Genomic DNA, 144,179 nt, shown 5'->3' on the forward strand with positions numbered 1-144,179 from the left:
AAGATACCACTGTGCATCTAGAATGATTAAAACCCAAAACACTGACAACACCAAAGTACTGACGAGAATGTGGAGCGACAGAAACTCTCAGCCATTGCTTGCACGAAATGGTCTGACTGCTTACGTGTAAAACACAGTTCGGAAGATTTTTTACGAAGTTCGTCACAGTCTTATCACATGACCCATCAGTTACTCTTCTACATACTTACTCACATGAGCTGAAAATTTATGTTCATACGAAAAGCTGCACATAAAGATTCTATAGCTTCCTTCGTAATTGTAAAATATGGGAAACAACCAGAATGTCATACAACAGGTGAACAGATAAATTGGAACATCCTAACAGAAGATTATCCAGCAATAAAAAGAAACAAACCATCAAGTTTTGCAAAAACAGGGAGAAACCCTAAATGTTTATTTCGGAGAAGCCTGTCCACAAAGACTACATACAGTACCCTTCCAGATTTATGGAGATAGTAAAAAGATGACTGGTTGCTGGGGATTAAGGGTAAGAGTAAAGGATAAGTAGAAGGAACACAGGAAATTACAGGCAGTGAAAATAGTCTGTAGCACATTGTAATGGAATATATACATGATACTATGCATTTATCAAAACTTCCAGAATATACACCACCAAGAGTGACCTCTAACTAAACCATGTACCTCAGGAATGACAGTGTATCAGTAATGATTCGGTTTTAACAAAGGGATCACACTAACGCAGCAAATTACTAACATGGGAAACTCTATGTGGAGGAAAAGGATGTATACCAAATTCACAGTTCCTCCTTCATTTTACTATAACCCAAAACTACTCTAAAATATAATCTATTAATTAAAAAAACTCCTCATTTCCAGTCCCAGTTCCACATGTAAAGAACTTGGAATTTCTTGCTAAGTTATAACAAAAACACTACACAGACTAAAAAATCAGTAACTCTTCATGGCTCTCTAAGAGAAAACAGGACACAGGGAAACAAATCACCTGCCCCCAGCACTGGAGACACAAACATAGGAAGACCCGGGAGCTATGACTCACCGCAGTAGAGACTCCAGCAGAAATCACCACTGAAGGAGAACCAGGGTAGGAAAACCCGATGTGCAGTTGCTGAGTTCCTAGAGGCTGAACACAAACAACTCTGAGAGTTAAAAACTCCCGCGGAGAAGAGTCATAAAATGGCCCCCGCCAGATGGACCTCCAGGAGCTCGACCAGGTTTCCTCAATAAGTAACGGAGAAAACTTCCCCCACTTGTGTTTCCGGCAGGGGCCGCGGAAAATTTGAAGTTGGTAAATGTAGATAATTATTCAGGATGAATATTCCTTCTACTTTAGTGAATGTTTGAAATTTTTCACAGTAACAAAAACAATGATAGAAAGCTAAAAAAGAAAAATTGAAAAGAAAAAGAACTAACCAGAGCAAACTGCTTTCCCCTTCACAAAGCCAGCGCTCCAGGGATACTATGTAACTAGAGTCTAAGCTGCTGGGGTTTTCAGAGACCCAGCTCACCTGCTGAAAGAAAAATAACCAAGTCCAGCCCCTCTAATTTTCTACGGGAAAGAAGGGAAATCACCAAGTATAGACCATTCTAGCCATCCCGTACCACCTAAAGGAAAGGAAAAAAGCAAACGAAACAACACTGAGAAATGCTTATGAAGTTCATAGTTCAGAAGAGACACACATTAACTAAAAGACTCACTAAAATATCATGAGGCTTAATCATAGGACTATATAATGCTTCCTCTCTCCTCATACTGCAACACCAAAGGTCTACTAGTTTTTCTGAAAGATTTTCTTCATTTAGTTGACACACAGAGAGAATACAAGCCGGCAGAGCAGCAAGCAGAGGGAGAGGGAGAAACAGGCTCCCCATGAGGCAGGAAGCCCCACGTGGGGCTTGATCCCAGGACTCTAGCGTCTCCACCTGAGCCAAAGGCAGCTGCTTAACCAACTGAGCCACCCAGGCGCTCTGCAAAAGTCTATAGCTGGTCCCTTTACCCAGTACAGCATGTCTGGCTATCAGGAAAACAAAAAAGCATACCAGAAGGGCAAAGAACACAATTTGAAGAGACAGAGCTGGCGACAGAAACAGACATGGTAAGGATATTGGAATTATCAGACCAGGAATTTAAAACAACCGTAATTAATATTCTGAGTGTTATAATGGATGCAGCAATAGCACGCAAGAACACATGGGCCACGTGAGCAGAGAAATGGAAATCTTAAGAACCCCAAAGAAATGTTACAGACAGAACACACTGTGATAGATGGTTTAGAGTCTTTATCATAAATGCATATCAAATCTCGTCAAGTGTTCTTTCTTCATCTATTGTAATAACAATCCTAGGATTTTTATCTTCTATTTTGTTAAGGTGGTGCTTGCTATTGGTGGATGTACAGATGTGGAATCATCCTTGCATCCCTGGAATAAATCCCAGTGGATCACGCTGTGTGATCCTCCTGACGGATTGTTGAATTGGTGTTTTTCTTGTGGCATCCTTGTCTTGTTTTGGTAGTAGGGTACTGCTGCCTTCATGAAATGAGTTTGGACCTATGCCCTTCTCTCCTTTTTTAAAAACAGTTTGGGAAGGGTTGGTATTAATTCTTCTTCTACCATGTGGTTACAACTCCTCAGTGAAACTGTCTGGTCTTGGGCATTTGTTTCCTGGGAGGATTTGACTATCAAATCAATCTTTTTACTAGTGATCAGTCTGTTCAGATTTTTTTTCCCCCTTCTCAATTCATTCTAGGTTGTTGTTAGGAACTTACCATTTCTTCTAGGTTGTCCAAGGTGTTAGCCTCCACTTGCTCATAGTACTCTGTACCAATCCTTTGTATTTTTGTGATATTCCTTGTAATAGCTCAGGTTTCTTTCTTTTGTTTAAGTTTTTCATATTTTTAATTTAAATTCATTTAGCCAAGGTACAATTTTTGATGTAATGGTCAATGATTCATTAGTTGTACGTAACACCCAAGGCTCATCACCACATGTCCCCTCCTTAATACCCATCACCCAACTACACCGCCCCCCAACCTACCTCTCCTCCAGTTTGTTTCCTGTGATTAAGAGTCTCTCATGGCTTGTCTCCCTCTCTGATTTCTTCCCATTCAGTTTTCCCTCCCTTCCCCTGTGGTCCTCCACACTATTCTTTTTGTTCCACTGTGAGTGACACCATATGATTATTGTCATCTCTGTTTGACTGATTTCATTTAGCATAACCCCCTCCAGTTCCATCCATGTCGATGCAAATGGTGGGCATTCATCCCTTCTGATGGCTGAATACTGTTCTATGGTATGTGTTTACCATATCTTCTTTATCCATTCATCTGTTGAAGGACATCTCAGCTCCTTTCACAGTTTGACTCTTGTGGACATTGCTGCTATGAACATTGGAGAACATGTGCCCCTTCATTTCACTGCAGCTGTATCTTTGGGGTAAATATCCAGGAGTGCAATTGCTGGGTTGTAGGGCAGCTCTACTTTTAACTTTTTGAGGAACCTCCATGCTGTTTTCCAGAGTGACAGCACCAGCTTGCATTCCACCAACAGTGTAAGAGGGTTCCCTTTTCTCCACATCCTTAACAACCGTTGTTGTTTCCTGTCCTGTTAATTTTAGCCATCCTAACTGCTGGAAGGTGGTAGCTCATTGTGGTTTTGAATTCCCTGATGACAATTGATTGGAGCATTTTTTCATGGACTGTTGGCCATTTGTGTGTCTTCTTTGGAGACATGTCTCTTCCTGTCTTCTGCCCATTTCTTGAGTGGTTTCGTTGTTTTGTGGGTGTTGAGTTTGAGCAGTTCTTTGTAGATCTTTGATACCAGACCTTTATCTGTCATGCCACTTGCAAATATCTTCTCCCATTCTGTAGGTTGCCTTTTCGTTTTGTTAATTATTTCCTTTGCTGTGCAGAAGCTTTTTGAAGCTCCTTGATGAAGTCCCAATAGTTCATTTTTGCTTTTGTTTCCCTGGCCTTTAAAGACATGTCTTGCAAGAAGTTGCAGTGCCCAAGGTTGAAGAGGTTGTTGTCTGTGTTCTCCTCCAGGATTTTCATGTGAGACAAGAATGAATTATCTTTCTTTCCTCATTGTATTTGAGCCCTCTCGTTTTCTAGCTAAAAGTTTGTCAGTTTGGGGTGCCTGGGTGGCTCAGTGGGTTAAACCTCTGCCTTCGGCTCAGGTCATGATCTTGGGGTCCTGGGATCAGGTCCCACATCAGGCTCTCTGCTTGACAGGAAACCTGCTTCCTCCTCTCTCTCTCTCTCTGCCTGCCTCTCTGCCTACTTGTGATCTCTCTCTCTGTGTCAAATAAATAAATAAAATCTTAAAAAAAAAAAAGTTTGTCAGTTTGGTTTAACTTTCCAAAAAAGGCAGCTCATATTTTCATTCATCTTTTGTCTTTTTAGTCTCCATTGGATTTATTTCCACTTTCCTTTTTGTTATTTCCTTCTATCTACTGATTTGAGGCTTTGCTGTTTTGTTTTGTTTTTCCGCTTCTTTCTCATGTATATTAGATTGGTTATTGGAGAGCTTTCAGATGGATTGACGAGGACCTGAATTTCTATGAATGTCCCCCTTAGAGCTACTTTGGCTGCATCCCATAAGTTTTCATAAGTTCTCTTTTTCATTTGTCTCAAGGTACTTATAAATAGCCAAGGTCCTGAGTGACCGACTGGGTGTTGGTGGTAGGTGGTGATGTGGGGCCTGTGGTCTGTCTCATCAAAACCTGTGGAATTTAGGGACACTCCTGTCTGTTGAATTGTATGGAGACAGGTACACAGCAGTCTCTGGCAACGCACTAGAGTCACACTAGACCGCCACCAGAGGGGCAGTGTGTGGTGGGAGCCAGTGCTCTGTTTCCATGAAAACCGATCAGGATCTAGTGATTGTGATTCCTAGCAGAAGCATGGGGAGAGGAGGGTGGTGGTGGTGCACACTTCCTAGGGTTGTGGTCAGCACTAAACTGGAGTCCACTGAAGGGAACTGTGCCTGGCACAGAAGACGCCCAGTCACTGTAGCTGTGGGCACTGTGCCTGTGGCTACTTTCATGCCAGGGGCTCCCATGCTGCCGCCTCCTATTTTTCATGATCTTCATGGTCATGAGCCTCTGCTCTTGCCCCGTGGCCCACCGGGGTACTTCCCTCCCTCCATCTGCCCCTCATCCTTTGCCTTGTGCAAGCCAATGCCAGGGAAGCTGTCTCAAGAGGCAGCTCTGTCAGTCCCCTGATGGGACACTTCTATCGATCCCCTGAGAGGTGAGGATGATGCCCTGCCCCAGAAGGAGGCTGCAGGTCCCCAATCAGGAGACCCACATCATCCTTTTCAGCCTGGCCTGCCCTCCCCTCCCCTCAGTCCTCCTAGGGAAGCTGTCATACTTCCTCAGGTGACAGCTGTGACCTTAAAAACCAATATTTGTTTTGTGTTTCTCCATTCCTTAGTTCATCCATGGCATGTCTTTCAAACCTCTCAGTGGGTTTTTAGCAGTCCTGCAGGGCTGTCTGCTCAAAGAGGGGATGACCTTGGAGGGCCAGCCTTCCCTGCCACCACCCTCTGCATGTCCCTCAGCTCTGGAGCCAGCTGCCCCACTGAGTGCTGAGGACCTGAGCCAGCCCATCCTGAGCCCAGGCTGTGTCAGCAGCGTAGACTGATGTGTGCCAGGAGCAGTGGGCAGGTGGCTTGGGCCAGGGGCAGACAGTATCTCTTTCTTATTCCTTCCCCACTCTCCCTCCCAGAGGTAGCTCAGAGCAGCCTCCACACCCCACATCATGAGATCCCTTGACCTGCACTTCCAGCATTCAGCTGGGGAGCTTGGTGGCTTCCTCTTTCTTCTGTGTCCCATACCCACACCCATGGCAGTTCCTGGATCAAGGGAGGGATCATACCCTTGTCTGTACTTGACCCTCTTCCTATCCTGCACGGAGCCCACCCACCTTTGTGTCTTCCATGGATGTGCTTGGAAGCAAGCTCGTTCACAGGAAATCTAGTAGCCAAATGGATCCAAATCATGACCACTGAAGTAGTGATCCAGGATTGAGAACAAACCAGCTCTGAAACCTGTCCCACATTCTATGACCATATCATACTAAAACAGAAACAGCAATAGCTTTCTGGATTATGACATGGCATCTTTCTCTACTTACACTCTCTTGAATGCATAGGTGCTGATCCTGGATGAAAAGGAAAAGGAACCATGGCTCCTGTGGGCTAAGATTAACAGGTAAAATATAAGAATTTACTGAAATTTGAATTGGAGGCCTAGAGGGAATAAATAGTGATGAGAAAGTACTCCAAAGTAGGACGTATGAACATTGTGTATCAAAGCTTTTTCAAATAGGTTACTGAAAGAAAAATATTTTTTATTGTTTATTTTAATACCAGCCAAGTTAGCATACAGTGTTATATTAGTTTCAGGTGTACAATAGCGTGAGTCAGTAATTCTACATATTACTCACTGCTCATCAAGAAAAGTGTACTATTAGTCCCCTTTATTGATTTCACTCATTCCTCCACCCACCTCCTCTTTGGTAACCGTCAGTTTGTTCTCTGGTGTTAAGAATCTGTATTTTGGTTTGTCTCTTTTTTCTCCTTTATTTATGTGTGTTTGTTTCTTCAATCCTACACAAGAGTGACATCATATGGTATTGTCTTTCTCTGACTGACTAATTTCACTTAGGATAATCCTCTCTAGATCCATCCATGTGGCTGCAAATGGCAAGATTTCATTCTTTTTATGGCTGAGTAAATTTCCACTGTGTGTGTGTGTGTGTGTGTGTGTGTGTGTACACATCTTTCAGCTCATTCAGCACTTTATCAATGGACACTTGGGTTGCTTCCATATTGTGACCTTGTAAATAATGCTGCCAGAAACGTAGGAGTGCATGCATCCTTTTGTGTTATTGTTTTTGTATGCTTTGGGTAAATACCCAGTAGTGTGGTTGCTTGATCCTAGGGTAGTTCTACTTGTAACGTCTTGAGGACCCTCCATACTGATTTCCAGAGTGGCTGCACAAGTTGCTGTTCCACCAACAGTGCAGAAGGGTCCCCTTTTTCCACACCCTCCCAGCACCTGCTGTTCCTTGTGCTGTGGATGGGAGCCATTCTGGCAGGATGTGCTAATATCTCATTATACTTCTGATTTGCATTTTCCTGAGCTTGGGTGATGGTGAACATCTTTTCATGGGACTGTTGGCCATCTGTATTTCTTCTTTGGAGAAATGTCTGTTCATGTCTTTAGACTATTTTTTAACTGGATTGTTTTTTTGGTTTTGAGTTGTATCCACTCCACATATTTTGGACACTATCTCTTTACTGCATAGGATATTTGCAAATATCTTCTCCCTTTTAACAGGTTGTCTTCTTATTATTGCTTCTTTCTTCCTAGTTCTTCTGCAGCGCGGGAACTTTTTATTTTTTATATAGTCCCAGTTGTTTATTTTTGCTTTTATTTCCTTTGCCTCAGGAGACAATCTAGAAAAATGTTGCTTTGGTCCATGTCAGGAAGTTACTGTCTGTGCCCTCTTGTAGGATTTTTGTGGTTTCAGGTCTTCCATTGAGGTCTTGAAACTGTTTTGAGTTTATGTGTCTGTATGGTGGAAGGAAGCAGAGTAATTGCATTCTTCTGTGAGTAGATGGCCAGTTTTCCCAGCACTGTTTGTTGGAGAGATGTACTTTTCCTTTTCAATATTCTTGCCTGCTTTGTGGAAGACTAATTGGCCACACCATTGTGGGTTTATATCTGAGCTTCTCTCCTGTTCCCTAGGGCGCTGTGTGTATTTTTGTGCCAGTGCCATGCTGTTAGGATGACTACAGCTTGGTAGTGTAACTTGAAATCTGGAATTGTGACTCCTCCAGCTTTGTTTTTCTTTCTCAACATTGCAATGGCTGTTCTGTATCTTTGGTGGTTCCCTATAGATTTTTAGGAGTGTTTCCCTGAGTTATTTTTGTTTAACTGAATGTCACTGAGCCAACCTATAGTACATCATTACTTTTAGATGTAGTGTTCAATAATAGATCAGGTGTATATAACCCCCAGTGTTCAGTGCATCACATGCCCTCCTTAATGCCCATCACCCAGTTACCTCATCCCCCATCTACCTCCCCTCCAGCACCCCTCAGTTTGTTTCTGTAATGAAGAATCTCTCATCATTTTCCTCCCTCTCTGATGACTTCCCATTCTGTTTTCCCTCTCTAAACCTCTGATCCTCTGTGGTGATTCTCCTGTTTCACATATGAGTGAACCCATGTGCCAATTGTCTTTCTCTGATAGACTTATTTCACTGAGCGTAATACCCTCCAGTTCCAGCCAGGTGGATATGATGGTAAGTCTTCATCCTCTCTGATGTCTGAATAATATTCTATTGTAGATATGAACCACATCTTCTTTATCCATTCATCTGTCCATGAACATCTGGGCTCTTTCCATAGTTTGGCTAGAGTGGATAATGCTGCAATGAACATGGGGGGCGGGGCAGGTGCCACTACTTTTCATTCAATCTGTATCTTTGGGGTAAATACCTAGGAGTGCGAATGCTGGGTAGTAGGGTAGCTCTATTTTTAAATGTTTTTAAGTTCTGGGCAGTCTCCACGATGGATTCTACCTCAGGAGTTCTGACTCCCATCGGCCCTGCTCCTATGGAGTTCCCCCATTGGACACAAAGACTGTTCCGTGGAGATTCCCCAGGGCAACACTGGACTAGCCAGTGTCTTCAGGGTGTGCCCCCAAGCCATCTGATGTGGCTGAGGGGCCATGAACAATTCTGAACCCAAACCGAGGTTTAGGCTGTTCTGCCTTACTTGCACACAAATAGCAGTGCCTGGGTCAGGCCTTCACTGCAACCGCTGAGCCAGCTTAGTGAGGACCTTGCCCAGGACACTAGCCCCACGACACTGTGAGGGCACTCGGAGTCCACAGTGAAGTCATGCAATGCGACAAGGGATTCTACATCAGGGTAGATGATGGAAGGTATCAATTCCCACCAAACAATGGAAAAAACATTTAAATGACAGAATAGTAAGTAGTTCAATGTACTCTATATAATGGCAGTGATGGGAAAAGTGAACGATGGCATCAAAAAGGGGAATGGGAGTTCCAAGAAGCAGGTTGGAGTCGTCAAGGGGTAGGGGGTGTCTCGTGGAGGAAGGGACCAGGAGGCTTTCACGGGTTCCAACAGGGCAGCATCAGGGTGTGTGCTCTGCCTGACCCACAACCCCCAGGACACTAGGGCATTCTAGCTCCAGATGATTTACAGAAATGCAAATTGGCCTGAGTAGAGCCTTCCTGGTTTCTCTTTGTTCCTGGGTGTGGTTCTTTCTCTGCTTTCGGAGGCTGTCGATTCTCCTTTGTTTTCCTCTGAGCTGCAGTATTTTGTGTGGATTCAGTGCTGTTCCTTGACACAAATTCTTCCTGCAGAGAAGTGGAAGAGAAGCCATCCTTGTTTCCTAAGTAGACCTTAATAGATTCCATAGTAATAGCCCTTTCCCAGGCCCCTGGGCCTTCATGGGCTCTCGAAGTCCGAAGTTTTAGAAAACATCTTCTATTCTTAACAGGGTGAAAGAATTCATTCAGTTTTTTAAAAAATTCAACAAAGTCACACTTTTCATCATCTCTACCATGATCTGTAAACATTGAATGAACAGGGTTTGACAGGATGAAGGAAGAATGGGCTTTGCACTGTTGCCCCCGTGTGGCCACTCTCCAGATAGCACGTGGCCGAATGTGTTCAGATTTACTGGATTCAAGGGAGAGTAAGACCAAAGAAGGTTGGTCCCTGAATTCCTTAGCTCCTAATTCCTCTAATTTATGAGCAGTATTCTAAATCGAGTATCTCTTAACTAGGTATTAGGGTTAGGGTCAGGGTCAAGTTACATACATTAACTATAGGACAGCTTCTTGTATGTCAATCTTACCTGCCTGAGGTGTTTTTATTTTTTATTTTTCAAGATTTTATTTATTTATTTGATAGAGAGAGATCACATGTAGGCAGAGAGGCATGCAGAGAGAGAGAGGAAGGGAAGCAGGCTCCCCGCTGAGCAGAGAGCCCAATGTGGGGCTCCATCCCAGGACCCTGGGATAGTGACCTGAGCTGAAGGCAGAGGCTTTAACCCACTGAGCCACCCAGCCGCCCCCCTGCCTGAGGTGTTTTTAAAGAATACAATAGGAGAAGATATAGTCACCAAAGCACTGAGCACAGGACCTGTCCCCAGAAATAGGTCACTAAACACAATGATTGTTTCATCTTAGCCTTGGACCAGGAGATGGGCCTATATGTGCTTGTATGTGCTTAGCATCTGTGGCCAGCTGGCCATCTCCCCCCGACAGCCACATCCAGCTCAGCCCATCCTCCGCTCTGCTCAAGGGCGGCAAACAGACGGACCAGGCGCAGGTGGGACTCCCTCCGGTCAGGCATGGCTTGCTTCCGACAGGTAGAGAAGTGGACCAGCTCCCATGCACATGACGTGTTCCTTTGGTTCCTTGCTGTCGGCCTCCCCTTTCTGTCATCCTGGTCCTGAACCTTTAGCTCCTGTGACAACTTGGGTTTGCAGATTTGTGTTGACTTCTCAAAGTGTAGATCTGTGTTCCTTCGTTCACTGTCCTGGGATTGGAGATGAAGGTGGTAAAAGTCATCCTACTGTGAAAGCAGCCAAAAGAAATATCAATGTGCTCTGCTGCCAGCACCATAGATTTGAAAGCCATGGCCCACTACGTACTTCATGTTCTACACAATCAGCTTTAGGGACTCACGGATGCATGTGACATGAAAGCGTACTGAAAGAAATTTCGTTACTGAACTTTTGCCTTCCAAGAGACAGTTTAGGGTCACTGCCCCTCGCCTGCGCTGTCATTTCTGGTCTGGCCAATGCCCAGTCACACTGACATGTGTAGCCACACAAGGGCACACCTGTGACATCCTCCTGGAGCACCCCTGGTCCCCTTGTCCCCCGTTCTGGTCAACCCTGCACACCCCCAGTCCTCCTGAGTGTCCCCTGTTGTGGCACTTGTCACACAAGGCTGTCACTTGTCTCTCAGTCTGTCCTTTCTGCTTGGAGTAGATCTCTCTTATGGATGCCTGGCTGGGTGACAGATGGATGAATGGTTTTGGGATCTTTTGTCCTAGAACAGAAGGCGTCCTTCAAAACCCTGATGGGCAGGGGGAGTCTCTGCCCCTCTGTGTGCCCCCAGCCTCATTGGAACCTACTGTCCAGGACAAGGGACTTGGGAGTCCTCGCAGATGAAGTTTGTTCTATGAAGGTGGCTTCCTTCTGAGATCCCTATGCAACCACATTGTGTGGCCATTCCTGGGGGACAGAAAGCACACTACTGTATTGTATTCTCCTTGCACACTGTGGCTACCAAGGAGGAAACACACGCTCACCCTCACAAGTTCACACTCACACCTCCGTTTCTGAACATCACTACCATGGAAATGACAGTGAATTCCCATTGCAGACTTATAGACCTGCCATTCAAGGTGTCAGTAGAGGAGGATGGAGATGGTGTTCTGGCTAAGAGGATGAAGTCCTTGCCTCTAGGGGTGTAGAAATCAGATTTGCCCCAGAGGCGCTACGTTCTACTCAAAGAAGGGACATGATCTTACAATCTTTGAGACCGGGGATTGGCAAAGACTTTTCTGTAATGTCTTCTGTAAAGATTTTCTGTTAGGTGTTGCAGTCCACATGGTGTCTCTGACAATGACTGCACTCTTACATTGTGGCTTGAAAGCAGCCACAGACCATCTACAACTAATGTTCCAGCCACAGTTGATTGCAAGAATATAGGGGGAGGTCCAATTGGCTCATGGGTGGTAGTTTCCCACACCCCAGATCTGCAAAATGTTGGATGATAGTGGAGAGGGCTCTTCCTTTCCAGTGGCAGAGTGGAAAGACACTGTGATCTATCCTGCCTGACCCCAGCCCCTGTACTTGAATGGAAAGAAAGATGATAGTGAGATTGGCCAAAAGTTAAGGCCTCAGAAATCCACCCCCCCCCAACCATTTCTCTGACAGCCTCGAGGTTCCCCCAACATGTTTGTCTGTGGTGGAATTCAACGTAGGTATTGTTTAGCTGAGTCAGTCCCCACTGCCTTGTGGTTATATCTTGCAGGTTATATACCACACTGATGGTCATCTTGTTCAGGCCAAGACCGTGAGCACATTTAGGGTTCTCCTGAGTTAGCGGAGGATCCAGCATGTATGGGCTTCAGGATGAATCTGAATGAGCCCTCAGCAATGTTATGGGGCACCTGGCTTCCTGGGCCCTCTGTGGCACTGGCATGCACCTGTCCTAGGCCACATAAAACATAGCTTTTTCCATCTTCCTCTACCCTCTGTCATCATCTGTGTTTCCTACCAACTGTGTCTTGGCAGACAAATTCTGAGATGGCCTATGGCTTGGGACTCCACTGACATTTCAGAGTCTCGATATAACCAGTGCGAGGTTTCTGTGGCCCTGACCTGAACTTTGTTCCCAGAATATGCCCCATGAAGAGTCCCATGAGAGCCTGGGAGTCCAGGAAAGATCTGTGGGTACTGAGGTAGGATCACCAAGGGGGTTAATGGAGGGCTGCAGTCAGACGGGGCATGAGGTTCCAGGTTTGTGGCCGGGGCGGGGGGGGGGGGGGTGTGTGTGTGGCTGCCAATGTTGGCAGTGGCCTCAGGGGGGCATGCAGTTTCTCCTGTTCTGAGGGTTCTGTGCAGATCCAAAGGGCACGGTTTCCTCCTGGGGGGCAGGCGGACTCCTGGGGTGTGACTCAGAGGTCCCCAATCTGGGGGGCTTCAGGGCCAGGACTCTGGGGACAGAAGCCTGAGAACCCAACCCAGGGTTGGGGTTTGAGCCTAGGGGCATGGAGGCCTCAACTGCCAGTGCTGAGGTGGGCTCCCAGGGGGTCTGAGGAGAGGGAGGTTGGGTAGGCGTTCAGAGGAGATCTGGGCCATGCGTGCACCCAGCATTTAGAGTCCTCTCAGACAGGCTTCCATCCATGACCAAGCAGGACTCTGGGCCAGGCCTAGGTGGCTCCCGTGAAGGAGCCCCGCTGCCGGAAGCGAGATCGCCCTGGGATTCCAGCCAATTCTCACGAGATTTCTGCCCAAATCACTGTTGATTTGGGCAGAAATCTCGTGAGAATTGGCTGGCATTGGGCGGTGATTCTGGCTGGGCACCCACCCGGTGTTGGGAGTGCTTTCTCACTAGGTGCGTGTTGTGGCCATGTGGTCCATGAGATGGGCCCACGTGGCTCCCCTGAGAGCCCCCGAGGAGTCAAGCTTCCTGGGGTCTGTGATGTGGGAGGGCGTGAGCCTGACCGTCAGGCTCTGAGTTTGTGGTTCGAAGGGGTCGCCATAGGTCAGGGTGGCCTGAAGGGGGCATGCCGGTTTCTCCTGGTAGGAGGGTTTCACGCAGCTTCCAATGGCATGGTTGCCTTCTGTGTGTCAGGCGGAGTTCTGTGGTATGGCTCAGGTGTCCCCAATCTGGAGGGCTTGGGGGACAGGCCCCTGGGGATGGAAGCCTGAAAACGCAACTTAGGGTTCAGGTTAGGGCCTAGTGGCATGTCAGGCCCAATATGCCGGTGCTGAGACTGGCACCCCAGAGGGCTGAGCAGAGGGAGGTTTTGGCCATACATGCACCTGGCTTTTAGAGCACTTTCTCGAATGGTTCGGACCGCGATCACTGGGGACCTGGGGCCAGGCCCTGTTGGCTCCCCTGAAGGTCCACGCAGCTGGAAAGGAGTTGGCTGGGGGTTTCTGGCCAATTCTCGCTAGCTTTCTGTCCAAGTCGATATCGATTTGGGCAGAAAGCTCATGAGAATTGGCCAGCATCGTGCAGCAATTCAGGCCACACTCGTGCCCGCTGTTGAGAGCACTTTCTGGCTAGGTATGTGTTGCCACCATCCAGGAACCTGGGCTGGGAACACCCGGTTTCATGGGTGCTGAAGTCAGAAGGAGATTCTTTGGGAATTCTCCTAGATAGAGGCATGCTGGTGGCTTCAAGGGGCTTGGCGTCAGCAACCCTGGGGTGAGTTTCGTGCCTGACGCTGGGTGAGTCAGGTTATCCCACAGGTTTTCCATTTCCTCCTTAAGAATTGCTGGCAGGTAATATTCTGCTTAAAGCAGAACCCACCTGCACTGTCAGTGGGCATGTGGGCTGTTGCAGCCACTCTGGAAAAAAGTATGGTGGTTCCTCCAAGAGCTAAAAACTGAACTCTAGGATCCAGCAATTGCACTCCTAGGCATTTACACAAAGGACACAAAAATGCACATTTAATGGGGTACAAGCACCGTGATGTTTATAGCAGCATTATGAACAGTAGCGAAACTATGGAGGGAGTCCCAATGTCCATTCACTGAGGAATGGAGAAAGAAGATGTGGGTGATCTATATCTATATCTATATCTGTATCTATATCTATATCTACACACAATGTGTACCGTGCCCAGGTACACAATGGAATCCTACACACAATAGGACCCAGTTTCAAAAAGAATGAAATCTTACCACCTGCAAGGATGTGGATGGATCTGGAGTGGATTAAGCTAAGCAAAGTCAGTAGGACAAGACCAATACCCTATGACTTGACTCCTAAGGATTTTCAGAAAGAAAACAGATGAATCTAGTGAAGGGAGAAAGGCCAATGAGGAACAGACTCCACCTTAGAGCACAAACCGAGGGTTGCTAGTGGGCAGGGGTGTGGGGGAAGGATTCAATGGGTGATGGCTATTAGGGAGGGCACTTGCTGTGATGAGCTCTGGGTGTTCTATGCAAGTGAGGAATCACGAAATCCTATCCCTGAAGCAAAGGATTTACCACTGCACAGAAACGAGTTGGAATTGAAGTCAATGAAGAAAAGAAGACCATGTTCTGCTTCATGAAGAGTGAGGTCAAAGTGGAGTGATTTTCATTCTCCTATTCTGTAGACGATCATTTTCAAACACACTGTGGTAGGATACGCTAATTTATTTTTGCATAAGGAATCCTCAGAAAGCTGCCATGGGGGGCGCCTGGGTGGCTCAGTGGGTTAAAGCCTCTGCCTTCAGCTCAGGTCATGATCTCAGGGTCCTGGGATCGAGCCCCGCATGGGGCTCTCTGCTCAGCAGGAAGCCTGCCTCCCCCCCGCCCCTGCCTGCCTCTCTGCCTACTTGTGATCTCTGTCTGTCAAATAAATAAATAAAATCTTTAAAAAAAAAAAAAGCTGCCATGGAAGATTCAGATCTCAGAGCATGTACGTGTTTCATTGATACGTTCCTTACAGTTTGCCCAGGTACACAGGTAAGTGGAGAGAAATGTGACAGAAGAGGAAAGGAAGTGTTAAGCATTCAGGAGGTAGCCTTTTCCCTTTCCCATGAAAGACTTGGGCCAGTGTAATTTTGGAAGAAGGAGGGGGATCCCAGAGCTCTACAGCAGAGGGAGTTCCAAGTCTGCCTAGAGCTGACAGGGGTCCCTGAGGTGAGCTGAGCTAAGGCATGATCTGCCAGTGCTGGGGCCAGTTCCTTGGGATGCTGAGTTGAGGGCAGGGTCAGGAGGTGTGTCGGGCTGCGGGTTTGTAGCCAGTGAGCTACAGAATGTGGGGGTGTAGGTTTCAGGAGGACACACAGGTTTCTCCAGCTCTGAAGGGTTCTGCTCCAAACGGCACATTTTCCATCTGGGTGGAAAGCAGACTCCTGGGGTGGGGCTCCTGGGTCCCAAATCTGGAGGGTTTGGGGGACAGGCCCCTGGAAATGGAAGACTGAAAACGCAACCTAGGGTTCAGGATAAGGCCTAGTGTCACGGCAGACCCGATATGCAAGTGCTGAAAGTGAAACCCCAGGGGGCTGAGTAGAGGGAGGGTTTGGCCACCCATGCCCCTGGCTTTTAGAATGCTTTCTCACAGGGTTTGAGCCCCAACCACTCAACCACTCGGGACCTCTGGCCGGCCCAGGTGGCTCCCCTGAAGGCCCCCACAGCCAGAAGTGACTTCCGCCAGAGGTTTCCAGCCAAATCTCATGAGCATTCTGCCCAAATCGACATTGATTTGGATAGAAAGCTCCTGAGAATTGGGCAGTGTTGGGCGGCGATTGGGGCCGTGCCGCCCAGAGCTAAGAGCACTTTCTCGCTAGGTGCGTGTTGCAGCTGTGCAAGACCATGATCTGGCTCCTGGAGCTTCCTCCCACCCCTCCCCAGGCAAGCTCCCGGGGTGCAGAGGTGAGTTATGGTGTGAGCCTGAGCCTCAGTCTCTAGCTTTTTTTTGGCAGAAGGGGGCGCCGAAGGTGAGGTGGCCTGAGGTGGGCATGCAGGTTTCTCCCGCTCTGAGTGTTTCCTGCAGCTGCCAAACATATGGTTTCCTCCTGGGTGGCAGGCGGTGCCCTGCCATATGGCTCAGGGATCCCCAATCTGGAGGGCTTGAGGGCCAGGACTCTGGGGACGGAAACCTGAGAACCCAACTCTGGGTTAGGGTTTGGGCCTAGGGGCGTGGCAGGCCCCAGCTGCCAATGCTGAGGCAGGCTCCTGGGAGCGCTGAGTAGAGGGCAGTTTTGGCCACCATTCAGAGGCGACTGGGGCTGCACGTGCACCTGCCCTTTAGAGCGCTTTGTCGTAGGCTTAGGGGGACACCCCCCAGGACCCTGGGCTGAGCCCAGGCAGCTCCCACGAAGGTCCCGCTGCAGGAAGCCAGTTCACTGGGGCTTTCTGGCCAATTCTCACGAGCTTTCTGCCAAATTGACATAGATTGGAGAGTCAATGTGACCACTTGATTAAACAGCATACAATAGGCAAATAAGTGATGAGTATATATTAAATATACCATTCCAGATTTGAAATTCTATTAAAGTTGCTTGATTTAAGTCTTCAAGCACCAGAGTAAAGTCTTGAACATTCTAGAGCCAAACATAGGAGGAATTTTTTAAAAATTATTTTTTAAATGTACTGTGCTCTATTTAAAGGTGTTCTTGTCCAAGACAAGATATTTTTAAAAGTCTAGGGCAAAGCCAGCTTGATAATATGCTTCAGGGAAAGCTAGGGCAGGGATAAGGATAGACATGTAGATCAATGGAATAGAATGGAGAGTCCCGAAATAAACCCTCGCATTTAAGCTCAATTGATTTTTGACAAGGATGCTAAGGCAATTTAACAGGGAAAGAATGGTTTTTTCAACAAATGGTGCTGGGACAACTGGGTTGCCCATGTGCAAAAGAATGAAGATGAACTTTTAACTCATACCAATATACAAAAACTAACTTCAAATGGATCAAAGACCCAAATTGAAGAGCTAAAACTATAAATCACTTAAAAGAACACATAGATGTAAATCTTCATGACTCTAGGTGAGGCAATGGTTTCTTAGCTATGACCCCAAAAGCAGTAGAAACAAAAGTAAAAATAGAGAAATTGAACTTCATCAAAATTAAACACTTCTGTGCTTCAGAGAACACCATCCAAAAAGTGAAAATGGAAGAAAATGTGCAAATAAGATCTGATAAGGAACTTGCAACTAGAATGTGTAAAGAACTCCTACAACTCAATAATAAAAAGAAAAATAACCCAATTTTAAAATGGGCGAAGGATGTGAATAGACATTTCTCCAAAGAGATATACAAAGGAGCAGTGAGGGGGTGCCTGGTGGCTCAGTGGGTTGGGCCTCTGCCTTCGGCTCAGGTCATGGTCTCAGGGTCCTGGGATCGAGCCCCGCATCGGGCTCTCTGCTCAGTGGGGAGCCTGCTCCTCCCTCTCTCTGCCTGCCTCTCTACCTACTTGTGGTGTGTGTCAAATAAATAAATAAAATCTTTTTTAAAAATTAAAAAAAAAAAGTAGTGAGAACATAAGAAGATACACAACACTGACCATCAGGGAAGTGCCAATCAAAACTACTATGAGACTCTGCACTCACCAGGCTGGCTGTAATAAAAAAGACAGTTAACAAATGTTGACAAGGACATAGAGAAACTGTCACCTCACATCCTGCTGCTGGGTCACAATGTAAAATGGTACAGCCACTGTGGAAAACCATCAGGAAGTTCCTCAAAAGTTAAATGTAAAGCTGCCCAGTGACTCAGCAACTTTCTGGATATGCTCCAGGAAGAACTGAAAACATATGTCAACCCAAAAACTTCTACACAAATGTTCATGGCATCACTGTTCTTAACAGTCAAAAAGTTGAAATGACCAAAACGTCTATCAACTGATGAATGGATAATACATAAAATGGAATAATATTCAGCAATAAAAAGAAATGGAATAGGGCCCCTGGGTGGCTCAGTGGTTTGAGGGTCTGCCTTGGGGTTATGATCCCAGTGTCCGGGATTGAGCCCCACATCAGGCTCTCTGCTTAGTGGAGAGTCTGTTTCTCCCTCTACCCTGTTCCTGATCTATCTCTCTCTCTCTCTCAAATAAATAAAATCTTAAAGAAAGAAAGAATGAAAGAAAGAAAGAGGGAGGAAAGAGGAAAAGAAGGAAGGAAAGAAGGAAAAAAGGAAGGAAGAAAGGAAGGTAGAAAAATGGAATAGGAGGTTATGTAGAGCAGTGCCTTCTTGACTGGGTTGAGGCAAACACAGAAAACAGGTGTTGTGGGATGCCTGGGTAGCTCAGTCAGTTAAGCCGTTGCCTTCCACTCAAGTCATGATCCCAGGATCCTGGGATCGAGTCCCGCATCGGGCTCCTTGTCTAGCAGGGAGCCTGCTTCTCTCTCTGCCTCTGCCTGCCACTCTGTGTGCTTGTGCTCACTCTCTCTGACAAGTAAACAAATAAAATCTTAAAAAAGAAAAAAAAGAAAACAGGTGTTGTGATTTGTCCTCCTCTGTTTTCTCCTCTTCAGAGAAAAAAAAATAGAGTACTCAGAGTTAGAGGATAAAGACGCAGGAATGTTGAGCTAAGGACCTTCCTAGAATTCATAAAGTACAGTCATCAGAGAAAACTTTCCTACAGAAAAGACTGTAGCCTGGAAGGAAAATGGTGACTATGAGGAGGATGTTGTGGTAAATGATCCATAGCAAAGAGGTGGTCAACTCCAATGATGAAAAGGGCAAAGGCAGAAAACAAATTAATTTTTTGGCTGAGATAACATTTAGCAATCATTTTCTGTGGGTCAGGCTGGGTTCTAAGAGATTTACATGGATTATCTCATTTGATTTTCACAACACCCTACTCTCTGCCCAGGGAGTCAGTCCCCATTCTAAATGTAAACCAGCTCCTGGTACTCACTGCTTCCCTTCCCCAGAAGCTTCCCTTATGCGTAGGGTAGAACTCAGACACCTGACCACTGTCTCTAAGACCGAGGGCAACTTCTGGAATTCAGCTCATTCCACTCCAGCCACTCTGGCCTCCTAGCATTGCCTTAAAGCCTGTTGCTGTCACAAGGACTTTGCATTCCCTGTTCCCCAGCTTGGAACAGTTTTCCCCAGGTGTTCCCATGGCTCACTCCCCGACTGCCACTCTCTGTTCAAATATTGCTTCCCTATGGGAGGCCTTCCCAAAGTCACTCTGCCTCGCTCAGCATCTCCAATCCTGCTTTGGGCCTGCATCCCTGTCTGGCTAGTCATCGGCTTTGCTGTGTCCCTCCTACATTACTAGTTCAATTAGAGCAGCCTCATCTTCTGTCCTGCTCTCTGTTCTAGCTACCAACGCCTGGAACTCAGTCTAGCATACAGCAAGCACTAAATAAAATGTGTTTGAGTGAAATTGGTCCATCAAATATTGTATTTGACTCCCTGTGTTTGTTTCGTCTTGGTTTCCTTCTTATTTTAGTAGTGTGATATTGCTGGCTTTCGTTCGTGTTTTGTCTGATGAGACAAACAGAAAATGTTTTCTCTGAGGGAAAGGCTGAGTATGGTCTGCCTTTGGACCAGACCCTAAAAGAAGACATGGCACCCCCTGAAGCCAGCGTGATGGCAGCAGCAGCGACAAGCAAGAAATCATCACAGGACAGGTCCATCTGAGGAAAGAAGTTCGGCTCTGGGGATGCCTGGGTGGCTCAGTCGGTTAAGTGTCTGTCTGTCTTCGGCTCAGGTCATGATCCCGGGGTCCTGGATTTGAGCCCCATTTGGGCTCTCTGCTCAGCGGGGAGTCTGCTTCTCCCTCTCCCTGCTTGTGCGCTCTTGCTCTCTCTCTCTCTCTCTCTCTGTCTAAAATAAATAAATAAAATAAAAAAGAAGTTGGGCTGTGAGGGCCGCCACCCGCCCTCCCCACCCCCCCCCCTGCCATGGAACCCACTTATCATTCTCTCTCCACTGCCAGTGATAGGTTGGTCCCAGTGGACTTGAGCACCTCTAAGACATCAAACAGTAATCATTCTTCTTTCCTGTTTTCCCTTAGTATCTCTCATAATAACCAGGAGAAGCAAAGAAGCCAGCAGGAGTAGGGCTTAGAGCATCACCTCTGGATAGTTCAAGGAGGAAAACCACCAGGAAGGCTGAGGTTTTTTCCTCCCTGACTGAGCATTAGATTCACCTGGGGAGCCTTTAAACCGCCTGCTGCCCAGGCCACACCTCAGGCTAACTCAGTCAGAATCCCTCAAGGTGGGGCCCAGGCAACTATAGTGCTTACAACTCTGCAGGTGAATCTAATAGGCCCCCCAGTTTGAGGGTGAGGAGCAACAATTCTCACACTTTAATGTGCATGCAGATCTCCCAGGGTCCCAGGGCATGTGTAAAAAAGTTGATTCTGATTCCAGCACTGGGGCTGGGGCCTGAGATTTTGCACATTTGACCAGTTGCCAAATGCCGCCTCTGCAGTTTAGCTCTCTGCGGACCACAGTTTGAGTAGCAAGTGTGAGATCAAATACTGGCTTTGACTCAGGTTCACAACTTTCAGATCTAAGGTTTCGTGATCTGGTTGTTATTAATCCACGTGTTCTGCTAATTCCTGGGCGTCTCAGCCAGTTGACGGCTCTTGTTCTCTTTGCTCTTCCTGGCTACCTGACTAGCTGTTGCTGGGGAAACGGAAGACCCACCTCTTGAACCATCCCACGATCAGTGCTGTCCCCGATGTTTCTCAACTTCATGGCCAATTTGTGGATTATCTCCTCCTGGTGATGGTTCTGGCCACTGCTACTCTTCTTGGGCTGAGAAGGCAGATAGTGACCTACATGGGCAGAAGAGTTCAGAAGAGATTATTAACTATCTGTAAACCCCTCGCCACTAGTCATAAAAAGCTGTCTTATTAGACAACGAGAGGGATGAAATCTTATCATCAATGATTATAGAAAAGCAAAGTCTTATATTGGAATAGATTAGCTCTGTTCAATAAAAATATAATTCAAACTACAAACTAATTTCAAATTTCCTAGTAATAACATCTAGTAGTAACATAAGTAATATATTCTGCTTAAGCTGATATATCCAAAATATTATCATTAAATGTATAATCAATATAAGATTATTGCTGATATTGTTTTGCATTCTTTTTATTATACCTAAGTCTTTCAAATCCAGCACAAATACCTACAGCACATCGCAATCCAAACACTACCCTGCTTTCCAGGTGGAAAATCTTGATCTGTATTTAGATCTCATGCAATTTACAGTTTAAAACATAGATTCATGCATCCGAGTTGTTCCAGACATACTTAAAAATTTTCCAACAATGAAATCAAGCATCATTAAAGATGCCAATCATCGTGTGACTTGCCCACACCCCCTTTCAAAAGAATCTGTCATGTTGCCTAAGCAATCAAGCTCCTTCTTCCATGTCCCCACCCTGACCTCAGGCCCACAGCTGTTTGGATCAGAGATGGATACCTGACCCAAGAACCATAACTCACTGGCTGGCCAGGTAGTCATAACCCAGCCCCTAAAGAGAACAGGGTCCCTTCCTCTCTGTTCAGTGTTCAGGAGACTAAGAAAAAAATCGGCAGCAGGACCAGTAATGCTACAGGACTATGTTGGGCCTAGGGTAAGCCAAATCCATTTGAAAGCAAACATTATGAAAGGGAAGGAAACACTGAAAGGAGAGATGGGGCACCTGGGTAGCTCAGTGGGTTAAGCCTCTGCCTTCAGCTCAGGTCATGATCTCAGAGTCCTGGGATCGAGTCCCGCATCCGGCTCTCTGCTCCCCAGGGAGCCTGCTTCTCCGTCTCTCTCTCTCTCTGCCTGCCTCTCTGCCTACTTGTGATCTCTCTCTGTCAAATGAATAAATAAAATCTTAAAAAAAAAAAAAAAGAAAGGAAAGATGGAGAAAGCTGGTTGACAGAGAAGAACTAAGCCACCAGACACTTACTAGGAAAGCAAGATTTAAAAAAAAAAGACTGGCCCCAGAATTCCCTGAGAACCTGACCCCACCAAGTTCAGTTCTGTTTCATAAACATAGTCACCAGCAATCACAGCTTTTTGGAGGTGACCAGAGTAGGTTTCTCTTCCCTGCAACCAAACGAATAATCATCAAATATCATATCAATTATCATTGTGCAGAGTTGTCAAATGTAGCTTAGGAAATTGTGTTGGCTATACAGCTGCTTCAGAACAGACTCTGAAAGCAAAATTTAAAAATTGGGTCCCTGGGGCACGTGGCTGGCGCAATCGGTGGAGCACATGACTCTTGATCTTGGGGTTGTGAGTTTGAGCCCAATGCTGGGTGTAGAGATCACTTAAAAACAAAATCTTTTAAAAATAATAAAATGAAAAAAAAATTAGGTTCCTGGTACTAGTGGCTTGTGTTTTGGTTCTGGTCATTTATCCATTCCTATTAAAATTTGAATGGAGGGGCACCTGGGGGACCCAGTCAGTTAAGCACCTGCCTTCAGCTCAGGTCACCATCCCGGGGTCCTGGAATCGAGCTCCACATCCAGCTCCCTGCTCAGGAGCATCTGCCCCTTCTGCCACTCCCTCCGCTTCACACCCCCACCCACCGCCGCCTCTTGTGCTTACATGCTCCCGCGCACACACACTCTCTCTCTCTCAAATAAATAAAATATTTTTTTAAAACGTTGAATGCAAAATGTCTTCAAGGCTCTGCTGTACTCAACCTGTTTAGTCAGGATCATCTGCTGACTAAAGAGAGACCAGTATCCCTGTCCTACAGGGCACAGCAAAATACCTATGCCACCATGTTATAAGAAATATTATAAGATTACAGGAAAGAAATTATTTTTTTAAAGATTTTTTTTTTAATTTACTTGACAGAGAGATAGAGCACAAGTAGGCAGAGCGGCAGGCGGAGGGAGTGGGAGAAGCAGGCTTCCAGCTGAGCAAGGAGCCTGAAGAGGGGCTCGATCCCAGAACCATGGGATCATGATCTGAGCTGAAGGCAGATGCTTAAATGACTGAGCCACCCAGGAAAGACTGGGTGACTCAGCCACCCTGAGGAAAGAAATTATTTAAATCAAAGCTCTAAAATAACCATATATCGGAGAAGTAAGAGGTCTTGTGACAAGATGACCAAAATGAATTAAACATAAAAGTAAAACTGTATTTTCCAAGAATTGAATTTTTAATATCCGAGGGAAAAAGTATATTGCTTTGTGCTGAAAAGTTGTGTGAATGTATATACGTAGATATCCACACAGAGTTCTGAAAATAAAATCGTACTCTAAAAGGCCTCCTGGGAGGGACGCCTGGGTGGCTCAGTTGGTTAAGCGGCTGCCTTCGGCTCAGGTCATGATCCCAGCGTCCTGGGATCGAGTCCCACATCGGGCTCCTTGCTCGGCAGGGAGCCTGCTTCTCCCTCTGCCTCTGCCTGCCACTCTGTCTGCCTGTGCTCGCTCTCTCTCTCTCTCTCTCTCTGACAAATAAATAAATAAAATATAAAAGGCCTCCTGGGAAATTTGAGACAATCATGTGGTTAATCTTTTGCAAGAATAATTCCTTCATAAAGCAAATAATAAGCCTCAATGTATTGGAACTTTAAAAAATATTGCTATGGTGAAAATCTTACCTAGAAAACTTTGTCCCTTCAGCTGCACTTGGGAAAACTTTCAAACAAACATGCTTCTAAGGTTTTATAAGTGTTTCTCTGCTGCTAGCTATACTGTGACTATTTTAATTTCTCCTATAGTGATCGTGCTTTCATAATCTTGATTTTGTTCACTAAGTCTAGAGACTTCTGGCTCAAGCCTGGACATAAGCATCGGCCTCCCATTGCCCCTAATCCCTCCCAAGACACCACCAAAATGAATGCATAAAATTAGAATAAAACCACAACAGTGAAAAGAATGGGAGATGGATCAACAGCAGATGAGAGATGTGTACGTGTTTCTGGAAGGCAGAAAGCGGATGAGACAAGATATGGACAAATGAGCCAGGCAGAGAAAGTGCCAACACCTCACCACAGGAGCTCCTCAGGCCTGGAAGCCCATTTACTCCACTAAAACCCCAGGGCTGGGAGAAGGAGACATGACCTTGACTGGAAGGCTGATGGGGATCAACTCTACCACATGGTACCCTTGACACCCCAGGCCACTATACCCAGCACAAACGTCAGGCAAGAAAAACCCAGGCCACTCTTCTCTAATGGAAGAGAACAAATCTTGTGGAGAAAGCTAAAGCTTCTTTATGAATGTTGGTGCCTCAAATTAAAGGTCTCCTTGTTATAGCATTTGGAGGACCTGGGACCAGAAAGTGAGCTCCCTAACTCATGTCCCTAAAGTCCCCCTAACTCAGAGCCCTCCTATGCCCCCATTTGAGTCCCCACTCAGTGGGGAGCCAATTAATCATAGTGGTAAAATTCTGAAGCCAGATCACTTGGGTTCAAATGTAAAATCCACTATAGGTAACACTGTAACCAGGGACAAGTTATTTAATCTCTCTGTGCCTCAGTTTCTCCAACTGTAAGAGGGGAATAGTAATGTATTATTTCATCAACCATAAGATTTTGTAATGTCTCCAAAATTAGAATGTGTTTTATAATCTATGGCATGTCATATTTCAATGACATTTACCTTTTAGAAGTAAACAAAATGATGGTATATTTTATAATTGATGGCGTATTATTAAACCTAATGAAAGAGCATAGTAACTCTCTCATAGAGAATTTGGGAGATGACTGAATGAGTTCACAAGGAAGTGTCCAGAACATAGATAGACACTACATAAATGTTAGCTACTGCTACCTCCTTCGTACTCACACAACAGCAGAAAAAACCCACACCAGCTACCCAATCCATAATTTCTTTAAAATAAAGGATCACTAGGCAATTGAGAAGGACCACAGAATGGAAGAGAAATACCAGAAAAACAAAGAAAACTAATCCTGAAGAATACATGTAATTCAGGGAATGGAAGAGAATGTTTGCCAATTCTAATGTATATATTTTGAGAGATTTAAGAAAATATTTAATTCAAGAAAAAAAAAAGAAACTGCTATGAAGAAAGAACAATCCTAGAACAAAATCTTTCCAATTTAAAAAATATGATCGCCAAAATTCAAAAGACAATGGATGGTCTGAAAAAATTAAGTCAAGGAAATCACTCGGGAAAAAAAAATCAGAAGGTGAAAAATATACGAGAGAAGAGATAGGTAATATAGAGGGTCAATATGGAAAGATGAGCATTTGATTTATGGGTTGGCCAGAAAGAGAGAAACAGAGGAGGAAATTTTCAAAGCAAGCAGTGTAAGAGAGCTTCCCAATGCTGAAGGACACCAAACATCAGATTAGAAAGGCCCCCAACCCCACCCTCTGCCACACACACACACACACAAGCCCCTCCAAGTTCCCAAGACAACAAATGGGGAAGTAAAAACCTCACCTCCAGAACATATTAAAATTTCAAAACACTAGGCATAAGAGACACTAAAAATCTCCAAAGAGAAACACAGGTTAGTTTGGCCGCTGACTTCCCAACAACAATGCAAACTAGAATATAGAGGAACCATTTTTGCCCCCAAGAATTCTATAAAAGATTATTTTCAACCTAGAATTCCATATCTAGCTGAACTCTCAGTCATACGTGAGAGGCGAATGAAGACATTTGCAGATCTGCACAGGCTCGAAAATTTTTCTCCCATACAAAATTCCTTAGGAGGGAGTATTCCAAAAACACAGAGTATGACTAAACCAAGAAAGAGAAAGAAGATTTAGCAGAAGGTGAATCCAACCCACGTGAAGGAAAGTCCCAGGATGACAATGGGACAATAGGCCTAGAGAGAGGCTAGATGAGAGCCAGAGAACAGCTTTGGAAGGGCAGACCCTTGAGCAAGGGAGATTTAGTAGAATAACTGGTATGGATGAAAATTGGGGGAAACTCAAAGAAATGGAAACTATGAATCATGTGGGAGAAGAGAAGGAAAGGGAGTGAGAAAGTCCAGAAAACAATAAAAGGTCATACAGGAAGTTTATGGCCTGAATGTGAACCAAATTTTAATGTGGTTTAAGTTGAAAATAAAGGAATCATTTTTTAGGTCCTTTCAACAGGATATTCCTCTGTGTTCCACTTCATGGTACTCTACCTGTATGACTGGACAAGGTTTCAAACTATCGCAGGTTTTGCTCCTTGTTTTATGACTGGGAGGTGATTACTCTGAGGGAAAAAGTCATTCTAGTACATATGGATTTTATTGCAGGTAGCCAGAACCCCTAATCCCAGAGCCTTGCATAACCTTTTACCTTTGGATATTGACACAACAGGTGGACAGAAATGAGTGTGAAGATTCTGAAGTCTTGGCCTCTCTTCATGCCAGACCATCTGTTCCCAGATTGGAAAACACATACCTCCCCTTCACAGGGACAAACCACCTTTTCCAGAACGCAAGTCCTCATCTCAAACTCAGCGGGACCTTTTCTTTTAGCTGAGGAAAGGAACTTCTTTTAGGAGAGCTTGAAGCCATTAGCTAGTACTTCGAACATTTAAATCTGTGAAATGCAAAATCAACAGTCATTGCCTCATCTCACAGGACATCAAGTCAACATATTACAGTTGAATGTTCGATGGCTAAAAATACCCGAGCTGAATAATAATTTCAAAAGAGGTTGCCTCAATTTAGCAGGACTACTGGTCAATCTCAGAAAGGCTCAAAGTCTCTCACCAAGGACAAACTTCTCTTTTTAAAAAGGAATGCTGATATCACCCAGGATTGAAGTAAAGCAAAAGAAAATTGGCCATGCAGGAAGGCTGAACAGAAGGAAGTTTGCATGACAGTGAAGTGTGAATTTGAACCGCCAAACTAGATGTAGCATCAAGAAGTATAGACTACTCTTCCAAGGGGTGCCCATGATGGAAAGAGAATAGGCAGTGGCAAGAGGAAGAGGTGTGTTGAAGGAATTTTCTAGGTTGAGAGTCTTGAGCAGGTTTTGTAGGTTGAGGAGAGGAATTAGAGCAGGAATAATGGCAATGGAACATAGAGCAGAGCAAATTGTTGAGGCCAAGTCCCAAAAGAAAGATTAACTTTGAATCAAAGGTAGAGGGTGGGGCACTTTTCCTTTGAGATAGAATAGTTGGTAAGATGTGACGTGCAGGTACAGAAGTCTGGGGCAAGGGAAAAGGAGATTGGGTGTTTACCCCAACAACTTCAATTTTGTACACGAAGCAGAAAACAACGCCATCTGCTGAGAAAGAGGGAGATCTTGAAGTGGCTGAAATCTGTCACTAACAGAAATGGAATAAAGAAGACTGACCAGAGTTGCATAATAGGGGCTAAAGACAACCATCACCTCCAACCCCACCCCAAAAAAAAAGAGAAAGGAAAAAATGTGTATATATCCTTGATGGGCATTCTCTTTCCAGCTGGTAGGTGTCCTAAACTTGAACCTAAAGAAAAGACATTTTTATCCTATCTTCCCATAGGGGAAGCTTCAAGGCTTGGCCCAGTTACTTTCTAATTTCCTGTTCTTAGGCAAGATACTTAGCTTCTCTGGGCCTCAGTCTCCTCATTTGTTAAAAAGGACTCTAAGATTATTATGAATATTAAAAACTGATGTTCATAAAGTGCCAGGTATATAATAAGCTTTATATTATCTATCTTAGCTACTACCACTGGACTTGGTATTAGATGATATTCACATAGGTATAAAAATGTAAACCAAGGTTACTGGTTTCTAACTTTTGGACTCAGCTGATGGACAAATTATGGAAGAGTTGTTGTGGCTGGAGGCCAGAATATAAATGCTAATGACTCCAGCTATACAAAAATTTAAAAAAAAGTGTAAGGGACAAAGAGCAGGGTATGGAAGGCCAAGTGAACAGAGGACAGGGAAGTTAATATCTGCGTCTTATAAAATGGGGAGTCATATGACAGTGCTAAAAATACATGAAATAAGAAAGAGGATTTTAAATTACTGAAGTTTCCAAAGACAACAAATAGAAGTTTTACAATAATTTAACTATCAACCATGAGAAGAGAGGGTATAGTATGAGCTAAACCCCATCTGTCATGTTAAAGAATCAATGGGGGGAGAAAACAATCAATGGATGGCACCAATTTGATAAACCAAGAGATAGAAGAATAAACACACATTATTAGAACAGTAGTTCTCAACTCTGGCTGCACATGAAGATCAACTTGGAGACTTAAAAAAATTTTTTTTTCTTGGTCTGGGAATAAAACTACAGATTGATGGTTTTTTTTAAAGCTCCCCAGGTGATCCTAGCCTACAGCATTAAGACTCACTAATTGACACAACTGGAAAACAGAGCCAGTTAAAGTTTCCTTCCTGGAAATGGGACAGTGGGGCAGAGGGTGGAGGTGAAAGGAGAGTCTGGATACTAACCTAGCCTTCCTTCACTCATTCATTCATTCATTCATTCATTCATTCAATAAATATTATAGGGGGCGCCTGGGTGGCTCAGTGGGTTAAGGGCCTCTGCCTTCGGCTCAGGTCATGATCTCAGGGTCCTGGGATCCTGCATTGGGCTCTCTGCCTGGCAGGGAGCCTGCTTCTTCCTCTCTCTCTGTCTGCCTCTCTGCCTACTTGTGATCTCTGTCTGTCAAATAAATAAATATTTAAAATGAAATAAAATAAAATAAATAAATATTATAGAAGGCCTTCTATGTACCAGACACTGCTTCAGGCCCTTTTTACCACAACCTCTCTAATACTAGTTGATTTGTTCTCATGGACGAGTGCTTGGAAAAAAATTTTTAATGCAATGAAAACACAGCATCATTACCTGAATCCACACGTTGACATACTCTGGGCAGCCAGTGAGACCCACTTCTGCCTGACTATAAGGAACATCACCTATGCAGGGTGACACAGTTGGAAAACAAAATCTTTCACAAGGGGACAGCCAGGCTGTGAGGGGACTGGGAAAGACAACGGGAAGAGTGTCTAAGGGCACGGGAGATTATCCACCCCACTTCACAGGCCCCCTGTCCTACCACCAGAAGCCACTGAGCCATGGCTGCCTGGCTGGGTTCAAAAGTAAAGAGCTCTGAGGGCGCCTGGGTGGCTCAGTCTGTTGAGCCTCCAACTCTTGATTGCAGCTCAGGTCATGATCTCAGGGTCCTGGGATGGAGCCTCATGGCAGGCTCCGTGCTCAGTGAGGATTCTGATTCTCTCCCTCTCCTTTTCCTTCTCCCTCTGTCCCTCTCCCTATTCTCACTGTCTATCTCTCTTTCTCTCTACAACAAATTAAAAAAAAAAAACAAAAAAAACCAAAAAAACCTTTAAATAAAAAAGCGCTGTAAGGGCAATGGCTCCAGAATTCCTGAACCCTACAACAGGGTTAAGTGGGGAAGGGAGAAAATAGGAGGCAGGGAGGGCCAGGGTCTCAGTGCATTAACTCACCTCAGGCAAGAGAAGGTGAATTACATAGTAGGTGAAATATATGGCCCTTTGATAAAAATTGCAACCACACTGCCTGTCATTTCAGTTTCTATTGTTTTCAAGAGTATCATGAAGCCTATACACATTAGTGACATTCTCATCTCAGACCATTTTGAAATAACACCCTAATAATTAGTTGACACCCAATCAAACATTACATGAGGGTCCCAGTGAGGGCTGAGAGCTCACCCAGGAGAGAAGGCGCCCAGAGAGAAGAAAGGGCAACCGAGTAGGGAGACCCTCCAAATGGAGGTCACCTATTTCAAAATGGGTTTAGGACCAGCCCTGCCCATGCCAATCAGAAGCATAACGATTTGCATCTGTTAGTTTAACTGATCAATTAACTGACACCTGGGAAATACCAAATCCAGTATCTGCATTAGGAAGATGGAATACAAGTTGGATATGTTTCAGTAATGGACAATGGGAGAAATGAAGAGCTATATAGAAGCCAACAATACTTGAATAGCTCAATTGGAATTGGGTAGGCAAAGGGGCAAAAAGGAAGGACATGCAGATAGGATGCAATAAAGAGTTAAATGTACCAAAGCTAGGGATGTGTTTTGCATTCCAGAACTCAACATAATAAATAATATTTTGTGCATGTCTGACCAACTAAATGGTATATTCCTTGAGGACTATATCTATTTCATAACTCTGAGACCTAGCTCAGTGCCCTGCACATGGAAGGTCCTCAACAGATATTATTGATTATGATTATAAAGATGCAGTTGCATGAGGAGGTAGAGAGAATGGGACAGAAAATAAGGTTAGGGTTAGATGAAAAACGTTGGCTATTCTATAAGAATAAGAGCAGCCCTACCTTTTAGTTTCTCTGGAAGACAGATCTTTCATTTAAACTTGTAAAATATCAACAATAATTCACATTCACATATTTTACCTCTCAGTATAGAACCTTATCAAAAGCCTGAAGAAACTCCCACAGTTAGTGGTGGGAGTGAAACTGGCACAACCTCTGGGGGAGGGGGGCAATGTATCAATCAATTTTTACAAACGCAAATATGTGCAAGGTTTACAAATGCAAATATGCAAATTTGTTGTAGCACGGTTTCAATATTAAATGATTGGAAACAACCTAAATGTATATCAAGAATAAACTATTTAAATAAATTATAAATTATGCTATATTCACACAATGGAATATTATGTCATTGTAAATAAAAATGACACTCTGTAACTATTAATGCAGAAATATCTACAAATCAGGGGCGCCTGGGTGGCTCAGTGGATTAAAGCCTCTGCCTTGGGCTCAGGTCATGATCCCAGGGTCCTGGGATTGAGCCCCGCGTGGGGCTCTCTGCTCAGCAGGGAACCTGCTTTCCTTCCTCTCTCTCTGCCTGCCTCTCTGCCTACTTGTGATCTCTGTCTGTCAAATAAATAAATAAAATCTAAAAAAAAAAAAAGTTAAATCCTTAAAAAAAAAAAAATCTACAAATCATACTGTTAACTGAGAAAACAAGTAAGGACAGTGTGCTTTGAATGCTACCTTTTCTCTAAAAAGGGAGGGGTATAAAAATCTATATTCACGTTTGCTCATACTTACATAAAAAACCTCTAGAGGGGCACCTGGGCGGCTCAGTGGGTTAAAGCTTCTGCCTTCCGGTTCAGGTCATGATCCCAGGGTCCTGGGATTAAGCCCCACATTGGGCTCTCTGCTCAGCAGGGAGCCTGCTTCCCTTCCTTTCTGCCTGCCTCTCTGCCTACTTGTGATCTCCATCCGTCAAATAAATAAATAAAAATCTTTATTAAAAAAAAAAAAGAATGCCCCCAAATCAAGAACAATGGTTGCCTGCAATAAGGAGTCTTCAGAGTGGGAACTGAACAGACAGGGAACAGGAATGCAAGACTCTTCACCATATGCCAAAATTTTCATATTCTTTAATTTTCCACCCATGAAAATATGTTTTTATAAGCAAATACTTCTATAGCACTTAATATCTTAGTCACTGTTAAAAAGCCATTTAAAATTAGTAACCATTTATTATTAATGTATTAACATAAATACTCAAAATTTAATTTAGAAAGTATCTCAAGAGTGTCATAACTCTATTGTGGTTATACAGGAAAATCTTTTTTCTTAGGAGACAAATTATTTACGATTTTTTATTTATTTATTTGACAGACAGAGATTACAAGTAGGCACAGAGGCAGGCAGAGAGAGAGAGAGAGAGAGGAAGAAGCAGGCTCCCCGCTGAGCAGAGAGCCCGATGCAGGGCTCGATCCCAGGACCCTGGGATCATGACCTGAGCCAAGGGCAGAGGCTTTAACCCACTGAGCCACCCAGGCGCCCCGAGACAATTATTTAGAAATGGAATTATTTAAAGATGAAGTTAGTAGATCTACAACTTTATCTCATAACTTTCTTTGTAGCAAAGAAAAACATCTGTACATGTGTTTGTGAGTATGTGTGTATAGGGAGGTAGAGAAAGAGAGAGATAAAAAGATAAAGCAAATGTGCTCCCCCCTCCACCAAAAAATGATAAATCCATGCAAGGGGTAAGAGGCAGAGGAAGAAGCAGGCTCCCTGCGGAGCAAGGAGCCTGACTCAGGACTTGATCCCAGGACGCTGGGATCATGACCTGAGCCAAAGGCAGCGGCCCAACCAACTGAGCCACGGTGTCCCTCATTTGTACAACTTTTTTGCAGATTTTAAATTTTCTAAGGTAAACAGAAAAGAAAAAATATCTCAGGAAAGTCCTTAAAAGTAAAATAGAACATTTTTATTTAGTTTCTATAAACTCTTTGGACTGATTTTCAAGGCCCTTAGAATATATCTCAACTCACCTCTCCAGCCTTCTTACTCTATTTGACCAAATTTTACCTTTGAATCACAACTCAAAAATTATTTTCTCAATATGGCTTTTTTGAATCTTCCAAAATAATGTGATCTCTCACCACTGTGAATATCTATAGAGCTTTTAGTTCTACTGAGATACATCATATTCTAATTTTTGTTATAATCATTGAATGTTTTGGGACGCCTAGGTGGCTCAGTCGGTTGAGTGCCTGCCTTCAGCTCGAATTGTGATCCCGGGGTCCTGGGATTGAGCCCCACTGAGGGCTCCCTGCTCACTGGGGAGTCTGCTTCTCCCCCTCCTTCTGCTTGTGCTCTCTCTTACTTTCTCTCTCTCAAATAAATAATATGGAATCTTTAAAAAAAATCATTTCATGCTTTTATTATATAAAACAGATAAAAAAACAAGAGATGATAATGTATATTAGGTGTGTGTATTATATACTTACCTACTGTACATACATGGACTATAATAGTAATTATTAGTTATGAGTTACTCCCTAAGAACTTAACAATGAAAAAAGAAGTGTCTTTGATAATTTATAGTCCAAGATAATTTATGTGTAGTGGAAATGAGAGATGGGCAGTCATTGGAAGAGGAGAGACTATCAGCTCTCCCCTGCCCAAAAGGCTCCCTTTGCCTCCTTCAGATCTCAGTCCACGATTAATCTTGAGGGAAGCCTTCTCTCAACTCCCTGCTAGATCAAAGCCCCATTATAGCATCTGGACCTATCTGCCTCCTTTACCCGACCATATGCTCTAGGACAGAAGGGACTGTTAATGTTTTTGCTCACCACTGTCACCCCAGTACCTAGCACAGTGTCTGGAACTTAGTAGACCCTGGTATTTTTATTTTTATTTTTTTAATTTGTAAAAAAAGAAAATGTGTCCCTCTGGAGAAAGAGGACACTTGAGACTTCGAAGAAAAGAGAGAGGGGCAAAATGAGCATCCAATCACTCTCTGAGGGAGAAAGAGGCTGAGTAACTGGATTCTCTACTGACTTCTACAATCAATATATCCCATTTATACTACTTACAAACACGCATACGTACAGACACACACATATACATAATTCTACCCTTTCCTACCAGTAATTATTACATTTTTAGAAGTGGAAAAGCCCTCTTTTTGCTCTTACTACGTTTTGTTTTCCCAAGAGTTTCTGATTTCCCTTAAACGACCTATCAGGATGGTTTCTCCGGATTTCCCAAGATCCTATGCATCCCCTCAAATTTTCTTTTAAAAAGCGGCTTTAAATTCCCCTGACAGAAACTGTGTTTTCTTTCTCCAAAGAGTTATACTTTCAAATGTGTCTATTTCCCCAAAGTAGCCCAGACATTTTGGCTTCAGCGAGTCACTTAGGACTGGGGATTTCCACTTTCAGTATGTGTCCAAGAGGCGAAGAGGGCATAGGGGACCTTTCAGTGATCAGCTTTCTCAGTAGGAGTTTTAGGTGAAGCTGTACTTAAGGCTTTTTTTTTTTTTTCCCCTTTAGGGTTCCCAGCCAGAGAGCTTCCGCAGGTCCTCTGCGCGACCTCCCCGACCTCCGCGGGACCTGCAAGCCGCTGGGCCGCGCGGGCCGTTTGTCCCGCAGGAAAGCGCGCGCTCCAGCCGGCGATTTTGGCGGCAGAGGTCACGTGGTCCCTCTGTGGCCAATGAGGGGCGCACACGGCGCTCGCGGCGGCCGGAATCGGTCTCCCGCGCGGGCGGGGACGCGCCTGCTTAGCTGCTGGCCCCCGGCGCGCTCGTGGGAGCTCAGAGGCTGGAACCCCCGAATACACTGCCTCGCGCCTCTGGTTACCCTGCGGCTGGGCGTTCTTGACGCCGTTCTAACACCTCCAGGGCCCCTTCCGTCTCCACGCCTCTAAATGCCCTAAAATACGAGTGGACAAACGCGCCGCCGCTTCCTGAGTCGGGAAGAGAGTGAGAGGGCGGCGGGGGGCTTGTGTCTGCTCCCACCTCACGCTGACGGATCCCTTGTTTTTCTAACACGCCGGTGGCCCGCTCCCCGCCCCCGACTAAAATTCCTGTCACAAATAAGATTTCGCATACAGAGTAAAACGAGAGTTCTAGGCGCGAAAACAAACGTAAATTAGGTTGTTGGCTGTTACTGTATTACTCAAACGTAGGGGCTTTATTCTTCACCCTGCTTCTGCTTTTGAGGTGAAAGTGTAACTTGGATTAAATGTGGCAACCGGCCACATGGTACCTCAGAAGTTGCTTGAGGAGGGCTCTGTGAGGCTCAAAGGGTATAGTTGAGTGTGGAAACACACTGGGAAAAGTTTATAATAAAACAGAACCTCCAGAATAGTGAAAACGATCGCACAACTTGATGAATATGCTAAAACCATTGGGTTTTGCCCTTTAAAAGTTTGAAGTTTATGGTGTACGGATTACATCCCAATTTTAAAAAAAAAAAATCTATGTTCTAGAAGATATTCATAGGTGACAGAATCTCAGGCTTTGAGAAATCATTGTTGACTCCTCCACAGATCAAAACTCAGTTATTTTCGTCAATCCAGTTATTTCTGGAAAACGAACCATATTTGATATGTGGCAAGAGGCGATCACGATGCCTGAATGTCCACTTTCTCAGTGGCATATTATTCTTTTAAAACTGGAGAATAGTCTGAGATTAGCTTTAATTATTCCTTCCAGGTGTCTAGCATATTCTTTTATTTTATTTTATTTATTTATGACAGAGCGATCACAAGTAGGCAGAGAGGCAGGCAGAGAGAGGGGGGTGGGGAAGCAGGCTCCCTGCTGAGCAGAGAACCCAATGCGAGGCTGGGTCTCAGGACCCTGAGATCATGACCTGAGCGGAGGGCAGAGGCTTTAACCCACTGAGCCACCAGGCGCCCCTATCTAGCATATTCTTCTTCTTCTTCTTCTTTTTTTTTTTTTTGTCTAGCATATTCTTAATCTAAAAGTCTAAAAACCCCATAAATTTAGCTTCTTTAACCCCAAGACCCTAGTACCCTTCAAAACATGAGACTTTAATTTTCCAACACTCAGGGACATTTAGGAATCATGCAAATTTTTGCAAAACAAAAATTCATGTTTATATTTTTCATGTTCTTTCCTATACTGGCAAAATCAAAGAGGAACCGAAACTGAATTTTCTCTACCTAACAATGTTGACTTTGTCCGGTCAAGTTAAAGACAAATCTCTATTAGAAGGCAAATTGGATCTATTTTAGTTAATTTTGGGCCATTTTAATGAGTTGTCACATCAACAATTTAGAGCTAACAGACACTAAGAGATTTATGAGGCAATGTCAGTTTTAGATTTTTACCACCTAAGAACATTGATGAATAGATTGACCACTATCTTCTTACAGTTAATGTTTAGATAATCTATTTAAGGCCCGATTTTATGTCCTCAATACCAAGAAAAACATATGCTAAGTAGAATATTTATCTTAGCTTAATGCAAATAATATCTTACCTGGGTTCCTTGACATGGCTTAAACTGGCTGGGAGCTGACAAGAAGGGTCATGTACTCCTTCTGAAAACTGTATTTCACCCACAGGGATTTGCAACAATTTGTTACTTTGGGAGAGGCATTCAGAAGTTCTTTAGGTTCACAAACAATGGTATCATGTTTTTTCTTCATGTTTTTTCCCTGTTGAAAAATACATCTTCAGAAAATTTCCCCCATCAGTATATATTCAGTATGTTTGATGAATATTGGTGTTCTAACAATACAAACAGCTTTTATTCTATATATCTAAGGGTTATGGTTTTGAGTGGAAAATGGAGTAATTAAGGTCTTTTTCAACTTAAATAAACATCTTTCTATATTGTTGGTCTTTAGATCTGCAACCACTTCACATCCTCATCTCCAGGGAGTTTTTCTTCATTTTTTCACTAGCCACATTCTACCAAGAGAGTAGTCTAAATAAGTATGCATAGAAAAATGCAGACAAAATAGCATAGTCAAAAGAAAATATATTTAAAGCCTTGAGATGGGGAGGGTTGGAGATGAAATATATTTTTGTCCTACTTCTTTGCATGTACATGATTTTGTATTCTTTCTTTAATTCCCCACGTACACATAGTCCATCTCTACACATGGTCCATAGTCCATCTCTACAAACTCTAATGAAGACTGTTCTCCCGCTCCTACACCTTTTTTCTAATACGGTAGCACCAAACCAATACACTGAAGAATTGAACTAAGACTTTGTTTACCAGTGCACTTAATTCTCTTGACTTAAAGGTTGAGGGGCGCCTGGGTGGCTCAGTGTGTTAAGTCTCTGCTTTCAGCTCAGGTCATGATCTCAGGGTTCTGGGATCAAACCCCACATCAGGCTCTCTGCTCATTCGGGAGCCTGCTTCCCCCCTCTCTCTGCCTGACTACTTGTGATCTCTCTCTCTGTCAAATAAATAAATTAAAAGGAAATCTTTAAAGGTTGGCCAGTTTCACTTTGTAGTTTACCCTCTAAATCTAAGCAGTTTAATGGAAATGGAAGAAATGGTTAGAAGCCAGACAATAAAGAACAACTAAAGAAAGTAACAGGAAAGGACTTCAGGTACCTTAGATCAATGCTATCCAATAAAAATATGTGAATCGCATATGTAATTTTAAGGTTCTTAGCAGCTACACGAAACAAATAAAAAGAAACATGTAAAATTAATGATATATTTACCCAAATATATTCCAAAATAAATCCAAATATTATTATTCCAATGGGTAATCAATATAAAAATTACTGAAATATCTTACATTCTTGTTAATGTACATCTTCAAAATCCAGTATGTATTTAACAATTACAATACATCTCAATTTGGACTAGCCATATTTCTGGTGCTCAGTAGCTACATGTGGCTAGTGGCTGCATTCCAACTTTAGACAAAGAAGCAAGAAGTAAAAACAAATGACTGAGAGAAAAGCAATGAGCAGTTATCCTAGCTATGCAAACCAAGAGGGGGTGGGAATCAGCAAGTAGAATTCTGACTCATTCTTTTTCAAATTTACTACATTTTCCAGAGCAGAATGCTACTTGAATATTTTGATTTTTATAATGTGGGCCAGATGAGGGAAGAGGGAGCTATGCTTTGAAGGGCTGTGGGTGCCTGGGCCTTTTTGATACCTTGGGAAGCTTGACAGTTTGTTGTTTTTTAATCCCTGTGATTTCTTTATTTTATAACTGAAAGTTTCTTCTTCTTAATCCCCTTCATCTATTTTAACAGTCTGGCATTTTAACTATATGCATCAGACAACCTTCTGATCCTAATCTGATTTCTCAAGTACAATTTCCATTGGAAAAAGGACATGCTCTCCAGCTAATGCAGCACAGCCAAATTAGCCCTGAATAGAATTATTAAATTACTAAATTAGCCAAAGTTGACGGTCAAGATACAGTTACTGAATGAGGTTCTTCTTTTTTAAAGATTTTATTTAATTATTTGAGAATGATAGAGAGTATGGGGGGTTGTGCAGCAGGAGCGGAAGAAGCAGGCTCCCCAGTGAGCAGGGAGCCCAATGTGGATCTCAATCCCAGGACCCCAGGATTACAACCTGAGCTGAAGGCAAACCACTAACTGACTGAGCCACCCAGGCACCCCCAGAGTGAGGTTCTTATCTGAAAGAGCCAGCTGATAGCCTTTCCCATCAGCCCCTTGTGAAATTGTCATTTTGTACTGTGTATTCACATGACATTGCTAGATAACGGAGAAGGAAATATCTAACCATGGTCTTTCAAAATAAACAATTGAGAATGTTGGAATTGGTTTTCCCCAAGTAGGTTTTTATTATAATTTTTCCCAAACAATTCTGCAGGATGTTAAGAGGTATTTATTGAAAAATAAGCAATGCTAATTATATTTTTCCATCTAAAATTTATTTTAGATGGAAATAAATATAGTATATTTATATATATATAATATATATATAATATAATTAATATAGTTGTTTGTATAATTAGATAATTGCCTTTAGGAAATGGTGTGCCTACCTGAAACACCAGGAAATACCAGGATTCATGAAAGGACAATAATGGATATGCACATGGAAGCAAGGCAGCTACTGAGCTGATGATGTATGTTGTCTATTTAATAATCATTGGTTTACTGTCTTATTATTTCAATACATACTTATGATATTTTTCACTTAATAAATTATGTTATCTACTTTGTTTGGAGGCTGTTCTGATTCAAAGTTTAAAGTATACATGAGGGAAGTTTTATCATTTCTTGCAGCAACTAATTCATGTATGGATTTACATTCTGCTGTCTCTGTGTAGTAGGCTGAATAACCGTCCCCCAAAGATGTTCACATCCTAACCCCCAGAACCTGCGGATATTTTATCTTATGTGGCAAAATGGGTTTTCCTTATGTGGTTAAGTTAAAGCTATTGAGAAATATCTAATCATCCTGAGTTATCTGGGCACAACTTAATCACGTGGATCCTTATAAGAGGGAGGCAGAAAGGTCAGAGTCAGAGAAGGAGGTAGGACAATGGAAGCGGAGGTCAGAGTGTGTGAGAAAGAATCTATGAACCAAGAAATAAAGGCATCCTCTGGAAGCTAAAGAAAAAAAACCTGGAAGCAAGGAAATGGATTCTCCCCTAGAGCCTCCAGAAGGAAGGCAGCCTTGCCAACCCATTTTAAACTTCAGACCTCCAGAACTACAAGATAATAAATTTGTGTTGTTTTTGTCATTCAGTCTCTGGTAATTTATAGCAGCAGAAATAGAAAATTTACACACTATGCTGTTCTGAGTGCATATTACTATCAGTACATTATGATCTTAAAAGTGTCCATGTAAAGTAAGTTTGGAAATGGACAAGAGTCATTTGATAGTGTTTCTGTAACAATAACTAGACAACCATAACTAAGATCATGAAACTTGAAATACTTATTGGTGGTATCAACTGTAAATCCAGCTATTTTTTTTTTTTTTAAGTAATCTCTACATTCAACATGGGGCTTGATGGAACTCACAACCCCAAGATCAAGAATCACATGCTCTACAGACGGAGCCAGACTGGTGCCCCTAGCTACAAATCTTTATAATGAGTAATATATGTTGATCAACAACGAAAAATACATATTTAGGGATGCCTGGGTGGCTCAGTCGGTTAAGCATCAGCCTTTGGCGCAGATCATGATCCCAGGGTCCTGGGATCAAGCCCTGCATCAGGCTCACTGCTCAGCAGAGAGCCTGCTTCTCCCTCTGCATGCTGCTCCCCCTGCTTGTTTGCTCTCTCACTCTCTCTCTATGGAAAATTAAAAAAAAATCTTTAAAATATAGGTATATAGCCCCTATTAAATGCTAGGCATTGCACTACATACTGGGGATATAGCAGTCAGCAAGACAGAAATGGTCCCTTCTCTGGTGGAGGTAACGGTCTAGCAGGGGAGGCAGACATATATACTTAATTAGAATCATGATAGGTATTTGAGACTAAATTATAGTGAGTGGACCTAACCTAGTCTGGGTTAGGAATGATGTTTAAGCGGGGACCTAAAAGATGACTTGGAATTGGCCAAGATAGCTGAGATCGTCCCCATACCACTACTCCCAAAAATAACAAGGAGGGAAAAGAAAATACAGGTTTCATCTTTATTGAACTGGTAGTCACCCCAAACCACAATGCATGAAAATGGAAAATGGATTGAGGCAGGTGAAGGACTTAGTCAGGCCTAAGTGGTTGGAGAAGGAGAAACCAAGGAGAAGCAAGGCAGGTCACCCTGAGGAGCCCTGGAAAGACTCATGAACTAGAAGTAGGTAAAGTGCAGAGAGAAGTTAGAATGGAGACGGGAGGGGTGTAATGCTGAAAAGGAGATTTGTTTGAAAATCTGTTTAATAAATGGACAGATCCCCCACGTTGCCATTCCACCTGATAGAATCAGGCTACTGCTTTTACCTCCATAGGAAACAGGAAATGCCACCTTTGGAGAAAGTAACCCAAAGGAGTTATAGTTGTGGCAACACAAGGCATAGATCTGACTGAAAGAAAAGAGGAATTAAGTCTGAAACTGAAAATGAGGCACCCAGTCTGCTTCTCCAGCTCACAGAACTCTGCCACCAAGTTCTAATCTCCAGCAAAGAATAAAAGAAAAAAATGAACCATGCCAGAAAAAAGAGCCACAAATACTGACATTTGGAGGTCCCCAAAGAAAAAGCCTTTAATTAACAAGACTCAGACACAAATCAGGGCATCTGCTCAGCTTTCAGGACTTCACTCTTAAAATTTGAGTGATAAAAATCACCAGATACCAGAGGGAAAACTTCAACATGAAAAATTTTAAAAACCTTCAACATATAAGAATCAGGGAGAGAAAAGGAATCACAAAAAAAAAACAGAGACAATGCAGGGAGCATAAAAACACTTCAAAGAAAGACACCTGGGTGTCTCAGTTGGTTAAGCTTAAGCATCTGCCTTCATCTCAGGTCATGATCCCAGGATCCTGGGATGGAGTCCCACATCAGGCTACTGCTCAGCGGGGAGCCTGCTTCTCCCTCTGCCTGCCACTCCCCCCTGGTTGTGCTCACTTGCTCTCTCTCTCTGACAAATAAATAAATAAAATATTTTTTAAAATACTTCAAAGAAATTGTAGTGTCATCAGAAAATTATTGTATCCATGAAACAAGAACAGGATGCGAAAAGAAAAAATAGTCTAAGGACAAGGAAAGCAGTTGAAAATTACAAATACTAAAATTCAGTAAAATTCAGTAAAAAACTATATATTGAAAAATAAAGATAAGTTGTCTGAAATAGAATAACCTTAGAAATTGATACAAGTCAGAAAAAGTCATGAGGACATTCTACAAAAATAACTGGCTGGTGTTTTTTAAAAAATTAGTCTCATAAGGAGATAAAATAATAGGCAGATGGACAACATTGCTCTAGATTTTAAAAAGCTAAAGAAATAAAACAACCAAATGCATTGTGTGAACTTTGGATACTAGCTTAAAAAAAAAAAAAAAGAAAGAAAAGAAAAACTACTATTAAAAAAGTTATTGAGGAATTATTGTTTCCTTTCCTGAGCACAATAATGCTATTACAGGCATACAGAGATTGTCCTTATTTTTAGGAGTTACATTTTAAAATATTTGGAGGTGAATATCATGTTGTCTGCCACTTTCAAAAGGTCAGTAAAATAGTTAAATAAATAAATAAAGCAAATATGGGGAAATGTTGACAATTGCTTAATCTAAGTAGTGGATATATTAATGTTGATCATACAGTTCTCTCAACTTTGAAATTTTTCATAAGTTGTTACAAAAATAAGATAAATATGTCAAAATGTTGATTATTGTTGCATCTAAGTAGTGGTTATTTTTGTTGAATGTATCATATCCTCATTTTTTCTTTGTGTTTGAAATTTTTCATAATAAAAACTTATGGGTAAAGGTCATGAGAGAGATCTAAAATTTTATAGACCTTTGTGTTAATTCTGTAAGAGTTGTGGCCTCTTTTGTTATTATGTGTTTACCATACAACGTATTTTCAAAATTTTGTTATTTAAATTCAACTTAGTTAACATAGTGTATTATTAGTTTTAGGGGTAGAATTTAGTGATTCATCAGTTGCATGTAACACCCAGTGCTCATTATATCAAGTGCCCTCCTTAACGCCCATCACCAAGTTATCCCATCCCTCCACCCACCTCTAATGCCTCCAGCAACCCTCAGTTTGTTTCCTCTTATGGTTTGCCACCCTCTCTGTTTTTATCTTATTTTTCCTTCCCTTCCCCTATGTTCATGTTTGTTTCTTAAAATCATATGGTATTGTCTTTCTCTGATTTATTCCACTTAGCAGAATATCCTCTAGTTCCATCTACATCATTGCAAATGGCAAGATTTCATAATTTTTGATGGCCAAGAAATATTTCATTGTATATATAATCCACATCTTCTTTATCCATTCATTCATCTCTTGATGGACATCTGAGCTCTTTCCATAGTTTGGCTATAGTGGACACTGCTGCTATAAACATCTGGGTGCGTGCCCCTTTGAATCACTATGTTTGTATCCTTTGGATAAATACCTAGTAATGCAATTCCTGGGTCATAGGGTAGTTCTAGTGTTAACTTTTTGAGGAACCTTCATACTGTTTTCCAGAGTGGCTGTACCAGTTTGCATTTCCACCAACAAGAGGGTTCCCCTTTTTCTGCATCCTCACCAACATCTGTTGTTTCCTGAGTTGTTCATTTTAGCCATTCTGACCAGTGTGAGGTGGTATCTCATTGTGGTTTTGATTTGTATTTCCCTGATGCTGAGTGATTTGAAGCATTTTTTCATGTGTCTGTTAGCTATTTGTATGTCTTCTTTGGAGAAATGTCTGTTCATGTCTTCTGCCCATTTCTTGACTCAATGTTTTGGGTTTTGGGTGTTGAGTTTGGTAAGTTCTTCTTCTTCTTCTTCTTTTTTTAAGATTTTATTTATTTATTTGACAGACAGAGATCACAAGAAGGCAGAGAGGCAGGCAGAGAGAGAGGAAGGAAAGCAGGTTCCCTGCTGAGCAGAGAGCCCAATGTGGGGCTCCATCCCAAGACCCTGGGATCATGACCTGAGCCGAAGGCAGAGGCTTTAACCCACTGAGCCACCCAGGTGCCCCAAGTTTGGTAAGTTCTTTCTAGATTTTTGGATGCTAGTCCTTTATCTAATATATAATTTGCAAATGTCTTCTCCCATTCCGTAGGTTGCCTTTTAGTTTTGTTGACTGTTTCCTTTGCTGATGAAGTCCCAATAGTTCATTTTTTGTTTTGTTTTCCTTCGATAGTGGCCTCTTTTGAAAATAATTCAAAATAGAATAAAGCTGTCAATAAATTGGCTGAATCCAGTCAAATGGGGTCGCTATTATAAGTCCTAATCAGATTGAAAATTAGTTAATGATATAATTGAAATCCTCTTTAGTTTAAGTGGAACTGCTTGGGTGTATAAAGGCCAAATGAAATCAAGCCTATATTTCAGATATCCAAGAGAATTTGGCATATAAGAGAACTAACAATCACTCATATTTATAAGTTTATTAGGCTTATAATAATGCACAATTACTTGAAAAGTCTTGTCAGTCAGACAATTATGGCATGTAAAAAAGAAAATAGTTTAAATGTATGTGATTTGAAAAGATTTCTATTTAGTTAAGCAGCAAAAATTCAATCAACTGCTAAAATGTGTAGACTTTCAACCAAAGTAATAAAATGTGTCAGCTGAAATGTTATCATTTTATTTTTATTCTTCTTTTAACAGCTTAGGGAGGTTAATTTCTGAATAATATTTTTCTGTGGTTAAAACCCTTCTTGAGGGGCGCCTGGGTGGCTCAGTGGGTTAAGCCTCTGCCTTCGGCTCAGGTCATGATCCCAGGGTCCTGGGATCGAGCCCCACATCGGGCTCTCTGCTCAGTGGGGAGCCTGCTTCCTCCTCTCTCTCTGCCTGCCTCTCTGCCTACTTGTGATCTCCATCAAATAAATAAATAAAATATTAAAAAAAAACCCTTCTTGAAGTTATTAAAAGTCAAACATATTGACAAAAGAAGAAAAAGAGAAGACTAGAGGATCTAGAAAGTACAATATCTAAATAATAGGAATTGCAGGGGTGGAGGACAGAAAAACACAGAGAAGGGAGGGGCTCATCAAAAGAAAGAAGTAAACCAATAATGATGAAAGTAGGGATGGGGGGGTGTAACAAATTCTTTAGCAATGATTGCTTTCAAAATTATGCACCTGGATTAGTTTTTTTTTTTTTTAAGATTTTATTTATTTATTTGACAGAGAGAGACAGTGAGAGAGGGAACACATGCAGGGGGAGTGGGAGAGGGAGAAGCAGGCTTCCTGCTGAGTAGGCAGCCCAATTCGGGGTTGATCCCAGGACCCTGGGATCATGACCTGAGCTGAAGGCAGCCACTTAATAACTGAGCCACACAGGCAACCCCCCTGCTTTAGTTTTTTAAAATAAAAAATAAAAAAATAAGGAAGCAAAGCAAAAGGAAGCCAGTGTGATTGAAGAATAATGGATAAGTAGCCCCCAAAAGAAAAGATTTATAGACAGGAGCCAAATCATTTAGGGCCTTATATGTCCTGCCAAGAGCTTTAGATTTTATCCCAAAAGAAGTGAGATGGGGTGCTTGGGTGGCTCAGTTGCTTAAGTGTCCAACTCTTGATTTTGGTTCAGGTCATGATCTCAGGCTCATGAGATTAAGCCCCCATGTGGGGCTCCACACTAGACTGGGGCCTACTTGAGATTCTCTCTCCCTCTTGCCCTGCTCCTCCCCTGCTCATACTCTCTTGAAAAAAATAATAACAATAAAAAAATAAAAGAAGTGAGACACTATTTGTGGGATATAAATAAGGGAGTGACAAAACCAGATTTCTGTTTCAAAAGACCACTCTGGCTACTGAATGGAGGGGGTTTGCAAACAGACAAGAGATGACTGTATTTCAGTAATCCACTAGGGTGGTAGCAGCGGAGATGGAGAAAAGTGGTTACATTTGAGAAGCCTGAAGTAGAATTGACTGATTAGAAAACAGGATGAGTAAAGCCTGGGGGGTTCAGTTAGTTAAGCTTCTGCCTTTGGCTCAGGTCATGATCTCAGGGTCCTGGCATCAATCCCCGAATCAGGCCTCTGCTCAGTGAGGAGGGTGCGGATCTGCTTCTCCCTCTCACTCTCCCTCTGTGCTCGCGCTATCTCTCAAATAAAGTAGATCTTTTTAAAACAAAGAGAGAGAGAGAGAGAACAGGATGATAGAGAGATGCCCAAATTTTTGTTGAGCAAGTAAGTGGATTATGGTGGCATTTACTAAACCAGAGAACTCAAGCACAGAATTAACATTTTGCCTTGTTTGGTGATAGGTTTTATTTGGGAGAGGGGTATTGGTGACAGGAAATGGTAAGTTGGACATATTCAATGGTGTCTCTGAAAATCATTCAAGTAAAGAAGTTAAGTGAGCTTCCCTATGACCCTGCAATTGCACTATTGGGTATTTACCCCAAAGATACAGATGTAGTGAAAAGAAGGGCCATCTGTACCCCAATGTTTATAGCAGCAATGGCCACGGTCGCCAAACTGTGGAAAGAACCAAGATGCCCTTCAACGGACGAATGGATAAGGAAGATGTGGTCCATATACACTATGGAGTACTATGCCTCCCTCAGAAAGGATGAATACCCAACTTTTGTAGCAACATGGACAGGACTGGAAGAGATTATTCTGAGTGAAATAAGTCAAGCAGAGAAGGTCAATTATCATATGGTTTCACTTACTTGTGGAGCATAACAAATAACATGGAGGACATGGGGAGATGGAGAGGAGAAGGGAGTTGAGGGAAATTGGAAGGGGAGGTGAGCCATGAGAGACTATGGACTCTGAAAAACAACCTGAGGGTTTTGAAGGGGCGGGGGGGGGATGGGAGGTTGGGGGAACCAGGTGGTGGGTATTAGGGAGGGCACGTATTGCATGGAGCACTGGGTGTAGTGCAAAAACAATGAATACTGTCACGCTAAAAATTTAAAAAAAAAAAAGAAGAAGAAGAAGAAGAAGAAGTTAAGTGAGCATTTGCCAAGACAAATTTGGAGCTCAGAAGAGAGATCAGGGCTGGAAATTTAAGTTTGTGAGTCATTATCCTACAGAAGATGAAAAATGCAGTGTAAGTGAAAAGAACACCCTTACGTTCAATCACTAAAGAAATATTTAATAAATTCCTACTACGTGCTAGACACTATACTAGGCACTAGGTTACAATTGTGAGCAAAACCTTTATGGTACAGGATATATAAGTGGACTCCACTGTAGGCAGTACAAGTCCCTACAGGGTGTTGTTGAAAGCAGTGTGGCGTATTTGTATAGTGATATTAGTGGGGGGTTATATTCAGATTTAACATGTCCAATCAGGTATCATAGACCTATTCCAATGCCTGCCAAGATCCTGCCCACAAAAAAATTGTCCTACAACCTATATGCTATATTTGTACTATTCCTCTGGATATTCATATAGGTTAAAAATATATATATATATCCACATATAATTACCTAAGTTTAGAATTTAAGTCTGTTTCGCATATAAATCCAAAGATTTTTTGCATGGGTTTTATATACACTGGAGTTTCTAAGAATGCATTACAGTATAAATGCAGAGAAATCAAGAGAAACATACTTTTATTGTTACTGTTTTTCTGAACTTTGCCAAAATTCGTTTACTATATCAGAAAATGAGATCATAGACTACACGCCACACATGATAATCGAGTTCCTAATTTAATATACCTTATCAGACTGTATTTGTGGCTGTCACATTTCCAGTGATTCTATGTATAAGTGCAACCAAATGACTACTTAATTGAGTTTTCTCTTGTATTATATCTGAACATGTATTGAAAAATATATATACGGTAACTGCTATTGTAAATTACTTTCCTTTCTTTTTTTCTTTTCAAAGATTTCATTTATTCATTTGACAAAGAGAGAGATAGAGAGCACAAGTAGGCAGAGCAGCAGGCAGAGGGAGAGTGAGAAACAGGCTCCCTGCTGAACAGAGAACCTAACATGGGGCTCAATCCCAGGATCCCGGGATCATGACCTGAGTTGAAGGCAGATGCTTAATCAGCTGAGCCACCCAGGCACTCCAATTAATTTCCTTTCATTCTCCTCTATGAGAAGAGAATTATATAAATTTTTTTAAAAATTGGATTTGTACATAGTTCCTATAAACCATACATGTCATTCCAGGATAGAAGATGAAGTGTGACAACACAGTTGTTTTAAAAAGTGACTTTCAGGGATGCCTGGATGCTGCCTTCAGCTGAGATCAAGATCCCAGGGTCCTGGGATCGAGGCCCACACTGGGCTCCTTGCTCAGCAGAAAGCATGTTTCGCCCCCTGCTTGTGCTTGCTCACTCTCTGATAAATAAATAAGATCTTTTATTTATTCTTTTTTAAGATTTTATTTATTTTATTTGACAGACAGAGATTACAAGTAGCAGAGAGGCAGGCAGAGAGAGAGAGGAGGAAGCAGGCTCCCCGCTGAGCAGAGAGCCCGATGCGGGGCTCAATCCCAGGACCCCGGGATCATGACCTGAGCCGAAGGCAGAGGCTTTAACCCACTGAGCCACCCAGGTGCCCCAAATAAATAAGATCTTTTAAAAAAATAAAAAGAAATCAACCAATAACTAAAGAGTGACTTTCAAAGTGTTCTAAGGCCCTTATATTGCCCCAGAAGAGGTAAAAGTACAAATGTAAATTTATGTTATACTTAGGAAGTTACACTTTTTATATGATATAAAATTAGATCTGTATGAATGGCTTCATGAAACTGGGACAGTAATGACAGTGTGCTAGCTCCAACCTGGGCCTGAAGGGGCCTAGTGTGTGTCTCTGTTTGCCCTTTTGTACTTCTTGCCATCTCCAGGGGAAGAGTTTTCCCTGGGTAGCTGCTGCCCCTCAAACTGAGCACCAGAAAGAATGCCAAACAGAAGCCAGGAAAATGCCAGTAGGCTAGAATTAGGGATTCTTCCCCCTCCCTTTTCCCAAAGAAACGAATTAGCAATTCTTTATTCCACTCCCTATTTTCCAAATTTTCTAAATGAGCATAAATTACTTTTCATACTCAGAAGATAGAAAGGTTACTAAAGAAATGAAATCATTAACTCTTCTTGCAGTAGAGTAATGCATATTTATTTTTCCTAGGACACGAATTTATTAGAGTGCACACTGTAGGCAATAAACATTTGTTGATGAAAAAAGGAACCCTCTTAACTCTTCTCTGCTGGGCAAGTCTGTTCTTAATCTTTCTCTCCCTTCTAAGACCAGCTTCCTCCTTTTCTTCACTTCCGGTTCCTCTCTTCCTGACTCCTCCTTCTCCTTCCCTAACATTTTTTTTTTTTAAGATTTTATTTATTTATTTGAAAGAGAGACAGTGAGAGAGAGTATGAGACGGGACAAGGTCAGAGGAAGAAGCAGACTCCCCGTGGAGCCAGGAACCTGATACGGGACTCGATCCCGGGATTCTGGGATCACAACCTGAGCCAAAGGCAGTTGCCTAACCAACTGAGCCACCCAGGCACCCAACTTTTTTAAAATAATTCATTCTCTATATTGTCCCAGCATTTTGTAATTTTTTTGAGGGGGGGGCAGAGAGATGGGGAGGGAGAGAATCCATAAGCAAGCAGACTCCCTGGCTGAGCACAGAGTCCAACTCAGGGGTCTATCTCAGGACCCTGAGATAATGACCTGAGCCAAAATCAAGAGTCAGATGCTTTACTAACTGAGCCACCCAGGCACCCCCTTCCCTAACTGTTCTTAGTCACTCTTCCTTCTCTCCGGCTCTAATTTTTCTTCCCATGTTTCTCTCCTTTTCTTTTTTCTCCCTTTTCTCTTTAATTTAGCATTGCCTCCCCTCCTTCTTTCTTCTCTCCTCTTTCCATGGGAATTCTACCTCTTAGCTAGCCATAATAAATAATTATTTATAATGTTTATTGAAAGTTCATTATTTACAGAAATTTATCCTGTTTTTAGTGTTTAAATAATTTTAAAATGTAAAAATAAATCAATACTTGTGCTTAATTTTTTTAAGTTTTTTTGATGACACATTAACAGCTCAATTAAATTCCTTTTTCATTATGTGTGATGCTTTTTTGATTTTTCAGTGTGGTTGGTGATTCTAGGTGAAAGTTTCACTACCTCAATTTATACGTCTCCAAAGAAAAGGACTGTCCTCCAGTGACCTGACCTTCAGGTCAGGTCACTTATTCCACTTATTTGGACAGACAATATTTACCAACATAACCAAGGTCATCTTTAAGAAGTTTTTGGAACCCAGTCCAAATTCCACCTCCTGACACACCTTCTTAAATATATATTTCTACCCAGGTAGAGAATCAGGTTACAAAGAGTATTCATTATAGGCAAACCCGGAAGGGAAAATAAGTTAACAACCATGAGCTGATCACTCATCCTCTTTAGATCTTAGATTCCTTCTTAACAACTGAAAAACCTGACACTGATGATTTCTAAGGCCCTTTCCACATTTGGCATTTCATGACTGAATCCCAAACCATGAAATTTCTAAAAGGGAAACATGAAAACTAAGAAGTAGGATTTTCTCAGTAATCCTAGAATTTCAAAGCTAAAATGGTTCCATGGAGTTCACCTAATGTGGCCTAAAATAACTTCATCTCTTTGAGCCTTGATTTCTGTATCTGTAACATGGGACTAATAAACCCTGTCTTGCCAGGCTGCTGGGAGACTTAGAGCTACTATCTGCCTATTGGTAAAAAAATAAGACAAAAGGCGCAAAATGGGATTGCTTCTGCTAAGCCCCACATTACCAAATGGAGCTGTAATTACAGGTTTGGCTCTCTCAGGAAAGGAATCTCAAACCAGTCAGTCAGGAATCACTGATCAGCACTAGTGAGGTAATCTACCTAACAGACCACCCTCCAAAAACCCTCTAAAGGAAAGTAACTTTGCAACAACCAACCTGCTTTTTTTGCCAAGTAATAACTTCCTTGTTCCTGCTCCCTTCTGCCTGTAAGTCTTTCATTTTTACAACTCCTCAGAGCTCCTGTCTACTAGAAAATAAACTCTTAATTTTTTAACTTATGTATATTTATTGAAGACAAATTGACATACAATATTGTATTAGTTTCCAGTGTACAACATAGTGATTCAATATTTATAGACATTATGAAATGATTACCACAGTAACTCTAGTTACCATCTGTCACCACACAAAGTTGTTATAATATTATTGACTATATTCCCTACCCTTTATGTTTCATCTCTGTGTCTTATTTTATAACTGGAAGATTGTACTCTTAATCCCCTTCACCAATTTCATGTGTCCCCTCCTCCCTCCCACAATCTTCAGTTTGTTCTCTGTATCTATGAGTCCACTTCTGTTTTGTTTTATTGGCTCAACTGTTTCTTAGATTCCATGTATGAGTGAAATCATACAGTATTTGTCTCTCTCTGACTTATTTCACTAAACATAATACTCTCTAGGTCCACCCACATTGTTGTAAATGGCAAGATTTCATTCTTTTTTTATGGCTATAAACTCTTAAAATTTTTAATGTGCCTCAGTTTATCTTTTAACACTACCCTATGGAAGGTGGCCAATAATGATAGCTATCATTTAATCTAAAACTACTAACTTAAATTTTTTTTAAGATTTATTTATTTATTTGAGAGAGAGCGAGAACGAGTGGAGGGAAGGGTCAGAGGGAGCGGGAGAAGCAAGCTCCCTGATGAGCAGGGAGCCCGATGGGGGACTCAATCCCAGGACTCTGGGATCATGACCTGAGTTGAAGGCAGCTGCTTAACTGATTGAGCGACCCAGGTCCCCTAAAACTCCTTTTAGATGAAAAGAAATGATATATAGAGCTAATGACTGACCCACAGGCAACCAGGCTGGTACCAGATGCCTGATCAGCCTTCTCTCATCTGACTCCTTCTCAAAGTCACTTTCTAAGTACAGGTTTCTCCCACTACCTGAAAGTAGAGCGTCCTCATGAAAACTTTCGTAACCCAAAATGGCATAAAGAAGAAGAAATCACCAGTTATTTATGTAGATAAATTTTTGAACATTCCCAGACCCAAGCAGATAACCTCTCTTAAGCTTTTCTGATACCTTAAGGACACATCTTGCTAACAGATCCACAAAACAAGTTGAGATAAAGCACAGATGGTCAGGCCATGGCACCTTGATGCCGAGATGCTGAGCACAGTTCCAGGGGAAAAAACTTGTGCTCAGGTGCACGCTGCTTGAACAGTTTCTTGTGAGACAAACACTGAATGCTGTTTTTGCTTTTTACCTTTTTTCTTGTAAAAAATGAAAATCCTCTTCGGATTTCTCTCATTTGGCAAAAACAGCTACAAATGTGGGTCTTTTGTGAAAGCAAAGTAGCATAATTCGAACTTTCAAAAATCAAGGGGTACTTGTGTATGCTATCCTATCCAAGGCCTGAACATCTAATTTTCAGCATCTTAGGGCCTACCAGCATTTACAAGAAGCGAGAGAGAATACCCCAAATTGCTATCTAAACTTAGTGTTGAGTGCTTCAGAAACCGGAAGCAAGATGACAAACTCTTTTTTTAAATTTTTATTTAGATTCAATTAATTAACATATAATGTATTATTAGTTTCGTAAGGGCCTATTTAGCCAGAGCGGTTCCATCTGGTTAAACAGTGATTTTGTTGTTTATGCAGTAAAACTTAAACTGACCCTGCCCCCCTCCCTCAGGGAACTTACTTAAAAGCAAGTCAGGGAAACCAGTCCCAGGTAACAAAGTCCTGGTCAGGCCAGGTGGAGACATCCAATCAGTGGGGTGCGCATACTGTCTCCCTAACTACCAAGGAGTGTCGGTCCCGTCTTTTGGGCGCCAATTCTGACCAAGGTGATAGGCTAGTTCAAATATCTACTAGGGTAAATTGTAATTCAATTGTCCACCCGTGTGTGACCTAGCATGACTGTGCAGCTTTCTCTGTGTGCTACAATCTCATTGGCCACCTGTGTGTGGCCAGGCCCAACCACAGGGCCTTTCCTCTATAAATTTAGTCTGTAAGGCAGGGAGGGGTCGCCCTCTCCGTATGAGGCGGCCCTGACCAGTTTGATTCTCAATGCTTGGCATGAAATAAAGCTTTGCTTGACCTTTGCTTTGTATCAGTCTCGCTCCTTTGATTACGGACCTAACAGTTTCTGAGATAGAGGTCAGTGGTTCATCAGTCTTATATAATAATACCCAGTGCTGGGCACCTGGGTGGCTCAGTTGGTTGAACGTCTGCCTTCAGTTCAGGTCATGATTCCCAGGAACCTGGGATCAAGCCCTACACTGGGCTCCCTGCTTAGCTTCTCCCTCTCCCTCTGCCTGCTGTACCCCCTGCCTGTGCTGTCTCTCTCTCTGTCAAATAAACAAAATCTTTTTAAAAAAATACCCAGTGCTCATTACATCATGTGCCCTCCTTAATGTCCATCATCCAGTTACCCCATCCTCCTACCCCCACTCCCTCCAGCAACCCTGTTTGTTTCCTATGCTTTAGAGTCTCTTATGGTTTGTCTCCCTCTCTGATTTCGTCCTGTTTTATTTTTCCCATTCTTCCCCTATGATCCTGTTTTGTTTCTTAAATCCACATATGAGTGACATCATATGATAATTATCTTTCTCTAATTGACTTATTTCACTTGGCATAATACCCACTAGTTCCATCCACGTCGTTGCAAATGGCAAGATTTCAATTTTTTTGATGGCTGAGTAGTATTCCAAAGACAAACTTTCTGAATTGCTCTCTTCAACCTTTGTATATGTTGCTATCATGTGATTTGAAAAGAGTGGTTGGGGGCACCTGACTGACTCAGATGGTACAGCATGTGACCTTTGATCTCAGGGTTGTGAGTTCAAGCCCTACTTTGGGCTTACGTCAAAAAAAAAAAAAAAAAATCAAACAGCGGCTAAGGAAGGACTGAGTTAGTAATTTCCCATAATTCCTTCAGCCAAGAGAGGGTGTGCATGTGTGTGGGTGTGGGTGTGTGTGCACACGTATGGCAACCCTTAAAAATAAGAATCTAGGGGCGCCTGGGTGGCTCAGTGGGTTAAAGCCGCTGCCTTCGGCTCAGGTCATGATCCCAGGGTCCTGGGATCGAGCCCCGCGTCGGGCTCTCTGCTCCTCAGGGAACCTGCTTCCTCCTCTCTCTCAGCCTGCCTCTCTGCCTACTTGTGATCTGTCTGTCAAATAAATAAATAAAATCTTAAAAAAAAAAATTAAAAAAAAAAAAGAATCTACAAGGAACAATTATTTACTACACCATTACAAAACTGCACTAGAAAGCACACATCAGATAGAGAACCAAATGCCCTCTTAAGAAAAGATGTTAAGGGGAGGATTGGGTAACTGGGTGATGGGCATTAAGGAGGGCACTTCATGTAATGAGCACTGGGTATTATATGCAACTGATGAATCACTAAATTCTACCCCTGAAACTAAAAATAGACTATATGTTCTACATTGAATTTAAATAAAAATTTTAAATTAAAAAAGATGTTAAATTCTCTTTAAAAGTAATTCAATTATTACCAATGACTATGGCTAAAAAAAATACTGAAACTATTTTATCATTATAACATGGTTTATTTTCATTCACACTGCATAATGTTAAGGAAAGCAGTATATTTTGATACATAAACTATTTATGGTTGACATTAATGAGGACCACTATATGTCCCCAAAAAAGTCTTTGAGTTTTTTTTTTTTTTAAGATTTTATTTATTTATTTGACAGAGAGAGACACAGCTAGAGAGGGAACAAAAGTAGGGGAGAGAGGGGGGAGTGGGAGAAGCAGGCTTCCCACTGAGCAGGCAGCCCCATGTGGGGCTCCATCCCAGGATCGTAACTTGAGCCCACAGCAGCCACCTACCAACTGAGCCACCCAGGAGCTCCTGGGTGTTCCTTTTAAAGATAATATTGGTTCGGATGGAATGTGTATATCTGCCATTAATAGTCAATACTTCAATAAAAAAATTGTTTTAAGTAAAAAATAACATTAATAGTACCTTGAATTTCTCTAGTGCTTTGAGATTATGGATTTTTGCATACATTTTTTACTATGTTCAAGGCAAAGGTAGGTCAGTTATCATGTTACAAATTAGGAAACCCAAGCTTATGCATGACTTGCTCAGCCAGTAACTGGTGGAATGGCCTCAAACTGAGGTCATCTGGCTCTTCTTCCGATATTTTCTTGCACTACATCATACTGCCTTATGAATCTGATATCACTTCATGTTTTTGTACTTCCTTTTTCATGTACTTTGGACATTCACAAACACTGATGTGCTTCCAAGTGGGCATGGTAACTCTAAATAAACAAGAACACTTTGGGCTCTTGGTTAGCAAGCAGAAGAGACCCTTCTGAATCTACTTAGTTCCTATTATTTATCTTACTATCTGTTCGTTTTTCTTTTTTCCTTAAGATTTTATGTATTTATTTGAGAGAGAGACAGAGAGCACAAGCAGAGAGAGGAAGAAGCAGACTCCCTGCTGAGCAGGGAGCCTAATGTGGAGCTAGATTCCGGAATTCCAGGATCACCACCTGAGCCAAAGGCGGACATTTGACTGAGCCACCAAGCCATCCCTGTTCATTTTTCATTATAAAGTTTCCCAAAGAGTGGAGGTGAGGGGCCAGGACACATGCTTTGGTAAATTTGCCTTATATCAGTCACTGTGAATGTTTGGGGAAAGGAGGAGGTATGATTTGAACAAGGTGAAAGAATCTCCTGGTTTTCTATGGTGGCTCAGTGGTAACTGGAGTCTATTTTGCAAGCCTAAAGCTTATTAGTTCAAACCCTAATTTGAAGAATGTATATTTTGGGGCCTATTTGTTTTCTTTTTCAGATGCAATTAATTTAAAACTCGTATGAAGTTAAAAACAACTTCCCAGCATTCTTAGTATTGGGTTCAAGGATAAGACTTGTGTGTTTATAAACAGAGGCAATGTGTGTTGACAGAGCTGGTGCATGGGATTTCGAAGGTCAGTCTGTTTGCAAACTGTAACAGGAGTAATGACAGATAAACATATTATCAGTTTACACTCAGCCTCTGCTGAAGCCTCAGGATAACATATTTCTACATTTTCTGACTCCTCCATTCTGACTCCCAGCAGGACTTCTATTTACAAAGGTTTATTTGATTCTTGAATCTCAAGCTGAGCGTTCTATGTCCTTTTAAAAAGTCACAGAAATCTGAGATGAATTGTCCTCACATGTGGGTGGGCAAGGGAGGGAGCTCCTGCCCTTGGCAAAATCTCAATGGGTAAAGTTATAGATCACTCTCCTGACCATTATTGGAATTTAACCATTAAATCTCAAGAAATTGTTCCTTATCTTCCACCATTCCATTCACCTTTTCTCTAACATTCAAAACATACCCTACTACCTACTTGTCCATCATCTTCTAAAAAAAAAAAGTATCTAAATAAAATTCAAAACTGTATTACAATGTGGATTGTCTTTCAAAGGATTCAGGGTTTTTTTTAAAGCCTTTTGCTTTTAAAAATAATTTCACCTTAATATTGTTCCAGGAAACCAAACAGATATATTTACAAATAGCTAGGTGTGGAGAAAATGCATTTCAGCTCTTGGGTAGGACTGGCCTGTCCCTCCAACTTTTTTTTTTTTTTAATCTTTTTACCATAAAATAAAACACAGAAACAGAAGATATTATAAAGGAAATGTTCGCCTTAATAAATTATTTTAAGGAAAACACCCTTGTAACTAACCATCACCAGGTCAAGAAACAGAATTTTGCTACCTTCCCTCAGAAGCTCCTTCTAAGTAAGTGTCCCTTCTTAATCATTCCCGGCCACCACCATCTTGTAAGTGACCATGATCCTAACCTTTGTAGTATCACCTTCACTTTTTTTTTCTTTAATGGTTTCTCCACCCAAATGTTCACCCCAGACAGTACAGTCTCTCCCCCAACACATACAACACACTTAAAAAAAAAATTTTTTTGTATCTTTTAAGTCTTTTTTTTTCGACTTTATGATTTATCTCTTAAAGAACGGAGGCCCTTTGACTTGTAGAGTTTCCCAGTCAGGACTTTGCAGATTGTATGATCCTGGTACAGTTCAACATATTCCTGTGTTTCCTACAAACTGGCAGCTGTATCTCAAGTCTGCATCAGATCCAGCTTCAATCTCTTTAGTAGCATTTTAAGTGGTGGTGTGGTCTTCCCTCAGGAGGTACAGAATGTCCAGCTCCCTTTTTATTATCTTAAGAGCTGCTGAGGCATAATGCCTATATCTATTAATTCACAGGGAATTACAAAACTGGGATAGCCTATCATTTCTCTTTACTTAATAGTGGAATACTTTAACTAGATTCACTTACCCTTATCTCTTATTTGGTTACCCACATAACCAAACCTAACTTTTATAAGTTCCTTTAGAGGAGAGATCCTATAATCATTATCTACATAATTCTCTTGGGGTCCTATACCTTTGGATTGTGCTACGTGTTTGTTGAATTTGCAGATGAGACATTATAAATGAGACTAAAAGACTCACTGAATTTGTATGTAAAGCACATTTATACTAACAAGGATCCAGTAGCAAATTCCAGCCACTAGAAACTCAAATTCGTGATCCTTTAGTTGTTAATGTTTTCAAGATCCAGTCTTTGTTTCCAGTTGGTCATTAGCCTTTGTGACTTTCATGAAGAGATTGTTAACAAAGGTGAACTGATAGAGTAAAGGAAAAAGGATTCTTGTGAATCTATTTTGCAGGGTTCCAGCACACCCCCAAAAGTCAGAAATTAGTTATTTACATCTATTATTTGAGCACAGTTTTGGACTTCCAAATGAAAGTGACTATTCTTTCAAAAAGTCTAATTTTATATGTCTGCAGTAATCCAGAAATCATAAAATCTAGATCATTTAGTTAAAAATGCAAACATGATTACTTTGAGAGTTCAGAAATCTTGGGATTTTTGCATTTTTTTTACATTTACTACATATGATGTATACAGAAAGGATAATTAGTTTCTTACACAATAACTGATACCAGCTATTACCTTAAAAATATTTTCATTCTGGGGCACCTGGGTGGCTCAGTGGGTTAATCCTCTGCCTTCCACTCAGGTCATGATCTCAGGGTCCTGGGATAGAGCCCCGCATCGCATCGGCTCTCTGCTCAGCAGGGAGCCTGCTTCCCTCTCTCTCTCTAGCCGGCTCTCTGCCAACTTGTGATCCCCCTTTTTCTGTCAAATAAATAAATAAAATCCTTTTTAAAAATTTTCATTCTAAGATGGAGTTGTTTGGTATTGACAGCTGAAGGCATTTAAGGTGCCTACTGGAAGGTCTCAGGAGTTCACCTGGAAGCAATTAGGGAGAACTGCCACACGCTCGGTGGATGCTGAGCAAAATTTGGGGTCAGATGATCCAAGTTCTCAAACCACCAGCACCACTCTGTAGTTTAATGACCTTAGATACTTAACTTGTTTATGTCTTGTTTTCCTCATTTGTAAATTTGAGTAATAAAATCTATCCCCCAGGGTTGATGAGAAGTTTAAGTGATGTGAAATAATAGAAAAGGCGCTTTGCAATATTTGCTGGTAGTGGACAGCATATTCAAGGAGACGTAACACAGTTAATTGTATGAACTGTATTGCCTTTTGAATTAGCCATCATGGTAATGGAAAATTCCAGGTTTGCCAATCTGACATGAGAAAGGGTTTCAGCTTCAGACAGAAATGCATCTGGGAGATTCAGGTTTGAAGAGGCATTAATTTACAAATGAATGATAAAAATCAGCATATACCAGTGCTTTCTGTGAATATACATTTCTCATACTTCATCTACTTGGTGTCTACTGCAAGAAAGTGCCAGGTCTGATACGCTATTTATGACATGAAAGTAGAGACAAAAATATAACAATTTAGTCTGAGCTATTAATTAGAAGACACAGTCATTCGCCTGATTGTTTGATCTTTCTGCCAGATTTTTGTGTTACAAATCTGCAGAGAGAAAACTTTCCAGAAAGGAAGAATGTGCTTCAAGAACTATCCTGCAGGGATGCCTGGGTAGCTCAGTCCCTTGAGTATAGCCTTCAGCTCAGGTCATGATCCCAGCAGGCTCCTTGCTCAGCAGGGAGCCTGCTTCTCCCTCTGCCTACTGCTCCCCCTGCTTGTGCCCCCCCCACAAATAAATAAATAAATTCTTAAAAAAAAAAAAAAAACTATCCTGCAGGAATATCAAGAAGGTTTTCTTCCTTTCCTTCTTTTCTGCTCTCAGGCATAATATTGTATTTTATAGAAATGGAAATAAAGGTATTAGTTTGAACAATCCTCTACTTTATTAAGTTTGGATCCTAAGATCCTGGAAGACCTCTAAAGTCAAATTATAATGAAAAAATGTATAGCTTCAGCTTTTAAAATTAAAGGTTTTGGGGCACCTGGGTGGCTCAGTGGGTTAAGTCTCTGCCTTCGGCTCAGGTCATGATCTCAGGGTCCTGGGATCCAGCCCCGCATCGGGCTCTCTGCTCAGCAGGGAGCCTGCTTCCCTTCCTCTCTCTCTCTGCATGCCTCTCTGCCTACTTGAGATCTCTCTCTCTGTCCAATAAATAAATAAAATATTTAAAAAAAAATAAAAAAAATAAAATTAAAGGTTTTGACCCTGATAACGCAGTTTTGCCATATACACTATAGCAACCTACTAGAATGAGAGTCAAAACAATTTTCTCATATTCCTACCACTTTAACTCTAATCCTAATCTTTGGCCTCAAATTAGTTTCTAGAGACTTTTGTAACAACAACCAAAAAAAAAGTTGACTCAGCATTTAAGAAATCATGCTATTAATTTACATAGTTTTCAACAATTTTATTCTTTTTTTAAGATTTATTTATGAGAGGGTGAGGGAGGAGTAAAGGGAAGACAAGTAGCCTTCCCCCTCAGCGGGAAGCGCTACTCCAGCTCTGTCCCAAGACCGAGATCACAACCTGAGCAGAAACTGAGTCCCACGCTTAACCCACTGAGCCACCCAGCTGCCCCAGTTTTCAACAATTTTAAAATAAAACTGTTTGCATAGTAAGTATAACTTACTTTTAAAAATACAAAAATCCCGGGGGTGCGTGGGTGGCTCAGTGGGTTAAAGCCTCTGCCTTTGGCCCTGGTCATGATCTCGGGGTCCTGGGATCAAGCCCCACATCTGGCTCTCTGCTCAGCGGGGAGCCTGCTTCCTCCTCTCTCTCTGCCTGCTGCTCTGCCTCCTTGTGATCTCTGTCAAAATAAATAAATAAAATCTTAAAAAAAAATCCCTAGAAATCAGGACAATAAGGACTGATATTTCCTTCCTTTACGTGTTCAGCCCTCAATTTATAGGACATTGACCGTATGTTAATATTTTTTGAGTGTTGAAATATTTTACTCGTAACACAGCCAATTTTCCAATAATTTGCTTTCGGTTGATTTAAAATTTGTAATTCAACTTTGTTTGCTATATATACCATGTGGTTTCATTAATTCAAAGTTTGAGAAAAATGAGGATTTTTTTTTCTTCTTTGGTCAGAATGCATACCCAGGATAGGGGCTTCTAAGCAAAACGTGTTTAAGGAACTCCGTCATTCTTACTACAGACCCTCTGCCCCAAATGCGTGAAGACAAGGAGGCGCCACAATGTCATTTAAGCATTAGCTGTCCTGGGGCTGCGCAAGATTATTTTACAACTCCGGTAGCTACTAACGTTCCGTTTTATACCTTTAATAATTGAAAGGGGGCATCCGCAGCTCAGAAACCGAATCCACCCCCGCAGTGCAGGTGCGAGCGCGTCCTCCATCAGGACCCGTGGGCGTGGAGGGAAAGAAAGAGGTTACCTACCAACGGCCGCCCCAGGCGGCGGGCCCGGAGCTTGGCCTTCCCGGCGTGCCCCGCGCGCGGAGGGGACTTTTAATGTGAAGCTCCGGGTGACTCAGCCGCGTGGCCGCGCCGGCCAGGGCGGGGGGCGCGCGCCGCTGCGGCACGGCGGGTCCCCGCGGTGGCTTCTCGCGGCGCCGAGTGCGCGCGCCTCCCGGTTGGGTTCGGGCCCCGAGCCGGAGAGCGCGGCGGGGAGCGTCAGGTAAGTGTGGCTCGGGGCCGGGTAGGGTGAGTGTGGCGGCGTACGTGGCCCGGGCTTTGCCTTTGTGTCGGGGGGCGTGAGGGCTGGGGGAGCCGTCTCCTCAGGCCGCCGCTCGGGCGGGCGCCCTCCAGGTCGGACCCCAGTTGTAAGGCCGCGGGACTGAAATCCGCGAGGAAAAATGTCCGCAAGTGGGTTTCGGCGGCCCGTTTTCGTGTTGAGGATAGTCTTACAATCCGGGAAAGGGGTGTCGCCTTTTATGGAAATCGTAAACGCAGTCGCGGGGACAGCTAAAGAGTAACTTGACTGTTTTCTGCAGGCCTGGGGTGTTTTTATCCCGCCAGCAGGGCGAGGACGGTAGCGCCGAGTGTTAATGATAACGCATTTGCAGACCCGGTTTTTCTCTGGCAGCTAATGGGACTCATTAAAAATCAGGTAGTTGGTGGGACTTCTTGTCAAACTCTGTCTGGAGTGGAGAGTGCGTCTTGCTCACTCCCCACCCCTCCTTCAGAGTCTTCCTTCTCTGCCACCCACAAATTACTGGCTTTCATTAGAAGCTCCGAGTGCAGAAGAGCTGGGCTGAGCCTTAACCGGGGACCTTCTCTTTTTTTTTGAGTGAAATCCTACTTTTTATAGCAGGCAGTGACTTCAGGTTTACAAGCCTGGTTCTGCACTATCAACACACACACACACACACACACACACCCAAAACAAACAAACAAAAAAACCCCTCCAACCCCCAAACAAAAACCTCTTATATTTTGGAGTTTGTGATTCTTTCTGAAAATTCCTGGGTTGGTCCGGTTTATTTTTAAATAAACCAGTGAAGCCAGTGAACAAACAAACATGGTAAACAAGGCCGTGGAGGAACTCTTTAACCAGTTCATGAAAATGCATTTTCCAGGCCCTTTCATTGTGCCCTGGTGAACTGTTAGAGTACTAGCTGCAGGTGTTACCTGAGAAATTGAGGGTTTTTTTTTTTTAATGGTCCCCAAAACAAAGTAGAGTAGTCATATGTAATGAATCCAGAGTCAAAAGAACCTCACCTTAGTTCCTGTCCCCATCCCTACCCCATCCCCACCTCCCATCCCCCACCCCCATTCTGGGACAGTAGTTCTCAAATGTAAATTTGCTCCTTAAAAATGCGAGTACCACTCCCAGAAATTTGATTCTAGAGATCTGTGATGAGTCCCTGAAACTGCGTCTTAAGCAGGCACCTTGATCCTTGGTGTGGTATACCACACTTTGAGAAACACCACCATAAGGCTGGCCTGGGAATCTTGAGAACTGCCCACCTCCCTCATCCCTTTGTTGATTTACTCTCCCCTCCCTTCCAGCCAGTCACAAGTCAAGAAACCAGCCTCTCCAGAGGGAAACAAGCTAGTGCTTTCTTGGACTCTGACACCAGGGTAGGAAACGACTTTCATACATATTCTGATATTGCCTTGGTGGGTTAGAGATAGTACTAATCTGTATTTGTTCCTTCTGGGGCTGCTTTTAGCATCCTCAGAATTTAAGCAGTGCCATCAGGCCACATCTTGGCATCCCATCTGACTCAGTCTCAGTCTTCTCTTTAAAACCAGGGCAGCCAATGGCATGTAATTTCGCTTGAGTCCTCAGATTTCATAGTACCTAGCAGTACTGGTAGCATTTATGAGAGCTTTCAGTTCAGGTGAACTCTAATTCAGTCATTAAATACCCCAGTAATGCCTATTTTGTGCAAAGCCTGTAGGGGGCCGCGTTAGCAACAACATTGCGAAGGTGGCACACAGCTGCATTGCTCCCTTGAGCTGGAAATGAGGACTGTGTAACCTCTACTGCTGAAAGCTTTTTCTCTTTCTTAGTTCCTCTTAAATAGATATGTAGGCATGAGGTTAGAGTTAGGCTGTTTGACTTCTGTTTTTGACATCTTTTTTGTCTCATATCTCTTACTAATCTTCTTCTAATTGGTTCACTATTTCCTTCTATAACTCCAGACTTCCTGATTATTGTGTCTTCCCCCTGCCCCTGAATTTGAACATGCCTGCCCCTCTTTGGCTAACTGGAGTAAAAAGTTTAGGAAAGTTGTTGGAATGCTGAATGACTTCTAGCGGGAAGACCCAGAATCGTGGAAATATGAAGCTTAAAGATATAAGGAAAGCTATTACAAATTTATCTAGTGCAGTCCTCTCATCTTTCAGATAAAGAGATGAGATGGCAGAGGTGAGGACCCCTGGCTCCTAGCCCAGTGTTCTTCCCGCTAAATATTCTCAAGAAAGATGCTTCTAAAATGGAAAAGGTTGAAAGAAATTCTGTTCTAAGTAGAAGAAGAAAATGGAGAGACTTCCACATGACTACAAAAGTAGTATTTTCTGGAAAAATGGAGATTGAAGGAGAATGTGATGTAACCATATAAATCCTGGAGTGAGAGTACTAAGGACTCTGAAGCTTGAAATAAGTAGTAGAAGTTCAAATAAGAGCAAACAGATGGTTACCTTGTAATCCCAAGAGACATTACAAACTTAATATTTTTTAAGAATTCAGTAAAGGTTAAGTATATTGGCGAATTTTTATTAAATATTAGATGTTTGAGCAACGTCCAGAATGTATTAAAGTTGTAACCATACTTGTCCTTATAGAAGTTATTAGATGTTCTGTGGGAGACCATATAAAACTGATCTAACTACTAATCTGATTTAATATGTTTTCTTAGGGGAAATAAGATTAATGACATGCATTTCTGGAATGTAGGAAGGAAATAAGTATGGATAAAAAAAGTTTTTGATAATTTTTTTTCTTTTGAGAGGGGGAGAGAGCGTGAGTGCATGCATCACATACACACACGTGGGGGAGGGGCATAGGGTGAGGGAGAGCAAGAATCCCAAGCAGGCTGTATGCCCAGTGCAGAGGTCTGTGTAGGGCTCAGTCCCTTGACCTTGAGATCATGACCTGAGCCAAAACCAAGAGTTGGACAGTTAACCAACTGAGCCACCTAGGTGTCTCAGGAGAACCTTTTGATATTTTTGCTTGGAGTCCTCAAATTAAACATTGTTGGATTCTCCTATTCTCCTTGTATATTCATGAAAGTAGATTAGAAGGGTAAGGGCTTAATTGTTAGACATTATGTGCCAGACACTGTACTAAATGGTTTTGTATCCATTGTCTTATTTACCTCCATTATAGAGCTGAGGAATCTTAAGGTACAAAGAGCTTAAGTTTGCCCAAAGTCATACCCATAATAAGTGGCAGAACCACTGTTCAAACTTAAATCTGCCTGCCTCCAAAGCCGTTAAGATTTATGCTCAATAGTGCCCTCATTATACTTCATTGGGTGGCAGTTCAGAATGTGGGCATTGAGGTCAGTCTTTCCTGGGTTCAAATCCTAGTTCCTTTATTTATTAACTTGGATAAAGTACTCATCAGTTTCTAGGTCTCTGAAATAGAGATTGTCACAGTTACGATCTCAGAGGGTTATTAGGGTCGAGTTAATTCATGTAAAGTGCTTAGAACTGCCTGACACAGTAAATTCTCAGGAAGTGTTGGCTTTTTTTTTTTTTAAGATATTCTTTTCTTTAGATTCAGATTGTCCTTATGATAAATATAGATATAAACTTTATCTCTGTTCTTACTAAAATGGGGAGCCTTATGAAAATTTTGGAAAATACTGGGATATAGTGCAAAGATCTGTGACTGGGACTAGAGGGTTTGGTTTTTATTTGTTTCATGGAAAAGGTTGTAAGGATCAGATAAAGTAACAAATACAAATGAAATTTAAATAGTATTTTATATTTGTATAGCATATGCAGTTATTAAAATTAGAAGAAAGTTACAGTAGATTATTGACAAGATTATTAAAGTTTGACTTCCTTAAAATAGCTAGTGATTTACAGTTCTATAGGAAGATCACAGTCTATACATAAAACTATGTAAGATTCCTTCTATGTGTTTGTCCTAAATCTCTTTTGGTGGCAGAACCTGAAATTTAATTTTCGCAGTTGTATGTGTATATCATTTTGCTAGGGCTGCCATAAAAAAGTATCACAGACTGGCTTAACCGTCAGAAATTTATTTTCCTACAATTCTGGAGGCTGGAGGTCTGAGATCAAGATGTTGGCGGGATTGATTTCATCTGAGGCCTCCTTGCTTTGTAGATGGACTCCTTCTCCCTGTGTCTATGTGCTTATTTCCAATTCTTAAAAGTCCTATTGGATTAGGACCCACCCTAATAACTTCATTTAACCTTAATTACCTCTTTAAAGTCCTTTTTTCCAAATAGTCCCATTCCGAGGATTTAGGAGTTGAAACCTCAACATACAAAGTTTAGCTCATAACAATTAGTTCAGGGAATTATTTACTTTTTATTTTCTGTTTAGGGAATTATATGCCAGGTAATCTGAATGTTCCATTGCCCTTATTGTTGAGTGCCCTATACCCTGGGGCTCAAGCAGCATCATCCTTTTTCTCTGTGCCTGCCTACCTATCCTAACTTCCACCTGTTGCTTAGAACCATTCTTGCTGTCAAGTACCCTAAGAAACATATCATGCCTCTGCATTAAGTCATTGCATTTGGATTTAAAGCAAGAATCTGCTTGAGAAACTATTCCATATATTTAACCTAATAAATTACTAATTTGTTTGATAAGCATATTTCTTAATTTTAAAATCTCTTATGTAGTAATATATTTTTTAAACTTTAAAACATTTTTTTTCTTAAACTGTTTTAAGCCTTTTCTAAGGGAAAAAAAAAAACAAAACACATCCTGGGGTGCCTGGGAGGCTCAGTAGGTTAAGCATCTGCCTTTGGCTCAGGTCATGATCCCAGGAGGCAGATGCTTAACCTACTGAACCACCCAGGCATCCCATAATATGTGTTTTTTAAATTGTATGTTATTGAATATTCCAAAGTCTCTGAATGTGTTATAACTTTTAAAATGGAAAAAAAGGAAAACGTATCTAAAAACGGAATTCTTCAAGAAAATATTAAAATGTTGTTTTGGGGTTTTTTTGTTTTAAGATTTTACCTATTTGGGGCGCCTGGGTGGCTCAGTGGGTTAGAGCCTCTGCCTTCAGCTCAGGTCATGATCCCAGGGTTCTGGGATCGAGCCCCGCATCGGGATCTCTGCTCAGCGGGGAGCCTGCTTCCTTCTCTCTCTCTCTCTGCCTCCCTCTCTGCCTACTTGTGACCTCTGTCAAATAAATAAAATCTTTAAAAAAAAAAAAAGATTTTACCTATTTGTCAAAGGGAGCAGAAGCACACGAACAGGTGGAGAAGCAGGCTCCTTGCCGGGCAAGGAGCCTGATGTGTGACTCAATTCCAGAATGTTTTTCCTTAGAAAAGACTTAAAGTCCGCTTCTCCCTCTGACCCTCCCCACCCCTCGTGCTCCCTGAAATAAACAGATAAAATCTAAAAAAAAAAAAACCACACACATATATCATGAGCCTACAGTGAAGGGAGAATAATTAGTATTTTCAGTCTTTTTTCTATGAATATATTTATTTCAACCTGCCTTTTTTTAAACCTAATAAATCAGTACTGTTTCATGCTATTTTAGTTATTAATCTAAAATCTATTTCTTGGGGTGCCTGGGTGGCTCAGTCATTAAGCATCTGCCTTCAGCTCAGGTCATGATCCCAGGGTCCTGGGATCAAGCCCTTCTCCCACTCCCCCTGCTTGTGTTCCTTCTCTTGCTCAGAGTCCTGGGATCAAGCCCCACATCAGGTTCCTTGTGCAGCGGAAAGCCTGCTTCTCCCTCTCCCACTCCCCCTGCTTGTGTTCCCTCTCTCGCTTTATTATTTAAAAAATAATAAAATAAAACCTATTTCTTTTTAGTCTTTTAATGTGGTGAATTATATTAATTGATTTTTAGAATGTTAAGCCAACCGTCCTCATAATGTATTATCCCTTTTTATGTATCTGGATTTAATTTTTTAATAATGCTTAGGATTTTTGTGCTTATGTTTATGAGAGAAAATAACCTCCGAAAATGAATTGGGAAATAGTCCTCCTTTTTCTATTTTCAGGAAGAGTTTGTATAAGATTGGTGTAATTTCTTCCTTAAAGATAGGGAAGAATTTGCTAGTCAGGCCATTTGGTCCTGGAGTTTTCTTTTTTGAAAGGTTTTAATTACAGATTATGGTTCTGTGTGTATATACCTCACAATAACATATATCCTCTATCTATAAATACATAGACACACACCTAATATATGTTAAGATATTTATCACAGAAAGTTGGCTTTATAGAACTGTGGGGACTGGGCTAGACCATCAGGAAGGATGTTCAGGTTGGAGCTCTGAAGAGGAGTTGAAGCTGCAATCCATAGATTAATTTCTTCTTAGAGAAACTTGAATTCTGCTTTTAAAGCCTTCCAGTTGACTGGGTCAGGCCCACTCAGATTATCTAAAATAATCTTCCATAATTAAAGTGATTATGGACTTTTAATCACATGTATCACATACTTTCACAGTAACATTGAGATTAGTGGGTTTTTTTTTAAGATTTTATGTATTTATTTGACAGAGAGAGATCACAAGTAGGCAGAGAGGCAGGCAGGGAGAGAGGGGGAAGCGGGCTCCCCGCTGAGTGGAGAGCCTGACAAGGCTGGATCCCAGGATTCCAGGATCCTGAGATCATAACCCCAGCCGAAGGCAGAGGCTCAACCCACTGAACTCCCCAGGGGCCCTGAGATTAGTGTTTTGATTGAACTAAGACTGTAGCTTAAGCAAGTTTACATATGAAACTGACCATTTTAGCTTCTCTCCAATCTTCAAGTCTTGGCTCCTTACTTAGTTGTCTGATGCCTTCAAGCAGTTGTTTTTCTGTTTTATCCATTTTTCTGAAGGATTCCAGGCAATAAGACCAAAACGAAACATGGACGTCATGGTGGGTGTGGGGAGGAAGGCAGACTTCAGCTCAACTCAAAAAGAAGGAAAGATTTTCCCCAAGGATTGCTATTTAGTAATTGAGCAAAGCACGAAACTCTTTATTTTTTGATATTTTTAGGTAGACTGGACTAAACTGGTAGAGGTATTTTTGTAGTTCTAGGTAGATTATTGGGATCCAGATTTTTTGAGATTCATGATTGGTAAAATGTGGGGAAGGAAATTGGGAGCGCATCAAAAGGTGGCCAGTATCTTCGTACATTTAAAAAAAAAAAATCTGGCCATCATTATCTGCCCTCATTATTTCATAAAAGACATTTAATACCAAAAAAGGGTTGGAGGTTTAATCTAGATATAAAGGACTGTCCTTCCCAAGAAAGCATTACATTAACATATACTATAATTTATACTTCAGTTCAAACTTTAATATTTTTGAAATCATGATGTATCTTAAAATCATGTATATATCTAATATGCTAGTACTACTTTTTCCTGCAAAACTATTAGATTGATGATGTCTCAGTCAATGCCCACTGTCTTTGAACTGGAGTGATCTCTCTGTGTATGTGTAGATTGCATTGTCCTCATTTCTGCTAAGAATTCAGTGAAAACTTTTGACACTAATTGGTACTGGTCCTTGAACCATCTTCTGATAGTGATTTTGGGTTGTCTCCAGAATTTTCAACATGTTCTGTAGCTACAGTACTGATCCATGGGTCTGTCCCCCAAGACCTTCAGATCTTTCTTGCTGTACATTCACTTAGCTTTTTCCAATAAAATGGCCAACTGTGTTGACTGATACATTTTTAAGTTTTTTAATTGCACTGCCTTGCACTGTTCCTTTTAAGACATTGGTAATAGTATGGCCCTTGGATATTTCCTGGAAGTTTGCCAAAGTAATCTTTAATTTTATGTCTCTTCCTTTAAAGGATTATAAGCTTTTAACAAGAAGAGAGTGTCCTGGACATTAGGAACCTCACCCTGGAGATTGTATAATACGTTGACTGGCTTTTTCTTAGGAATCCTAAGCTTTTCCTGGTCTGTAGGTGCCCTGAATTGTTCTTAGCTTAAAGGTGTCACTAGCATGACTATAACTAGTTGAATCCAATCAAAAGATAGAAACACCTGTGTGGAAATTACAGAATTTCATCTGTGCAGTTTTTAGGTGATAAAAGTTGAAAGTTAAAGCAGAATTAGATAAGATCTTTGAACTCTGGGAAATTCATACTGTAAAATCAATCCCCATGTGGAGTTAGTTGATTTAGAAGTCCATTCAACTATATAAACAGAAAAGGTGCTATATATGCCCATTATTGTCACAGTGAGGTTGTATACCCAGGCCCCAGATCTTGGGCTTGGAATTACATCTCCAAACCTGTGCAACTTAGATAGAAATCGGGAAGTAGATCAGACCTATAGGAGAGGTAACACAGCGTGATTGTAACAGTAGACAGTGAAGCCAGAAGCCTGGGTTCTAAACCTGGCTCCACTATTTATTAGCTGTGTGACTGTGGGAACGTTCCATAACTTTCCTCTGTTTCCTTACCTATTAAATGAGGGTTGTATTGGCACCTACTTCATGAAGTTTTTTGACTATTTAATGTTTATGGAGCGCCTGGGTAGCTCAGTCAGTTAAGCATCTGCTTTTGGCTCAGGTAATGATCCCAAAGTCCTGGGATCAAATCCCGTGCTTGTTGTCGGGCTCCCTGCCCAGTGGGGAGCCTGCCTCTGCCCTTCCCCCCCACTTCCCACCGCCACTCGCTCTCTCTGTCTCTCAAATACATAAAATCTTTTAAAAATAACATCAAGTACTGAGAACCATATGTAGCACATGATACGTGTGAATAAAGTTCATGGCCATCTGTACTTAAAATGTAGGGTTTGTAGCAATTTGACATATTCAACAATCTCAACTGATTCATTTGTGATTCTAATGTAGAATGTGTTCTTGAGTAATTGGGTTTTAGATTTGATTATTCATTTAAGAATGGAAGAAAATGTTGCTGTTTGAGACCTGTTTGAGACTGTTGCAATATTTAAGAACTTGAGATAAACTAGATTCATCAGTTTAACTTTTTAGATTTGCCAGAGTTTTTTCATTGCTTAAAGATTTGCTTGGTAGGCAGCGGAAGTGCTAAAACAAGAAAAGAGTATATATGAAGATTGTAGATATAGTTTGAAATATCTGATGGAAATACCAAACTTAGGGTAATGGCTATAGAGGATTTAATATATTATCATGTTTTATATTTTAAACTGGGTGGTAAGTATAACAATTTTTATTATATTATTTAAATTTTTTTTGTTTCTAGTACAGTAGTTTTTTTAACTTGATAAATTTGTAAAAGAAACTGAGTAAGGGCAATCTGAGTTATAAATTGAACACAAGGTCTTAAGTCTTAACTTAAATCCAAGTAATTATAATATAGTCTTTGTGCACAAAACCCGTTCTTGGACCTAAGTTATATTGACAAAAAGGTACTGGGGGCAGTAAATTGGGGATGTCAAGTAGAAAAGACAGGAAAATATATCCACGCAATTATGATCTTGTCACTACTGTCATTGTGCTTTTATCTGCCAGCCTATTAGCATGGCCTCAGCAATTCATTGGGGAGAGGGAAAGAAAAGGGAAGTGGAAACAGAATTCCAGCCTTTCTGTCCTCTTCTCTCCTGCATTTCTTCTCTCATTGTGACTCTCTTCCAGCGTAGAAGAAATGAGGAACAGAAGTGGTCCTGCCAACAGACATCTTTGAATTTTTTTTTAAGATTTTATTTATTTATTTGACAGATCACAAGTAGGCAGAGAGGCAGGCGGCTGGGGCGGGGGGGGGGGCGGGGAGAGGCTCCCGACCGAGCAGAGATCCCGATGCGGGGCTTGATCCTAGGACCCTGAGATCATGACCTGAGCCAAAGGCAGAGGCTTAACCCACTGAGCCACCCAGATGCCCCCATCTTTGAATTTTATGCCTTCCCCAACTTTTGTAGTTTTTTGCCTTAAATTCTATTTTGTAGGCTATTAATATAGTTTCACCTTTAACTGGTGATCAAACATATCCCCTATAGTGGGGTAACCTGGCATTATGTGCCTCTAACATGATGTTTGGAAGGATACAGTTGCCATCTGTCATATTCTTGTTTAGTCACAAGAAAATGTTTTACTTATATGGAAATAGATCCAGGATGTTGGAACTGACCTATACTTTTTTAAAATGTCAGTTTCAGGGGTGTCTGGGTGGCTCAATCATTTGAGCTTCCAGCTCTTCAATTCAACTCAGGTTGTGATCTCAGGGTTATGTGTCATGAGATCAAGCCCTGTACCCTGGACAGGGCTCCTGCTTCTCTCTCCCTTTCCCTGTCTGTACTCTATGTCTTTAAAACAAATAATTTTTTTTTTAATGGGGGGAAGGAATATGTAATATTAAAAGATCGAGAACAGCCAGATGCAAGGAATGGGCCTTGATTGGATTATGGATACCCAAAAAAGGCTATAGAGGAAAATATGAGGCCAAATTAGTAAATTTGGTTATGGATTATATGTTGAGATTATAGAACTGTTCATTTTCTTAGATGAAAATAGTACTATTGTGTTTTATAGGAAAATGTCATAATTCTTAGACTATGCATACTGAAGTATTAAGGATAGGAAGTGCGCCTATCTGTAACTCTCAGGTGATTTGGAAAATGTATGGGAAGGGAAGTGTAAGCACACACAAATGAGACAGGATGATCATTGTTAAGTCTGAGGGGTATATATGAGTGTACTGATTGTAATGATTTTTCCATTTTCATGGAGATTTAAAAACTTTCAAAATGAGGAGCACCTGGGTGGCTCAGTGGGTTGGGTGTCTACCTCTGACTCAGGTCATGATCTCAAGGTCCTGGGATTAAGCTCCGCATTGGGCTCCCTGCTCTGCAAGGATTCTGCTTCTCCCTCTCCCTTTTTGACACCCCCCCCCCCCGCTTGTGGTGCTCTCTCTCTCTCTCTCTGTCTCAAATAAATAAAATCTTAAAAAAAGAAAAGAAAGAAACCTAGCTGATAAAAGTGTTTAGTTAATACAGAAGATTGATTAGAAAGCTATACAGTTTTCTCACTAGATCACACAGCTCTATCTATCTTGATCTCAGGGTCATTAGTTCAAGCCCTGCGTTGGGTATGGAGCCTACTTTCCAAAAAAGAAAGCTGTGTAGTTTTTAGTTCTAAAATTAAAGGTTTGGTTTAAAGAAGTAACATGTCTGTTATCAGTAAATGTTTGAAATTAAGAATTAACAGTGGTATCATAATTGAATTTTATTACCTCTGCAAATGGACACATTCAAAATCCAGCAGTTATTCTTAATATAAAAAGTACAGCTACACAGAGATAAATAGAGGTTGTTGGTATTGGAATGGAGATGAGGGATGATGTGGTAGGTAGGTAATAATGCAAGAAAGAAACAAGCAAAGATTTAAAAAATGTTTTTGAATATGATTTTTAATAAACTTGAAGCTAGGTTTGAATATATGAATAGTAACAACTATTTTCAATGTTTACCATATGTCAGAGATCATACTTGATCTAAAGTATTTGTGATCCCTAAAATAGCTCTTCCAAATAGATATTATCAGTTTACAGATGAGAAAATTGAGTCTCAGAGAAATTAGTCATGTGTGCAGATTGACAGAGCAAATAAGTAGTGGAGTCAAGAACCAAACTATGCAGTCTGTTTTCAGAGCACTTGCTGGCAAATATGGGTGGCGGCATAGGGTATGGTTAAATATAGCTTCCCTTAATTTGAGACTTTTTAAAGAAATGGTATGGTAAGTGGGAAAACATTTTATAGCATCAGTTCTTTGAAAAGAAATAGAAACCCGAAAGATAAAACAGGGCAAGGGGGTTGATCTTTACTAGGGATTAATTGCTTAGGCTCATGTAGAGAGTATCTAAGAAGGGCATGTGTAAAAATCTTGACCAGTATTCAAGAAGTACAGTATCTTGAGTTCTTTTTCTGCACAGAAGTCTTCTAGTATAGCTGCAGTATTAACCTAGACAGCATAATTTCTTTAATGCATATGTATTTTTATGTGTTAAAATAGCTAAGGAAACTTAGGTTTTACTTTGGAATTAAAAATTTGATTAAACAATGTCTCAACAATAAACAGCAAAATTGTTTTAGTTTTAATAGTTTTCAATTATCCATACATACTTTTAATATTTCATTGGAATGAATAATGGCAGTAATCTTTTCAGGTAAAGTGAATTTTTACTTCCTATAATAAAAGTTGGAACATTTGGGGACCTGGCTGGCTCAGTTGGTGGAGCATGTGACTCTTGATCTCAGGGTTGTGAGTTCAAGCCCCACGTTGGGTGTAGAGATTGCTTAAAAAATAAAATCTTTAAAAACAAACAAGGCCCATAACCAGTAAGGAGTTTGAAACAGTCATCAAAAATCTCCAAACAAACAAAAGTCCAGGACCAGACGGCTTCTCAGGGGAATTCTACCAAACATTTAAAGAAGAATTAATTCCTATTCTCCTGAAACTGTTCCAAAAAATAGAAATGGAAGGAAAACTTCCAAACTCATTCTATGAGGCCAGCATCACCTTGATCCCAAAACCAGACAAGGATCCCACCAAAAAAGAGAATTACAGACCAATATCTTTGATGAACACAGATGCGAAAATTCTCACCAAAATACTGGCCAGTAGGATCCAACAGTACATTAAAAGGATTATTCACCACGACCAAGTGGGATTTATTCCAGGGATGCAAGGTTGGTTCAACATCCGCAAATCCATCAATGTGATACAATACATTAATAAAAGAAAGAGTAAGAACCATATGATACTCTCAATAGATGCTGAAAAAGCATTTGACAAAGTGCAGCATCCCTTCCTGATTAAAGCTCTTCAAAGTGTAGGGATAGAAGGCACATACCTCAATATTATCAAAGCCATCTATGAAAAACCCACCGCAAATAACATTCTCAATGGAGAAAAACTGAAAGCTTTTCCGCTAAGGTCAGGAACACGGCAGGGATGTCCGTTATCACCACTGCTGTTCAACATAGTACTAGAAGTCCTAGCCTCAGCAATCAGACAACAAAAAGAAATTAAAGGCATCCAAATCGGCAAAGAAGAAGTCAAACTATCACTCTTTGCAGATGATATGATACTATATGTGGAAAACCCAAAAGGCTCCACTCCAAAACTGCTAGAACTTATACAGGAATTCAGTAAAGTGTCAGGATATAAAGTCAATGCACAGAAATCAGTTGCATTTCTTTACACTAACAACAAGACAGAAGAAAGAGAAATTGAGGAGTCAGTCCCGTTTACAATTGCACCCAAAACCATAAGATACCTAGGAATAAATCTAACCAAAGAGGCAAAGAATCTGTACTCAGAAAACTATAAAGTACTCATGAAAGGAATGGAAGACACAAAGAAATGGAAAAATATTCCATGCTCATGGATTGGAAGAACAAATATTGTGAAAATGTCTATTCTACCTAAAGCCATCTACACATTTAATGCAATCCCTATCAAAATCCCATCCATTTTTTTAAAGAAATAGAACAAATAATCCTAAAATTTATATGGAACCAGAAAAGACCTCGAATAGCCAAAGGAATATTGAAAAAGAAAGCCAAAGTCGGTGGCATCACAATTCCAGACTTCAAGCTCTATTACAAAGGTGTCATCATCAAGACAGTATGGTACTGGCACAAAAACAGACATATAGACCAATGGAACAGAATAGAGAGCCCAGAAATAGACCCTCAACTCTAGGGTCAACTAATCTTTGACAAAGCAGGAAAGAATGTCCGATGGAAAAAAGACAGCCTCTTCAACAAACGGTGCTGGGAAAATTGGACAGCCACATGCAGAAAAATGAAATTGGACTATTTCCTTACACCACACACGAAAATAGACTCAAAATGGATGAAGGACCTCAATGTGAGAAAGGAATCTATCAAAATCCTTGAGGAGAATGCAGGCAGCAACCTCTTTGACCTCAACCGCAGCAACTTCTTCCTAGGAACATCGCCAAAGGCAACAGAAGCAAGGGCAAAAATGAACTATTGGGATTTCATCAAGATCAAAAGCTTTTGCACAGCAAAGGAAACAGTTAACAAAACCAAAAGACAACTGACAGAATGGGAGAAGATATTTGCAAACGACATATCAGATAAAGGGCTAGTATCCAAAATCTATAAAGAGCTGAGCAAACTCAATACCCAAAGAACAAATAATCCAGTCAAGAAATGGGCAGAGGACATGAACAGACATTTCTGCAAAGAAGATATCCAGATGGCCAACAGACACATGAAAAAATGCTCCATATCACTCGGCATCAGGGAAATACAAATCAAATCCACAATGAGATACCACCTCACACCAGTCAGAATGGCTAAAATTAACAAGTCAAGAAATGACATGCTGGTGAGGATGCAGAGAGAGGGGAACCCTCCCACACTGCTGGTGGGAATGCAAGCTGGTGCAACCACTCTGGAAAACAGTGTGGAGGTTCCTCAAAAAACTGAAAATAGAGCTACCCTACAACCCAGCGATTGCACTCCTCGGTATATATCCTAAAGATACAAACGTGGTGCTCCGAAGGGACACGTGCACCCGAATGTTTATAGCAGCAATGTCCACAATAGCCAAACTGTGGAAAGAGCCTAGATGTCCATCAACAGATGAATGGATAAAGAAGGTGTGGTATATATACACAATGGAATACTATGCAGCCATCAAAAGAAATGAAATCTTGCCATTTGCGACGACGTGGATGGAACTAGAGGGTATCATGCTTAGCGAAATAAGTCAATCGGAGAAAGACAACTATCATATGATCTCTTTGATATGAGGAAGTGGAGATGCAAGGCGGGGGGGGGGGTTGGGGGGAGGTAGGAAAAGAAAAAATGAAAAGATGGGATTGGGAGGGAGACAAACCATAAAAGACTCAATCTCAAAAAACAGACTGAGGGTTGCTGGGGGGAGGGGGGACGGGAGAGGGTGGTAGGGATATGGACATTGGGAAGGGTATGTGCTATGATGAGTGCTGTGAAATGTGTAAACCTGGCGATTGACAGACCTGTACCCCTGGGGATAAAAATACATTATATGTTTATTAAAATAAAAAAATAAAAAACAAACAAGGCTACATTCTGGATAACAAACCTGGTAAAAGGAATCTGTGTGTAACTGCTATCCATTAAATGTAATATTCAATGACTCTTATTACAGTGATTTTAAACTAAATATGTTACTGAAGGCAGAAAAAATATAAGACACAATGTTAAAAATTAGAAGAAAAAATTTCCCTGTTGACAACTTAAAAATACCATTTTAGAACTTCTAGCTAAGGAACATAGAAAAATGATGGCAAGATTGTTCAGTTGAAATTATACATGACATTGGCACAGAAATAGATGAATTGGTGGAACAGAGTGTAAAAACCAGATCAAGCATCTATTATCTGTTAGTATTTGATAAAGGTGACATCTCAAATCAGTATGGGGAAAAAAATGGACTCTTCGGAATATATTAAGGCAGATAATTGGTTAACCATTTGAATTTTGGTACATCCATATTTCATGCTGTATACAAAACAAATTATGGGGTAAAGATTGAATGTTAAAAAAAAAAGCAATAAAACATGAAATTTGGTATAACCACGTAATAGAATATTATGTACCATTGAAAATGATATGAGTATAATTGTTGACCTACAGGCAAAATCATGTTATGTTGAAAAATATAGCATAATATAAACAGCAGAATTTCAAATTGTAGAAAATAAAAAAATATATGTATTTATGCTTAGGAAAGTCTGGAAGAGGAATTATGGGTGATTTTTATCTTCTTAGTATTTTCTGTCAACAGCAATAAATCTGTACTGCCTGAGTGCAGGATTATTCTTTGTTTTTTAAAATTCTGCAGGAGTAAAATAGCTAAAGAAAAGACAGCTTGGCAATAGAAGAGGAAGATACGGTGTTTTCCTGGGTTGAGGTGGGGGGTGGGAGAACAGAAAGACACAGAAGGTCAGGTGCAAATGAAAAGTTAGGCAACTGAGGCCAAAAATAATTTGTAGAATTCCAACAACAGTACAGAGTATCGTCTCACTGAATCAAAATGAGGAAGGTGGCTGAAATCAGAACTGGACAATAGTCAGAACATAAGTATATTCAAAAGTAGAGGATGAGCATGATAACAGGCTTAGAGAGCTAAAGAAATACTGAGCTGCTGTATGTGGGAGATTGACACATGTCTCCCAAGCTTATCTCTTGTCTTTTGTATGGTGCCTCATGAGTTCTGAGAGCTTTGCCCTGCATCCTGTTTGAGAAAGGTTTGTCTGACTTGGTAATGGCAAGCATCCTCCTCTGTTTTTATGGATGAAAATACTGAAGCTTAAAGAATGTTTTGGTGACATGGCTAGTTAATAACGAAGTCGAAGCCAGAACCTGCTTTGCTTCAGTCTAGTGGGTGGTCTTATAATATACTTCGTTCTCTCAGACTTCCAGGGAGATGAGAGCAGTCCTGGGAAACACCCAGTGATTCTAGTCAAGCCTGACAAACTTGATATGAATAAATCACTATTACCTAATACCTGGTCAGCATGGTTGTTTTTCCCCACCCACCCAAAGGTAAAATTTTAAGGATCTCAAAGGTAAAATTTTTGATGAAAAAAATAATGAAAATGACTTGTTAATTTATCACATTAAAATGAGCTATCACATTTCACTTACCAGATTAGTAAAGATAAAACTGAAACACTGTTAGCAAAAATTCTGGAAAAAGATGTAATTACTTTCTAAATCTAATTATGGAGTATAGATGAAGGATAGATTGGTTTATTTACCAAATTCTGTGGCATCCTACCTCTTCACCACCCAGCTTACTCTGAAATTTAAAAAAGAAAGAAAAGAAAAGATACTGCCTTTTAAAAAAGATCATATTCTGGGGTCCTGGGATCCAGCCCTGAGTTGGGCTTCCCACTCAGCAGGAGGTCTGCTTCTCCTTCTTCCTTTGTCCCTCCCCCTGTTCATACTCTCTCTCTGTCTCAAATGAATAAATAAAATCTTTTTAAAAGAATAAATAGGGGCACCTGGGTGGCTCAGTGGGTTAAATCCTCTGCCTTCCACTCAGGTCATGATCCCAGGGTCCTGGGACTCTCTGCTCAGCGGGGAGCCTGCTTTCTTCTCTCTCTCTCTCTCTCTCTCTCTCTGCCTGCCTCTCTGCCTACTTGTGATCTCTGTCAAATAAATAAAAATTTTTTAAAAATAAATAAAAGATCATAACCCTTATACCATTTACAGTCTGAAAGCGTTATGCTTTTGAGATAGATTCATGTTAGGGTTGTTTGCTCCTAACCCTATTATATCCAGATTTTAAAAATCTGAATAGTTTAGTGCAAGATATTGTACTTAATGGCACAGAGATCCATGTAATACCTTGTTTTCTTCAGAAATAATTGATTAGAGGAAATCCCAAGTAAGAAGAAAATACATAGATTTATTATAACTAGAAGTTATTTTGGATTAATACTCAAGATGATTATGTTCTTGGGAGAAACTGGTGTGTCTGTTTTTAGGTGCAAGAAATATGTGGAGATAATTCCAATACCAAAGATTGTGTCTAAATTTTCCAAGATGGGAGATTATGAAGCTAAGTGGTCTTGCTATTCCAGGTCTGCAAAATCACGACTTACAAAATATGAGCCTTCATGTGAGGCCTGTGAAAAAAAAATAATTTCTATTTATTATTTATAATTTATATTATAATTTTATAATATATAATTTTATAATATATAAAATACAATTTTATAATATTATAAAATGCTTACACATACTGTGTGGAAGTGAAGCTCAAGCTGCTTGCTGGATGTTAAGTTTTCTTAATGGCCATGTAGTCTGAGCTCCCATTATTAATATATTTCTGACTCCTGCGGCACCTGGGTGGCTCAGTGGGTTAAGCCTCTGCCTTCAGCTCAGGTCACGATCTCAGGGTCCTGGGATCGAGCCCCGCATCGGGCTTTCTGCTCAGCTGAGAGCCTGTTTCCCGCTCTCTCTCTGCCTGCCACTCTGCCTACTTGTGATCTCTCTCTCTCTGACAAATAAATAAATAAAATCTTTAAAAAAAACTAATATATATTTCTGACTCCTATTCCTTTCCTGAAGCAGTCTTGTCAGCTACTGTTCAGTGTGCCAGGGACAGCACGATCCTTTGGTTTCTGTCATTGTATGCTGCCATGACTTTTAGGACTGCATTTTGGCCAAAAATAGTTTTTAGCAATAGAGACTGTATTGTTTAAGTGCTTTGCTTTTTCTTTTTCCTTTTTCTTTTTCCTTAGAACTGTTCTGAGGACCACAGTTCATTTGGGGGATGGTTACAGAATTGAAGGTTGGCAGTGAAAATACACATTCAAAGTTGAATGAATGCCTCATCCTGGAAGGGGAGTGGTATTAGGTTTAAACAGGCTACTCCGGTGTAAAATCTTCTGGTGTCAGTTAACTTTTTTGGTTTCAAAGTTTAAGAGAGTTTTGTTCTGTCATTCTAGGATTATAGAGGAATTAATTCACAGAAGACTTTGGGAAATGTTGCATTAGGTGATTTCTTAATGTGTGCCACTAAGCGTTAATCCTAGTGAAGAGTTGAGAAACCGTATCTACAGGTTAAGTGAAACATTGTCATTCAGAACCAGTTAAGCTTAAAGAAGCAGACCCCTTTTTGGTCTTTCCAATGTTGGCAATAAGCTCTTTCCAGTTCCATGGATCCTTTTCTTACCCTGTTCTATAGACCTGATTTTGACATCTGAATAAAACTTAAGGGCAGTGGTGGTTTTGACTTTACCAGTTGCTAGGGATCTGTTTTAACCGCTACATGCTACATGTTACTGCCCTTAGTGACCTAATTTCTTCCTGAAATGGTGTTAGCATGCAATCCACTTGGATAAAAATCAGTGGTGATGTAAGATGATTCTTCCACCGAAATTGCAAGTAGAAATCAATATAATAGAATAATAAGTAAGGTGAACTTCAGGAATATTTCACATAGTTGTGCATCCCCTAAGGATGGAAGGGCTGCAGGGCAGGATTACCTGGAAGAAAGGTATGAAGCTTTTCACATAGTCCCCCCCCCGCCGCCCCCATTCTGCCTGATGAGCAAATGCCTGGCGCAGGGAGGTAGCTCGTTATGTGTTCCTCCCATGACTGGACTGCCTGGGGGAGAGTTAGCCTTCTAGCCAATGATGTCTTGGTGTAATTTTGAAGTGGGGTTGGGGGTTGAGCACAAGGTACAGAAAGTGAAAGAGAACTTATTAGGAGGAACCTGGGCACTGTAAGTCAAATTTTGTTTGTTTGTTTTTTCTTTAGTGCAGGTGACTTCTTGTTTCAACAACCATAATGCTAATGCAAGATTTGATAGTTTTCATTTCCTAGTGCTTAGTTGTTGCAGGAACACATGTGTCTTGATTATTTTTCACATATGGGCAGGTTTTCTTTAATTGACTTGTTGGAGTCTTCCCCTTTTGTGTCTGTGATCTAAACAACACCAAATTACTGCACTGCCATTTAACTTGTAGAACTGATCATGATTGGGGCCAAAATGGTGGGTGTGATGTCTGTTTTGGATACAGCTTAAAATTATTCTCAAATAACAAGTTGATCAACATTCTTAAATTGTTAGTGATTTGGTAAAGATCATTAAATAAGCCCATTTCCTCCCAGTATAAAATCACAGAAATAAGTTTAAGATGTCATTTCTTCTTCAAACAAGAATGTGAGCCATCTGTGAGTTCTCCAGCTTGGCTTTCGTGCTTCAGAAGTCCTTGGAAGTCTGTCGGAGAGTGTTCTAAATCCTGCACATTCCTGTCTTCCAGGCTTTTTCTCTGGCCCAGCAGACAGTTCAGGATCCAGAACTCAAGGATGAACGTTCACCGCGGCAGCGAGAGCGACAGGGCACTGCGGCAGGAGGCCAGCTGCCTAAGCGATGACCCCACAGCTGTGGCCCAGGAGAGAGAAACAAATAGCCTGGCTGCTTCTGCTCTTCAGAGTCTCACTTACCCTCTAGGGCCCAGGAGTGATGGTACGATGGTTAGATCTTGACTGAATTCGGAGGGCTTTCTGACCCGTGAGTGTCCACTCCACCTGGAAGGCATAAATAACTTCTCCAGCGGACTGGCTTAGTTACAGAAGGCTGACTGCCACATAACAGCCCCGCTGACTCACTCAGTCCCGCACGTCTAACTCAGCGGTAACGGTATGAGAAAGCTAGTCCTGGGTCTGGAGTCAAAAGACAGATTCAGAGTCTAACTCTGCTACTTATCATCTGTAAGAGTGGATGAGCTCCTTAATCTTTCCGAGCCCTGCTTTCTTAATCTGGAAAACAGGGATGTTAATATTCTTCTTACTTCACAGGACTGGGAGACTTCGGAGTTAATGGATGTGCAGGCTCTTGATAAACTGTCCACTTCTTTTTAACTTTGAATAAAGGCAGCGCAACACTCACAATAGCAGTTACTGTTTATTGAGCACTCACTGGGCTAGGAACTTCACATACATGTTTTTAGATTAAGGATGGCAGACTGTTGCCAAATCTAAATCACTGCCTGTTTTGTATGTTTTTAAAATGCTGCCATCATGCCTGTTTGTTTACATATGGTCTTTGGCTACTTTCTAGCTACAGTGGCAGGGACTGTGACCCACAGAGCTTTCTGGCCCTTTACAGAAAGTGTGCTGATCCCTGCTTAGAGTCCTCCTCCTTGTGCAGATGAGGAAAGGAAATTTCAGGAACTTACAGAACGTGCTCAGGCCCACACTGCTAGGAGGTGGGCAGCTGCCATTTGAACCCGTGTCTTTCTGACCAGCCTGTGGTATTCTAGATGCGTCTGCTGGCAGAAGAGCAGGGCATGCCTGCCATCCTAGAGTGTGCCATTGGGGGGAGTTTGTGCACTGAGTCCCCCTTCCTGCTCACCCACGTACACCGCGTGGGACTTGAGGCACCCTTCAGGAATCAGCCCACTGGAACTGCTTTATTGTTGGGGGGTGGAGGGGGTAGGGAATCAAGCATCCTGAATTTATGATGTGGGTACCTACTTTCATTTTAGAACAGCATTTTGAATGTGAAAGCCCGTCTTAGTGATGTAAGCATTTCTTGCTAGAAGCTTGTCCGTGGGTTGTGTGGAAGCTTGGCTCTTGTGCAAACAATGGGGCCACACTGAAAATTTGTCCAAAGCTGTAGTATGTGAACCCTCAGTTGGTGTTTGGTCTAGATTTTGGTTTCCTTTCCTTCAGAAGCAAATGGGGAAGAAATATGAGTGCACTCTAGCTCACAATTTATTTGGTTATCTAAGGGCCCGAAATCAGGCTGATTTCCCACAAGTGAAAAGCAGGTAATCCTGTTCATGAATTATTGTATACAGACTTAAAATTCATGCAGGATGGGAGTCAGACACTCAGTTGTATCTATAACCTTTTACTTTTTTCAAAAAAAGATTTTAAGAAAATGTAGAAAAGTTAATTAAGCTTGTTAAATCTAGGTGACAGGATATGCATATTGTGTTAACTTCGGTATGTTTGAAATTTTTCGTGAAAGAGACTTTTTTACATTAAAATATATTGGGAGACCTGCCAATTTAAAAGAATCCGATGATAATGCTTTCATAAAAATTTCCCCCAGTTGTCTTCTGCATTATATCCAGATTTCACATATTTAGTTGTAAGCCTTTTTTCCATGATATGGTATTAACACACTTTGAAGTGCTCTCACATACTTTAATTCAGTTGATAGAAGAATCCTTTGAGGGAGGTGAAGTGAACATGATTCTCATTTTAGAGACATGAACAGTGTTTAGAAAATTAAATAAATTGCTTAAAGGAAACGCCTCCTTGGTGACACTAGCACAAAAACGGTTTCCATGAAGGAATCCTAACCCAAGGCCACTTGCACTGGAACCTTTGTACTGAGGGCAAGCCCTGCCTCTTCAAAAAATGGTCCTGGTGATGTTAGGATTCTCCAGTGCATAGTGAAAATGCATTTTTATGTGAATTTCTAGGAAAGGTAATGCATTAAACAATTAGAGACTGTCATCCTTTCTGGGAAATAACATTTAGAAACATTTGGAAATTTTTAGAAGGACGTGGGAAAGGAATAGTTTCTGCACCCAGAAGTAGCAGGTTCCTTAAATAAAACACAGGAACTACGAGAGTATTATTTAGAGCTAAAAGTGGAGACAGAAGTAAAAAGTGATTGACTCTGTGAAACAAGACCGGGGGAGGGCATGGAGTCTGACAGAACCTTGCTGGTTGTCCACAGAAATTCTCTAGTGTTTAAATTTTTTTAAGCCATGCACATAATTTACTTTAAAATTTTTAAATCACTTTGAAATGTGGGCATTATTGCCTTCATTCTCTCCTCCCCAACATACAAACCTGAAGAAAGCTCAGGGGGATCCAATATGAATCTCTAGCTTATTCTTCCTTTACTTGTTCAGGGCAAGAGTTTTTTGCCTGCGAACACCTAAAAGTTTGGGGGCTTTTGTTGTTTTTTAAAGAGACGAGATTTATTTTTTCCCCCAAGGCTTTTTGCTGTCAAGTTATTTTGGTTTGTTTGTATGATCTTTTAGACCTTTCACTTGACTATGCCTCTCAGCCAGCAAATCTTCAGTTCCCTCACATAATGCCACTTCCCGAGGACATCAAAGGCTCCTGCTTCCAAAATGGGAATAAACGGAACCATGAATCCTTTATGGCTCCAGAACGATTTGGAAACAGCACTGTGGGCTTTGGCAGTAACGTTCATTCCCAGGCACCAGAGAAAGTGACACTTCTTGTAGATGGCACACGTTTTGTTGTGAATCCACAAATTTTCACTGCTCATCCGGATACCATGTTGGGAAGGTAATTGATGATAATTTCCTTCCAAATTCACTGTGTTCTCTATGAATAGAAGTACCTGCTGTTTATCTTGCACTAGATGTGAGGAAAAGAAGGCCTGCGGTTGCTTATTTTTCTACCTTCATATCTTTATGAGACAGGGAGGGCAAGCTTGTACAAAGCTGTTTATGTGTTGATGATTTGGGGGATGTACTCTATTTACAAAGCCAGTACAGCACAATGGGCCCCCACAGAAGGGCGTGCAATCAGGACTATGGAAAATAATCTGCTGAATATCCTTCCCTCTTCCTCTATAAACTCACTCTAAAACAGAAGTCACACACCTCATTTCTTTTTTTTTTTTAAAAGATTTTATTTATTTATTTGATAGAGATCACAAGTAGGCAAAGAGGCAGCCAGAGAGAGTGCGAGGGAAGCAGGCTGCCTGCCGAGCAGAGAGCCCGATGTGGGGCTCGATCCCAGGACCCCGAGATCATGACCTGAGCCGAAGGCAGCGGCTTAACCCACTGAGCCACCCAGGCGCCCCCCCCTTTTTTTTTTAAGATTTTATTTCACACACCTCATTTCTTATCCATCTTATCCATAATGCGTACACCCTCACAAAAGTAATCTTGCCTGAGTTCCACAGGTCAAAGACAGGGTTAAGGGGAGATCTAAGTTGTGGGTTCTTTTTTTTTCTTTTGTCTTTTAATAAAAAATAGAATTAGAAACGTGTTCCAAATGACACAATAGCAAAGCCGTTTTATGGAAAAGCCTTTTGCCTGCCATCTGTTGCCCACTGTGCTTGGCAGCGGGTGTCATGCTGTCATTTTCTGATACTCCGTCTCTATTCAAGTTTTCCAAAACTGAGTCTTCATGTCTGGCTGTTGTATTGTTTTGTGAGTGCTCTCTCTTTTCATCATGTTCCATTCTCTGTGCTGCTTCATTGAGACCACGATCTTACCCTCCTCTCCCCATCTCCTGCCTCCAGCATTTTAGGGTTAGAGTTTAGGAAATGAAAAAAGCCTACCAAGGAGGAGCACTGGCCAGAAAGTGTTCTTGGAGCCTGGGCTGGGAGTTAGGACGTGCTCCTTCTGGCCAACCACAGACCTTAACATGAGGCAGAGCAAATTGGGATAAGAGTAAAAATAATAATGTGTGTATGTATATTACACACAGACATTTGGCTTTTGAGGATTTTCATCTACTTGGAAGTAGATCTTATATAAAGATTTAACCTCATTAGGACTTTGGACTAATTTGAACTGATTTAGAAATCAGAATGGAGGGGCGCCTGGGAGGCTCAGTAGGTTAAGCCTCTGCCTTCGGCTCGGATCGTGGTCTCGGGGTTCTGGGATCGAGCCCCGCATGGGGCTCTCTGCTCAGCAGGGAGCCTGCTTCCCCCACCCTCCTCTGCATGCCTCTCTGCCTACTTGTGATCTCTGTCAAATAAATAAATAAAATCTTTAAAAAAAAAAAAGTAATCAGAATGGACCACACTCATTTGTTGAATTTTAGGCTAAATGAAATCCAGCTACTCAAATATACTTATATTTGAACATATACATACAGATTCATGATGAACCATTTTTAGCCAGAACCAAATCTGAATACTTCTCAAACCTCTGAATTAAGACTAAACTAGAACAAGCAAGCAAGCAAACAAAAAAAGACTAAATTAGAACATTAAAACATTTTCCAGATTGGCCCTACATTTTATCAGATTTGACTTTCTGCCCTCAGTCTTGGGGTCACTACCACTGCCCACCCCACCACCACCATACACACACCCAAAAACGGTGTTCTTGCAGCACTGGCTGGCTCTTCAAAGTAGATTGCCTCTGACAGTAGTGCTTATGAGAAGAAAGGCAAGCATTTTCTGTTTGATTAATAGCTTCTTTTTTTTTTAAGATTTTTATTTATTTATGTGATAGATCACAAGTAGGCAGAGAGGCAGGCAGAGAGAGATGGGGAAGCAGGCTCCCTGCTGAGCAGAGAGCCTGATGCAGGGCTTGATCCCAGGACCCTGAGATCATGACCTGAGCTAAAGGCAGAGGCTTAACCCACTGAGCCACCCAGGCACCCATGATTAATAGATTCTTAGCTGACCCTCTTTCTTTGAATCTAGGAATGAGTTGTCCCATGATGAGAGAATCTGATTCTTAATCTAGGTGGTTCTTCAGCTGAGGCTATTGGTTCCGAGAGTTACTTAGGTTTGCTCTGTCCAGAGGTTACATACAGTGTTGGTAAGCCTAGTCAGTGAGCTTTAAAAATGTGAGCCATTAGTCACAAGGGGGACGGGCTAAAAGATTGCAAGTGGATTAATGTTCATCCACACCATTACCAGAAAAATAACTCTGAGCTTATGTCTTGCTTATGAGAATTTGTGGGGGGTAAGGGGGCATTGCATGGCATGTTGTTCACTATTTTGATTCATAGTTGTTTTGGTTGGACTTTAACCAGAATGTTCCAGAAATGTCAGCATTCTTTGAAGACACTTTTATCAGGATGGATTTCTTATATATGGTGTTAGTGTTTGGAAAGTATGTGGTTTGGAGTCTTTTTCAGACCTTTGAAAAGCAGCCAATTTAGGGTAGAGGATAAGAGTTTTAACACTGAAGAGCCAGCCAGGCTTCCCAGCAGGTTGAGGAAGGAAATGGCACTGAGGCGCCATTGGGAACTTAAATCAAGCTGGCCGAAGAGCCTGCCTGCCTGCCCTGTCCCTCACACTGGTTTCCCATTCCACAGCTCAGATGTGCAACAGGAGTGGTGGAAGTCAAGGGGCCAGTTTTACTGGAGGGGATCTGAAAGGGAGGGAGGAAGAATGGGAAAAGATGAGTAAGAAAAGGCAAGATCTTCCTGTGCCCTCCTGACCTCTAAGTTCATGCACAGAGCAGGTTCGCCTCGCTAAACTATGCCGGAGCACTAGATAAGCCTAATACCTCCCATCCCTATCTGCTTGACCCGAAGTTCCTATCATTAGTGTTACTCCTTGGAATGAAGAAGGGTGTTTTCCCCAGAGCTCCAGCATCAAAATGTACCGGGAATGGGAGGACAGTGACGTCTGCACCCACCAGGACAGATGCATCTATCACATTAGATGTTGAAAAGCAAACCACTGCATGCTAGATAAGGCAGGTTAACAGAGGAGGGAAAGGACCAGGAAGGGTCAGGAGCAGGAGAAGCACAGTCTTCCTGAGCTGCCAGCATATCCATGGGCACTGGGGAGGGCAGGAGAGGCAGTCCTCACACACACCAGAGATTTTCCAAGGGCCAGCTCTGCAGATGCTGCTTTACTTCATTTGCTGTCGCAGAAGATTACCACTGGTGATCCCTGAAGACTTGGCTGCTTCATTTCTCCTTGCTCTCAAATGCTGCAAGCAATCGATACCACCTTTTCTGTCTGGAGGGAGCTGCTTCATAGGGGTTGGGTCTCACTGATGTGTTTTTAATTTATACTATGAGAACATGGAATGGAGTCTTCCAGAATGAGGTGAAGAGGGGAGCAGTCCTCATGGGTGAAGAATCCAGCTCTCTGACATTGTTGTCTGATGTCTTTCAGAATGTTTGGACCAGGAAGAGAGTACAATTTCACTCGGCCCAACGAGAAGGGAGAGTATGAGATTGCCGAAGGAATCAGTGCAACTGTATTTCGAACAGTGCTGGTGTGTAGGACCATTCTTGTGGCATCGTCTTCCCCAGGGGCAGGCACAGGCAGAAGCCTTGAGAGTTCCATCAAATTGTTACTGACTTTAGGGTCTCTAGTTCCAGTTCCCATTCCCTCTGTTTTCTCTCCCTGAAGTACCTCTTGTTTGTGTGAGCTCAGTTGTTGAAGTACCTCTTGTTTGTGTGAGCTCAGTCAGCTATCAGGTTGTGATTAAGCACGTCAGAGAGCCAGGAGCCACTCTGCCAGCTGACACATCAGCCAATGTGGTGATAGTTCTAGTAACCTACCATTTTAACAGAACCAGGAATTGATGAGGGGTTGAAGAGGTCATTCCTCATCTTGGTTCTTTGCCTATATTTCTTCTTTTTAATTTTTTTACAGGATTATTACAAAACTGGTATCATCAATTGTCCTGATGGCATCTCTATTCCAGATCTTAGAGATACATGCGATTATCTCTGCATTAACTTTGACTTCAACACTATCCGATGTCAAGATCTGAGTAAGTACAAGAGCAGCTCCGAGCTGCATTTGAGCAGCTGAACTTTGAGTTCGCTTGGAATCAGCTGCTATTCTTTATCACTAAACAGTTTCGAGCGTGGGTTGAAAACCATTCGCAGAGGCAGAGACATGATACTAACCTGTTCCCTCTCCTGCTTCACAGCTCTGAGAGGACATGGAGTAAACCAAAGAGAATGTGTGGCGGGTTCTGAATCCAGCTTGCCCAGTGAGGCACTGAGCTAACTGCTTCCCCTCTCAGGGACCTTGGTGTCTCAGCTAATAAATAAGGATATTGACTCTTGGACATTATAATGTGAGCAGAGTCAAACAGCATAAATTGGCTGGGTTCTTCTTAGAATTCTTTTATCATTAACTTCGTGTTTACTAAGTGCTTTCTAGATGTGAACTTGCTTAAGTCTTAACAGCAGTGAGCCCTGCAAGTCGGGTAATAACCCCGTTTAACAAATGAGAAGACTGAGAAATTAACTTGTTCAAAACTCTAAAAAGCTGGGATTAGAGCTAATTGTCTGACTACAAACGCCATTCTCTTATTATCACCTAGGCTTCCTGAAATTATTTAAAAAATTATTCTTTGAGGTTCATGATACATTTCCCTGCATATTCCATGAAGTTCTCTAGACTTGTGGTCTCTCTACTGGGTCTAGCGCACACTTAGAGCAAGTCCCTTGGTGTCCTCAAACTTCAGATGATCCCTCTTCTGTGGTATCGTAACTCCATGAAATTGGGGTCCAGAGCATCTTCAGAAGAGGTACTACAAATGATGGTTCTTTCTCTTGTAGAATTAATGTGTGTGGTTTGACATTGTATAGCTAACAAAACTTCAGTTGGTCAAAGTGCTCAGGGATTATTCAACATGAGGGGGGCTCCTGGGTGGCTCAGTTGGTTAAGCATCTGACTTGGTTTCTGCTCAGGTCATGATCTCGGGGTTGTGGGATAGAGCCCCACGTCGGCTCCACGCTGGGCATGGAACCTGCTTGGGATTCTTTCTCTCTCCCTTTGTCCTCCACTCCTCCCTCCCTCTTGCTAATAATAAATAAACATGAAAAAAGTTACAGTGGTAAAATGTGCAACATATCTAACAAAATCCACTTAATTATTGCCTCGAAGCCAGAAACCATTTCTGCCTTTAATGGGCCACGTCTCTACAACTTCTCAGTGATGACAGCCAGTACCTCATAGTCTTTTTCCCTCCAGTAATATCTGCACTCAGGCCGAGAGGATGCTCACCTACAGCGTCTCTCCCCAGGTGCTTTGCTGCATGAACTGTCTAACGATGGTGCTCACAAGCAGTTTGACCACTACCTCGAAGAGCTGATCTTGCCCATCATGGTGGGCTGTGCCAAGAAAGGGGAGCGAGAGTGCCACATCGTTGTGCTGACGGATGAGGATTCTGTGGACTGGGATGAAGACCACCCCCCTCCCATGGGGGAGGAATATTCCCAAAGTAGGCACAAACTGCACGGTGTAGATGTTTTCCACAACAGATGCGCTGCGCAGAGTAGCAGCTAGATCCCGGAAGCACTGGGAATATCACTGTTGAGCTGGCGATGAGTACACTCACCTGCATGAGCAGTGTGCTTGCTGCAGGGCTAAAGTTTGTGCCAAGCCTCCAACGTGTACACCTTCCACTGCTGCCCCTGGTGTCTGTCGGAGATGGTGGTGATACGGAGGCCACACTGAGGCCCTTAAATGGTGTCACTCTTCTCTCTGCTGGTTTCATTTTTAAATCCTTTGAATTGGTAATAACTCAAAAAGTACGAAAGGATGGATATACACTGAAAAGTCTTGATCCTACCCCTGCCTCACCCATCCGGTTTTCCTCCTCAGTTTTTTAAATATCCTTCAGATGTAATCAGTGCACATACATAAGCAATTACATCCACGGTTTTTCCTTTTCTCCAAATGCTTCCATATCCTACAGACTGTTCAACACCATGTCTAACATAGAAATCTTCCACGATCTTATTAATGGCTGTCTAGTATTCCACCATGTGCCTATGCTGTGACTGATTTAACTGGCTCTGTTGGACTTTGAAACTATAAATTACAAATGATGCTGCAGTAAATACCTCTTAAACAGTCTTCACACATGTGTATCTCTAGAGAATAATCTTCCTAGAAATGAAATTTGTGTGTCAAAGCTTTGTTATTTCATAATTTTGATAAATGTTGCCAAATTCTCCATATTACACTCACAAAACAATATATGACAGGTTTGTTTCCCACATCCTCACCAAAACACTGTTTTATTAAACTTCTTTGTCACACTGATAGGTAAAAAATAGCATTGCATTTATGTTTTAATTTGCATTTCTCATTTCATGATCAACACTTACCATCTTTTTAATTTCTAAAAGCCTTTTAATTTCCTTTTCTGTAACTTTGTGCTTTTGCTCATTACAGAACTGATTTGTGAAGGTTCTCTATTTGTGACCACTCTTATATAGTAAGAAAATTAGCCCTTTGTAATGTGAGTTGCAGGTATTTTTTTCCAATTGACTTTTGTTTTCTTTTAGCTTAGTTACAGTGGTTTTGGCTAAGCAGAGATGTTGTATTTTTAGGTAGCTGAATGTATCAATTTTTATATTATGGCCCCTGGTTTTATGTTGTACCCAGAAAAGTCTTCCCCACCCTGAGACTAGAAGAATTCCTCATGTCGTTTCCTTCTTATGTTTGATCCATTACTTAACATTTCATCTGTGATCCAGCTGGATTTTTTTTTTCCCATCAGAGTCAGGTATACCTTTCATTAGGCTGATTCTGTTAGCTCATCTCCCTCCTCTTTTAGAAGTCTTTACTCCATGACTAACTCAATTTTTCTTTTTCCAGTTCTTTATAGCTCCAAGCTCTACAGATTCTTCAAATACATTGAGAATCGTGATGTTGCTAAAACTGTGTTAAAGGAGCGAGGCCTGAAGAATATTCGCATTGGAATTGAAGGTAATAAATATCCCAGTTAGTGTTCAGCTTGCATGGCTCAAGGGAGTAGGCTGTATCTGTAGGCACAGCTTATGTCCTTAAAACCCGGCTTCCAGAGGACCTGGAGAATAGGCACACATGAAAACTACATTCCTACGTGTGTGAAGGATTCCTGATTTTGTTTTTGTTTGCCCTTATATTTTTCATTTTATTTCCAGTCGTAAATGCTTTAAAGCAGCTGCAGGAATAAGTTCGGGTGTACTGCTTCGGGATAAAGAGCAGTGAGGGCTAAAGACACTGGGGGGTAAATGGAGCAGGGCCCGTGGGCTTACCAAGTGAGAGAGCCATTCTACCAGCAGTCTTGGTGAGGAATTTTTTGGGATCGGGAAGGGTCCTTCTGAAAACTATAGCTTTAGAGACTCAAAATTTGGATTTATTCCACTACACACTTTTGAGAAATGTCTGTGTATATTGGTAGAATGGTTTGAAATGGTCGTGAGCAGATGGCTCCCAACCTGTGGTCTCCATGGAAGGGTCTGAGACACTGATTCTTCAAGAATGCTGAAGCCATCCTGGTCTCCCCTCATGAGTGTTTGACTCTTGTTTTTCTATTCTTGCTTTCTCAGTCTTACCTACAGAACCCATCAGGTCTTCACTGTGTGTGACTTAGGTTGGAATTGCTGGTGCGAAGAGATTTTTGAGGTCTATTAAACCTCTTTCCATTGTGTCCCTCCTTTGTCACTGGAAACCCCGGGAACAGGGTGATAAGGATTATTCTATTTCCCAGAGCAGCCCATCAGACCTGTCCTACCATTAGAACATTTTTCCATGTATCTAGTAGATAACTTCCAATTTCTTCAGTCTTCCTTCTAGTTCTAGCCTCTGAAGCTACTCTAAAATTTCTCCCATTTCCACGTGGTAGCCTTTCAGATATTTCAGGCAAATTCCCTGTTTTTTCTTTAAGCTACACATTATATACTTTCTTAACCTTCTCCTACAGTGTGCTCTCTAAGCACTAGAGTTAGAGACTGTACTTCACCATGGCCTAGTAGGCATTGGTGCCAGTAAGTACATTATGGCACTGGTACCAGTAAGTACAGGCTTCTGAAATTACTAAGAGGCTGTTCTTACCCTGCCATTAGAGGAGATAGAATTTTTGTTACTTCCCTTCCAGGAACAAGACCTACTAACCTGGGTGGGTGGAAAGTGAGCATGCAGGATGTTGTTGGGAGTGGCAAGGCATAGTCAGAAGTCATTTCCCCAGCCTTTGAATCTGGGAGGAAATTAATGTGGTTAGAGAAGAGAAAGCGTGGAATCTAGAGTGGGTAACTTCCCAGAGTCATAAGAATGGCCTTCTTCTGTTTCAGGTTATCCTACCTGCAAAGAAAAAATTAAGAGAAGGCCCGGTGGCCGCTCTGAAGTAATCTATAACTACGTGCAGCGCCCCTTTATCCAGATGTCCTGGGAAAAGGAAGAAGGGAAGAGTCGCCATGTGGATTTCCAGTGTGTCCGAAGCAAATCCCTCACTAATCTGGTAGCTGCTGGAGAAGATGTCTTAGAGGACCAGGAGATATTAATGCACCACCCACCTCAAGTGGATGAACTTGACCGGCTGAATGCCCCACTTTCTCAGATGGCATCTAGCGACTTTCAGGATTAGGGCCAGCTGTGGACTGTGCCTCTTCAGAGCCCTTCTCTGTCTGGGATGCCCACAGCCAGTCCTCCCCATGGTTTGTCTCCCCCTGAGTGTCAGGAGACCTGCTTCAGCATCCTTTCCCTTTCTCCCACAATTAGCGTGTGTCCTTTTCATTACTGAAAAGTCAGTGCCTCCAGCAAGGGATGAAAAAGCACTCACTGGTCTCACTGGTAAATAAGCTACCGGCTTTGCAGCAGCCCTGGTAACTTGAAAAATTTGGGTCTGGTGCCATTTACGGAGTCTTTGCACAACTGCAAAAAGCAGGAAAGGAAGTCAAGGCTCCTATTGCCTCATATTCATCAAAGCTGTCTGCTCATCCTTTATACTTTGTTCTTGACTTTTTTGTTTGTTTTATACCAGGCAAGTTACTTAGCAGCAAAGGGACCAAACCTTAAAAAGAGACAATCTCTAGCTTCCATAAGCAGGCGCAAATAGGATTCTCATTAGGGGTCCGTGAAGATGCCATTCCTGGTAGCCTCTGTGCCCAGACCTGCATCTGGGAAGAACTAGGCTCTCATCTAAAATGTTCAAAAGGAGATTTCTTAAGAGTTTAAATTTTGTTTTTCATTAATGCAATGAATAGTTCAAAACCACACAGCTTCTTTGACAGAAGTCTGGTAATAGTGTAACAATGTTTATGAAACCTTTTTACGTTCAAGGTTTTTGAGTCTAAAGAAATTATTTGGAATGATCATTTGGAATGAAATTCACAACTCAAGTAGAAGAACCTGTTCAGATTAGGCCACTTTGATTGTCATGGCTTGGAATGTGGTGTGAAGCCACATGTCTTCTCCCTAAGCAGCACATTGCTGTGAGTGTGGCTGGGAAACTTTCCTTAGATGATATGACTGAAAGGCTTGCAAGAGATGGGCAGAAATTTCTCACAAGCTCTCTGTTTCTCCATAGACTTGTAAGAGCTCCAGGGAAGAGGGCATTTGGGGTGAAGCTGGGTAGGGAAACATTACTTGCCCAGCCCTTGTCCCAGTGCAGGATTTTTCTTTGTATTTCTTTGTATATTCTTTACATACTGTGGGATTTTTTTTGGGTCAGGATATTTGTTCTTGAAGTAGCCTATCACACTGCTCACACTGGGTTAGAAAACCATACTACTGTCATCCCCAAAGGACAGATGAATTGAAGGGGTATTAGGCCTAGTAATTTTGTTTGATCTTTTGGCTCCATTAATAATGCATGGTGTGTGACAACCCAGACCACTCCTCCCAGTACCGAACCATTTTCCCTTGTGTCCTCATGGCTATTAACAGCAGAGCTAAATTTAGAGTCTAGAGTCAGATGTTAAGTGTCTAGGGATAATCTCCCATTTTATGGTAAAGGTTGGCCTTCTAATCACCTACCCAGAGCCTTTACTCATCACAGATTTCAAAAAGGTACATAGATTCCTTTAAGTTCTTTAAGGTAACATGACAAGTTTTCTTAAATTCCATTCCCATAAGATACCATAGGGCAAGTTAGGTGATTCCATTTTGACTGCCCTAGTTATAGTCCTCCAAAGGTAAAGTCAGATGGGTGTTGAAAGCTGCTCTTTCCAGGCTTCAAGAACAAGAATGTTCTTAAGAAGTGTGTCTCTGTGCATGTGACCACAGTCACAGCGGAGATCAATGCTCCGTTATTCAGAAAACAGTTGTAGTAAGGGGTTAAACTGAGTCATCTCCCACCCAGAGTTCTGACTACCACTAGCATCTAGCTTATCAGGCTGATGGTAAGGGTTAAAGTTTAGGGTGAGGGTTTTTTTGTAGCCAGAGGGTAGTTTTATGTCTGTGAAACTCCTTGACTCCTATTTGAGGTCAGGTTTGTCTTTGACCATGCCAGTATTTCATTCTTCCCCACTGATAGGTGTCCAGCCCAGATAATCGTTTAATGGTGCTTCCTTTCTGCTTCTCAGTTGACTTCCTTCCATGCCACCACAAAGGAAATCTGAATGAACTGTGTTAGTCTAGCAAGTGTAACTTCTGTTCTCCAGCTTCTCTATTAACATTCAAGTGTGAACATGCCGCAGCTAACACTTTAAAACCAGTTAGTCCTTGCTTAGGTAAAAAGCCAGGTATGAAAGTATGGCATGTACTTCGCACTACGTTCTATGTAAGTGATTAATTTCCTCAGGCTTTCAAGAAATAGGTCTCCCTCCCTCCCTCCACCACCCAAACTGGGTTAATGTGCTTTTGGCCCCAACCCATGGGGTGAACTGGAAATCTATACAGGTAAACCTGCCAGTGTCCCTAGATGGTGGTGACAAAGGGAAAAGTGGGGCCCACGGGTCCCTTCTGGTGAAGAGGGAGGTCTCTTCTGCACCCACCACCCTCCTGGCTTGGAGCCCAGCATCACTAATTTGGTAGCTCCCCTTAGCCATAGCTGCTCTGTTCCCGGGGCCAGGACAGTCCATGATGGCAGGACCGCTCAGTCCCCACAGGGACAAGGGCTGGAGTGCAGTTATTCCCTTCAGAGTCCATTACTGGCCAGCTGGGCAAGAGCTGTTTCTAATAAAGGTGGAACTCAGGTTTGCTGGGTCTTTTGTTTTTCTTCTAAGTGCCTAAATAAGTAAGCCAGGCTGTGTGTACTGAACCATCTTCATAAGATGGTATTGCTCAGACTGTCTTACTCAGCAAGCCAAGAGGAACCTGAATTTGAGATTTTAGAATGCATCATTATCATTATTGATTGGGAAACATTTGGCATCAAGCTGGAGAGTGGGCAGAGTGTTAACGTGTGTCTGGTGAGATTATCATGGTTTCTCCAAAGTGGAGGAAGGATATTGAAAAGATGACAGCAAAAATGGTAAGGAAGCTAGAAAGTACATTTACTGTGTAATACATAATAGCAAATATTATTTTACGCTAAATTCCAAGAAACCAGTATGTCATCTAATGTATACAGGTCTATGAAAATACTGTGGAATAAGCCCAGAAAGGAAGGATATATTTTCAGAAAACAATTGGCACAGGCTTTAAGTCAAATTGTCAAAGGGTGATATGGAGTCTTTTTTTCTTCTTAATCAAGTTTCAATAGAAAGTTAAGAATCAAGGGGTTTTAGTAATTTATTCAATGCCACTTCTTGCCATTGTTTTGAAATTGTTAAAATGGGCATATGAGTTCAGAAAGCATACCTGCTGCCTTCACTGGGGGACATGGAGCCACATTCGTGCTCTGGGTGGGATCACTTCTGCAGGAGAACATTACATATTCTCTTAAAGGCAAAATGCTTGTAGATTTTGCCTCTTTACTTTGTATTTACTTTTTAAAATTGCACTTGTTCACCTACCAGTGTTTACGAAATCCTTTATGTGGGATGCTTTTTCTATAATAAAATATTATCATTTGTGTCCATGTTGTTTTTTTAGCAGAAAATAAAGCCAAAAGTCAAGATGTTAAAAGGGACCCAAAACAGCAGCATCTTGGGGCGCCTGGGTGGCTCAGTGAGTTAAGCCTCTGCCTTCGGCTCAGGTCATGATCTCAGGGTCCTGGGATCGAGCCCCGCATCAGGCTCTCTGCTCAGCAGGGAGCCTGCTTCCCCCTCTCTCTCTCTGCCTAAAAAACAAAAACAAACAAAAAAACAGCATCTTGACTGCCCAGAACAGAGCCTCTTTTTTCCTGTGGGGCCACAGGGTCACTTTGAGCCTGGGCATGCCCTTCCCATTCTACTGTCTATAACTCACAGTTCCAGAACCCTAATAGTCTGCCTTCTTAAGTTCCTGGCTAATTTATATTCAAGACCTCCTGAATCCTCAAATCCAACCAAGTAGGACCCCCACAAAGCCAAGTATAAATTTGGAATGTAAGAGGACTCATAGACTTTTATGTTCTGGTTTCAAACAAGGGAGGAGCCATGGCAGGAATGAAAGGCAGTTCCCTTGGAAACATTGCTGTAAAGCTTCTGGCTCCTCCTTTGATCTGATTTGGCCCAACTCTAGTCAGGTGCCTCTGGAGTTCCTCAGCTCACTTAGCCTGGGAGCTTATTGGTGATCCAACTTCAAGGGGCACTAAAGCCAGCATCTCCCCAGCAGGCTCGCCTTTACCAGCAGAGGTAAGGACATGCTCTGAAGACATGGCCTGCTCGGTATATTCTGTGCCAAGCACTCCACGACCACAGGGACACAATGACCAGAACATAGTTCCTCTCATGGTGTTTTTATACTTGTGGGGAAAACAGATCTATGAATAGGCCAGGTCACTCAGGAAACCCAAAAGGATAGAGCAGCCAGTTTTTACTATGAGGAGAGTTCACAAGAGGATTCTAGAAGTGATACATGAACCAAGTCGTGAAGAATGAGTACTAGTTGTCTTGGATCCGAACATGCAGGGAGGAGGTATTTCAGACCAATTAACTATGAGCAAAGATGCAAATGTGAAATAATCAGGGAAGATGGGGTGATGGGGTAATGCAGAGATGAAGCCAGAGTGAGGAAGGACCCTTCTACCTCAAAGGTGTTTGCTCTCATTTATATAAACCATTGGGAGCCTGAAAGGGTTTTATGCAGGAGAATGACATGATCAAACCTGAAACTTGTATTTCTTTGGCAGCAGGGAGGGCAGCAGACTTGAAAGGGGAAGGACCAGGGACAAAGAGTTCAGCTAAGGGGTCACTGCAGTAGATGTAGCAAGAAACAAAGGCACTGGTGGAACGGATGGCCATGCCCCAGAGTTGTGCTTGTTTAGGATGGGAGCTGTGTAAGACATTTCCAGCTGGACAGCTGAGTAGATGGAGTCAAAAAGGCAATGGGACGCAAGAGGAGCTCCATTTGGAGTAGTGTTAGTTTGAGCCTGAACAAGGCCTTCCAGATGGTGATGTCTAAGGGCTCTTGGTTATATGGGATCTAGAGTTCTGGGGATGGAGCTGGGAAGCTGGTCACTTTGATGACCTCACCACAAAAAATGGGAGCTGAAGCCACGGTGTTGGGGAGATCACTGAGATCACATGAGTAAAAAGAGGGCAAAGGCATTGCTTGGATGATTACTAGCATTTAAGTGGTGGCGAGGGAAAGAAGTCGGGTAAGAACAGAGTTTTTTGCAGGTTTTTTGAAGTTAACAGGATGCATGCAACAGGTTGATCAAGTAAGATGAGGGCTGAAAGGGCGCCTGGGTGACTCAGTCGGCTAAGCATCTGCCTTTGGCTCAGGTCCTGATCCCAGGGTCATAGGATCGAACCCCACAGTGGGGCTCCCTGCTCAGCGGGAAGCCTGCTTCTGCCTCTGCCTCTGCCACTCTTCCCTCTGCTCTCCTCTCTCAAATACATAAAATCTAAAAAAACAAAACCCACAATGAGGGCTGAAGGGAAGCCAATGGCTACGACAGGGTATGCATGACCAGAGGAATGACGATGAAAATGAATAGTATGCTTTATACCTGGGATAATGAAAACATGTTTCACATTAAGGACAGAAATTAGATGAGGTGAATTGGAAGAGGGAAATGAGGAAGTAAAAAAGACCCCAGAGTGTTCCTTCCAAAGTAACAACTCCATGCCTCTTCCGTAGCACAAGACCAAACCTACCCGCCTCCAAAATCCTGGGCTGTATCACCTCTACAAGTCACTGCAACTAAAAACTTCTGGAAGCTTCCCTCAGCTTCCCTAACAACTCTAGGTCAGCTTCACAGTACTGCTACACCGTGGTGCTACGTGCTGTTAAGCCACTTGGTGGGAATTCTCCAACTGCTGTGCAGTTCAGGACCATGATAGGCTCCCCAGTGCCTCCCAGAGTGCCCAGCACTGTGCTCTGTGCGTGATGGATGCTTCAGTATGATTTGGGCTGAAAGTATGCCTGAAAATGCATCATGGCGGTTGTTTTTAGGTCAGTGTTGGCTTTCACAGGTCATTCCAGGGAAATGTAAACTACCTTGCAAAGGAAACTACCATTCACTGCATCCTTTGAGTTCAAGAAAAAAATACCATTTGAGGCTACACACAGAGGCCTAGGAGAGACAAACAGGAGAGAGTGAAACCCGAATACGCCTTCCATGTACGCTATTCAGAGAGAAAGCATTAGCAGTTGATGGCAGAGGACTCCTATTACGCCATACAGATGAGCTTGGAACCTGCGACCTGCTATTCAGGGCCTGAATATTAATCCCAAAGGAACTCATCCGTAGCTTACTTTTGAAAGTAATTCTAGAAAGAAACAGGTACTGGGGGGCACCTGGCTGGCTCAGTCAGGTGACGCTTGATCTCAGGGTCGTGAGTTCAAGCCCAATGTTGGGTGTGGAACCTACTTTGAAAAAATTAAAAAAGAAAAACAGGTACTGAAGAAAATCCTGATGCACCCCTGAATCAAGAGGAGACTGGGTGACATCAGTATGCAGTTTCACTTCTGTGGGCAGCATGGTTCGATTCTTATTTCCTAACACCCCATTAAGAGAGTAGGAAGCAGAACTATCTGCGAGGAGGACTAATACCAAACCAATGGTTTCCAACATATTTCTTGAAATTCTTACGTTTTGCAAAGACAACATACGTTCTGATACATTCAGCTTCCTCCTGCCCGCACTTCAGACCCTGGACGGCCTTCGCTCTTCTTGCCTCTTTCTGAGGCTCCTCTCCCTAACCCAGAGAAGGGGCTAATAAGGGGACCCCACAGGACTCCTGCTCTGGTGGACCCAGAGGGCTCAGCGGAAGTCCCATCCTGAGAGCCTGTGAGGTTCCTGGTCAACTCCAGGCTGGGTAAACAGCTGTACGAATGTCCACCAACTGAGAGCACTTGTCGGCAGAAGCCCCCTTAACCCTGCTGCAGGGGGAGAGCCCACTGCCCCGCAAGCCTGAGCCGGGTGGGAAGAACACATGCAGCCAACAGAAGATGGGTCTCTTTGTACAAACCAACTCAGAAGACTCCTTCTTAGGGAAAAAACCAGGCCCCAGCCTTCCTGAGACAGAAAAGCATGTTGCCTAAACATGATGATGAAGTGTTCCAAAGGTACACAAATGGGTTCAAAGAAGCTACCAGCACTCTGGTCCCTTTCAGTTACAGCCACATTTGCTTTTTTTTTTTTCTTTTAAGATTTTATCTATTTGAGATAAAATAAAAGACAAGTGGGGTTGGGGGGGAGGCGGTAGGGCAGAGGGAGAGGGAGAAGCAGGCTCCCCACTGAGCAGAGAGCCCAATGTGGGGCTCGATCCCAGGACCCTGAGATCATGACCTGAGCTGAAGGCAGATGCTTAACTGACTGAGCCACCCAGGCGCCCCCACCTTTGCTTTAAAACACATCATATTCACACTGTTTTCACACTGTTTATTCAGAAATCTAAAATGTGGGCATTTCCCCCTAAAACAAATCATCCCCTGCCACTCCCCACGCACAGACTATCACCACTCCTGTGAACTTTTCTCTACCGTGCTTACCACACATACTTGCAAAACACCTGGGGGTCAAAACCTCAACTATTTGGTAATACAACGGAACTACAAAGTGACACAAAAGAATCTCATTTACTTCCTTTTCACTAGCAGACCATGAATGAAAGATTAAGGGGCAAACGTTACCTTCATCCAAAGTTAATACTTCCCTAATATTCTCTTTTTTCTTCCTCTAAGACATTAAAACCCAAAGCAGTTTCATTTACTACTATAACTCTGATATCCCATTTTTCGTTTCTGAATGGCTCAGCCAGGACATACTTTCAAGTTGATCTTATCCTCAAGACTGGTGGAAAGCAGCCTCCCAGCTACAGCTTGGCTATGACGCTTTGCAACAGGCAAAATCACCACACAGGTGCAAATGATGCTTTCAGAGTTATCAACAATTTTAAAATAATGCATGAATATGGAGCCTCCACATTTTTCTGATGCAGCAAAATTCCTCTTAAGGTGGTGGCAGCTGTGAAAGAAAAGGCACTTTGTGCTAAAATTCCGAGGGTCTCTCCTGAGAATGCCACAGCAGAGGCCTGGTCAGCCCAGGCTGCAGGCTACCCTTTAGGGTAGACAGGAGCATCCCCCAGGAAGGCATCTGCAAAGGAAATATCTATAATCATGATTCCAAGGCAAAATGGTTACTTAAATTGGAGAGGACAAGTACATAGACCAAGAGAAGACAAAGCACAGTTGCACCAAGGACTGGGGAGTGAACTTTACAGGAATTGGTAGACTGGCTCTGCACTTTCTACTGGGCCGGTTCCTTCGCTTCCAAGGAGGTTCTGGAGACCAAGCAGGAGCAGCACCTTAGCCAAGAGAGTTCCAGGCCTGCTGCCTCAGCCTGGACTCTCCCCGCTGTGTTCCCAGGACCAGAGTGAGTTCCTGCTGGCAGCACCTGTGGCTACTGCTGGTCCACGACAACATCCGTCTGAGGGATTTTCTGATCCAGCCATGAAGAGACAGGAAGGGTTTGCCACATGACCTGGCAGTCCTTGGCAAAAAGCCCAGTGGCTCAGGTCTTCTGAGATCAACAACAGATCACACTAGTATCCCCCATCAACATTCAGAAGAGCAGCACGAGTGTTTTAGACAGGCAGGAGGAGAGAAATCGATGGACTGAGGGTCTTTATCCTAGTACCATAAGTAAAGTGCACCATGAATGGAGGCTAACAGGAGCCACTCGCCCCAGGCCGAGGTACGGGGAGAAACCACCATCACCACCCACTCAGAGGATGGTGGATCATTTCCTTCAGCCAGAATGCTGGCTGCTGAGGCTTTCGTTATTGCTTTATTTCCTTAGTACTATGGAACTTTTAGCTGTAAAGGAAAAAGAAATACTTGGTGGGCTTGGCAGAAAGCACGTCTGTCATAAAATCACAGAAATTGGCTGATAGTCAATAAGTCTATGTTACAATCTCAGTAATGTTTGATGATGGCTGTTGTTTCTTCTTCATTCTGATGAATTTAGGAAAAAAAGTTTTTCAAAACCTCTATCAAATTGGCTCAGGAGGCTTCTAAAGAAGCAGTACAGTTGTTATGGCCGATGTGGTAGAAATGGTTGTCTCTGTTCTACAGGTTTCCAGTGTATTATGGAAGAGAATCCACTTACTGTCACATTCAGGAGAGTTTACCATGACACACTGGGGGGTTCCATAAACTTCTTGGAAACTCTTTCAAAAGAGTATGTGAGAGGAAAACCGTGATGATGTTCCAAGAACTCCGCTCCACTGAGAATTCTGTTTCAAGGATACTATTTGGCTGCTTTCATGTAGGAAGGTATTGCCCCCCGAGCTGTCAGGCCCTCAAAGCGCTTGTATGTGTAATTGATGAAGACCCAGTCTTTGTTCTTGTAGTCAGTCTCAGGGTGATTACTGGTAGCCACTGGGAAAGAAACAGATGTGAGAGTTGATTCACTATCTTACCCCTAGGGACTACTCAATACCGAGGACATGACATTGGGAAGAAGGGAACCACAGTTTCTACTTGGGAAAAATTGTTTTTCAATCTGTGAATCTTCTACATTTGCTTATCTATGTTCTTTGAACCTCCTATTTTTCACAAATATTTTTAAAGTTTTACTTCCCCATTTCTGTCACTTCAGGTTACCTAACCTTTAATTTAATAAAGAAAAACAAAAGAAAAAAAACCTTATGATTTCCCCACCCCATCCAGCAGCTGAGCATGGGAGTCTGTATTCATTCTCCGTTGAATAGGGCACCACTGCCACCCAGCACCAGCACTAGAAAACACTTAAAAAGAACGTGAAGAACTAAAATTCCTCTGGCTAACCTATAAACACAACCCTCAGACTGAGGGGCAATAATGTGCTTATAATGCAGCAGGAGGCACTGGTGGTGATGTTACCTGTTGGCTTAAGAATATCAGATTCTGGAAACTCATCAAAGTTTGAGGTATCATCAATGCTTTTGATTTCAATAGATATTGCAGCAGGTCGCTCTCTGCCAAGAACAGACATGACAAAGATTACTATGGTTAGTAACCATGTGGATCACAGCTAATTAAGTCTTTCTCCACAGAGCCCCCTGGCCTGACATGGGGAGACTATCCACTGGCAGGCAGCAGCTATTTTCTCTGAAAAGCTTCTGACACTGAGCAACCATGCCACCTGGTCACATCCAGACAAAATGAGAAAACAGAACTAACAATGATCCATAGCTGGAAAGAAAGACAAAAATCATGAGAAAAATTAAAATCCAAAGTTAATGCACTGCCCTCATGACTATAAAAAGGGGAACTAACCCTTTGGGCACTCCCTCAGGTGGGGTTCTGCCCTTCTACTGGAGGTGCTAACAAAGAAAGGGTTAAAAACGTGGCAAAAAGGAGCCAAAGGTAAAACTCTGAGTAATGCAAATCGGAACTCAATCATGGAAAAGAGGACAATGTCTTCACCTTTGGTTTGGCAACTGCCCAATGCCAAATGCCAGGTGAGAAGGGCTGCTGCAGGCCACCCTCCGCAGCCCTCCACAGCCCCGGCAGTAGCCAGCTCACTCTTCCTCCACACGCCCCTTCTGACTCCAGCTTCCTGTGGCCAGGGACAGCCCTGCTGGCAGCTCCCAACACTACAGAAGTTGGTGTGTTCTAGGTAAGAGCAAGGGCAACACACTTCTTAGGTGATCCCTTCACCATGGAACCCAAATGTCACTTCACTCAGGAAATAACTGCTGGCTTCACCATATCCCCTGGCACATAGCTGATGGGAAGCCCCAGCTCTCAATCCTCACCACAAAGGAAAATCAAGAGAAGACCCTGAGTTTCTAAGAAGCCCTCTTCCCTTACCTGGTTTGCCAATAATGGTGCTTCTAAATTAGTATGAAGCAAATTACAGCCTTTCTGAAATAATCCTGAAAGTTTTTATATGGATATACCTGATATGTTCCCAGTCAACGCCTTCAAAAAAAGAATTACTTTTGATTTCCTCAACTCCAGGGGCTCCAATTCTATGTTCCCACTCACAGCAGAACCTGGAAAAGACAGAAGCCTTTCAGCACACCTCACGTAGTCTCTTTGGAAAAAGAAAAGGAATAACCTCCCCACCCCTCCACCTTTTTTTAAAGAGAGAAATGGGAGAGAGTAGGCACAGACCCGGGTAATAATTTAAGTTTAAAAAAAAAAAAAATGAATTCACTGATGTCAAAAAACCTGGATGGGAGGTGGGGGAGATGTTCTCTGACTAATACCTCAAAATTAGATCCTTGGCTTTCTCAGAGATAGGAACTTCTGGAGGAAAAGTCAAAGTTTCTTTCCAGTTCATCACCTTCTTATATGTCTCTTGAGGGGTCTCAGAACAGAAAGGTGGGTAGCCTGTAATAAAAAAGGGACTTCGGAGCTTTGACACTCCAGAACTTTGAATCTGACGAAGAGCATTCTCCTTAATATGATTCTATACATCTTTAACCCTCCACATAACCTCTTCCGTGACTTCCATTCATTCCAGAAAACATCTAAACTAATTTTTCATTTTCCCCTCAAACTCCTAAGCCCAAAGTGAATTTGTGCTTCTTGTGCCACAAGGGAAGCAGCTAACAGCTGAAGCTGAAAAAGGAAAGGAGGACAAGCACAGCACTGCACGTGTGCACACTGTGCTCCAAAAAGAAATTAAAGGATGAAACAACATCACTGAGAAACGACCTTGTTCTAGGAATATCCTTATATAGGTAAAGTGCTAAACAAGTTGAATAGGAAAAAAGCATAGGTTTTAAAGTTGACCATCATGCCTCTTCTTGAGAACAACAGACAGGGGGATAAATACTCTCAGACCATATTACTTGGCATGGCCTCCACGCAGATCATATCCACTTCCACAGGCATCCATCCAAAGTTCCCAAAGACAGCGCAGCCAGAAGCCATACTAGTCAGCCGCCGACTCACGCACTCGGGACTGCCATGGACACACTTCCTCTCCTCATGCTCTCGGGCATATGGCCACCCGCCCGGCCACAGTGTCCCCTAAATACACAGACACACCATACCAATAAGAGGGAGAGAGATCAGAGGGTTCCATGCTCTGAAGGCTTAGAGAGAGGGAGGGATCAGCAAGAAAGTAAAGAGTACATGAGGCCAACGCCCAGTTAAAGTTCTCGCATACAATGAAGTGGAACAAATGCTAGAGACTGAAAGAGCTGCTAGGAGAGGATGAAAAAGGGGAAGAAGAACAGGATAAATGAACAACAAAGCAACCACAAGGTGCCAGGAAGCCAGACACTAAAGTTGACTATTTGAAGGCCACAAGCTTTCTACCTACGAGACTTCACGTTAAAATAGAAGAGGGAAAAAGTGCTTAGATCACCCCCAACTGAAACAGTCTATTATCAATATGGGACTCTTTCCTGGCTTTACAGAAAAAGTCCTTTGAAAGCATGCAACTTACCGATGAGCATCTCATACATGATCACCCCAAGCGACCACCAATCACAGAGCTTGTTGTACCCGGTCTGCATGAACACCTCAGGAGCAATGTAGTCAGGAGTGCCTACAGTGGAGAAGGCCTGAAACATGTACCATACATCAGGGGGGCCCCGCAGGCAGGAGGGTGCCCAGAGTCCTGTTCTAGAGACCAAAGGTTCCAAGCACCACCTACAGCTACCCACAAACTAACTGGGCAGGTTACCCCATAGCTTCACGGCAAGACTGATTTGCCAGAGCACTTCCAAAACGAACAATAACGCTTGGTCAGGGAGGCAAGAGACCCTTCCTAAATACAGCCAAAGCCCATGGTCCATCAGGACAGAGGTATCCATCTTAACAACTTGTACCATGATTTACTGAGCTCCCAGTAAGTGAGTGCCTGGCTCCATACTTCTTGTATACTTCGGAGCCTATTTCATCCTGACACAACTTAGCAAAGGACTTTACCAGCAGATAAAAAAAAATCTGACGCCCAAAACAGCTCTGTTCATGGGCTCAGGACTAATTAAGTGGCAGAACCCAGTTTGAAAATGAAATACCTTGTCTAAATCATCCCTTTTTCTGTTATAAATATTCCTTGATTTGGCAAAGTCAGAAAGGGAAGCTTTATTATTACAAGTTATTCATATCCTATAGGTTAGAAATTTATGTCTATTTACCAAACGTACTCATTTATATAAACAGTACTTAGGGGAATCTTTTCTAAATTCAAGTAATCTACTCTCAAATACCAGGAATACAATACTCAAAGCCTGCCAGTGTGCTCAGCATTTAGGGGTTTATCACATAGAAGGCTCTAATCGAAGCACTTTGACATTACAGAATTTCTAACATAAAAAATAACACCTGGGGCACCTGGGTGGCTCAGTGGGTTAAAGCCTCTGCCTTCGGCTCAGGTCATGATCCCAGAATCCTGGGATCGAGCCCCGCATCGGGCTCTCTGCTCAGTGGGGAGCCTGCTTCCTCCTCTCTCTCTCTGCCTGCCTCTCTGCCTACTTGTGATCTCTCTCTCTGTCAAATAAATAAAATCTTTTAAAAAAAAATAATAACACCTGTGTTGTCTTTTGAAAATGTTTATTACAGAATGTTGCAAACACACAGGAAAAAAAAAAACAGCATACAACACACGTGTACCTATTGCCCATATTAAAGAGAGGTTAATCATCTGCCATATTTGTTGTAGATCAGTTGTTTTTTTTTTAAAGACAAAAAAACTATAGGAACAATTAAAACCATAGTCCCTTCCTCCTTCCCCACTGAAGTCAAAACCACCCTGAAGTTGCTGTGTTATGCTTGTATGAAGATTTGCATAAATGACATAATATTACTTCCTGAATATTTCCATTTTTAATAAAGGGTTTCACTTGGTACTCGTTAGTCTACAATGCTACAACTTGTGTTGACTCAACATAATGATTTTGCCATTTATTCAGGTAGTTCTGGTTCATCCATTTCACTGCTATACACATACTCCATTATACAAATGTCATGATGTTTTGTTTTTTATCCATTCTCCTGTGGCTTCCAATGTCTCACTATGACAACACCTGAATAAACACTCCTGCGACCCCTCTTGGCCACTAGAGCAAGAATTTCTCTAAAGGATCTACCAGGGGGAGTATCACTGGGTCTTGCATTATGAACATCTTCCAACTGTCCTCCAAAGTGTTTATACCTATTTAAACACCCGCTGTGGGGATGAGCTCCTGGTGTTCCGTATCTCACCAACACCTGGCTCTGTCAGACTTTTTAATTTTTGCCAATCTGATGAATATGAAATGGGATCTTGCTGTTTTAATTTATATTTCCTTTATTTCTAGCAAGGTTGATCATGTATTCATTCACTGATTAGCCAGTCAGGTCTTTTTTCTCTGAATTCCAGTTCAGATCCTTTGCCCATTCGTTTTTTAGTTGCATTATCTTTTTTCTTATTGTTCGCAGGAATTCTCTATGAATCCAGGGCATTAATCCTGATTCAGGACATAATCCTTTACATATTGGAAATAACTTCTCCCAGTGTGAGGATTATCATTTTTATTATGGTTTTTAAGTGCTGTAATATATGATATATACCAAAAAATGTGTAATTATCAAGTTATGAAGCATAATAATGAATAACCATGAGTTCAACTAAAGAAATGAATCATTACTAATGTCATTAGAACTAAACATGCACTCCTCTCTCTCCCATCCTCCTGCCTTTCCTAACCCCTATGGTTCAATTTTGTTTATCATTCCTCTGCTTTTAAAAAGATATTTAATTTTGCCCCACATCTGTTTTAAATGAGATCTTAGCTTTATTTTGGGACTTTGCAATTTGGGATCATTCTACATGCAGTCTTCTGCTCCTTGATCTTTTCTTCTCAACATTTTGTTCCTGAAATTGATCCATGATGTTCCACGTAGCTGTAGATCAATTCCTTTCACTGCTGTAAAGTATTCTACCCCGCAGTGTAACCATTTTCTGTCAGTGGGACACAGGGTTATTTCCAGTTTTTTGTTATTACAAAAATGTAATAAACATTCTTATACATGGCTCCTGGTTCACAAGCACAAATTTTTTCAGACCATATGACTATGGGTAGAATCGCTGGGTTGTAGGGTATGTACATGAGCTATAACATAATTCCAAAGTAGTGGGACCATATATGGCTTATCATTTGTTTATGTCTTTCCATATATAAAGGGGTTTTTTTCTTTAAAGTAAAATCAAATTTTCCTTTATGATTTGTACTTCCTGTATCTTAATGTTTTTTAAAAATCCTTCCTTACTCCCAGATCACCCTTTCAAGATCACCCTATACTTTCCTCTAAAGTTTTAAAATTTTTAAAGGTTTTTTTTAAGTTTTTTTTATTTTATTATTTTTATTTTTCCATCTACAACTTATTTTTGTATATACTATAAAGTAGGAATCCATTTTTTCCATAATACAAGTATCAATTGTTATTTTTAAAGCTTTAAAGTCTGAGACATGGACTGTGCTCTCCAAGAAGTATATATTCATTCTAATCATAAAGGTTAAGAAACTACAGAAACCCCTCAATTTAGAAATTAGATTTATTCCAGCAAAGCTGAATGTTAAGTAGATCTTATTTGTTAAAAAAAATTTCTATTATAAAACCAGAGACTGGGGCACCTGGCTGGCTCAGTCAGTAAAGCATGCAACTCCTGATCTTGGGGTTGTGAGTTGAAGCCCCATACTGGGCACAGAAATTACTTTACATAAATAAATAAATAAATAAATAAGCACTGTGGCCAAAGGTTAACTCTTGGCTTGCTTTAAAAATTTTTTTAAAAATCAGGATTCCTTACCTTTTGTTAGCTTCCAAAACACAGGTAAATATCAGTTTCCCAATAATGCAGGAGCTATTATTTGAGAAACAGTATCTTCAGTGGAGAGTCTCAACCTTTACTGTACAGTAAAATCACCCAGAGCCCTTTCAAAAAATCAGATACCCAGATTATATACCCCAAACCAACTGAATCTATCTCTGGGAGTAGGACCCAGGCATCGATAGGTTCTAAAGCCCCACAGGTGATTCTGATGTGCAGCCAAGGTTAAGATTTACTACTCAATGGAGAGATGTGATAGACGCATCTGACCGATTTTTTCCTGACATTTCCTCAATAAGCTTTGTAAACAGTTTTTTCGACCACATATAGAATTCAGACACTTAAAGAGTATCAGAGTCCCTAAGGAAAGGAGACTCTGATGTGTCTGACTATACCAAGCTTAAGTATCTCCAAGTTCATGTGAGAAAAAGATACCCACGATGAATTTCAGTTACTACATCTCCAGAAGTGTTTGGTTTAAGATAATGCCTCTTCCAGGGCTCAGGCTGACTAAAAAAATCATTATACTCAAAGCACAGTCTGGTATGAGGCCCACTGATGGGCTTAAAAAATGCAAGCCTTTCTTTTGATGCTTTCTTAAACAACCTTATAGGCATCCATTTCCAATAGGACCAGACAGCTACTTCCCAGTGACCTACTCACCGAGTTATTAAAGATACTACAGAGAACTCTAGTTTAGTATTTGACTAGGAAGTCTGACTGAAATACAGTATTTGGCAAACCCACCAAGTTACTACTGCATACACTAACAAGCAGAAGTGCCACCATTTCTAGATGATACACATACATCACCATCACTCTGAACTAGCCATCGTCTTCCATGGCTGCTGTTCTTGCTTTCTACACCCAATTGTTAGCTTAGCTTTACCGTCATTTATTTAATCCACTATGGGTTTCTAGCAAAACCTAAATATGTGGTGATATACATTTCTATTATCTCTGGTCTATAATTTTCCAATAACTAGACACTGGGACATACAGATTATACTTCAGATATAAACCAATGAATCAGAATAAGTCTGCCTAGAAAGCATATTTCACTGGTGAATTTGTACTATTTAAATAACTTCCAACGTATCATCAAGGTAAATGCAGTAATGATAATTATTTTTAGGCTTGTAGGGCATAATGTTATATGTACATACTTAAATACTTATAAAGTTAAAAGCACTTTCCTTAAATTTCTCTCCAATTTTTATCACCAAGTTCTCTTTTCCACCACACAGGAGGAAAGGGTGGGGCAGGTGAACTGAAGTCTTGACTTGCACAAGTGAATCAAAATTTTAAAAGTTTGAGAACCACTGCCTTAAAGCTCTGGGTAAGGTGTCTGTAACTAAGTTTCATCTTGAGAGACCTCCAGTTTAAATATATCTCCTTTACAATACCATAAAAATGGGGAACAGGCAGAAAAGGAAGGAAAGGGGTTGTCATCAAAGTAAAGGATCAGAATGAAGTCCTCCATTAAAACATCACAACCAGGGGCACCTGGGTGGCTCAGTGGGTTAAAGCCTCTGCCTTCAGCTCAGGTCACGGTCCCAGGGTCCTGGGATCGAGCCCCGCATTGGGCTATCTGCTCAGCAGGGAGCCTGCTTCCCCCTCTCTCTCTCTGTCTGCCTCTCTGCCTACTTGTGATCTCTGTCAAATAAATAAATAAAATCTTTTAAAAAAAAAATCACAACCAAAACAACCTAATATTATCTTCCCTCTTTCCAAAGATTACCTTTGGTGCCAATGGCAGTGTGACAGTGTTCTATTAAGGTAATCTTAAAAGCAAGGAATAGATATGCTGTAAACACTTGTTGAATGCAAATTCATGTACCTATTTTTTAAATTTATTCATACTCAGTTTGTAGCATTTAAGAAGCCACAGATATTACTTACTAGCTGACGTCTATTTCTTTTCCAGGTTTCTGCTTTCCTTTTGGAATTCATGTTCTGGAAAGCTAAAAGCAAAGAGAACAAGTCCCAATCAAAGTTTAGACATGTATGTTTACTACTTTTTTAGGCTCTGGTTCAAGCCCCATGAGATCTTAAAGTCTTGCCTTTCTGCCCATACATTAGTAATTCTAGATAACATACTTCCCAGCAAGTCTGTAAACCCAAATCAAAGGCATGAAAGCATTAGCTCAAGAATCACAAAGTCATGTGGGTCATGTGGCCAGAAAAGATACAGTCATTCATCAGAATTACAGGACTACAGTTTCATCAGCAGCAAAAGTCCCAAATTGGACCTAAGACATTGATAATTTCTCAAAATTACCATCAAGTAATTTCCATGAGTAATAACTGGTCCATAATCAGAGACTTCAGAATTAAAATACATTTTTGGTATAAGTTACTCCAGGATGAACTGTAATTATACTACATAGTTTCAATGGTTTCACAGTGCTGGAGTGAAAATAACACTTACAAAGATCAATTTTTTTCTGCCATGACAGAAAGAAGCACGTAGGATAAATCTAATCTGGAGTTGGTCCCAAGACTTGTTCCTCTACTTCTGCTTGCCTGCCCTATATTCATCTCCAGTAACCTCAGCAGAGTTCCTAAGACGGCTCTTTTCAATATCTGCCTCAATATATCTGGTAGCACTCATCTTGCCTCATCATACAATAAAAACCATAGGCACACCTGGAAGGATACTTTTATTCTCTAGACTCATGCTGTGAGAATCTCCTAATCCATCCTGCATATTTTGGTTACCAAGGGAACAGCTCTTCCAGGCCCAGGTAAGGGATAAAAAGGCTAACACCACTGTTTACACTTACTGAAATCACTGGGGAGGCTGTGGTTCAGATTCCTATAAAATTCTGTCCTGTGTGCTTTTTTCAGTCCTGTGCAAAGGCCAAAGTCAGAAAGCTTCACATGGCCCTGTGGGGAAGAAGAAACAAGGTAATGGATGAACATTCAGGAATGGAGAACAGACATTATACTCTCAGGCCCCTTCCAGTATCCATTACAGATCCAGAGTATGTTCTCTTTTTTTAATTTGTTTATAGGGAAAAATAAATAAATAATCAAATTTTAAAAGATCCTATTATACTAAATACTACTAATGAAAGTATTTCAATTTTTACATATTATCTTTTTATCTGAACCCTCCAAGGCATTTGAATATACTTCCACTTTTTTTTTTTTTTAAGATTTTATTTATTCATTTGACAGAGAGAGCACAAGCAAGGTGAGCAGGAGGCAGAAGGAGAGGGAGAAGCAGACTCCTCAGTGAGCAGAGAGCCCCACATGGAGCTCGACCCCAGGACCCTGGGATCATGACCCGAGCCAAAGGCAGACGCTTAACTGACTGAGCCACCCAGACTCCCCCCACCTTTTTTTTAAAGTAGGCTCCATACTCAGCATGAGCTCAATGTGGAGCTTGCACTCAAGACCCGAGCTGAGATCAAGAGTCAGAATCTTAACCAAATGAACCACCTAGGTGCCCCCTCTTTTATTACTTCTTAAACTCATTCACTCAGATAGTCCTGTGTTTCTACATGGTTTTCAAAATCACCATTTTTAATGTCTACATAATATTGAAATGACTGAGGGGGTGCCTTCAGCTCAGGTCATGATCCCAGCATTCCGGGATCCAGCCCCATGTCCCTGCTCAGCCGGGCATCTGCTTCTCCCTCCCCCTGCTCTTGTACTCACATGCTCTCTCTCTCTTCCTCCCTCTCAAATAAAATCTTTAAAAAAAAATTCAAATGACTTAGCACATCATTTTTTACCTAACCATCGTCCCAATTCTGGATACTTATTCCATTTCGAATTCTTCACTCTCATATAATGTGGATTATAAGGACCCCTGTGATAGAGTCTGTGTTCCCAACCCTAACCATACAAGGTACAGAGGATAGTCTCAATAAATGATTGTGAAATAATGAGTAAATGAACAAATTTTTGTTCATGTAACTTTGCCTCTTAAATTGTTTATGATACAGCCCAAGAAATAAATTATTCCAAAGACAGAGAACCAATATTATTGCATAGTTCCTGACAAATGTTGCTATACTGTATTTTAATCTTAAGTGTCTGGCTTTATCAGTCTCGTCAAGGAACACTTACACCTCCTCTGAGCCAGGCCTCATGTTTTAAATGTGTCGTCTCATTTATAACTCTTAAGCCACACTTCAATGACTCAGATTCATTAAATAGCTTGCTGGTGAAATGGCAGAACCAAAGCCAGAAATCAATTCAAGTTCCTTTTCTCCAGACCAGGATCACCTACCCTCTCCAACCCCCTGATCTCATCTGGAAAATGGAAATAATAGTATCTTCCTGGCAGGAATGATGAGAATTAATGCATGTAAGGCTCCTAACCTAGTGCCTGGCACATAAGCAGTCCTGAGGAAGAGGCAGGTGTTCTTGGGGTGATGAAATTTCAAGTAGATAAGGAAGTAAAGCCAAAATACAGGAGGAAATCCTCATGCTCAGGGATCCACACTGTTCAAGATCGCACAATTAGAAGTGGTGTGGCCAAGGTTTAAGTCCCAGTGACTTCAACGTCTGTGGTCTTTCCATACCACATTCAGGACATCCTTAGGCCTTAACATATAAACTTCTCAGGATAGAGAAGGAGGCTACAGAAGCACTGCTCAGATGGGTGAGGTTTTATATTGTTTCGTTTTATAGAAATCCCATTAGGTTTGGCTGTGTGTGTGTGTGTGTGTATACACACACGTGCACGCACAACAAAGTAAACAGCCAAACGAAGACAGCTTTGAGCTTGCTAACCTGGCATCATTTTTTTCAGATCTGCAAATAACTTGTTGTACAAGTCAAGGAACAGAGTTTAATTCCAGTTCTCAAAACTAGACTTCACCTGGACACCTCTAAGAAAGGAATGTGTCTTAAAAAGCAGTACCTGAAGCAAATGCTATTCAAGCCTACATTCTCAGGGAATTCTGTAGCTATTCTAAGTATGCAGCAGGAACTCAAAACATCTAATTTCACTTCTAGAATCTGTATAGCTGAACACCTAAATAAGCTTGCTTGTAAGAACATTTTTCTACAAGTCTGGGCTAGCATCTTGTAGACAGCGAATGTGCACCTAAAAGGGCTCCTGACTTCTCCTCAGCCACACTGAGGCCCCAAGTTCTTTGCCTTCAAGATGTTTGCTGGACCTCCACATAGACTATGGGGTTCAACTAAGTCTGCACTAAGACACCCAGAGTACAGGACCAGGGCATCTGAACCCAACCACATAAAGTAGGGCCACTGCTCTATTAAAAGTATATCTGAACATAATGACATAGAAAATTAATTTTATATACATTAACATTTTAAAAACAGAATACCAAGCTACTTTTAGGATATTAACTGTATATAAATTATAAACACAAAGAGAAGAGGTACTGAAGATACTGTACCAAAATAGTAGCTATCTTCAAATGATGAGGTTATAGGTATTTTTCTTCTTTATAACTCTTTATACTGTTCAAATTTTCTACTATGTATACACATTATTCTTATGAAGAAAAAAGCTACTAACCAGAAATTATTTGGTAAATCTCTTGCCACCTCGAAATAGAAAGATAAAAAAAATTTTTTTAAGATTTTATTTATTTGACAGACAGAGATCACAAGTAGGCAGAGAGGCAGGCAGAGAGAGAGGGGGAAGCAGGCTCCCCACGGAGCAGAGAGCCCGATGCGGGGCTCGACACCAGGACCTTGGGATCATGACCCAAGCTGAAGGCAGAGGCTTTAACCCACTGAGCCACCCAGGCGTCCTGAAAGATAAAATTTTTTTAAAGAAAATTTACCAAAAGCTCAGGTTTCTCCAAGATCACAAGCAAATTATCAAAAGGCAGCACTGAGCTGGCTCAGTCAGTGGAGCATGTGACTCTAGATCTCAAGGTTGTGAGTTCGAACCCCACGGTGGGTGTAGAGATTACCTAAATAAATACAACTTTTTAAAAAATGGCAATAAAGAAAAATACCCTAAGAATTAAATTCACTGTTCTATGTAAAAGAAAAGTTCAGCCCAGACAACAATTCTATGTAACAGAACATAACATCCTAAAATTTTATAGCTGGAAGGGACTCTGGAGCTTCTCTGGATCAATACATTCACTTTACAGATACATGAGGTCTGGACAGTGGGGAGACTTGCCAAGGAGCAGCCAACAATCTAGCAGCACAGGGATTCTCTTCTTATTTGCTCTGAGTTTAAGAACCAAGCAAGTGAACTCATTTCCATCTCTAAAGAAAAATACAACAAGAATAGTACAGAGGTTGAGCATGACTCTTCTTTAAGCAGAGGGCAAATGATCTGGAACCTGAACTTTGGGATGGACTGCTGTTGTTGTTTTTGTTTGCCTTACTTCCTGTTTCTTGGCTGGGTTCCTCAACTAATAAGGTTGCCCAACAGAGGGGTTCACAATAGGTGATGCATTAGTAGAGTTAATTATATGCTAGGAAAAGATGACTATCTTTGGCTTTATTATAAAATAAGCTTCTAAATCAATTTTCCTCTTAATCATTTTCAAAAAGGTCCTTTATTATTAAGAAGAATGTTCAATCAAATTATAGAGTCATACACCTTTCAGAGAAGGGAAGTAACAGCAAACTTACCTGTAAAAAAAAAGAGAGAGAGAGAGAGAAGAATATACAAGGCAGTTCCTGGCTCCCTTACTACAATTACAAGTGGTACAGGTGTGAAAGCAGAGACTGCTCAGATGAGGAAACACATATCGAGCACGCTACTTTCCTAGCACAGTACCTTGCTGTCCAGGAGAAGGTTGTCTGGCTTGATGTCTCTGTGGATGAATCCAAGTTGGTGAATGGAATCTATGGCTAATACTGTTTCTGCTATATAAAACTGAGTCTCCTCTTCTGTCAGGGTATCCTTCTTCATTAATAGGGTCATCATGTCCCCTGGAAACAAGAAGACACAAGCCACCATACACACACACACACACACACACACAATACATGAGTAAGTGCCAGTTTTCAGATAGGTCTTCCCTATCTGCCTACATAAGGCAGTGCTAAACAGGCCTCTTCTGTGTTCCAGAAACTGACCCCACACTGCCATTATGGGTGGAAATGGGAAGTAATCTCTAACACTTAAAGGTAAAATTCACAGCCACAGAAAGCAAAATGCTTTTAACCTAATCTGATGCTGACCACTGAGCAGTGATTTCCACCACACTTAGGAGAGAAAAAGGATATTTCTTTCTCTTTCTCTTCCACACACACACACAATCTGCTTAGGGTAATTTTTTGAACTTGGGGGGAAAATTGCTTTATTTTTCACTTTGCCTGCGAACTTCTCTATCCCTAGAACCAAATGGCATTTCCACATAGGTTATACTGCCCCTGTTGTAGACAGAGGCCAAAATGCCAAACAAAAACTAAATATATGAGGAGGCAGAAAACAAGTTCTCCAGTCTCTACCTACAAAACACTTGAACATAAACAAATAAAAAGATGGGATTTAGGTAGCAGAGCGTAAGTCAACAAAAGCTAAAAAGGAACTGAAAATGCTATCTCCTGGGATATGTAATGGCTGCCTCCCCAAGTACAGAGTGAACACCTCCCAAGATCAGTGGAGTTTTTTCTCCAGTGTTTTATTATAGGTAGTTAAATATACACCAATATGCTTTATGCAACTTTTATGACACAATTATCAGTATTCTAGCAGTTAAAAGGTAAACTCCCTAGTTTTCTGCAAAGTCAAAATTTAACTATTTCTGCTTAATACCAGCAACATAAAATGCCAAAAAAACGATTCTGATCCTAACTCAATGGTCAGACAAAAGCAAAGCAAAGAAAATATGTATAAGAAGTTTAAAGCTAAGAGAAACAGGAAAGATTCAGTTTAGATTCCATATAAAGCCATTTATGGTCAGAAAACAGGAAAAAGAGAAAGAAACCTCTGATTTTAATAGAGCATCATTCTGGTTTGTTTTTTTTTTAAATTTCATTTATAACTTTGGGGGATTTTTTTTATATTTCTGGAAAAAAGGGGATATTTTAACACTCAGGCAAAAATCAAACCATTTATTAAAACGCTCTCTTTTTTTGACCCAAGACTTAAAAAACAGGATTCTCTAATCACTCCTGGCAGCTACATATTCAATCTGGAGGCACACCAGAGACATGGGGGTGGTGCACTCAGGCCAGCTCTAGGGTAGCTGTGTGGCCTTAGCGCTATGGCCCAGGAGAGTAGCCGGTGGCCTCACCTGTGCGAGTCTGCCCAGATGATCAGAGAGCTCAAGGCAGATGGTCTATGGCTCTGCAGGCCAGCTCCACCGAGTGCAAAGGGCAGGGTCCAGGAGACATGAGGAGCTATGGAAGATGGAGCATGTAAGGCTCAAGGAGACACTTGTCGAGGGGCTGGGGACTGAGCCGGTTCTTATTCCTATTTAAGAACTGGCATCTAAATGTTCAAAAGTTTCTCCTCATTCTAGCAGACTCTTTCCTAACTTGCATTTTAACTGTTCGTTAAAAATTGATGACCCTAGATCTAAAGAAAGGTTATCACAGGATAAAAATATTATGCCACAGTTGTATTTGCTTTGTTATAGAACCAAAAAGAGAAAAAGTTTTCTTTTTTTTCCCCCACCAGGGTTTGCTCACAGCTCATCTGCTCACTTGCAAACAGACTGTGTTCCCCAGAACAGACGGTATGTTCTGTTATGGGTTCACTTTGGAGCAGTCTTAGGAGATACACATGCTGAGTTACGTAAAACTTGAAATCTCAGAAATGAGAAACTGTTTCTCGCTACTAATATAGGTAATGAGAAAGTCACTCCTTATTAATACAAGTTACAGAAAAAGAAACAAAAAAGTTGAAGCAAAGAATGTAATAGCTTCAATTTGGTCACCTGGGTAATTGATTATACATGATTCCCACTGACAGGAGAGCAGGCAGAGTCCCTATTTTATTCCTATATATTGAAAAAGAAAAAGAAAAGAAAGAAATGTCCATCTGAAATCATGAGAATGAATGAGAAGGTTACTTTTATGGCACTAAGAATTGTAGAAAGGCACCCCAGCACAAGACAGGTTACTGACCTCCTTTACAGACCTAAAAAAGATACAGAAAGCAACTTTGTGAGCACGGTTAAAAGTAGAAAGGAGGGTTAATTGACGTGAGAGAGAGAGAAACCACAGAACAAAAAGGAAAAATGACCTTTCATCGTCAAGTAATTACCTCCAGGCAGGAACTCCATGATTAGGTAGAGGTTTAGCTTATCCTGAAAACTATAGAACATTTTCACAACCCACAAACTGTCTGCCTCCACTAGAATGTCACGCTCCGCACGAATGTGGCCAACCTGGAGGTATACGCATTTGATTAATGACAAGCCTTGCTCTGCTTTATTCGACTGTATATTTGTTTAAACAATTTAAATACTGTTTGAGTATTAAATTGTGATGACGTAAAAGATCTAATTTGTGCTCAGGCAAACGTATGAACTCAAAACGAAAAACATTTGACTTGAAGGTATTCAGTCATGAACACCTGAGTGATGAAAGGCTTAAAAAAATAACACAATGAATGGCTGTAATGCAAACGGCAACTTTCGCAGTGCTAGAAATTGAACCTCTGATTAGTTAAAACTACCATTCTTTGGCACAGCTTTTTGTCCCGATAACCTTTTAAGACAAAAAGAAGTCCCCGAGATGAGACTCTCTAAACAAGTCTTGCCTTGGGTGTGCAAGGTTATCTGCAAGGACAGCGCCCTGGTTGACAGTTCTAGAACACTACTCCACACCATTCGGGTCACTGCTGCACACAGAGTAAGTGCTCAGTTCTTATTAAATTGAATATAAGAACAACTAAGAGAAGTTACGGATTCAAATTTCTGGTATTTCCAGTTTTCTGCTCTTATAAACTATCTAGCGAAGGAGATCAAGTTGCCAAAAATTTGGGAGAACTGGCAGAATTACTTCATTACAATAACATTTTATTATCAAATTTACCTTATCTACTTTAAATATAGAATAGTAATCAAAACACTGCTGCATGTTATCAAATCCCAACCCCTCCTTACATAAGTGTCATAAGATGCAAAGCTGGGTTCATCCATGTCTATGTTTATTAAGACCCAGTCCAATCCTTGAGTAGAGGTTTTGCTCTTAACACACGCTGCAGGGCTTGAGTTCTCCTCTATGTTTGGAGGTGAAGATGTACTAAAGCTCACAAACTGGCCCTTCTGTGGCAAACTCAACCCCTGGTTGTTGTTTCATTTGCTATGATGTTCTATATGCTTGCTTGTTTTATCGGAATCTCTTTAGCAAAGTCAGGCACTCGCTCTTCCAGTTGGACGCAGCTCCCAGCCCTCTCCCATCTTACACATAAGCTGCCTTATTCTTTCTGCAGGCCTCAGGGCACTTGAGTTTACAGATTTCGGTTCCAAGGCTCTACCAAAATTGTTTAGGAACTTTTTAAATAGTTTCAATGTTGCAGAAAATTTCCATTTTGTACATCTCTACTTAGGGTAAGAGAGTGGGAAAATGGAAGAAAAGGGTGGTAAGGAACAGTGTTAGGAAATCAGGAAGAAACTGAGTAAGGGTAGATGCTTTTCCTCAGCTTTCATACAGAAGCCAAGTTTTGGGAAACAGTAATGTCACCTGCTCGACTGCAGCTGAGGCCAGGCCCCGGGCATTAGCGGACATGAAGACCATACAAGTCAAACTCCACCTGCCTCTGCTCTCCTGGCTGCGGAGGCCTTTACTTGTCGCAGGGAGCCAAAGATAAGAGGAGGGACTACTACCACTCATCAGTCACCCTTGAGGGCAGAATGGTGACTGCCACAGTCTCTGTTTGCCAAGGGGAAAGCTCTAGGTCTCCTGTGCATACCTTGCCCTTCTCTCCTGGGGCTGAAACAGCAGCTAGGAACCTCAAGAGTAGATTGGAGTAAGGTAAATAGAGAGTCAGGGAGGGAAGAACCAGAAGTGCAACTCACATCAGAGGCTCCCTTTCCCTGTTTTGTAAATATTTAATGGGGTAGGGAGCTATATGCTAGCTGCTCCCCTAAGTGCTAGAAAAGCAAAGATAAAAGTACGTATTTTGCATGTATTGCATGGAGCACTGGGCGTGATGCAAAAACAATGAATACTGTTACACTGAAAAGGAATTTTTAAAAAAAAAAGTGTGTATTTTGTCCCATCCTAATATGATATTGGCATCACAACTGGAGGTTTTCCTTTGCAATGTAAGAGAAACATGAAAAAAAAAATAGCTAAATGCTGGTCTCTTATCCTCTAAAATTTATTATCCTTAAAAATTTCCACCCTATGGATCAGGATAACAACCTGAACTCTCAGTGAGTAGCTTTAATTCCTGTTCAGTTTAGTAAAAGCAAACAACAAACTTTTCCTATAGATAAGGCACCTCTACCTACAAAAAATGAGGCTCTGAATCTAAACTTTGTCAGCCCCACCCAAAAGTGATGGATCTGCACTGGTCTACTTCCTGTCACACCCGACACAAACTATACTTTAGGATGGCTGATCCAGGCAGCGTGTGGGGCCAGAGACTTTAACTGGACCACCCTGAGATCAAACCTACAGAGTCCAGCAGCATGGTGAGCTAATAATTCAGTTAATGCATTGTTTAAAATCCTATTCTCAGAGAAAGCCCCTCTACTCTCATGTAGGAGAACTTTAGAAAATGATTTTGAAGAAGGAACAATACTCAAAAAACTATTTTTACACCCTATGCTTGGATTGTCCTCTGTGACCCTGCTGGGCAACAGGCACACGCCATGAAGGACCAATAAGGGAAAGTCCTCATGCACACTTCTTTTTATAATGTGATTCTGAACACTAATTGTTTGATGAAGAAATGTTTTAAGCCTTCGTTTAAAAAAACTACAGGAAATAGGTCTTGTAAAAATAAACTTTACTTACAAAATACAAAATACACTGACTAATCAATACAGTTTTACATTTCATTTTTCAAGACTAACCAAAACTCTTTCACTGCCTATACCCATTCCACACACTAATTTTAGATAATACATAAACAGGGCTGTTGAGCGTTCTGAATGAAGCCAGCATTAGCATAAGCTAGGATGTCTGAAGGTTCACTTCCAGGGTATTTGATACTCTCAACCAAAATTCCTGTGACTCTAAGCTTATGGGTAGTGTATGAAAATTGAAGAGAAAATAAAAACTCCAAATAGTGACTGGAACTTAAAAGGCAGAGAAGCCTCAACGATCATGTCTCAAGAGGCAGAAGGGACCGGCTGCAGAGCTGCTCTCCATCCCTGCTCTTGCACTCTACACCCAGAGCTCTCCTTGCCACAGGGTCTCTCTTTGCCCTCCTGGAGCATCTGATCCTTTACAGGACATATGCAGGCATCACCCACTACAATCTGTTCTTAAGCAAACCACTCAATGAAATTAGATTTACAGAAACAAAGCGTTCTTGTTTTTAATATATTGCCCAATAATAAAAATTTTATTTTGCGGGCGCCTGGGTGGCTCAGTGGGATAATCCTCTGCCTTCAGCTCAGGTCATGATCTCAGGGTCCTGGGATCAAGGCCCACATCGGGCTCTCTGCTCAGCAGGGAGCTTGCTTCCTCCTCTCTCTCTGCCTGCCTCTCCGACTACTTGTGATCTCTCTCTCTCTGTCAAATAAATAAATAAAATCTTTAAAAAAAAAAAAAATTTTATTTTGCATAAAGTACTTCTGCATCTTATATATCTCTATGCAAAGTAGGTTTAGGTTTTAGAAAGTGCTCTTAAACCTTAAAAGAGAATTTGCACTGCTCTGCCGTTTGCATTAGATTTTTTTCAAATTCATTCAGAAAGAAGACTGGTCTCTCTTGGGTAGTAACGAGCTACTCAGAAGACCCAACTTTGATTTGAGGGTACAGAATGAAGCACAGTAAGACACATTTTAGATTCCAAATTCCAAATTCTGGTTCCCAAGTCTAGGTTCCAAGGTATATATATACAATTTCTCTTAGCATTCAGTAGGAACACGCTACCACAGCAAGTGTGACTTCAAAACAGGCTCCTCATGACAAGCACAGTTTGTAATCAATTGGGAGACACAAACAGCAGATGCTTCTAATAGGTTTTCAACTTTTAAAAGACCACACAACATAAGGCAGTACTTGTCCTTTTAAGATATATGTAACTGCTTCTTTGTCGGGGAAAGAAAAGTAATATTATATGTATATTCATATATGACAGTGCTAAAGAAAACTGTAATAAGAAAATACATTTCAAATAAACAAAAAGAACAGTTTTACATGACAAAAAATTTTTTAAGTTGACTAAAATCACTGCTACAATTGTGGTTTACCTGCTCTTTTTCAAGCATATCTGCTTTACGGAGTATTTTCATTGCATATACATGCCCTGTATCTTTCTTCTGAACAAGCCGCACCTGAAAGTTATAAAAGAAACGCCGAGTCAAAAGTTCACAATGTCAAGCTAGCGCTTTCATGTACTACAAGAAATGATTTAAACTAAAAAAGTATTACAATATTAATATAAGCAACCAGCAATAACAAAGCAGAAAAAAGTGCCTTTTAATGTTCCAAAATGGATATATTTATTATATACCATGAAGTCAGCCCTGGAAACATTCTCAAACATCTCCACATCTAGGGACGCCTGGGTGGCTCGGTTGGTTAAGCGGCTGCCTTCGGCTCAGGTCATGATCCCAGCGTCCTGGGATCGAGTCCCACATCGGGCTCCTTGCTGGGCAGGGAGCCTGCTTCTCCCTCTGTCTCTGCCTGCCACTCTGTCTGTCTGTGCTCGCTCTCTCTCTCTGACAAATAAATAAATTCTTTAAAAACAAAAAACAAAAAACAAAAATCTCCACATCTGAACAGCTTTGGCTCCCTAGTTGAACACATCAATCTAATTTAAAACCCTCACTTTCAAACTTAAGGACTCATTACACCCAAGGTACATGTCATCCAATCAGCTCAGAACCCTAAGGAAGTGATGACAACAATGTTTAATACAAAAGCAAAAGCTGATGCATAGGAAAAACGTCCTGAAGGGAAAAAAACCAAAAATGTATAATTAGGGAAATGGGTTTTTTGCAGTTTTCCTTTTTCTTTTTTATCTTCCAATGTTTTAAGAAAGAACAGATAATTTTATGATAAAAAGAAAACTAATGGTCTGCAAATCCAAAGACAAACTTCTTGGCAAGTCCCTGCATATCACCCCCCCGCACCACACCCCCTCCCCCGATAAGTATGCTTTCTTCTCCCTGCACCTTTCTTCATGTTTTTCCTGACTGAGTCCCACGTCCCTTCCTCCCTGAACAGAAAGCCCTTTTAGACGTGGTACTGTACCTTTCCCTCTCTCCACAAGCCAACAGGGATTCTGAACACTGAGGGATCAATTTAATCTTTCACTTGTGCCTCTAAGTTTGTTGCTCACATTTCCCTTAGCTATGGCTTTTTAATAATATGCTGCTCCTTTTATACATAGTTAATGAAACTATTGCATCAGTAAGCCGTTCATTTAGGTGTCTTCCTTTAATGAAGATGACCTTGCACGGGCCCATTCAAACCCTCCCCAATAGACTGCCCTTGTGACTAAGCAGGATGCGTCCACAGGACCAGGTGGGATAAAGTGGCAAATGCTTTCAACTCTCTACCACTACCTGTATAACCCATTCTTATAAATTCTGTTTCCTAGGGCCATCATTAGAGCAATAGCAATCTGACGGGAAGAAATAAAGGGTGGAGATATGCTGTTAGTTTGCTCCTGGAGAGGCAGTGTGATCCTAGGAAAAGCGAGAGCTTTAAGTTCAGGAACTCCTTTAAGAAACAAAGCAAATGGGCAAAGGGGGGAAAAAAAGAGAAAGAGGCAAACCAAGAAACAGACTCTTAACTATAGAGAACAATCTGATGGTTACCGTAGGAGAGGTGGGTGGGGGGATAGGTGATGGTGATTAAGGAGCACATTTGTGATGAGCACCAAGTAATTAAAAACTAAAAAGAAAAAAAAAATCAGGAACTCCTGGGCCCAACTTCTGGTACTGCTGCTCACTGGCTGTGTGACAATGGAACATTATATGTCCCCCCTGAGTCTTAATTTCATCATCCATAAAATGAGTTATTGTCATGATTGTAAGAGAGAAGCACTCAGTAGATAATAAGTATTGATTTCTTCTACCTTTCAACTCTCCCTCTAGATCAATACTTAGAGCATCAACACCATCTCTAGAAAACAGAAGAAAAATCAGAAACCTGGGACAGTGGAGGGGGAGATAAAGGACAGACGGAGCAGTTACAAGGTGGGGCTAGCATGCCTGACCCACCTACCCCATATTGCAGATCTATCAACAATCAAGAACTCACGTATGTCAGCAGCTTCAGAGTTGTGTGGTGTTTTTATATCCGATAAATAGCTGTGGTTTTTTACCTCACCGAATGCTCCTCTGCCTATTACTTTTAAGGACTCAAAATCTTCCAATCCAAGTCTTGTTCTCTTCAAACGAAGAAACTCTGTTTCCTTCCGTGCATGCGCTGACCTCCTCAAACGCTTCTAATGTTTAAATGGGGAGAGAAGTGGGAAGGGGAGGAGCTGAAACTGCGACTTCATAGCAGTCTTATTTGCGAATGGGAAAGCAGGACCAAGCGGACTAAGCAGAACCTTCTGAACCCTTAAGAGGTCACATCTCTCCTCCCCAGCCTTTGGTCACAATAACCAAACCATACTGAACAGATGAGTGCCTCCTCTGAGGACTCTGACCAACCTAGTTTGGCAATCAACTATCCTAACTTTTCTAAAGGAGGAAGAATAAACAATCAATATTTTCTTTTAAACTTCTATAAAATAAAAGGGTATAGCGTTTTCTTTAATGTCCCTCTGGGTTTAGTCTTTTTTTTACACATTGGAGTTCATTTTATGCTCTATATTTCCTACGAGTTTTCAGTATTTTTCACCATTTTCCTGAATTCTATGATTCATTCCTGTTTTTGAAGGTATTTCCACTTTCAGTTCCTTGCAGTTTCTTAACTGTATTTTCTCCTACCACGTCAGTAGACACTGGGAGGACTCAACTGAAGAGATATTTTGCCTTGATAATTTCAGAAATTTGCTCCACTCCTATCGAGACTTTTCTGTGATTTCCATAAGTATGCTATAATTTGTTGTTGTTGTTGTTTTAAATTTTAATGTGATCTCATCTCTTTCTTTTCTTGGAATTCTAAATCTAGTTAATTTAATACAACTGTGCCTAGATAAATCTTCCTCTCCCTGGTACTTAGTAATGAATTTCTCCCTTTGCATGAGTATCTAAATCCAGAAGTACATCAGCCCTCATAAATTCCTCTAAGCCAAGTACCCTATGTACCAAGGCTAACAACTTGCTGAACAAGATTTGCCATGCTGGGTTCAAGGAAAAATTTCCCAATATGAATTACCTCTTCATCTTTTAGGCCTTCTTCTTCCATCACTTTCTCTAACTTCTTTTGTCTAAAAATAAATAAAGATATTTGAAATAACAATTGAATACCTTTCTGAAAAATCCAGATAAACACAGTATTTTTTTAATGGTAAAAACAGGTAAATCTCAAATGCCTCATTAAAACAACAAATTACAGGGTGCCTGGGTGGTGCAGTCAGTTGGGTTACTGCCTCTTGGTTCCAGCCCAGGTCATGATCTCAGGGTTGTGAGATGGAGCCCCATGTCGGGCTCTGCACTCAGCGCAGAGTCTACTTGAGGATTCTCTCTCTCCCCCTCCATCTTCCCCCTCCCCATCCCCACCACTTATGCATACATGTGCTCTCTCAAAAATAAATAAATCTTTAAAAAAAAATTACAGTTACTAACATAAGTGAAAAGATTCCCACCCTTTGTTAGTTCTGCATTTTGAAAAAGACAGTATGTTAATGCAACAAAGAATCCTATTTCAAAATGAAAAGTTCTCTCTCTTTTTTCAAGCATTTCCCCCTTAAACAAACCACAAACAGCTGGTGTTTGACAACCTCTTCTATCAGGGTGTCTCTCTCTCTCCCTGACTGAACTCCACTTCCTTTATTTTTATATCTTCCTCCTCCTCCCTGCCATAAGCAAAGAGCAATAAACAACAGTAAAGGCAAAATTTAGAGATTCAAGGGGAGAGGCAGGAATGATCAAAACAGGTGACTGTCACCAATATTAAAACTTAAAAGACTCTAGGGGCGCCTGGGTGGCTCAGTGGGTTAAAGCCTCTGCCTTCGGCTCAGGTCATGATCCCAGGGTCCTGGGATGGAGCCCCACACGGGCTCTCTGCTCAGCGGGGAGCCTGCTTCCCCCTCTCTCTCTCTGCCTGCCTCTCTCTGTCAAATAAATCTCTCTCTGTCAAATAAATAAATTGTTTTTTGTGATCTCTCTCTGTCAAATAAATAAATAAAATCTTTAAAAAAAAAAAAAAAAGCCTCTGCCTTTGGCTCAGGTTGTGATCCCAGAGTCCTGGGATCAAGTCCCTCATCGGGCTCTCTGCTCAGCGGGGAGCCTGCTTACCCCAACTACCCTGCCCCGGCCACCTCTCTGCCTACTTGTGATCTCTGTCCGAAAATAAAAATTTAAAAAAAAAACAAAAAACTTAAGACTCTAAATCCCTGGAGTATTAAACCTTAAAAACTGTATCCAAGAATATTTCTGATCTACAGTCTCATATTGATTTGATAGAACTAAAAGAAACAAGAAAAACTTCCTTAGAACTAATTCCATACAGCCTGCATTTATTCAGCATAGTAAGTGAAAGCACGCTGGCTGGAGTCTCTATCCCTTATCAGCATTTCAGGTAACAGGCGACGTGAGCAGGACAGGGAAGAGTGACAGTAGGAATATAGGGCGCCTGAGTGCTGCAGTCAGTTGAGGGCCCGACTCTAGATATTTGGCTGGTGTTGTGATCTCAGGGTCATGGGATCAACCCCAAGTCAGGCTCTGCACTAGGCACACAGTCTGCTTAAGACTTGCTCTCCCTCTCCCTCTGCCTCTCCCAACTGTGCACTCTCTCTCTCCCCCTCTCTCTCTTTCTAAAATAAATAAATAAATCTTAAAAAAAAAAAAAAAAAAAGGAAAGAAGGTAGGGAGTACATGAAGCAATACCTTGTAGTCTAATGCGGGGAGGCATGTAGCACTTCAAATGTCACACTGAAAGGCCTGGCTCTTAGTCTGGAAACAATTAAGAGCTCCAAGGGCTTGTGTGTAAAGGAGTGATGTGAAGAGGTTTCTATTTTAAAATGACAGCCAGCAGTAAGGAGCTGATAGACTGGCAGGGAAAGTAACTGACAAAGACTGAAGCAAACTAAAAGCTCTCATAATGATTCAGATATGGAGTCCAGATCTGGCACAAGGGCTGGAAACCTAGAATGCAGTGAACAGAGGGACTACAAAGATAACTAACTGGCAGGAGATGTCAAAGGAAAAATCTTAGACTTTCTTGTGTGGGAGGATAATGATGCCGCTAAACAAGATAGGGAAACACAGAGAAAGGACCACAAGAAGATAATGGGTTTTATTTGGGTCAATAAATAATTATTGCAATAACAGTAATTAGTTAAAATTAATAGCATGTTAGAAATCATATTACAAGTCTACAGTATCAGATGATATATATCAAGTTGTGTCTAAGCTCTCAAGAAGTGAAAAGATCTACTCTGAACCTGTTGGGGGGGTGGGGGGAGCACTTACATGGCTTCCAGCCTGTCTGCTTCTCTGGGTTTCCAGAATATTTTGTGATATGCATCTTTGTTTGCAAGTATATTGGAGGAATAAGGCTGTACTTACTGTCGGTATTTTCAGGAGTATATGCTAATTAGTTGAAGTAGAGAAGAGTAAAAAGAATCAAAGATAACATCAATAACTTGACCATGGTTAGCTCTTTTAATGCCTCGAATATCAAACATTATCATACTTTCTGACTGTATTCTTTTGAATGATCACACCAGATTGGGCTAGAAGTCCAATGTGCTATCATACAATGTGTGTTCCAGAGATGGTTGCTTCTGATTATATTTTAAATCTCAATTCAAACTAAGAAGTAGCTTGACTGCAAATGTAAATTATTAAATTGCTTTCTGAATCTACCTGAGAGTAAAGTTATCAGAATCAACTCCTTGAACACAATCAGATTCTTCCATTAGAAAAAGTATCCAGAAAAAGCCTATCATGCAGAATTATCCACAGTAATGATTTATTGGGTCCAAGCCAATGAAGACCTTAAAGACACCCAAAATGGCAAGGATAGCCAGAAATGAGGCTTAAAAGTGACAACCTCTGTGAGATGACACCAAGAAATTACTGTTAACTTTATTAGATTCGTGGTGGCATTGTAATTATACAAGGAAATGGCCATATTTTTAGAGATGTACACTTAAGTACGCAGGACTGAAATGACAGGTGTTTGAAATTTGCTTTAAAACACAACAGTAAGAAAAAATAAAATGGAACAAATTTAACAAAATCTTGACAATTACTGAATCTGAAGGCTGACTATGGGAGTTCACTTTATTAGTCTTTCTGTGTATGTGTTTAGAAGTGTTCATAATGAAAAAAAAGAGCAGGCCCCTCCACTGGTTGGTCTCTGATCAAAGATCCTTTGATGAAGCCATTCTTCCACGCAACTCCAATGTTCCAGAGAAGAATTCTGGGAGAGAGACTGGCCACTTTCACACTTAAGAGGCCACACCCAACCTCACCCCATCACTTTCCATGAGCTCTATTTATTTGCGTGTGAGCTCACTTCTCACAGAAGACAGTAAGATTTTTGGAAGGCAAGGTTCATATCTGAATCCTCCTTCTCCACAAAGAATAGTGCTTTGTACACAGCAACTTTATAAAATGTATGTTGCCAAATGGCGGGGGGGGGGGATCAGAGTGTGTAATAATGTGCAGACACATTCATGACTATGTGTATTAGCCCCCTTTGCTAATATTAAATTCACCTCACAGCACAGCTTGGTTCAGAGGCTGCAGGGATAGGAGAAAAGGGCTAGTGAATTCTACAAGAGCTGACCAGACAATATTTCTCATTTCTGCTGATGAAAAATTTAAAATGAGGAAAAATAGTACAGAAATAAGCACTGTCATTTTCATGATCAAAACTGAGAAAATTCTCAAGAAATACCCTAAAAATGAATTTAACACAGATTTTTAAAAAATCTCAACAAATTGGGGTGCCTGGATGGTGCAGTAGATTAAGTGTCTGACTCTTGGTTTTGATCTCAAGGTCATGAGATCATGCTTGGGTCAGTTCTGCGCTTGGAGCTGAATCTGCTTGTCCTTCTTCCTCTGCCCCTCCCCACTGCTCTCTTAAAAAGAAAAAAATCTCAACAAATTACTTTGGTTTTACTGATCTATCTAGTCAGTGAATAACATTCAAAGGTCAAGACTTACTCATCTCTGGGACTTAAATAAAACTGACACTTGCTCACTAATAATAATCACATATTGCAACTCAGTATCAGATCAGACCAAACACAGACTCAGGAAAACCTGGGTAAAAATACCTAAAAGGAGGGCGCCTGGGTGGCTCAGTTAGTTAAGAAACTGCCTTCAGCTCAGGTCATGATCCTGGAGTCTAGGGATTGAGTCCCACATTGGGCTCCCAGCTCTACAGGGAGTCTGCTTTTCTCTCTGACCTTCTCCCCTCTCATGCTGTGTCTGAAAGAAATAAAATCTTAAAAAAAAAAAAAAAAAAAAAAACCTAAAAAGAGTAGCAGACAGTGCTGGTTCTCAGTGGGTAAAATGTAGGAAAGTTTTTATCTGATTTGGGGGCTGGAGAGGAGGGAAGCATACCATTACTTCCTATTAAATTGGATTTTTGTGGCTTTAATTAATCCACCAAAATAGTATTCGTGAAGAACAGAAACAACACAGAATATTTTATAAGAAAAAAATGTCAGCTTCCTCAGTTTTGATTTCAGACTGCTATAAATTATTTTTTATATGAATAATTCGGCAAACATCAGTATTTACTGGATACCTAGGATCACATAAGAGAGAGAACAGAAGAATTGCTATTCCTAGATAACCTTACCATCAGAGGCAAAACAAAGATTAAATAAAAAAGATGAACTTGCACTCCTGAGTGGGTTCAGTTTATAGTCTACCAGTAGCATTAACAGGAGACCATCAAACAGACACTGGACTTAGGGGGTTTAATTGTTTATAAATAGATCAGTAGAACTTGCTGTAATGTTTCTAAACTCACTGAATGTTCTCATATTCTACTTTTACACAGGAAACCATTCCTAAATGATTTTTCTTCTTTCTTCTACCCCTAGGCTTTGGCTTCATCTCCCCTGTCATTAAGTACTTTGTTTCAATTATAACCTAGTGTTCTACTATAAATGGAACAATGCAAAAGGTGCATATGTGTGGAAGAAACATTAGAGATTTTAAAGGCATCCAGACAAGGCATATACATTGAAAATTTATACAACCTAATCTCAAAATTTACTAGCCCAATACTTATTTCAAACCACTCATCACATACTAGTGATATACTCATAATATTTCTTTATCATTGGTTGTCTCATATTATTTAGACTATGCTTGTTTATCAAGGTTCTATGACATTTCCATCCATAACATGAAAAAGCCTGAAAATCAATTTCTTACAGCTTTGGGTTTTTCCTTTTTCTTTTCTTTTTTTTTTTTTTTTTAAGTAGGCAATGCGGGGCTTGAACTCAGAACCTAAGATCAAGACCTGAGCTGAAATCAAGAGTCAGACACAATCAGCTGAGCCACCCAGGCGCCCCATCTAACAGTTCTTTTCCTTTTTTTCTTTTTTTTTTCAGATTTTATTTATTTATTTGACACAGAGAGAGGGCACACAAGCAGGGGGAGTGGGAGAGGGAGAAGCAGGCTTCCCGCTGAGCTGGGAGCCCAAGCTGGGCTCGATCCCAAGACCCTGGAATCATAACCTGAGCCAAAGGCAGACACTTAAGGACTGAGCCATCCAGGTGCCACCATGATGTAACACTTAATAATAACATAAACAAAACCATATGTCATATTGTTCCTAGAGAATGTGATAATATATTAATAATGAACCATAAGGCAGAGCCAGTAGGATTAAAAACCAACTATTATTAAATAAAACAAGGTTCAGTTGGTTGAGCATCCAACTCTGGGTTTCAGCTCAGGTCATGATCTCAGCCGTGGGACTGAGCCCACATCAGGCTCTGCACTCAGCGCAGAGTTGGCTTCAGATTATCTCTCCTTCTCCCTACAGCTCGCATGCATGCTTGCTCTTTCTCTCTCAAATAAATAAATAAAAGCTTTTTAAAATAAATAAATAAATCGGGGTGCCTGGTTGGCTCAGTTGGTTCAGCATCTGGCCCTTGGTCTCAATTCAGGTCATTATATCAGGTTCTTGAAATAAAGCTCTACATACGACTCCATGCTAAGCAGAATCTGATTCTTGCCCCCTCTCTCTGGCCCTCTCCCTGCTCATGTGTGTGTGCTCTCTAAAATAAAAATAAATCTTTAAATAAATAAAACAAGTAACTTAATCAGAACTCATAGTATTTGTTTTGTAACTACAATACCAGAAACTCTGATTTCAATAGAGTAGTTGTATTAAAAAGAGCTATCTATCTCCACTAGCATGCCTACAGATATACTGAGCAAATTTATTTCTGAATTCCCCATCATCCTAACATAGGGCACTTACAGGCACTTGTCTATTTCAATAAGCAGCAGCTAGCTATATATTTTGCTATTCCGCATACAGCTCTGCATATTTAAAGTCTAATCATGATTTACATCCTCTTGAAGAATGTGCCTGCAAAAGCCCTTATCAAAATATTAGCATATCAAATCTAGCAACATAAAAAAGAATAATATATTATGATCAAGATGGTTTTACCCCAGGAATGCAAGGTTAGTTTAACATGCAAAAACTCAGTCCATGTAATTCATCATATTTTTTTAAAAGCTTTTATTTATTTATTTGTCAGAGAGAGAGAGACTGTGAAAGAGGGAATACAAGCAGGGGAAGCAGGAGAGGGAGAAGCAGGCTTCCCACGGAGCAGGGAACCCAATGCGGGGCTCGATCCCAGGATGCTGGGATCATGTCCTGAGCTGAAGGCAGACACCCAATGACTGTGCCACCCAGGCACCCCTGTAATTCATCATATTAATAGAATAAACAATGATGCAGAAAGGGGGATGCAGAAAAATTATTTGACAAAATTCAACATCCACTCTAGTTAAAAACTCTCAGCCAACTAAGAACATAAGAAAACTTCCCCAACCTACAAAGGGCATCCTTGAAAAACCTACAGGTAACATCACAACAAACAGTGAAATATTGAATGCTTTCACCCTTCAATCAGGAAGAAAACGAAGCTCTCTAGTCTCAACCACTTAGATTCAACATTGTACCTGATATCCTAGCCAATCCAATAAGGCAAGAAAAAGAAGGAAAAGGTGTCTCTTAATCTCACAAAACAAACTGAGGGTTGCTGGGGGCGGGATGTTGGGTTATGGACATTGGGGAGGGTATGTGCTATGGTGAGTGCTGTGAAGTGTGTAAGCCTGACAATTCACAGACCTGTGCCCCTGGGGCTAATAATACATTATATGTTAATAAAAAAAAAAAGAAAGAAAGAAAGAAAAAAAAGAAAAGGTAATAGATTGGAAAAGAAGAAGTAAAACTCTCTATTTGAATATGACGTGATTGTTTACACAGAGTATCCTAAGGAATCTACAAAAAAAAGTTAGTAGAATAAATAAATTAGCAAGTTACAGGATTTAAGGTCAGTATACAAAATTCAGTTCTATTTCCATATACTAGAAGCAAAAAATTGGAAAAAGATTTTTAAATGTCCACTTAAAGCAGCATCAAAAAAAACCTCAAAATACTAGCAACAGAGGAAAAAAATAACATGTAAGACCCCCACACTAAACACTACAAAACACTGATGAGAAAAATTAAAGACTTAAGAGAATGGAGAAATATAGCATGTCCATGCATCAAAGATTCAATACTGTTAAGATGTCAGTTCTCCCCCAAACTGGTCTATAGATTCAATTATAATCATAATCCCATCAAGCTTTCCTCTAGAAATTGACAAGCTGATTCTAAAATTTATATATAAATACAAAGAACCTAGAATATCCAAAATAATCTTGGGGGGGAAAAAAACCCAAAACAATTAAATTTAAGACTTACACTAACTAGATGACTTCAAAACTTACCACGATACTATAGTAATGAAATCAAGTGTGATACTGGCATAGGGACAAAAAGATCAGTGAAAGAGAATAGAAAACCCAGAAATCGGGGCACCTAGTTGGTTCAGTCAGTAGAGCATGTGACTCTTGATCTAGGGGTAGTAGGTTCGAGCCCCACAATGGATGTGGAGATTACCTAAAAAAATCTTTAAAAAAAGAAAAAAGAAAGGAAGAAAAAAAGAAAACCCAGAAATACACACACATTACATGATATTTGATTTTTGACAAAAGTGCCAAAGAATTTAATGAGGAAAGGAAATCTTTGCAACAAAGGGTGCTAAAACAACCGGATATTCATAACAAAAAAAATAAAGCTCAACCCCCCATCTCATACACTTATTAATTCAAGATGGATCATAGAACTAAATGTAAAAACTAAATTATAAAACTTCCCAAAGAAGATACAGAAGAATATCTTTGTGACTTGGGGGCAGAAAATTTTTACTATAAAAAAAAAAAAAAAAAAATGCCGGGACGCCTGGGTGGCTCAGTTGGTTAAGCGGCTGCCTTCGGCTCAGGTCATGATCCCAGCGTCCTGGGATCGAGTCCCACATCGGGCTCCTTGCTTGGCAGGGAGCCTGCTTCTCCCTCTGCCACTCTGTCTGCCTGTGCTCACTCTCTCTCTCTCTCTGACAAATAAATAAATAAAATCTTAAAAAAAAAAAAATGCCAAGGGGGCGCCTGGGTGGCTCAGTGGGTTAAGGCCTCTGCCTTTGGCTCGGGTCATGATCCCGGGGTCCTGGGATCGAGCCCCGCATCCAGCTCTCTTCTTGGCAGGGAGCCTGCTTCTTCCTCCTCCTCTCTCTTTCTCTCTCTCTCTGTCTGTCTGCCTCTCTGCCTACTTGATATCTCTGTCAAATAAATAAATAAAATCTTTAAAAAAAATTTTTAAAAAATGCCAAATTAGATTTCTAATTTAAAAACTGAATTTAAAACTTCTGTTCATCTGAAGACACTATAAAGATAATGAACAGGAGGGGCACCTGGATGACTCGAGGTTAAGCCTTCTACTCTTGATTTCAGCTGAGGTCATGACCTCAGAGTTGTGAGACTGAACCCTGTGTTGGGCTCCAAGCTCAGCACAGAGTCTTCTCGAGATTCTTTCCCCTCCCACTCTCCCTCCCTCTCCTCTCTTCCATGCACGCACGCTCTCTCTCTATCATACATACTCTCTCACTCTCTCTCTCTCAAATAAATAAAATCTTTAAAAAAGGGGGGGGAGGGGACACACAGACATTTTGTTAGCAAAAATGTAAAGCAACTGGAAGTCTCACACAAGGCTGATGATATTCTGGAAAAAGGTCTAGCAGTTTCTTATAAAACTAAACATACACTTATGTATACTTATGATCCAGTAATTCCACTCCTAAATATTTACCCAAGAATTGAAATCAAATGCTCACAAAAAGATCTGTACACAAATGTTCATAGAAGCTTATTCAAAACAGCCCAAAACTCAAAAAAGCCCAGATGTTTATCAACAGAAGAATGTAAAAACAGAGTTATAGTTAGAAAACAGAATGGTACTCAGCAATATAAAAGAACAAAGTATTGATACAATAGCAACATGGGTGAACCTTGAAAACATCAGGCTGAGTGAAAGATGCCTTACTCAAGTAAGTACTTACTATATAAATCTGTTTACATGCTTCATTTATATGGAACAGGCAAGACTAATCTATGATAGAAACAAAATTCCAACAGTGGTTGCCTGAGTTTGGAGGAATGTCTCCAGAAATCAAAGAACTTTCTGGAATGATGGTAATGGTCTAAGTCTTGATAGGAGTTTAAGTTCTACAGGTATACACATTTGTCAAAACTCATTGACTGGTACCCTTCAGATTGTGCATTTCAGATGGAACGCCACACTATGTATAGAAATTACTTTAAAAAAAAAAAGAAGGGGCACCTTGGTGGCTCAGTGGGTTAAAGCCTCTGCCTTCGGCTCAGGTCATGATCCCAGGGTCCTGGGATCAAGCCCCACATCGGGCTCTCTGCTCACCAGGAAGCCTGTTTTCCTCCCACTCTCTCTGCCTGCCTCTCTGCCTACTTGTGATCTCTCTCTGTCAAATAAATAAATAAATAAATAAACAAAAAGTGGGGCGCCTGGGTGGCTCAGTTGTTAAGCCTCTGCCTTTGCTCAGGTCATGATCTCAGGGTCCTAGGATCGAGCCCTGCATCAGGCTCCCTGCTCAGCAGCAGTCTGATTCTCCCTCTCCTTCTGTGCTCTTTCTCACTCTCTCAAATAAATAAATAAAATCTTAAAAAAAAAAAAAAAAGGAAAGGAAAAAACACACCTAGAGGAAGATTGTGCATTTCACCATATGCAAAATTCACACTCTCTTAAAAAAAAATACATATATATATATACACACACAGATATATATATATATATAGAGAGAGAGAGAGACACAGATATATATAGAGAGAGAGTGAGCGAGCACAGACACACTCAGAAGTAAAACATACTGACACCTCCAACATACTGTGTGTGTGTGTGTGTGTGTGTGTGTGTTAAGATTTTATTTATTTATTTGACAGAGAGAGATGGGAGAGAGGGAATACAAGCAAGAGGAGCAGGAGAGGGAGAAGCAGGCTTCCCACTGAGCTGGGAGACCAATGAGGGGCTCGATCCCAGAACCCTGCAATCATGACCTGAGCCAAAGGCAGAGGCTTAACAACTGAGCCACTCAGGTGCCCCACCAACATACTTTGAAGCATAGCAAAAAATTAGGACGGTTTAATGAATGGATAGAGAGATGGATAGATGAATACATAATACAACAATGAATGACAATTACACAATCTAGATGATGTATATAAGGGTATTCAGCATATTAATCCAATTTTTTGCACTTTTGAATATTTTCATAATAAAATGTTGGGAATAAAACTTTAATTACGAATTACTACATGAATAGTGTACGCTGGATCAATAACCACAGGTGCCAAGTGATTAAGTGATTACTCTGTGAGAAACACTATGGTGGTGACTCACATTCATTAGGTATAATCCCCAGAGCAATCTTGCAACGAAAGTATTATCCCCATTTTCCAGATAGGAAACTGATACACAAAAAGACTAAGAAACTGGGGGACACCTGGGGGAGCTCAGTGGGTTAAGCCTCTGCCTTCGGCTCAGGTCATAATCTCAGGGTTCTGGGATCCAGCCCCGCATTGGACTCTGCTCAGCAGGGAGCCTGCTTCCCCCTCTCTCTCTGCCTGCCTCAATGCCTACTTGTGATCTCTCTCTCTCTCTCTCTCTCTGTCAAATAAATAAATAAAAAGTCTGAAAAAAAAAAAAAAAAGACTAAGAAATTTATTCCAGACGCAGACAGCTACTAAATGATAAAGGCAGGATTCTAAACCCAGGTCTAAACCCAGGTCTAAAGAGCAGTAAGGGCTGCTCTTTCCATTACATCATTCTGCCTTAACAATGAATCCAAGGATCTGGCCCAATTAATTTTTTTATACTACTATGGAATTCTGTGGGGTTTTTTTCCCTAAGAATTAATTTTAAGTAAGCTATGCACCCAATGCAGGGCTCAAACTCACAACCTCAAGATCAAGAGTTGCATGCTCTACCAACTGAGCCGGCCAGGGATCCCTGGGCTATTGACTAGTAATAGAAAGAAGTGTGTTAATAGCAAGGGCTTTGGAAATCAATAACACTGTCCTTCCTTTGTAACGGGATAGGCTATTACATGGCTGCTGCTATTCTTACCTCCTTTCAACGATATTATGAATGTGTCTTATGATACTAGACACGAATACCAAAACCATGACACAATTATCTCAAACATAGTTCTTTACCTCATTTCTCGTTCTTCATGTTGAGCGATAAGGTTGCTATAAAAATTTTCCAGTGTCACTTTGGTCATGGTCACCCTTTCCTTTGTGTGATTACTCATGGAGGAGCAAGGTGTTGAGCCTGTCATTGCCATGGCCGCTAGAAACAAAGAAAGAGGTATTAGTTTTGGAGTTAGAATCCACCAATTATGCACTCTCCTAACCTACTGTTAGGAAAGTAAATTGGTACAAATTTTCTGGAGGACAAACATATAATATACAACAAAAGCCAGACAAACAGAATACTTGGTGAAAATAAGTATACAGCAATGTCCTATGACCCAGAAATACCACCTCTAGGTATAAGGCCTAAAGAAATTGTCTCACAGGCTCTTAAGAAATGCACAAACTTGTGCATTACAGGGGATGTTTATTATGCCATCATTTGTGTTATAGTAAGCTGAAGCTAATTCAGTAATAAAATAAAGAAAATGCTGTGGGTGCACATAAAGAAATAATATGCAGCGGTGAGAAGCAAATCTATTTGTATCTAAAAGTGACATGAATATATCTTTAAAACATATGTTGTAGGGGCGCCTGGGTGGCTCAGTGGGTTAAAGCCTCTGCCTTCGGCTCAGGTCATGATCCCAGGGTCCTGGGATCGAGCCCCACAACGGGCTCTCTGCTCAGCAGGGAGCCTGCTTCCCTTCCTCTCTCTCTGCCTGGCTCTCTGCCTACTTGTGATCTCTGTCAAATAAATAAAATCTTTAAAAATATATATATATGTTGTAATTTTATTTATTTATTTATTTATTTATTTATTTATTCAACAGAGAGAGACAGCAAGAGAGGGAACACAAGCAGGGGGAGTGGGAGAGAGAGAAGCAGGCTTCCCGCCAAGCAGGGAGCCTGATGCGGGGCTCAATCCCTGCACCCTGGGATCATGACCTGAGCCGAAGACAGACGCTTAAGGACTGAGCTACCCAGGCGCCACTTTATGTTGTAATTTTAAAAAGGAAGAGAACAAGATCACAATACCATAAACGTAAATTAAGAGTATATAATACAGACACAGTTTAATTCTTTGTCATCCAAGAATCTACCTTGGAGAAATCAAAGACCCATAAGGATTCATACACAGGGGGTTCAAAGTAGCACTTTGAACTTGAATATCCAACAATTGGAATGAAAAGTCCTATAGTTAGGGGCTCCTGGGTGGCTCAGTGGGTTAAAGCCTCTGCCTTTGGCTCAGGTCATGATCCCAGGGTCCTGGGATCGAGCCCCGCATCGGGCTTTCTGCTCGCCAGGAAGCCTGCTTTCACCTCTCTCTCTCTCTGCCTGCCTCTCTGCCTACTTGTGATCTCTGTCTGTCAAATAAATAAAATCTAGAAAAAAAGAAAAAAAAAAAAGAAAAGAAAAGTCCTATAGTTAAATAATGAACAATCAAAATATGTTCAAATGTTGAACATCAGGGGAAATGTTTCCAATCCAATCCAATCCAAGTGGAAACAGGTTACAAAACAGTATACCATGATCTCAGTTTTATTTATGTGTTTACTAGAGGTGCACAGAATTATTTGAAATATGTATCAAAAGGTTACTAATGGCATAACTCCAGGCAATAAGAATGCAATAGATCATCTTACTCTTGTTTGGGCTTTTCCACATTTTATGTATTTTCTTCAATGAGCATGTACTATTACTTTTAAATTATCAATAATTTTTAAAGATTATTTTAAAGTAATCTCTTCGCCCAATGTGGGGCTCGAACCTACAAACTTGTGATCTCTGTCTGTAAAATAAATAAATAAAATCTTTTAAATTTTTATTTATTTATTTATTTATTTGACAGAGAACACAACAAGGCAGAAAGGCAGGCAGTGAGAGAGAGGGAGAAGCAGGCTCCCTGCAGAGCAGAGAGCCCAATGCAGAACTCAATCCCAGGACCCTGAGATCACAATCCAAGCTGAAGGCAGAGGCTCAACCCACACAGCCACCCAGGCGCCCCCTGAATCATAATTTTAGTGATGGAAGGTATCTTAAAAACAAAAAACCCTAACTTCCTTGTTTTACATCTGAGAAACTGATATCAACAAGGTCTAAATAGCTTATAGAACATTTTTTTCCCGAATTTAAATCTCATTTCGCCCAGATATTTTTGCCAGCCCATACTGTCACACTTGGCCAGACCATTCACCAATCTGGACTTGCTCCAGCATTGGCAATAATGGTCAATATTTTACCCTTACCATGCCTTCCTCCAACATGACCTGCCTCTAAGTCTGTCCTTTCGTCCCAATACAAAGCTGAGAAAAAATCAGGAGGAGCCAAGGGCCATTTTCAAAGATAGTACACTTTATGAAAGTTTCCTTAAGGTTCTCCCATTAATATTTAGCAGCTTTTTAAATTGTCTTACAAATTAAGGCTATTAAGGAATGTGCAAACACTCGTTATTACTAAGACAAAAGGCTTAACATTAAGCAATTTTATTAAAAGATACTCAGGGGAAAATCATGTAAAATAATCCTTTCAGAGCAAAGAGATTCAAAATAAAGGCTCTACTTCAAGTATTTTTATTCATGAAATGCTAAAATTATCAGTAATAACAAATTCAAGAAAGTGAACTCAGCTCTACCTTACTATGTTATTTGTTACAATGTTATTTTTTATGGGGAAGTTTCTGTGAATACCAAAGCAAACCCAAATATTTTTAGGCTATCAGAATTGTTTAAAGACCTCTGTTTTATGAAGCTTGGGTGTGGTTCCTTATTTGTCAGCCTGTACCCCCTCCACCCACAATGAAAACCACATGCACTCTAAGTCTGGTGAAATTTTCAAACCAGATTTAAAAACAAGTCTGAAGCAAGGGAGTGCTCTGTACTCCTCCCTTGTCTAAACATTTCTAGAGACCTTTTTATATATACATATATGTGGTTACATTTTAACAACTGAAATTATTCAACATAAAAATACAACTGAAGTATTTAAACCTAAGACAACCAGTGCCTTTCATATCATAGGTTGTTAATAACAGTAAGTTGAGCAAGTTAATGATTTTTTAGTTGTCAACAAAACTAAAGAACAAAATTACATTTACGTTGGTTAAGTATATAAATCTGAGGTGGAGAAACTTTTTACTCATTTAACTCACTGGCATGGCTTTCTAAGCTTTTAAAAAGATCAATAGGAGATTAAGTGTATTCAAAGATGCTCATGTAACAGACGAACAGATTTTCTAGCATAATGATTTTCAACCTTCACATACAGTCTCTAATGTAATGGCAAAGGTTACACTATCCTTCCCTTTGACCCTTCTTCAAAACCTTCTCCTTCTTCCCTTCCTCCACTCATAAAAGGATTATCCTATTCTAATAACCTTTCATCAAAAGATACAATTACCACTGCCCTATAGTAATTTATAGCTTTACTGGGTCAACCAAGTACTTTTTATAACAGGGCTTTCCCTCACACTTTTGAGAATTCAAGCCTTCATGCCCTGACCCACAGGCCATCAGAGGTCCCTTCCCTGTTTGTTTCATCCTCCATCTCTGCAGAATTAGGGAATAGGTAGGTAAGAAATTCTTAAAAGTTTTAAAAATTTAAGAAAAGAATGTGGTCTTCAAAAATTAGGGGTAGGTACTGCAAACATATAAAAATAGATCAAATGAAAACAATTTTTTATTCAACCTAGATGGTTATCCTTGGTTGACTGACTTTACAACGGTACTGTTCTCTCTATGAATACCCCTTGCCTTACCAATTCTTTATTTCTTTGTGACTGACAATCCAGTATCTTCCATCTGGGCAAGTGAACACAGATACGATTCCTTAAGAATCACGTATCTTAATTTCTCCTCCTGAGAAATTAAATTTCCACAGGAAAACAAGCACCTGTCTTAGACCACTTTTAATATCCTTCTCCCATCTCATGCACAATGCTATGCACTTAGTAAGCACCTTATGAAAGAATTACTGAGAGCTAAGGATTACTAGGAGCTAAGAATATATGTATGTATCGTGGGGATAGAGCTGGGAGGTGAAGTTGTTTTCCATACAAAGTTGGAGAATAGAGTTCTGGTCCTGTTATGAGTGGAGCCTGTAATCGTGGTGTTTGTTTCATGTTCAGGGAAATGACATCTACTGCCTGGCTAATTCTAATTTAGAGCCAAGGTGAACTGAAAGGGAGAGGAAGCACAAGGTTTACCTCACTTCAACCTTCCTCTGTACATTTCAAAAACAAGTTTCTCTTTGTGTCTTTTAGTCGATTCAAAATGCAAACTGGGAGATCTGATCTCTCCACTAGCTGCTTCTGCACACTTTCTGACACAGACTTTCCTCTAAGTCCTTATCGACTTTCCTTTTCCACTCTCTTCTTGAAAAAAAAAAAAATCGTCACTCGATTTTCCTGTAATTTTAAGATTATTTGAAGCCCAGTACCCTAAGACTAACCATGGGGAAGGGGGCAGACTCAAAGGAACCACACCCCAAAACGAGCTTTGCACATCTCTGCCTCACACAACAGCTCTCAGGTTCTCAGACCCCAGAAAAAAGAAAAGAGGTGGAAACTGGTAATGACTGAGATCCCAGAGGGGACTTGAGCGGTCGCAGCGAGAAGACAAAGCTGGCAACATGGGAAAGAGAAGAGAGCCTGGCTCCCCGCCCCAACAGCACAAAAAGAAAGAAAGAATGGGGTGGGGAGCCTGAGACTGGGAGAAATGTGGCGAGGACCGACAGGGGAGCCTCTGGAAACCGGGAGAAGAACGGAGGCTGTCAGTAGGCTGAGGAGAGCGGCCGCGGGGCCGTCAGGACAGGGCTGGTAAGAGGAAGCCGGCGGGAAGGGAGAACCCCCAAAAAGAGTCGGGCGGAGATGAGGGGGAGAGTCTGGGATGGACTGAAGACAGCGGTAGCAAGACACTCACCAGAGCCCCGTGGGTGGAAGAGCTGGGGGCGGCGGACAGCCGCAGACGCCGGCCCGGCCAGCGACCTCTCTCGACCGGCGGACAGGCGAAGCCCCAGCGGCAGCAGCCCGAGGACTAGAGGAGAGCTGGGGACGCGTTAGGGTCTCTGAGGTAGGGGTCGGAGGGGCGGGGGCGGGTAAGTACAACAGGAAGCGCTCCAACTGCCGGAAAAGACGGCAGCGCGAAGGGGCCAAGGCAGCCGAGTCCCCCGCCGCGTAGAGGGGCTGGCGCGGCAGCCAGGGGCCAAGACTGCGCAAGCGTGACTGCCCAGCGACGCGGCGGGGATTTTAGGACTGCGCGTGCGCGGCCGAGCCGCACCCACTCTCCCCGCCTTACCTGAACAGGAGGGACCGTGAGGAGGGCAGAAGGGGGAGATGTGGAGCGGTCTTGGTGTGGCTAGGCTGGGCTCAAGGAAGGTGCCCATTGTTTTCTGGTTTCTTTGTGTTTGCTTTATTTGGAAATAATTATAGACTCACAGAAAGCTGCGAAGTTAATACAAGGAAGTCCCCTGTACCCATCACCCACCCAGCTTCCCTCACCGTCTTACATAACCATACTACATTAGCAAAACCAGGAAATTGACATTGGCACAATACAACTAACCAGACCAATACGACTGACTAGATTACAGACCTTACTCAGATTTAACCAGTTGGCCATGCACTCATTTGTGCCTCTGTGTGAGCTTGCGTGCTCTCACTCATCTACAGTTCTATGAAATTGTATCACTTATATCGTCGTCCTCCCTGATTTTTGATTATTGTAGCAATAAGACGGCTGGAGCCCTTGGTCCCATCTTACTCTTCCTCAGTTTAAGGACTAACACACCTTGCTTGGGATCTGGAGAGCTCTCCTAGTATCAGGCCATCAGGAGGGCATCCCAGTGTGCACAGAAGAACCTGCTTTTCAAAGCTATGCAACCGCTTAGTCTGTACCACCCTGGAGTAAAGAGGTCCCAAGTCTTTGTACGCTCATTCTTTCCTTGAGAATGGAGCACAGTGCTCTTGACCAGAAAGTGTCAGACTCCTGTAAACAAAGATGAGTAAGATATGGTGACTGCCTGCCTTCAAAAAGACTGTGTAAGAAGCAAAATGTGCAAGTCATTTATTAGGGTGTTTTGTGCTAGTTTGGTGCCTCTCTCTTGAGTAACTGTAAGACTATAGAGCTTCGTTTTACCCTTCAAGCTTGGGGTCCTGGGGTTTGTTTCTTTAATGGTCTTAAAAACATAGGCATTCCTTGACTGCTTTCATCTTCCTAGACTTCAAAGCTCAGTTTCCTTTTGTCTCACCTCATACAAAAACCACCTCAGCCTTCATTCTCTCTGCCCAAAGGCCCTTCTCCCCCAATGCCTTTTGTTAAAGTCCTACCTGTCCTTAATGACTTAATAACAGTGCAAGATGTTTGCATAGTGCTTTTCAGTTTAGAAAGCCCATTCACTTAGTTACATCCTCACAAGTCTTTGGCAGGTCACCCAGGATGAGTTTTTACACATAAAGTAACTAAGGCTCAGAGAAGCAAAGTGACTTGCCTGAATTGTCACAGCTAGTAAAGCAAACAGCAAAGAGGGGAGTCCCATTTTCTGGTTGCAAATCCAATGTTCTTTCTGCTTTCCCCTTTCCCCGCTGAAACCTTATCTTTTCCTTGGAGACTTCCCAGTTTCGCAAGAAGTATCTCATCCTCTATTCTCTATCGTTCTTTATTAGTTTATCTGTACCCTAATTCTAATAAACACTAAGGTTTTCCTCAAAATAGCTTAGCCAGAAATATGCTGCTCTTCTCTGGTAGACTCCCTTGTGGCCAGGAAGTAGGCACAAAACCTAAGTGGCACCAGTCACTTATACCCACCTCAGACTGTGAGTTGGAAGAAGTGAGCATGATCTGACCCTACACCCATGGGACTGGGCTTTATTTGCTTCCTCTACTACTGGTGTTGTTGGATCCTGTCATTATTATAAATGCTGATCTTTTGTTCATCATGCATCTTTTGCATTAATTTTTATTTTTTAAACACTGCATTAAAATATTATTTTGATTACTGAGTCTTTTGCCACCCTCATAAATCTTATGTAGTATGTAGACATCCTTATATAGACACTCCAAGGGAAGTGCCTTGCTCTCCTCACCCTACTCCGGACCCTGGAAAGATCACTCAGAATCCATTCTGGTCAGAGTGTAGCTGCTCCATATAGCTTCTAGAGACCTTCATAGAGGTCTCAGACCAGAACTGTGACACATGGCCACCCTTCTGGGGTGAGCAAATACTCAGCTTTTTATATATTCTGTAATGGAGGCAAGCAAAAAAGAAAGGGAGTGAAAATGGCTATTGGGTGACCCAGCCAATAATGTTTGTCATGGAGTATATATTACTTTGCTGTTCTCTTTTAATCTAACTCTCTAATCTAAATGGAGAATGGCATATTGCAGGATTTTTTTTTAAGTTTGTTTTCTTTAGTAATCTCTATACCCAACATGGGGCTTGAACTCAAGACCCCAAGATAAAAAATCACATGCTCCTCCAACTGAGCCATCCAGGACCCTTATCAATTGACTTCTGGTTAATGGTAACACGAAACAGAGTCAATCCCTTTATATTTTCTATTCTGTATTATCTCTGTCCTCATATAATTATAACTATAATATAATTCACCTAATTAAGATTCTCAGCTTGGTGGGGCTTTTTTGTATGTATGTGTCCTTTTTTGCCACAAAGTATGTGTTCTTTTCATTAATCATACAAATAACTTGCTGTACTATCCCAAGGCAAACTGGAGAATTTGGCAGTCCAATTAGGGGTCTCCTGAGAGACCCACAGTTCAGTAGCATCGGCACAGAGTGCCCGGGTTCACAGTGCAGCTTGTCACTCACTCGAGTCCATCTTGCAGGTGGCTCTTTGTCCATATCATGACTGGAGTGTCTCAAAGATGACGGAGCTGGGGAATCCTCCAAGTTCTTAGGAAATTTCATGCCACTTCTCCTGCTTAGTGGTTTCTTGGGTCGACAGGGTATTCTGGTCTCTGTTTTCTTCTGCTTGGCCTTATGGAAGCTGGGGATTTTCCCCATGGCCGGCTTGTCTGCCATTTTCTTAGAGCCATCCATGGAGTCCCCCTTCAAACCCTGTGCCTTATGTACCCACTTCTGTTGCTGCAGCAAGAGACCTCCATTTTGGGGTTTTGTTTTGTTTTGTTTTAAGATTTTTTTAAAAGGTTTTATTTATTTATTTGACAGACAGAGATCACAAGTAGGCAGAGAGGCAGACAGAGAGAGAGGAGGAAGCAGGCTCCCTGCTGAGCAGAGAACCCGACCTGGGGCTCGATCCCAGGACCCTAGGATCATGACCTGAGCTGAAGGCAGAGGCTTTAACCCACTGAGCCACCCAGGCGCCCCAAGATTTTATTTTTAAGTAATCACCACACCTAAAGTGGGGGGGCTTGAACTTACAACCCCCAGATCTAGAGTCGCACGTCCCACCAACTGAGACAACCAGGCACCCCCCCAAGATTCTCCATTTTATAACAGATAATCTTTTAAAAACTGTTGGAAAACCAACAACCTTAAGTTATCCTTCATCCCCACGGGACTTGGGTGATTTGGTCAGAATATTAGTACTTTTTTTCCTAAGATTATTTATTCATTTATTTATTTGAGAGAGAGGGAGAAAGAGAGCGAGAACACAAGCAGGGAGAGCAGGAGAGGGAGAAGCAGACTCCCCACTGATCAGGGAGCTAGACACAGGGCTCCATCCGAGGACCCTGAGATCATGACCCAAGCAGAAGGCAGACACCTAACTGACTGAGCCACCCAGGTGCCCCACACTTTTTTTTTTTACCTAAGTTCTATGCTCAAAGCAGGGGTTCAAACTTACAACACCAAGATCAAAAGTTGCATGCTGGATGCCTGAGTGGCTCAGTTGGTTAAGTGACTGCTTTCAGCTCAGGTCATGATCCTGGAGTCCCAGGATCGAGTCCTGCATCAGGTTCCTGGATCCATGGGGAGTCTGCTTCTTCCTCTGACCTTCTCCCCTCTCATGCGCTCTCTCTCTCTCAAATAAGAAAAAGACAGATTTGCATGCTCTGCCAACTGAGCCAGCCAGGTGC

General features: G+C 41.5%; 3 protein-coding genes across 7 annotated transcripts; 1 reads left to right on the plus strand and 2 right to left on the minus strand.

The window, feature by feature from the left end:
• Window positions 1-9,888: 9,888 nt before the first annotated feature.
• On the minus strand, window positions 9,889-59,744 carry PXT1 (peroxisomal testis enriched protein 1). The gene is given in 5 exon segments (XM_080807103.1): window positions 9,889-10,589; window positions 20,903-21,033; window positions 35,912-35,930; window positions 35,934-36,089; window positions 59,660-59,744. Coding segments are annotated over 4 exon segments (609 nt in total). The 5' UTR covers window positions 36,081-36,089; window positions 59,660-59,744; the 3' UTR covers window positions 9,889-10,277.
• A 97-nt stretch (window positions 59,745-59,841) lies between these two features.
• KCTD20 (potassium channel tetramerization domain containing 20) lies at window positions 59,842-94,876 on the plus strand. Of its 4 annotated transcripts, XM_080805599.1 has the most exons (9): window positions 59,885-60,017; window positions 61,352-61,423; window positions 79,740-79,945; window positions 82,485-82,758; window positions 86,297-86,399; window positions 86,783-86,903; window positions 88,170-88,367; window positions 89,753-89,863; window positions 91,210-94,876. In XM_080805599.1, exons 3-9 carry the CDS (start codon window positions 79,786-79,788, stop codon window positions 91,500-91,502), a joined length of 1,260 nt encoding a protein of 419 aa, XP_080661725.1. In that variant the 5' UTR covers window positions 59,885-60,017; window positions 61,352-61,423; window positions 79,740-79,785; the 3' UTR covers window positions 91,503-94,876. The 4 variants fall into 4 exon arrangements, with proteins under 4 accessions (XP_080661724.1, XP_080661725.1, XP_080661727.1 ...); XM_080805598.1 differs by lacking the exon at window positions 61,352-61,423 and having other exon boundaries at window positions 59,842-60,017; XM_080805600.1 differs by lacking the exons at window positions 59,885-60,017; window positions 61,352-61,423; window positions 79,740-79,945 and adding an exon at window positions 80,037-80,119.
• Window positions 94,877-98,755: 3,879 nt separating this feature from the next.
• Window positions 98,756-140,260, minus strand: STK38 (serine/threonine kinase 38). Of its 2 annotated transcripts, XM_080805602.1 has the most exons (14): window positions 140,047-140,260; window positions 135,152-135,287; window positions 123,528-123,579; window positions 122,524-122,646; window positions 120,440-120,523; window positions 116,329-116,452; window positions 113,890-114,044; window positions 109,940-110,042; window positions 109,056-109,117; window positions 103,782-103,899; window positions 102,592-102,715; window positions 102,280-102,375; window positions 101,258-101,352; window positions 98,756-100,774 (listed from the first exon to the last, which is right to left on the minus strand). In XM_080805602.1, exons 2-14 carry the CDS (start codon window positions 135,280-135,282, stop codon window positions 100,644-100,646), a joined length of 1,398 nt encoding a protein of 465 aa, XP_080661728.1. In that variant the 5' UTR covers window positions 135,283-135,287; window positions 140,047-140,260; the 3' UTR covers window positions 98,756-100,643. The 2 variants fall into 2 exon arrangements, with proteins under 2 accessions (XP_080661728.1, XP_080661729.1); XM_080805603.1 differs by lacking the exons at window positions 122,524-122,646; window positions 123,528-123,579; window positions 135,152-135,287; window positions 140,047-140,260 and adding an exon at window positions 122,460-122,503.
• Window positions 140,261-144,179: the final 3,919 nt, after the last annotated feature.

This window comes from Martes martes (assembly GCF_963455335.1).
Source record: "Martes martes genome assembly, chromosome: 6".
Taxonomy (NCBI): Eukaryota; Metazoa; Chordata; class Mammalia; order Carnivora; family Mustelidae; genus Martes; species Martes martes.

Coding starts and splice junctions, on each gene's coding strand:
- KCTD20 (XM_080805598.1), top strand. CDS start 79,786: ATGAACGTTCACCGCGGCAGCGAGAGCGACAGGGCACTGCGGCAGGAG. Junction 79,946..82,484: donor TCTAGGGCCCAGGAGTGATG/GTACGATGGTTA, acceptor ATGATCTTTTAG/ACCTTTCACTTGACTATGCC. Junction 86,400..86,782: donor CTGTATTTCGAACAGTGCTG/GTGTGTAGGACC, acceptor ATTTTTTTACAG/GATTATTACAAAACTGGTAT.
- STK38 (XM_080805602.1), bottom strand. CDS start 135,282: ATGGCAATGACAGGCTCAACACCTTGCTCCTCCATGAGTAATCACACA. Junction 120,524..122,523: donor GCAGAGGAGCATTCGGTGAG/GTAAAAAACCAC, acceptor TATAACTTTCAG/GTGCGGCTTGTTCAGAAGAA. Junction 101,353..102,279: donor GTTGACTGGGAACATATCAG/GTATATCCATAT, acceptor TGTTCTTGGCAG/AGAGCGACCTGCTGCAATAT.